Source organism: Atractosteus spatula, chromosome 9 (assembly GCF_055471065.1).
Source record: "Atractosteus spatula isolate fAtrSpa1 chromosome 9, fAtrSpa1.hap1, whole genome shotgun sequence".
Lineage (NCBI taxonomy): Eukaryota > Metazoa > Chordata > Actinopteri > Semionotiformes > Lepisosteidae > Atractosteus > Atractosteus spatula.
In genome coordinates this window covers 2178302-2322480 of record NC_142714.1, presented here as the reverse complement: position 1 = coordinate 2322480, position 144179 = coordinate 2178302, and the positions used below count along the sequence as shown (strand labels likewise).

The following is a 144179-nucleotide window of genomic DNA, read 5'->3' as shown; positions in this document are numbered from 1 at the left end:
CAGAGAAAGTCTTTTTCTTGCGATGAAAGTCTTAAAGGTTACTGTAATCTATAATCACAGATTAGCTCTCAAGTCTACTAGAGAAAAGTGTCTCCTTCTCTCAGCCTGAAATATGTTTCCTCTGAAACTCCTCTAAGAAATCCCAGAAGGCACTGACAAAGTGAACTCAGTGGACTTCTTCTGGATCAACAGTCAGAATGGAGATGACAACACAAATGGAATTTAAAAGGAAATGCTTCTAACACTGAAGACTGAAAACTGTTCTTTACACAAAGGGTTGGGGGAGTCTGGAACACATTTCAACCAGCTTCTCTGGGATCATTCCTAAAAGCAGCTAGATATGATCCCAGGGGCCACACGCTATTAGCAGCCAAATAACTAGGTAAGCTGAACAGCATCCCATTGTTTAAAACCTCATGTTCGTACGTTCAAATCAGATAGCATTTCTGGGAAATGGAGTGAGTTCTTCTATAAATAATTTATAACCATTCTGTAAACCCTCGTCAGTTGATTTCACATATGGAAACATATTTTTGAAAACACAATAGACATTGTTTTATAGAAAAGGGTTTTTAATGTTTGGAAGAAAGGCTGGAAGGTTTAATGGTTCACCAGAGACATTTAAGATCTTATATATTTTAATCATTGAGAATACTTCCAGGCAATGCAGACACTGTTACTCAGTTATTTTAGCATTTTAAGGGAAACGTTTTACATTGTTGTCTGATTAAAATTCTTTCCTTCAGCCATCTTTACTGTGACTTTGAAATTTCACTTCCAGATGCGAACAATATTGTGAAGCAGAGCTTGCTATGTTTTAGCCTGAGAACACAAGTGAAATAAACTCACTTTATTAGAGATCCAACGCCTGATAAAGAGGAGGAAATCTTATTGTTTGCACGAAAAAGTCACCACCTTTCTACACAAACTGTTAGCTAAGCAGTTCTTCAAATACATTCAAATGTATTATAAAAGGATGCACAGCACTGTTGACCTCTATTGTAAGATGGTACAATTGGTTTATTTAGTTCAGAACACCTGACACTGTGTTCTGTCAGCTTTTTCCATTTCCAGGTGTCATTGGAAAAAAGACCCCCTAGGGTCATAATAAATCTCTTAGCAAGCAGAGAATTATACACAATACATTCAAGGAGATTTTAAAAAACCGACTATAGACTATAAACTATTATTCTTAAGAATAATGGCATGCTATAAATGTAACAGTTTTGTTTAAAGGAACTTCTATCATCTATAAAAACAATGAATCATTAGACGTGTCTCCTAAGTGACATTACAGACAACAAAATTTGTGATGTCCTTCCCAAAGTAAACACAAGACCTTCTCAGTAATGCAATTTAGACAGATTAACTGTCTTAAACATTTAAAGCGGACTGCAGATTGAATTTCAGACAGTCCACCTAGTTACGAACAAGGCTGACAATGTCTGCAGGTAAGCAGCAGTAACCTCATTATTATAATTAGATCTTTCCCATAACAGAGCTGCTTCTTTGGCATCAGGCAGTAAGCTGAAGGCACTGGCATGTCTAAAACTGATAGAACTAAACTGCCCTCCCTTGACAAACTGATGAGAAAATGCTAACACACTGTTCAGAAGAGCAGCCCTTTGTTTGATGCAATAATTAGAATCTGCTGATTTAATGTCATATTTACGAGCGGATGTTAATGTCATATTTACGAACGGCCGATCCTTAGTTATAAGGATTGTGAAGGAAGCTTTTTAGTAGTTTTTTTTTAATTTTACACTATGCTAAATTTTGTTTTCCTGTAGTTTTCCAATTTGCTCTAATTTTATTTCAAGAAAAAAAAACTGTTGGTTATTTATTCACAGTTTCGGCAATCCAGCAATTCAATATGAGAAAGCACTGTCGTGTTGTGTAATTGTTATTTTCCGATTCAAACAATTTGCTGCTAAACTTAGCACCTTCCAAAGTGTGGAAAATATCACATAAGAATATTTAAATGTTTGCTCCTGAAAATAACATTCTAGTTTTCTGAAACTATAGACAAAAACAACATTTGAACAGCCCTTTGAAGTTAAATTTTTACACTGCTTACCCTTAATTAAAATAAACAGCTAATAACTAACTGCTTCCCATCAGTTAACTACTAACTACCAAACAGGTCAGATGGGCTGAATGCCTCCTCTCGTTTGTAGCCCTTCTTGCATTCTTCAGAATTGAAGATGGTGGCTTGGGTGGTTTTAAGATGGTGCTGATGCCCCTCTCGTTTAGGCCCCCCAGAGTACTAGCTAAGAGGGGGCTCTTGAGATGTCACCTGCTGCTTCAGGGACGACAGGGGATCCCATGTAGCCAAGAATCACAAGACAAGAATGAAACTGGAATGAAGAATGAAGCAGGAAAACACAGCTGAAGATCAAATGGTCACGATACGCCCAAAGGAAAGACAACAGAATGTAGGCTAAAAGGCAGCTGCACTACGTTGTGCGTATATATATATATATTCTCAAGAAAACCATTTAATTCTTCACCATGTTTTTTTAATTTTTCAATAGGAATAAGCCAAAGATCATTCTTTTATAGTTTTCAATTGCAGAGCATACAAGGTCAGACATAAACCTTTGAGTATGGGTAGCAAAGATTGTTCATGAGGTCTGAAGACTCTTCTAGGGAATTTGCAGGTCTATATTGAAAAAAAGCATATGCATTGTGGCATGTGATGTCCTGTTTTCACAACCTTTGCATTTTAAAAAGAGGCTTGGAACAGAGTATTTTAGATTGTTCACAGCTTCTGACATTTTTTTTCATAGTCTTTAAAGGTCTGTATTTTAATTTTAAGAGACAGCTACATTCTCCACAGAAAGAGGTGATTAAAAATGTGAAGGTGGGATAGAAGAAGGGCTTTATTAGGCAGATATTGATCATTACATCTGCACCACACTATACAGGGAGTGATACGCCTGCATGCTTAAATCCAGGTGAAACTCAAACCTTGTCTGCTAAGTACTGCCACCTGGCCCCAGAACACTGGGACAGGATTTCTAAGGAAGCTCAAATCAGAGAGGTATTCAAGTCAACTGTGAGGGGTGAAATCTGCAGACAGAAAGAAGCACTTCTGATCTGATGAGTTTCCTAATAAGCGGTGCTTTGAGGAAAGGAGCTGAATGTTCTCTCAGCCCTGTATAAGTTAAAATGACAGCAGCTGTTAGGGTCTCTTTGCAAGATATACAATACAAGCAGCATAATCAGAAAGGCTAGAAAGGCTATGAAAAGGCTTGCTGGTGCACACTAACAAAATGCAGGATCATACCAAAGCACAAATGCGTTACCATTAGGATTTTTTCATGATCTCCTCCATCTATTGAACTCTTTATTCACATTCCTTTCTAATCAAGAATTCTGCTAATTGTTGATGCTAAAAGACTGTCTTCCTCACCAGCTTTTTTCTCCTATACACCATTCTAAACACGGAAAAAAACCTAACGAGTCCAAACCAGTCGAACAAGTTCTGTTTTCTTCTCCCACTCCAAAAATGCCTTCTATTTAATATTTTAATAGAAATAGTAACATCAGTAACACCCATCAAAGCCTGTAACTTTTAACAATTATTTGATCAAGACCTCATGCAACCCTGTTATTTACAATAATACTGCTACGCTGCTATAAGAAGAATTTGGAAGTCTAGAAGTTTCCATACATTTGTATTTAGGCACTAAAAGCAGCTTTGCAGAGCCATAAACCTAGCTGCCATTTCATGGCAACAACACACAAACAACACACTAAGGATATACTGCCAGAATCTGCGAAACTTTGGACTCTTAATCAAGAAGCTTTTAATGTCACTTTGGTTATTATTAGAGGTTTCTGACTCTATGCTGCATAGTTTAAAAAGAATACATATTACCATGTCTCTTTGTGTTAAAATAACCTCATCTTACATTGTATTTTCCTCAGGAAGCAGATAAGGATATAGTCCTAAGGCCTGACTTGCAATGCTTATTTTCGATTTCCTTCTGTCCTTCTTGGTTGTCTGTGGCTTGCGCGATGCACACAGCACTAAGAATCACCCGAAGCCTGGAGATAAAACAGGCAACAAATTATTTTAACAATCCTTCTTTAGATCCTCTGGGCAATGTGCTTTTCACTGCTGTTTTAAAGAGGACAGCTGGAATGAAGATCAGTTTTCAAACAATTTTATTTTAGCAGAGATTGCACAAAGAAAAAATAATTGCTAAGCTTATCATTGACATTACAGAGTGAAAAGGAGTGCTGAAAGGGGAACTAAAGAATATACAGATCAATCCAATTCTTTAAAGATACACTGAACACCATTGCAATGATGGTGACGATCTCAGAAATCCTGACAGGATGACGGAATTTTATTTGAACTCTACTAGGTGAAAATGGGTGTGGACAACAGGAACCAGGAACCACACTGATTTTAGGTTTTCATCTTGTCCCCTGAGCTTCCTCCCAGTGATCAAAGGCCCTCCTAGCACAGACGCCTGGCTACCACACAGTTCAGAGGTCAGGGGGTGCACTGACAGGTTCTGTGTCTCTGACCAGGAGGGGGCACTAGAACCGGGGGCAAATACACAGGGTATCATTATACCTGGCCGTCTGCATACAGCCAGTTGATCAATGGGCCCTGAGCAGTTACCTCTGCTCCCCCACACAACCACAAGAACGGAGTCGGGGTCTGGCTAGATCAGTCAGGGAGAGATTCCTCACAGAGACAGAGGTAGCTGCACTGGACCCCGGTAAGGCATCACTCCGGCATCACCTCCCCCCCCCCTGCCCGACGCTGGACTTGGAGAAATCATCGCAGGGCGGCAGCACGAGGCACCACATTGCTCAGGGTGGCCAGGGCTAAGGGCAAGCATGAGAACCACCGAAGCACCGTGGAGCTTCCTCACTCACTGAACAGAGCTGCTTTGGGAAAATAACGCTGCTGGACGCTTCCGTTGGGACATTGGTAAACGGGGTCTGTGGGATTCTTGGAAGTCTGTGAGCGAGTGCCCCCGGTGGAAAAGTTGTCTTATGTGCTCTGTGTGATGGGAAGACTGAAATACTGGAATAAAATGGGATATTATGCAGGATGACTGTCTGGTCAGTCGGTGCACTGGAGGCTCTGGGAGGTCAAAATAGCCTGTCGCCAGGAAAAGAGTCCTAGCACCCTTAAAGTTGCTAGGTAGCGTAGCTGACTACAAAGCAAAAGCAGCGAGAATGCCATAGAGAAAAGATACAACAAATCAGATAAAAAGCAGTGTGGTAGGAGGTTTCCAATTATGAAGTCTACTATTTCCAAACACCAGGATAATTTGACTCAAACTGGGGGATTAGTGCTGGATAAACCTATACAAAACAAATCTATATGTACAATGTTACTCAGACATTGAATATACTATATAAACTAGGCATGGCGATGACAAATAACTGTGTGGATGATGCAGCATTGCCTTAAGAGCTAGAAAAAGGATGCGTAGTCAGTTTTGAGATGGCCTATTCAATACCGAAAGCTTCTATTAAGCACTATTTCCAGATTTTGGGTCTGCTGGGTCATGAACATTATTGCATTCCCTGCTTTAATGGAAAAAGGCTTGCAAAGCGTACCACTTAGTGCCTTGCATATTTCAGTCCTTTACATTTTAATCCTAGTTACATTGAAATAATTTGTGAAAAACCCTTGTTTATCTACTGAAAGCATTTTAATTAGCCAGCTAGTCAGCTTTTAATGAGCACACGCAGGGTTATAAAACAATTAGTTATTGATTATGAGATGAATCATTTGTTCCAATGCAAGCTTTATTAATTACAGTGGAAAATGCATAATGAAATGTTTTCTTTTAGCTGTGTCAGGCATAGTTTATATTAAGATTGTTAGGGACGAGAGTAGGCAATGGTAAAAGTGACAGAAAAATTAAGATTTATATCAGTGCTTAAATTACTGTTGTCAGCATTCCTCAGCTCTTCCAGGGAATACAAATCTGAAATGCTCCAATTTTCCAGATATTTTCCCAGCTTTGTCTTAAACAGCAGTAAGAGAAGAATTGTATTCAGGTCACCAGGTGCAGTGGTTTAAAAGAAAATAAGGGTGACAATGCCTGAAGTACTTTATTCCTTATGAAGATATAGTAAGAAACACTCGTATTTCAGAAATGTCCACTATACTTTTTAGCATTCAACTGATTTGCATTACAAAGCTTTAGAAATGTTCTATTCCTACAAATACCACCGTGAAAGGTGTTGCCACCTTGTGTTCACAAGCAAAATTACATGGTACACGGTGAAGCAAACCAGCTCTTCCATGTTTCCCAGTCCTGGAGTATTATTGTGACTTCTGGTTTTAGTTCCAGTTGAGCTGCTTTTAACTTAGGTTACTGAAGCCTTCATTAAACCAGCTGTTTGCTTTTGATTCTGTTTTTCTGCAATCAGGTTTTTCAGGTATTTCAGAAAAACTGTTTTATCTGTGTTGTCTCCAAGAAAAGTAGCTAATGGATTTCTGTTTCACACAACTTTAAACAATAAACCTAAGTTACTCAAATTCTGAATCCCACCTTCTGGCGCAGTGATAATTCTAATTTTTAACCTTTTTATTGTTCAAGGGTTGAATCTGATTTTCAAAAGAAAATAGTTCAATTATGAGTTTCAATAAGCTTTATTAACCTAGAATCCAGCTGTAAGAAAAGCTCAAAGTCACAGAAATAAACAAAAAATTCTAAACAGCTAGCATTTTATACTAACAGATATTCTTTCTTTTTGCCTTTTTTCTGTTTATTTCATCTCTATACTGTAAATCTAAATAATTTATCAAATGAAGGTAAGACCAAACATTGTGAGGTTAACGAAATGCAAAATTCATCTTCCTAAATTCAAAATTTCCTAAGATCTATACAAAACTAGAATTATGACTAGGGAATCACAGTAAATACCAACAAAATGCATCTTATTTCTCATCATGAAATTCCTTGCTTGTGTTGCTTGTGCTGTAATGACATCTTCTTACCTGGCTGAAGGTGTTATCTCCTCAATACCAGAGCAGGGCTTTGTCACGGCACAAGTGCCTCGTTACGACTCAAGTGACACTTTCTGCTGTTTCTCAGACATTTATACTACACGATGAATCCAGTAATATGGAAAAAATCCTTCCAGATACATCGAAGGCTTTAGCAAAAAATACCCCCTAGAGAAGGTACTGCAAAGATGTTAGAAAGACAAACCCATGCAACCTACTGTACTCATTCATCTAATGCTCCTCAATAACAGCGAACAAAATAGATACTAGAATTGAGCCCTCACCTGGATGATGCCCAGAAGCCATTGTGGACAGCAGATCAGGTATTGAGAAATCACCTTACTCCTGAATTAAGGGAGAACTTTTGGGGAGGCCAGATTGATAAAGCCCAGAGTGGTATTGTGCCAGGACACTGAGGATGAAACACCTACTCTTATAAACTGTGTAACGGGATCTTTAATGACAAAGAAATCAGAACTTTGATTTAACATCCCATCTAAAAACAAAATCTCCACTAAAGAAAAATATCCCCTGCCCTGCACTGAATTAAAAATTTGGGCTAACATGGAAGAGCACCACCCACTGCACACACACTGCAACTGCAGCAACGATTCTGTCGATGGTTGACTTGGGCATGATGCGTTACCAGAACCTGAATGCTCCAGCTCAAAATGACAAAGTTTCTGATTTTATATACAGGTGGAAGCACTTCCTGATGATCAGCTAATCATGTGCATTTGTTTATCAGCAGCTGATTCTAATTATGTTCTTCGCTGATGTGGAAGCAGTAAGGTACACTTACTTTTTTAACATAAGGCTACTGAATGTTGGCTGATTGTTTTGTTTAATAAATAACGACAAAGTCAAATTGGGTGTTATCTATCATATGAGGTTAGATTTATCTGTTTATTTATTGGTGAGGACTGGGTGAAGGTTAGATACTGTATGTCTTAATATGTAAAAACCATAGAATTATAAGGGAGTGCACATTCTTTTTCACATCACTTTATGTATATATCACTATTGGTAAATGGATCAAACATCAGTGTGGATATTTTTCATTCCAATACTGCTCTTAATTTGTGGGTAAATGCATTACTTCATTTAACATTCCAATTTTTTAAAAATAAAACTACAGTAATACAGGAACATGTAAAGGTTCATTCCGTGCTGAAAGGTTAAACAAGAAACAGTATTTTGCTATGAAGGCTCCTTTGTAGACAACGCATGCTGACGCAGCTCCTTACTCGAAACTCTAAAATAAAAAAAACACCTTATACATTGAATCATTCCAACTTGGTAAATCAAAATAATAGCATTACACCAACAAAAAAAAAACAGAGCAGGTGTGAAACTAACTCAAGGGAAATCTAAAATATGGCAGCTTTTAATCTCAGGACAAGCTTGTGTGAAAATGGCCATTAACCGCAGACTTGTTTTTAAAGGCAGCTGATAAAACACTAACATTTACACCTGTTGTGGCTGCCTGCTCATTGCAAACCCATATCCTACTTATTGGTGCTTATTGGTGTTTTTTTTAAACCCAGCATTTAATATTTATTCAAAATTGAAATATTGCCACAAAATAAAAAAACAACCATGCAAAACCACTTGTTGCATCTAATTAACGCCCATATAACATTTGACTCTATCAAATTTAGGTGCTTCACCTTCCAGCTGAAAGGAGCTGCTGATTAATGTCTGAAGATATTCCCGATATGCTGCCTGGGGGCTCAAACAGGCTCAAGGCAGACTGAGCCCTACAGCCCACCCACTCCCAGAGTCCGGGATGGGACTGGGACGTACCGAAGAGGATGAATGCCGGGCCTGTGGTCCTGGACTTCCCTGGCAACACCAGCCCCCAGGTCTCGTGGTGTGACGCTGACCTTGCACTGGGTTGCCAGAGAGCTACAACGCTTCCCCAGACAGCACAAACCCTGCAGAGGGCTCTGTGGGAGAGTGGCGAATGGTGACCGCGCATTTCGGAAGAAAGCATCCGAGAAATCCTGTACCCCTATCCCCCACCATCGTGCCAGTGCAAGAGCAGTATCCAGGAAGCCGAACCGACTCGTCTTTGGTACTTCATAAACTGGAGTTATAAAAAGGAAACATAAGTGGTCCAATTAAACCAGGGGAAAAAAGCAACCAGGGAAATAGCCTGATGTCAAACACAAAGAAGATCAGAGCAGTCACAGTTTTGAATGATATGGGATGTCAAAGGTCAGTGTGTGATTCCATCTTGAATGAGTCATTTTTAGGTATTTCTTAAGAAAAGCTCCAGGCCACACAGAAAAAAAAACAGCTCATCCAGGTAAAAAAAAAAACACAGCTGACTGCCAGGAACACAAAGAGATATTTTTAATCATGTTTTAAGAGTCCTTCCAAGACACACCGGCAGAGTGAACTCAGTGGCAGTGGCCTGCTGCTCCTTTAAGACGACCGTGCTGCTGAACACACTCTGGAACAGCCTGCCTTCTCTGGAGACCATTCCCATTAGGAAACCCCTGAAGTTCACAAATGGAAATCACACAAAAGTGATTCTTTACTTTAATCTGCATACAGCAGAAGCCTAGGACCCATAGAAATCAAACCTTAATTGCGCTTGTTGTCCAAAGAGATCGAAGAGCTAACATTTAGCATTCAATAAAGAAGGGACAGGAGGGGCTGCTTCATCATATATTGTAAATACAAACATCTGTAATCGAGACGCTGTCAGCTGAATATTAGAGCACACGTCTACGTGGAGAATGAGGCAGCTTTATGATTTACTGTGCTATAAAGAGGCAGACATCCACTGGTAACTGTCGGTGTTATGTGGACACTTAAAGCTAGCTGGTTCTTTTAGAAATCTAACTATATAATCTACTAACTTAGTTTTCTTTACTCTAAATGCATTACACATGGTTTGTTCTGTATATTCCTTTATGAAAGTCTTTAAGCAAGGGTTATGTCCATGTTCTTCTAACATGGGGAAATCCTTTTTAATCAGACAGCACCAACACTTAGCAAAGCATACAGAACATCTGGGCAAATAAAATCACTAAATAGCGATTGAGACTGAAGTGCAAAGTACACCATCCCCTCAACATTATTTAGATGTAGTTCTGTCACATTTAGCAAATACAAAAATAAAAAAGCCTTACAGATGTGTCATCGCCAAAGTGCCTGGAGCGCTTCCTAAACTGTCAGACAACAGGAGTCCACAAAACTGACATTTCTCTCTGCTCAAGTGCCAGTTGATTATTTTAGTACATATTGTCATTTAATTATCATAAAATACCTACTTATTACTTTCAAAGGCAGAGCCCAAAGTATGTGAAATGGCATTATCTGCAGGAAGACATTATGTCTTTGGAGCACACAGAAACCCTTTCTTTAACCTTAATTTATTTCTTTAATCGAGATTGTTCTAGTCAGCAGGCCCCTTTGATCTGATATGTATAATTCATTATGACTAAGTAAGATACATTTAATTTAGAAATCAGCTGTTCATTTTTTCTGTAATGATATGCAAATAGCTTTAAGGAACGTGAATTCCCTTAGCTGGAATCTTCCGAGTATGAAAGTATTTATGATTGCATAATCATGGGCTGATAAAGACATTTGCATTAGATTTTTTGCTTTATCTATGACATTATTTATTTTGCAACAATCAAAATTTTCAGCAGGAGGTATTTTTTAATTAGTGTTAACTGTAAAGTAACTTTTTCAAGTTATTTTAATTTGTAAACTATCCAGTAATTGGTGTCAATACTTTATATTAATGCCAAAGTATATTGTTATATGAATGCAAAGGCCTACACATGCTGACGCAGCTCCCAACCTGAACTACTTGTTATATGAATGTGTTGTTCCTTGTTAATAAAACCAACTCACTGCAATAATTATATCAACTGTATTTAAGACACTGCAATTCAATTTTTCGCCACTAGACAGTTTATTAAACTGCCCAGAGTCTGAAGGATTGATCACTGTGGGGATAACGCAAAATCTGACTGTGATCTTCACTTATTTATTAAGAACAAATTGCTCACTTTATAACTTTTGAAAATGTAGTACAAACTGTGCTGGAGGATTCTAACCATTGGTACTGGGACCTTTGACATTGCAATGTCTGACAAACTTGCCCAGATATGAGCAGGGACATCTCTCCACAGTCTTGGAGCAACAGAATAGACAGTTTAGTCTCCCAAGATCTCACTGTGTTTGGAGCTGTGTTGTAATGAAAGCCAGAGTCCAAAGAGTACAAAAAAACATGTAGGTGTGCAGGAGTTAATGTTTCACTGGTGTGGTTAGAAGACAACACACCTTCAAGCCCTTAAAACTGAGCATAGTCTCAGAATAAAACTCAAACAAGTTCTGAATTTTATACTGAAATCTACAGGGAGCTAAAATGTCAAAGATACAGATTTTGTAGATTTCGTATTGTGTATTTTACCTTTAGTTAAGAGTAAAAAGTAAGAGAATATTTAAAAGTATCTGAATATAATGCAAGTTGTAAAGTATCTTTTTGAGTATGCCAATAAGCACTACTATACAGGAGGAAGCCTGGAAAAGACAAAAGCATGCATTAGCTTCCCTGTATCGGAGTGGGAGAGAAGTGAATGTGTATGAGCAATTTTACAAATCTGAACAAAGACACATTTACCCAATGCAAATGTGCTTTAGCAATTTTAGTAGATGGACTCATTCCAACTCAATCAACAGTCAAACTAAAGTTGAAAAAAATAGCATAACTTTAGTAAGAGTTTAAAAGCAAAAAAATGTTTTAATATCATCTAAGAGCTGTGATAATGTGATTAATGTCACATTTCATGCATATTTCAATTCGTCAAGAGCATAAGAATGGACAATATTTAATACCATGCCTACAAACAATCTGACTCAATGGTGAAATACAGACACTAAAATGAAGGGCTCCAAAACCAGGGCCATGCGGGACACCAGATGTGACCAGCTCTGTAGAGGAACAATGCTCAACTTGCACAAATTGTTTTCTATCTTCAATAAGATTTAAAGCACAACTAACAAGCAGACCACAGATTATAAATTACAGTACAGTATGTGATCTTTATCAACACCAGGCATATTCACAAGTAGAGTAAAGCCACAACAATTTAGGAGAGTACAGAAGTCTGTCAGGAAAGAACAGTACTGAGAGTCAACATGGACACTAAAATCTCCTAAAATTAATATTCTTGGAAAATCAGGAACTGTAATTACAAAGGATCAGAAAACATTGATGAAAAACCGAATCCTGCTTTGGAGGACTACTGTACGTACAAGAAGCATGGTTACAGGAACTTGCTTTGGTGCAATTCATTCAAATTATTTAAATATACAGTAGGTGCAAACAGTGGTCTCTGAGCCGTGTTAATGTGATGCACAGCTACCTGTCCAGCTCTGCTATCCAACACTCTGGATTCCTGCAAACAAAAGTATCCTGGAAGAGGAACCTGGTTTAGTACAAAGCTGTCATTGAGATGATACACCTGAATAATCTAGAACTTTCTCAGTGATAAAAAGTAATTTAAATAGCAAGGCCTTATTGGTCAAGGAGAGCTTTTTTAAATAACTGTACTTTAGATGCTTTTTCCAGAGATAGAATTAATGTACAATTCCACCTCAAAAAGACTGTACAAACAGCTTCAATCAATTCCAGGGCATCGTGGTCAATTAGAATGTTGACTTGTCCAACAGAAACTGATGCTGCATTGAACTACACATTATAAAAATCTATGACCAACCCCCCCGTGCAGATATATGGGACAGTGCAAGGAGACAGATGCCTACGCTCCATACAACAGTATTTTCTTCCAAAGAAATAACTGTTTTACATTGAGAATGAAACAGCTGAGACAGTGGGCAACTCAGAGACACTGCAAAGTCAGCAAAATATGAATATAAATTTCTGATGCTAAGAATTCCATGGTTAGCAGCCAGACACAACTTAAATAACTTCATTCCGACATCCAGACAGTACAGCCTACAGGCGACCCAACATAAACACCAGCAGGTACGAGAGTGCAGGTCAGATCCAGTCTTGATGGGGCAATTGCACCAGAGTAAAGGGCAGGGATAGAGATGCTGAACTCACCTTGGGGCGGATCTGGAAATTTTGACACTTTAAATGGCAGCTGTAAGATTTAATACACAGACAAAAAAGGCCAAGGTGATTTTCCACTTCTTTAAGCTTGAAAAGAACAGAGATAACACTTTAACAATTTTCATTTGCAACTCAAGGAGCGGCAAGTAACTGAAATAGCACTGAAATCCCCAAGACTTTATTGAGAACAAACAGAGTGGCAGGAGTTGTGGAGGTTGTGAAGAGGGCAGGTTGTGATAAATTCAGAAAGTAGGGAACGAAATCTGATTTGAAACGTGTGGTTCTATTTTCACACCACAAGAGAAGATATTTTCTTCTGGGAAGTATTTCTCTGTAGTAATTCATTTTTTTGTTCACTTTCACAGTTAGCTTCAGGCAGAGTGGGCAGATGGTCTCAGTGGTAGATCCATAGCTACAAGCAGTACAGTATACTGCTACTGTAAGTGGCAGGAGCAGGTTAATGAATTCAAGCTACAAATAAAACAAGTAATGTGTTGGCTTTTTATGTTGTGCATTCTGTTCTTCCAAGTCAATCAGTGGTATTTAAACTGAAATATGTGGATCTGCAGAAGAGAAATAACAGCACTGAATAACCCTTAAGAACTCTGAAAACCCTAATTAAATACAGCTAGTCTAAATTAGAGAAGAGACTGCTATGCAGATCATAGCATTTACAATCCTATTTCTTGCTTTCTATTTAAGATGTATGCACACATCATGAAAATTCCCTTTTGCATGTCACAAGAGAAGATGAAAGTTAGACCAGGCAAATGTCTTCCTATTATTTGAACCCGAACATCTGTCCCATGAGATCTGACTTCAATACCGCAGATTGGTGCTTCTTCAGAATAAGAGAATATCATCAGTGTAACCCATTTATCTACTTACATGTCTGCACATGTGGTATTGATTAATATGCCTGAAAGAAATATGTTTAGGTTGCTCAGGGGTCTTTTCCTCTTTTAGAAAACCTGGTCTCTACTGAAACACATACTGTAGCATGTTCCTATATAATTGGATACTTCCCTTGGGGTGCAGAAGGGAGAGGGTTAGTGACTTGCCACTTTTCTGTGCAAACAGGCTGCAGCTGATTGATATTCATCATCGATTTTCACTTATGAGCGTTTAAAATTGAGCACTGCCCCTGGAATGCAAAGCTATTTGTTTAATTTCATTTTGACATCACTGTTGTCGCTGGCTAACTACTGTACACAGGGGGGCTCAGGTTTATTACCTCAGCTGCAATTTATTTGCTGCAAAGGAAGGAAAAATGACACAGGAAAAAAAAAACAGCCCTTTCGAAGGTTCTGAATTCTCAACCAACTGGGTTCATTTTTCTGTCAAACTCTGCCGTAGGTCAAAAAGCTCCGAAAGCCAGTCAAAAGCTATTACTCTGCAGTGCCGAGAACAAAATAAATGAAAAATAATTCCCAAAAAAGGTCCACAATCTTATTAACCAACCTGATGGATTGATTCTCATCAGTTGCTACTGTAAGTTGAAAATCCTTACATAACACACTTCCATTAGCGTGAAGCACAAAGAGCTTTTGGGTGGTTGTTACACGACGTACTTCTTCAAAATCAGAAAGCTGACTGCCATCTCGCCCCCAAAGCTGTAACTGAGTGTCCAGGACAATATGGGTTTAAAGTGCCCGTTTGATTCAATAGAAAGTGCATCATTTAAGGAAATGTTTGTTTTATGCATTAAAACAATAAACGATACCCTTTTCCAATCTCTCAGCATGAAAGCCTTAACCAAAAACAGCAACCAAAGAAGAAAAAACTAGTAGACTAGATTAAAGGCTCAATAAAAAGCAGTGCCGATCAGAATCTTCTGTAGTGGTGTAATACAAGTGTTCTATCAAGCTGGAAGAAAGCTCTGTACTCAAGGCCTTGCGTGTGTGTCGAAGCCTGTGTGTGTCCTTGTTTACTTAGGAATTCCCAAATACTTTTCTCTTTATACATGCACGCCTCCATCAGCTTAGAATCACTAACTGTTCATCTACATGACGTCCCAAGTGCATTATGAAGAGGTCAGGACCCAAGTGAGTGTCCATCTGAAATGTGCATCCTTAGAACCACCCACACTTAATGCACCATGAGAATTCTTTTCAGTTTTGAAACCAAATGAAGGTTTTGTGCAAAAGTTCATTTCTTGGCATGTTTCTGCAGAAGTTTAACAACTTCTGCTGATGCTGGTGTGTACAATGGTTGTCACTCTTTTAATGTCTTTGTGTGACTTTCCCTCTGTGGCACATGTATCACACAGAGTCTGAGCACAGCGCCTTCCCTGCACAAACTCTAATGTGCACAATGATGGCAAATTAATCAGCATCAAAAAGCCAGCAAAGGCAACCACAGAGGTCAAGGCCAAAGAAGGACAAGCAGAGAAACAGTATTCACACCCCTCCATTATACAAGGCTCAATTTCCTCCATAACCCTCAATTTAGTCCATTGTACAGACAAATTCTGTACCCACTCATTACAAACAAGTCAAAATTACAAGGCTAGCGCTACTGAAAAAGAGGTTACAGTTTTCCGTGACGAAGGTTCCTTGCCTTCCTTTGGTATAAATTACTTAAAATGTGGAAAAATGTTGCCATCTGTTACCTAAAGATGATAAATCGCCCTTTCTGAAATTCCTAATTTCAAATGGGATAATGTAATGGCGAGGAGCCAAAGGAAAGGACATTTTCTAATGGGGTCTTAAATAAACTAATCCTGGGCACCTGTTAGATCTGAAAGTGATGGCACATACCCACACAGCACATTACCAAATGCACTGTTAAAACAGTTGCTGTAAAGCTCTAGGACTTTGGAAGGGGAAACAGTGAAACACTGCATCAATTTAGATATGAAGCAATTAGCCTGTACTGAAATATAAAGTGTTTTGGTTCAATTAAGAAAATGAATAAATGGTGTTTGCATATATTCCATTTTCATCAGACAGAAACCCTGTTGATTTATCAGAATATTTCTGCTCCTCCATGCATGTAATTATCCACTGTCCAGTCATTGCTTTCCTCGTTTCGACTTGAGATTCCAGAAAGGGTTTTTCATTTGGTAATTTGAATCTACAGGAAAAAACAGTCATACTAAAAAGAACACAACAAGGTATAGCAGTGGGCACAATAGTGATTGATCTCATAGATATTTATAAATATCTCAAAACGTTGCAATGTAATCAAGCAGATGGGATTTCAAGAGATCAACAGTGCAGGTGCATTAACTCCTTTATTTGCAGACCCCTTGCTGAATATAAATCATTAATTTCTTGGCATTTATATATTTTCCAACACCTTCTGAAATATGCCTTGAATTTCTTTATTGCAATGCATTCGTGCATTTCTGAAGAGCTGAGTTTTCAGACTGCGCTTTGTGATCAAGGTCTACCAGTGGAATGAATCGGCAGTGCAGGACAAGTCCAATCTAAACGAGTTGGTTGAAAAGAAGTCAATGGGATTAAATCACAGAAAAGGGGAGAGATTAAAACATGATTTCAACCTTGTGCAGCAGAAACAAAAGGTTGGCTGCTGTTCTTCAGATGTTCCTGCACAGTATTTCCTTTCCTTCCTGGTGGAGGAATTTTTCACTGAGCTCAGATGCACCTTATTGGTGTTAACAGAGGTATGAGGGCAGATACTATACTATGTTGTACAATCCTGACAACTTGAGGAAACAGCTAGATCAGCTGAAACTTTCATAGGAACCTGTATCATGACATGTTACTGATTTATTGTACCTAAACCACCTTGAAGTTAAGTTCAGGGGTAGTTACAGAAGTCATAAAAATACACATCAGATGAAAAAATAGAGATAAAGTGCCTGTTTACCGATAATGCTCTTGAGGAAGAGGAAGAAAAATATTCATAAAAGAGAAAGATCAAACATTCAACAAAAGAGCAAACTTCGGTCTCACCCAGCAATTCTCCTTCTAGCAGTTTCCAAAAGCAGGCCAGCAACAACCCAGGTGGTGTGACAACACACGGACACAGCTACACCACAAAGGCCAAGACAACACCTGACTGACGGCCCTGAGCTCCGCCCCCGCCTCCTCCTGATGGACAGGTGAGGCTCCATTTCCAAGAGAGCGGTCAGACAGACAGATGAGGACAGACAGGTAGGACAAAACACAAACAGCCAACGCACACAGCAACAATACCTATTGACAATAATATCAATACAGCAAAAATACATAGATATATTAACCTTTGTTCCAGGATGACAAAGATAACTGGTGAGTAAATGAAAAAGAGTTTATCAAGGACCTCAACAGAGGTCATGCGAAGAGGGCGTAAAACAGCCCATCGTCACATTTATCAACAGCAAAAACAACCAATAATACTAATAACTCGGACCATCAATCAATTGCACCATTTAAATTATCCTACAGAAAAAAACACACCATTGAGCTCCATCTCCTATCCTCCAAATCCCTGAAACATTAATCATGCTGAGAAATGGTAACTGTTTTACAATCAAGCTCATGCATCACCAGGGCTCTCAGACTTCGGAAAGGCAAGGAACAAAGGCAGCAGAGCACCATGTCTCTGATTTAGTCATAAAGACAGGGCAGCCTGCTCTTTCTGCAGGATGAAAGAGGACTGGGAACAGCCCTGAAAGACCTGGACAGTATCAGACACGGAGAGAATCAGGAATCATGAGCTGAGCCATGCAGTCTTGTTAGTGTTCATGTAGAGGGTATTTAGCAGCGGCTGCCCATGCCCTCCTGTGAGGTCTCCTCAATAACACTGGTGCTCACCGCGCAAACGCTGATGTGTGCTGCTGGAGACCTTACTGCAGCTCATCCTCACTGCATCGGAAATTCACCTGTCACTGCGTCTCCCAGATCTCCTCTCTATTAACACTGTTCTCACCAACACTATTAGCAGTGCCCCACACCAGGGCTCCTCTATTACGAGAACACCACTAATGAAGATGTACAACTCTTCTTTCCATAGCCTGAATGACTGTTTTAATTAAGGCCATTATTGACAGTAAGCACTCATTACACACTGCGCTGGTTTGTAGATTTTATTTTAACTTGTTTGTGTACTAATGGCTACATCAGTGTTTTTGTTATGGAAGCTCTCTCGCATCAGAACTGAACAGGATTACAAAGGCTGCAACGGTCCTAAATGTTCACTATATTTTAAATCACAGGCCAACTTCCTTTAAAGTTAGTTTTTTCAGGTTTAGGTTAGTCTATACTTAAAATTAAACTAAAATCTTCACCCCATTGAGATTTTCAATTTAAATTTGGTGAAACAAGTAGGTTTAAAAAAAAATATTCTGTATTATCTTACTCTTAACAAAACTGTTACTACAGCCACTACTACTAATAACAATAATTAACCACATCAAAGGTCTAGAGTGGATAATTCCGTGTGTACCAGAGAGTTACAAAGCAAACAGATTGTCAATTAACAAAATGATCATACGGGTCAATCAATGAGTTTGGCTAGTCAGTGCTGAACTCTTTGTCTGCCTTTCAGTTTGATTAAATGTAAGGTATAAAGCACAAACACTATCACTTCCAGCTGTGCCACTTACCTTCAACACTGCCTTAAATTAAATAAAAGCGCAGAAGGACTATGATCCTTGAATACTAATGGGGCCATTCAGAAACTTAACTACAGGGAAACTACAGGCTCTGAAAACATTAATTCATTTACTTGTTGCTGTCTGAATGTATTCATTTAAAACCACAAAGACTCTCAGTATATTGCTTAAATTGTTAAAGAAATAACGAGATGAAGCAGCAATATCTGCATCATGCTATTAAAAACCACCGACAACTGGTTTGTACCTGTGAGCTATTAACTCAGACAAACCAGTGACCGGGGGCAGCAGTATGGCAATAGTGTTCAGGATTTGGACCTTGAGGGTTCCAATATTAGGTCTGCTTTTGTATCCCTGGGAAAAACTACCCATACTCCATCAGCAAGGTGCACTTCCTCTGGCTTCTTTCAAGAAATGACTGGCCAAAATCCTCGGATCAGTTAATTACAAGCACCCATACTAGACATTCTGACAGAGAGCCTGATAATACTAATAATAATTGCTTACACTTATACAGCGCTTTTCTGAACACTCCACTCAAAGCGCTTTAGAGGTAATGGGGACTCCCCTCCACCACCACCAGTGTGCAGCCCCACCTGGATGATGCGACAGCAGCAATATTGCACCAGAACGCTCCCCACACACCAGCTCTCAGTGGGGAGGAGAGCAGAGTGATGAAGCCAATTCATAGATTATTAGGGAGGTCATGATTGGCCATGAAGGGCCAATGGGAAATTTGGCCAGGATGCCGGGGTAACACCCCTACTCTTTTCAAGAAACACACAGAGTCAGGACCTCGGTTTTACATCTCATCCGAAGGACGGCGCCTTTTTACAGTACAGTGTCCCCGTCACTATACTGGGGCATTAGGACCCACACAGACTGCAGGGTGAGCGCCCCCTGCTGACCCCACTAACACCTCTTCCAGCAGCAGCCTTAGCTTTCCCAAGAGGTCTCCTACTGTACATCCAGGTACTGACCAGGCTCACACTGCTGAGCTTCAGTGGGTTATCAGTTGTGAGCTGCAGGGTGATATGGCTGCTGACATGATAAGACTTTCTCAATGTAGTGTTGTCTTTTGTGTGAGACTTTGATAGGTTTTTATTTTTTTATAAAAACAGAATTCAGGATATTTCTGTTCCAGTCAGAGATAAATGCCTTCCCATTGAATCTTGCAACATGAACCCCGACGCTCTTTCTAGGTCACCCTTCACTGGCCAGGCTTTGCAGGTTTGCAGGAAACCCAGGAATAAAGTGTGGCGGTGCCAACAGCTCCAAAGTGCTTCTTCGCTAAGAGATTTGCTTTGGGATTTCTGCACTAGATGCTAATGTACTCCACCACAGAGAAAATAAAACTATAACAGTTGAGGAAGACTTCCATTTAGAGGTACAGTACCTTAATTTAAAGCACAGGGTGTTTATCGACTTCTACAGAACTGCAGGAATATGCATGTACACTCTGGCGAATTCAATAACTCACTACCAATCTTAATTATCACTTGTTAGCATGAGGGTTTCATAATCCTTAAGGAGGTTTCATGGACAAAAAAGTATCATTCAAACAAAAGCATTTATCAAACTTAATTCATCAGTGCTTCTGATGCAGGCTGCCAGTGCTTATTGTATATCTCCTGTGAAAATATTCTTTTTACTTCAAAATGTAGCAGTACCTCTCTATAAAAAACTGGACTGAACTCAATTCTCTGCCCAGGAAGAAGCTGTCCAATTTGTTTTTTTCTTCCCACAAGCTGAGAACTTTGACTGCCTCCAAGCTGTAAACTGTGTTGATGAGAAATTTATCATTTAGACAAGGAAGCAGCAGGTCAGATTAGGAAGAGAGCACCAGAACAAGGGGAAAGGAAAACTTTCCAGTTCTCTCTTTTTATCTTAGGTTTCAAGCCTCTTGAGATTTCATACAGAATGAAACCTGTCATCCTTCACCAAACCCAAGTGTTTTTCTTCGTAGCAACTATCCCCAATCTCTTCTCATTAGAACAATGTGTCAAGGGTGTGCTCTTCTGACCTCGCTCTTCATCAGGCTTTGCCAACAAGAAGGGGGAGAACTATGACAAGAAAGTTTTACAAAAAATATAATTCTGCACAGGTAAAAGATGGAAATAACCTCTGCAACTGTAATGAATGAAATAAATATTTACAGTAAAGAACGTATTTGCAGCATAGAAGTGCAGTACATACTTCATGAATAACAGAAGGAATATTTTCGAAGGAAAAGGCATTGACGGTATGGAGCAAATTTCTGATACAAAGGGACTAGAGAATCTTCTAGCTTTTATTATTTAACTTGGTATGCAAATGACTTAACTGAACTAATTATATTCTAATGCAGACAAGTTCACAATTTCCCAGTTCCCAATTGGGAAGTCTCCAGGAGAGTGGCGCCGCTGGGCTCTGGATGCGTCAGTATACACTGCCTCTTGTTCATGGTTTCAAGGTGCAGCGATGTGACTAATATCAGAATTGCAGTGCTTCGTTACCAGGGAGTGGGGACTCGCTGGTCTAGCAGCAACACCTGCTGGTAACCAGAGGACTCATTCTGCACCAGCCAGCTGCTCCTGCATCCCTGTGCGCCAGCAGTGCCCACCCACAGGGGTGGCACCCCTGAAACCCCCAGAGCAAGTGTGACACACCCTGAGGGTTCAGGATTGAACGCTGTGCTTTCTTTCACTTCTGCAGCTCACTGGGAGTGTGGTTTACAGGTGAAATCATGATGGTATCACCCATGTTCCAAACTGGGATGGCTCCTTTTCTATCTGTAAGTGGGACTGTTAGAAACAAGCAAGGTCAGGCGTCAATGCCGGTCTCCAGAACGGAGGCTTCGCAGCTCAGTTAATATAAAATAAAACTTCCCTAGAAATAACATTGCATCAGGAAAACCTTACAACTGTGCAGGTATGCAAGCTGCTTTCTCCCTGGAGACGACTACAGGCAGCGCCGGCCTCAGCTCTCTCAGTGCTCAAGAGTGAGTGGCCCAGGCCCGGGCTCTGTTTCACACTGCCCTCCTAGGTCTGCGTGATGAAGTGCCGCTTTTACATCCTGAAGCAAAAAACCACAGAGGCCATTTCCAACCTTGTTACCTTCAACTGATATCCCTCAGAAACACTCGTAGGTACAGTCAGTAAGACTGAAGAGACAGAAGACCTAGTTACAATTTCTCACAGTACAAAAAAGAGAATTCTTAAGTTTATTTATACTGGTAATACTTTTTACACAACTAAAACATTTTTAAAGCCCAATACAGAGAGACATATAATATAGGTTATAATCTCATCCACTTTAAGACAAAGTGTTTTTTTTCCACCTCTTGTTCTGCATGAACTCCTGGACCTGCATACCATAGCAGCACCACTGAGGCTCAGCGAACAGGATTTTGCCCCTTCACCCCTCTGCTGTGACTATTTCAGATTAGAGCACAGGATTCTTCACCAGGGAATATTAGGAGCATATTTCAGCGACTTGGAGTCAAGTCAAGTGGAACTTGAAATGTCTGAAGCTTAATCTGCTGTGGAAATGTTTTGTGTGGTCCTATGTGACTCATGTAGCTAACCGAGACTGTAAGGAATTAAGCCAGGCCCTACTTGTTATATGAACTAGTGATTGAATAGGCAGGACATCTAAGTGCTGTCATTTCTTATAAAGCCATCACTAGTGCTATCTTGACAGCAGCAGCTGCTGCCAAGCCATCCCAAATAAAAAACAACATATACGTACAGTTAAGGAGCATAAAAATTCAAAGCATGACTTAAAAAAGAACAAGTGCAGTGGCCTTCAGACTGAACTTCTGTTACACAGCCTCTTAAGATGTTTCAAAGAGGCAAGGAAAATAAGGTTAATTATTTGTGAATGAGGTTAATCATATTTGGAAGGTCTAAACCGATTCGATTTTAAAAATCCTTTATGCTGCATCTTCCCTAATTGCAGCAAAATCCACAGAGTACAAAAGGTATACAATATTGGACTGTTGCAGGATATATCCCAAGCAACCCTTAGAAATTTACTAATATGCAAAGCAAAGAAGAAAGATAGCTGTTTTCCATTCTTTCTGCACCTGCTATTCAAGCTGTATCTCAAGAGTCTCCAGATAATATTAAGGATTTTGTTTTGCAATCAAGCTTTCAGTTCAGTCTGATTTTTGCAGTGACTGGTAAGTACTTATACAGGAAACGACACAAATGAATTACCAGTGCCCCCATCACACACATCACTGCATGAGCTTTATTCTTTGATTAATTGGTCCACTCTGCTTATGAGACAAATGCATCACTGGTTTAAATTAATATACAGATCTTTATTAGAGAAACTAGCTTCCTATCTTATTAATTGAAGTTTCTATGCCATCCTGCAATTAAAGATGTAGTGCTTTTAGCAAGCTGAACTTGCCAGGAACAGCTACCTGTTTGGATCTCGTCTTTTCCATGTGCCACTGCCAAACACTGCACCAGTCGGCACAGTGAGCTGAAACTGTCCACCTTCGTATCTCAGGGTGCTTTCAGTTGTGTGATTTAATCTTTTCTGCCTGACACTTGCAATTGTTAACTCTGCCACCTCATGCTATGTCCTGTCCTGTTATTTCCTTTTTATTGATTGTCCTGCTCTCTCTTTCTGCTTTGTCTTCCATACAACATTGGTGGCGACCTCTTGGCAGGGACACCACTGTAAATGAGAATTTGTTCTCAAGTGACCCATATGGTTAAATAGTGGATTATTATGATGTTATTTGTCGTACTGTCTAATGGAGTCTAGAGGGAGCAGTTCCTGACTGATGCAAACTGCTGCAAGGCTTAGCTGGTACCGAGCCTCTGTGCATTCAAAAAGCTTGAGCATAGAATTGCATCACCTCATTCTTCTGAACCTGAGCACGTAAGTGCTACAATACGACAAAAGGAAATCTGTCATAAAAGCAAAGGGGCCTGCAGAACAATACAGAACTGACTCATGCAGAAAATAAGGTTTCCATGCCCACTACACTCCTCCAATACCCATGCTGCTCTTTACGAGAACACGAGAAAGGATACAGAAGAGTGGAGGCCTTGCAGTACATCTCCATCACTTAGCTGCTTGTGTCTTATTGACCCAAAGGTCTCATCCAGCTTTCCGTGAAAGGTTCGAGGGCCCTCTTTCAAGACTACAGCTGGGCAGCCTGTTCCAGACACAGCCATTGCTTGGATAAACTGTAAACAAGAATTTCTCACAATGTTTAATTTGGTGATTGTTCCTTCATTATTTAGTTAGGCTGCTTATCTAAAGGATAGGGTTCTGGCTCACTGATGGGCAGTCTTCCAACGATTTGTGGCCACTTCCATCAGTGTTCCATGTTTCCCATAATGAAAGAATGCTAATTCCATGAGAATAATGCCTGGTGCTTTCCATGTTATGGTGCAACAAATTAATTACATTCAGCCAGGGCTTCCAATATAGGCCAGTGAGACCCCACCACAAATACAAGATCAATGCATGTGACAGCTGCCATATGGCCTTTCTGCAGACTGACAATCTCTTTCAATGGATCTCTCATTCTAGCAAATCAGCTTTACCTACAAGGAGATGCAGTTGTTTTGTTTTTGCTGTTTTACAAATGCTTCATTTACAGAATGAAAAGCCCCTTCTGCCAAATGTCATACAAAGAAGATCAGCATTCTAACATTATTCGTTGTATTGAATTTTTATTTCTTTTCCTGTTTCTTTTTTCCCCGGTCATACTGACATGATGGATCTGGCATATCCTTTTATCCTTTGTCACATTAATAACTGCATTTCCCACAGGAATATGACAATCTGCCGTATCTAAAATAAAATACACTTAAATGAGGGGTTACTCAGGGTCAGGGTTTTTTTTAGCGCCTAAGTAACTCTTATGATCAGTTGAGATTTTCCAATTTAAGAAGAAGAGTGTAAAAAGATTAATTAATATTAGGCAACACTTAGGATACTGTGATTTGAACTCCAGAGAAGGGGATTTTGAAACACATGAGCATGTTAAGACCTTGAACTGGAGACAGTCAGATGCAGAGGGCCAAGATATTTGGCTCAATCTTCTGCTCACTGCTCGAGAGCTGCCTGGCTTTGCCTCATCTCCACGGCTCGGAGTAACAGCTGAGCGTGAAACAGAAGAACCTCTCCTGCTCAGGCAGATTGTGCAAATGCTTGGAGCTCCACGCAAAACTGTACGTGCTTAAATAAAAGATTTTTATTTTTAATTTGAACCAAAAAACAGAAGATTTCAAAACTGAAGAATGTTGCATTCCAACGGCTCTATGATAGAAGCTTTAAGGTATTAAAGCAGAATGATCTTATTCAAATCACTTTCTTTGCTCAGAATTTTATACACAACTGACACAAGAAGCACAGTGCACTTTTTGCCTTTTTGACTGCTAGACCACATTCATAGTTAGTTTTCTTATTACCGCCTACTGTGTATTCCCAAACAGAAAACACATCCCCGCGCGACTCAAAGAGCACGTCCAAGGTGAGCTGCTCAAGCACCGAAGTGAGAAAGAGAACGCGGAGCGCTGTGCTCCTGTGCGCCATCGCGGGCGGTGACCTATCCCCCCGAGCCGAGCCGGCGGAGGATGGATGGCAAAGACCTCAGCCAAGCGGCAGGGTGGAAGTGATGTGTTTTGCCACGTCCTGTGTGCTGAAGAAAACACATTACATCCAGGAGAGTCTGGGTACACGCTGGCAGGTGTGTGTTAAACACCTGGCGGCTCGTTCCTCTCACGGCATTAAATAACACAGCAAGCTGACGAGCAGTTAGCAGCCGATGTTTCTGCCACATGTGTCTCAGCACCATAATCAAGCTGACGAGCCGACTTTCTCGGCCACGTGAATGGTTTAAACAGAACAGCTTGCTCTGTTTAACTATCGGGAGCCAAAGCAGCAGTCAGGGGGCTGCCCTTTTAGAAGACAGGCTGTCTACCTCCAATCCACAGGCCAGATCACCATCGCGGCTTTGATTTATGAAACAGCAGTGCTTGTTGTTCTACTTTTTTGATTAGCCTGGCCCACTACGAAAACACCTCTGAGGCATGGCATTCCAAAATCTGATTCACACTACCCTCTCGTGATGTCCTGGCTCTGGATGCTGGTCTTCTCTGCATGGAGGGACTGCAGTGACCGCAAGGCAGCCACTAGAGGCCGCAATGCAGACAGTCTCCAGGAGGAAACTGAGCTCCCTGGTGTATACAGAACACTGGGTGACAGAGGGGGAACTGGAGTGAAAGGCTTCTGTTCAAGCTTCCACATTCCACTCAAACACATTAGTGTCTCTCAGGGCTCTGCATTGCTCCATCTACCAGGAGAGCTCCTTCTACAAACATACTGCACAAACCCAGCAGCCAGCACCAGTCACCACATTCTTCATGGGCTAACCTGCCACACCTGACACTTCAAACTGCGCATGAACATGTGCACTGTAATTGAGGAAATGCAGGGATTTTACCAGTGTACAGTAGAAGGAGTCTGTACCATATTTGCACTATTTAGAAAAGAGTAACTTTGTAAGCACTAAGCAGGGATACAGGGTGTCTGTCTCTCGATATATGTATACAGTATATCCATAAATATATAAACACATCTTTATCTATTTCATCATATATTTCAAGTGAATTATTTACAGCACTCCATGTATATGAAGTTGTTGTTTTTTATTTCTGAGACAATTATTTTCTACATAAATTATTTACAAGTACTGTACATACTGAAATGGAAAACAGATACAGAATGTCAAGAAATTAACAAATACACCAGCATGTCAAGAAATTGAAAAACAAATGCTTTACTGAAAATGCTTGATTTTAACCTATGTCAAACAGTTTTCTTTCTTTATGGCAGGCTGCTAGACTTGTAGGACAACTATTCCGTTTTCTCTAAGCTGCGTGGCAGAAGGACATCTCACCTGCAGCTCTCCAGAGTCCTGTTTACAAGGGAGACTGGCCATTGTCTTGTGTGTCCTGATAAACTGCTGAGCTGTGGTTTTCACAAGGCTGGAACAGCAATCCTGCAACAGTGAGCACTGCATTTTTTTTCAACACATCATAGAACAGCAGGCCAGATCAATACACCATCAGAAGCCATCAGGCAGAGGTTAAAGGGGGCAAAAAGGCCCAACTGACAGCAACCAGCTGGGAAGTAATAGATTTTCAGCCTTGAAGCTGCATGGGAAACCGATTCCGTAAGATCATGGTATCTGTCATTGGCTTCATTCATAAATTAAAAACAGACACCACACAGTGAAGACAACATGCAGTGCACCTCCACAGAAAAGCCATCATTCTAAGATTAAACTGCATTCTAATTAAGACTAAGAATTCTGTAAAAGATAGCACTATCAACCTTGTCTTGTCTTAAACTGCCAGATCCTTCCTGTCAAATACACTGCAGGTATACTCGAGTCAAATTCATTACCAGGTATTTTTTTCTTTAAAAATATCAGAAAGGAAAGAAATAGCACAGCACAATAATCTCTCTTGCTTGTCTTAGGGTTATGCTTAACTACTGAAACTAAACAAGCACGCTGGTAGTGTACTTTCAGAAATGTTTTCAGCATGTGGCTTTCAAAAAACAGCTATATAATGCCACACTGTAACTGCAAAAGAAGCACTAAAAATAATTTAGAATGAATTATTATTATTATTATTATTATTATTATTATTATAATAGTTCAGGTGGGTAGCTGCGTCAGCATGTGTAGGCTGCAAAGGAACAAGGTTTATTCCATGCTGAAAAGAGAAGAAAGAAAACCATTTCGGCACCACAGCCCAAAGAAGGCGCCACAGCAGAAACGTTGTTTTCTTTCTTCTCTTTTCAGCATGGAATAAACCTATTACTTGTTCCTTATTATTATTATTATTATTATTATTATTGGGCATACATGCTTTGATTTGACTATTCATGTTTACCAATGCCAAAAGGGTGACAGCATGGTTAGAGAGGGCAAGTGTGTGGCAGAACTCCATGAAACTTAGAAATAGGAAATACACCTGGAATACACCACAATGCCTTTGTTAGTAAGAAATGTGTACATTGTGCTGTAATTTAAGCTCTTTTAAATAAAGCTTTCACCTGGTAGCTGATGACTGGAGTAAAAGCTGGTACCTGATGACTGGAGCTATTCAGAATGGTTCCTATTCTGTGGGGAACAGACACACGTCAGTGACGTTGTTCAGCTCTTCCATAGTGGCAGTTTTCAGAAGACATTCACTTCTTGCTTAATACTAAACTGATAGGAGCGGAGAACAGGACACTACATCCTTGTGAGTGGTCTTTCTGTTCATCTCCCCTAAATAGCTTCTGATACAGGAAACTATTCATTCAGAAAGAGGTGAATGTGAAATCGTTCAGAGACAAGCAGTGGCTGGCATAGAGACTATCAAGTGTCTTTCTTGGGGGAAGCAGTTTCAGGCCAGAATGGCCGATACACAGTGATCACAGGGAGGGAGCAATAATTTTCTTCCAAGATGCACATATGGAGGTTTACAGGTTGTCATAGAATGTCACCATCACACATTAAGAACTTTGAGGAGCGTAAGGAAAATCCACCTAAATTTAAAAAAAAATGATCACATAAAAATGTTCTGCAGCCAAGTGGTTCAGTCTTTAAAAGCCATTATGAAGTCACACTTCTGAACTGAATTTCGTTGCTTCTTTCTTTTCTCTCACAATCTCTCAAGGATTTTGTTTCATTAACAGTTCTGTATTTTCTCACACATGATTCCAGATACTCCTTTTTCTAGGTAAATACTGCTAATACTACACAAAGTCTGTTTTTCAAAAATAAAAACAAAGTTTCACAAGTAGTCCACTCTGTGGAGGTCAACGCATCAAAACTACATGAAGAGACTGGACACAGTGGTCACACCCGGCAGCAATCGAAGCTCTCAGCTCTCGAAGGACAGGAGTCAGACTTGACATCATAGGACGAGCAGAGGGTGCAAAGGTGATCAACGTGAAAAAGTGTATTAAAGTGATAAACATGATTTTGATCTTCAGCCATTGTGGATTTCTGAGAGCTAGTAGGTATCCTTTTGAAATTATTACATCACTCTCTTAATTATGTAAATAAAAATCGTAAAAATGCAAGTATCAGAGAGAAAAACTCTTTTCTGCATTTATGTTGACTTGTTTAAAGCTTCCTAAGGATTTTTAAAAAATAGGAGAAAACTGGCTCTGCAATGCAGAAATACAGAAAAATAACCCTGTGGCAGCACTGGCTGGGCCTGTGATTATAGACTCTACCCTGAGATACATAAGATCTCCCAGCTGGCTCAAGCAGGAGAGCTGCTCACTCTCGGTGCAGGGTGAGCTCCTTGACCCAGACTCACGGACTCGAGTCGGGGTCACGTCTCTAGCCAACTGTGACCCCAGGCAGAGGGGTGAGGGAAGGGCTGGGAGTGGTCATTCGGGGGTTTCTTTGGTCCGAGTGAAACCCCCAACTCCTGAGCCTACTCAGCCTGGAGTTGATACCAGTGAGGGACAGGAGATCCAGTCAGTGAATCAGTGCAGACTTTGTGATTCCTAATGAGGAACAGGAGAGGGTCGGAGGAGTCTGTCTGCACTTAAGGGGTCGCTGCTTTGAGCTGAGACAGGGCACATGTCACTATTTTAAACTGACTGCATACATAACAGAAAATAACTTGCTATTCTATTTCTTTGTAAAAAACAATGTTACCAAGTGGCGGCCATGCTACACGGGTTTCATCCTTCCGTTAGAATCGAGGTGTTTTTCTGTGTGCATGCATATCAGTAAAGGTGTTTCTCTCCAAGGCTATGCCATTTTTACAGAAGGAAGCAAAGCCCTTTAAGGTTAAATACCAGTTTCCTTCTGAAATGTAAAGGTCAGACTATCCCTGAAGGCATGAGCAAACAGTTCTGAACAACCGGGACAAATGCGCCTGACTGGGAGAGCAAAGGAAACAAATTTTTAAATAGGTCAAGCAGTCAAAATGGCAACAGGAAATGTTTACAGTGCCATATTTGTCTTCTCAGCCTCACAGCTTTGGCTGTTATTACAGAGCTTAAACATTTAATTTGGCCACCAGGTACTGTGCTCTATCCCTTTAAAAGCAGCTTAGGTGGTACCAAATGTAACTAGTTTGAAATGTGACTTAATGTCATGTAGGAAAAGGGGTTTGTCAAACTTCAACTTGCTTGAAACACAATACTGTAATCGTGGTTGATCTGACGTATTGAGTTTTTCTTTGAAATATCACTGTTTACCAGAGCACAAGCTTGCCATAAATCTTCAATGATATAGCATGAAATACAGTCACTCCACAATAATGACAGTCCTTTCCATATCTCTGAAGACATCTTGGAAACAGAAACAACAAAAGATTGCAGATAGGAATAGATTTCAGGGATTAGTCAAAGAGGGGAAGGGAAAAGCACAAGCTACAAATTCACAGACAGGTCTGTTCTGAAGTCCCTGATTAAATTCATTTCTTTTATTGGAGGAATGCATTCACCGTTGCTGTCTAAACAGACTTCTTAGCTGGGCCTTTCTGCTTATTCGTTTCATACATACATGCATTTATTTTTTCCAGTTTTCACACTGTGTGTGCTGCCTAGAGAATCACACACACACTCCAGGACCAAACTTTGAGTTCTGCACTGCAGTAAAACCTCTGAGTATCTGAGAGGCGAGCGATGGAGAAGGTAATTGAACCATGCCTAAGGCTTCTTCAGACAGTCAGCTGGTACTATATCTCAAATGGCAGTGCGTTTGAGAATTAACCCACCATCATCCGAAACAGGATTTATTTCAAAAGCACAGCTGCATTTAAAAGGACAGACACCTTGCATCTTACATAAGCTGTTTTACAGGCCCACCTTCTCTCCCCTCTTATTCCAGCAGTGCACTCAGACTGCAGAACACTCTTTGCAACTCAATCAGGAAACGTGAGTGCCTGTTTCCAGGTCTCATTTTAAAACCGCCTTTTTTTGATGCATGATGTATATTCAGGTGTTTTTTTTTTCCCGATTCTTTCAAGATTTTTATTTTTTCCCCTGAACTGTTATTGGGCAGTGGTTTAGATACTTGCCGCAAGAATGAATAAGTATTAAACACATTTAGGAGGATTTCACTGCATCATACAACAGGTCATGAGATGAAGCAAAAGTAGACTCATAGCTGCAGGATTCATAGTGTCATATATCAGAAGGCATGCCGATCCCTTGAGGACATTACTTAACTCAGATCGCTTCAGTAACATTACCAGCCAGGGTATATAATGGATGTAAATGTGTAAATACACAGCAAGTCGATTTGAATAAAAATAGAAGCTCAAGAAAATAAATATAACAATACCAATAAAAATCATTCCACTTATTCTCACTAAAAAATGAAAACACACATAAAAATGCTGTTGTACCTGCAATATTTCATTTGTGATGTTGAAGTATTGTGATGGGCCATTTTTATTACAGTACATCGTGGGTCTCCTTTAAAAATTCCAGCATTTTGTAAAAATTGATTTCCCGTTTTCTTTTCTCTTATGGGTTTGATATGCCAGGCCAAACACATGATTCACACAGACCCTGAATTAAGTCAGAGAGGATATTGGATTTATCCATTCTAAACCAGGCAAGTGCCTAAATGCTCTGTAAAGGCATTTTTTGAGACTAAGAACAAGTTAGAATCTCTTCCCTGTAGAACAGTTACTAGTCTACGTGAGCCTCAGTTAAGATAGAACAATTTAGCTGCAAGTCTTTATATATCACACGTGTGAGTCTTCAAATCACAAACCTTGAACTTTTTTTGCTTCATATCGAAATCTTCACAGTTTCTAATGCAGGCCTTTCAAACTATCACATGAATTAGACGGTCAGTGCTGCATATGTTGTTGAGTTATTTAAATATATTGATTGCATAAAAATAATACATAAAGTATGAGTAGTTAAAAACATACTACAGACTGTACACGTTTAAAGTACAGTTTAGCAGTACAGTACAGATTACTTCAGCTTGTTTAATGCAAAGCACATTTAGTACAGTACTTGTTTAATGAGAAATAACATACTGTTTGTTAATACTGTATTATATTTTTTTAATAAAAATACATCAGTAAATACTAGAAACCTAATCCTGAACTTATTTTACGAAAAAGGAAATAAAACCCCGACCATCCAGCGGAAGGAGTAATGTAGCCGCCTGCGATCCTGCGCGGAGTCTCGCCCACACGGTGCCCCACCGCCTGACTGACGTTTACTGCGGTTTTCCAGAGGACGCCAAATTACACACTGTTCTTATTAAACGTTAGAAGACAGGTCGGTGGCCTTATGAACGAAGACCTACTATACAAATAAACCAAACTGACGTTGCTCTCCCACTACTACAGTTCCCTTAAGCCGCCTAAAGTGGGCTGACGTCTCAGACTTAGTCACTCTCGTCACAGGTGAGAAAAATACCAGCGTGTGCATGAAACCGCAATCCCCAATCACAACAAAACTCCAAAAATAAAAATCTCAAATTTTAAATTAATAAGATATGGGTGTGCTTTTTAAATAACTGTTCCCATAAAAAAAACACCTCTTAAAAATCTAGCGCACCTGCAGCAAGCTTCAAGTTCTTCCAATCAAACAAGAAATTAAGAGTAAAATGCTTAAATAACGTTAGAAGCTGTTTAGTTCTGTACTCCGATCTGGGATTTTGAGCCTAAAAGAGAGAATTAAAATGAGTTTTTTTAATAGCACGACTATGATTCTAAGAAGGCAAGTGGGCCAAGTAACTGCAACATGTACAAGCAGAGCACCCCGGTGCTAGTGTCCACTGCGAGATCTCCACCCTCCGCCTAAGAAGGATCTGAAATCAGAAATGTCAAATCGGTTCTCTAAAAAAATTCTACCCTAAAGCAAAGGTATCTTTGAATTTTATGAACAAAATGTCATTAAAATGAACAAAATGCATATCACACAGTAAGAGCTCTTGTGAAATCTTACTTACCTCTGACTTGGCAGCGCTGTATTCCTCGGTCCCATATTCAAATCTTCGGAGAGATGTGAGGTAGTCGTAACTGATAACTGCGGTCTACAATGGAAAGGTACAGGTATATTAACCTAACAGTGCTTCTGTAGGGTACTGGATAAATACTTTCTTCAATGAACAGCAGGTTAAAGAGGCAGCACATGCGAAATTAATGTCAGGTCATCCTTTTGGTTATCTTTATGTAAAAAAAAACAATAACCAAATTCTTAATATGGGAATACCTTCAGACTATACTACACTCCTAACGCACTGTATAGTAAATCCCACACTACTGTCTCTTCTAGCATACTAGCCTCCATGACGACTGTCCCTGCAAGAAAAAGCAGATTGGAAACTGTCCTACGCTGACTGCACATGAAAATGTAGAAGAAAGCTAGAAAGGTTGAACCTAACTAGAGTCTGCGTTTCTCTCTGAGTACCTTCGAATGTGTTTGGTGTGGAAAGTGTGCTATTCATGCCAGTGTCATTTCTCCCAACATGGACAAAGAAGAACTGGCTCCTCTCCTGCCTTTGCTAGGCACCAGTCAGCCCCATCAGCAATCTGGAGAATGGCAGGCATTGTGGCTCACTCTTACTGACTCGGGATCACTTGCAGTTTGTCTGATAACAGAGCCTCCAACAGCCACCACTGCCGTATTCCATGCATTTCTAGTGGCTCTGTCACAGACTGAAGGCTTTATAACAGCTGTGCAGTGGACTCCAATATCTGTGATCATGTTTTCTGCTACCCAGAGGTGTCCAATCTTGACGGTGTGCTTCCAAGTCCACTGCCAGAGTGTCTGGCGATGACTAATTGTTGGGTGGGAGTGTCAGGATGGGCTGTACGTCCTTTGACAACCTGAGCCCAGCTGCCTCTATCAGCTGCTCTGTGCTGACTGTGGGGTCTGCCTTTTCCTCCATCTCCTGCCCGTCGAGTCCCAGACGCTTTATTTCTTCAAGGAGGAACAGAACAGTGGGAGCTCTCTATGACTGTGCACAAGCCACTAAAGTAATCACAGGCTTATGGGCCATTTTTAATGTACATATCCACTCCTGGACAACTGGCACATGTCTGAGCTGTGTTATTTCTTAAGCAAGCCACCTGTGTTCAATGTAGAAACCCTCTCATAGCACAGCTACTACTATAAATTGTATTTAATCCAGCACACATGAGCTAAATTAAATAATAACAGCTCACACAGGCTGGGTGTCTTCCTCTACAAAGGTAAGCATTCAGTACTACCCTACCAACAGTTTCTCAAAGAGTTTTGGTGATAAAAAAAAAACAGTGGAGTTGCTTTGCCAAATTTTTCTCATAAAGTAGCAAAGGGCAGCACATCTGTTATCTCACAGCTGGGTGTTATTTGGTCCAGACTTGCAAGGTACGGCACTTATGCTGGGAATGACAGATCCTGTGTGAATAAACACACACCACTCTATATTACTGAAGTTCAGATGGGCCAATAGCATAGATGCTGGGCCATAGATGGGCCATAGTAATTTAGCCTCCTCTTATTCATATTTGTTTCTTATGTATTAAGAACGCACCAAAGGTTACAAACACGAGGAAGAGGAAGCCGTCTGGCCCACCTTGCTATTTTCGGTGCAATAGATGAAAGGCGACAGGAACCTACCGTGACCGCAGCTCTTCCGAATCGGATGAAGCTGATGTCATTGAGATCCACAGGCCTGTGATACCAGCAGAGCCCTGAAGAGGCCAACAGTGCCGTGGCCAGCGAGGAGACCTTCAGCAGCCGTCCAGCCATGAGGGCACTGCAACATGGAGAGGAGGAAGCACACGCTTTGCTCTACCACAGCACTGACCTCGCCAGCTGTGGAGCTCCAGTACAAACGAGGCTGCGATGATAAACATACACATTTCTAACCCAATGAGCTGCTTCATGTACAGGCAGTTACTTCACCCTGAACAATCTTACTCCCAGCAGCTGTTACTGTCAAGACCCATTGTATTAAAAGTAGTATTACTCCACAGGTTTAAAACACATTTAAGCAGGAAACAGTGACTTGATGATGATGCATGGATGAGGGTGTTGCAATGAGTAAGGTAACAGGACAGGTGGGAGTGTGTCGGTACTGAGGGCTGTAACACCTTGGTCTGCTTTGTCACGAGCCTGCAGGGCCAATCCTCACAAGCCACTAAAGATGGGTGGCCTTTACATCTGAAAAAAATGCTCTGCAGCCCTGGATCATTCTTCATTTATCATACTGTACTGAAACAGGCTTGGCTGCATCCAGCTCAGGCCTGCAATCAGCCCGCATAGCCTCGTGCAATATTTCAGTGATATACCACCACCCTCCCTGTCTCTGCAGACAGCCTCTGACACGCAGCTGCAAGGACTGTGTGCTGCTCTAAGTAGTTCTGCTTTGCCTTTGTTCCAGTTCATTTTCTCTTTTTTTCTATGATCTTCCACTCTTTATCAGCATATTCAATAATATTAAGATTAAATCAAAACATTATAATGAATCAAAGAAATTTGACTATAGCTTTCGTGGTGTTTTTTCATCTTATGCATGTTTCTTATTTGTTAAAGGGTTCATGTCCTATCAAAGGTGCACTGAGTCTTTTACCTGCCTGCAGAGCATACTTCCCGTGTAGGATGATGAAGGAAGGAAGTAGAGGGCACTGCTCTCACACCCTTGAGCAGTAGGAGGGAGAATTAGCAAAGATTGTGTCTCTGCTTCAGGGTGTTGTACTGTTGTATGGGAAAAGCACCCGTCGCTGCCCATGCATGAGCAAGCAGTAACATTTATGCCATTATAACACAAATTCTGAACACTGACATTGGAAATACTCTTACTGACCAACATATTACACAACAGAAAAAAATAAAAATGAAAAATTTCAAAAAGCGCAGAATGTTTGAATATTTGAAGCCAACAGTATGGTAGACTTTATTAGCAGAAACAACAGCTTGACTGGGATGCGACGTATTCCTTAAATCCCTGCACACCTTCCCACACCCCCTTCAACAGGCTGGATGCAGCGGTGTTGCAATGAATATATAAGCCTGTATATAATGAAAACCCAAAGCAAAACAGCTACATTTTTGCAATGTAGGTTACAATATTCTCGGAGTTTCAGAGAAAGGGAGCTTGCCTTGAGTTTAACGTTACGAATCAGAAAGGCATTTCAGAGGACCTCCTGCAGGTAATACTATTCAGCAGTGAGCGCAGCACTTTAATAAGTCTGTAAACAAATAATACTGACCATCAGCATATTTAATTATGGTAAATGGTCTTCGTACATCACGAATCGTTTTCCCATTGTTGTCATTTGTGTGTTGCTTTCAGTACTGATTGCAACAGTCACACTGTGTGAACGGCAGCTCATGTCGCCAGAAGACACACGACATCAAACATGAACTAAACGTTCAGAAACAACCTGTAACATTACAGCAGCAACAAGGCTTTTCATTAAGGATGTTTTAGAAAGGTATCGGAGTTGTACTGCATTTCATGAGCAGTGCAGTGCCATGCCATTGACATTATGTAAGTTGAAGGTTTTGCAACACTAACGATATCTACAAATACAAAAGACGCTACAAAATAAATGCACAAAAAAGCATATCATTTTGTCTTGTTATGAAATACGCATAAAGTGCACACATACAACACTTGCTTACGTTTGTGCAAGTAAATTCCCATTCACTTACCGGTCCTGCCGACCTCTCAACTCACGACCTCAATTATTTTCGACCTGCTCTGCGCAAGGCACCCTGGACAATGTAGTTGATGATCGGAGCAGTCTCGTTTTATTTTTTTATTCAAAAGAGTACTCTGAATCGATATTCGCCAACGGGACTGATTTATTTTTAGTAATGTTAAATCTGACAGGCATTCCACGCCTATTTGCAAGCGCGTTTTGTCCGCTACTGAATCACAAGGTTGTGTACTTAGTGGAAACTGTACAACTGCCGGAGGTTAAGCCTGCGACGTGACGCAAGGAAGAGCGTGGTGACGTCAGACGCCACATTCCGGGGAAACAAGATGTCGCTGGCGAGGTGAGCTGTGTACGACAGAGCTTGTTTTGGGACTAAACAGCGATTATTCTGTGTACGACAGTATCTAGCGATCGAGAATACTACCACATTTGTTTGCAATTCCTTTCTGGCAATATGCGAAAGCAATAAAGTGATTTATGCCTCCGATTTATCCTCATGTCTGTGGAGGCTCGGGTCCCTCTGCGCAGTTCTGGGCCCGTCCTGCGGGCCTTATTTATCTCCTGGCCTCCGGGATAGAGAGGTTTATTCAATACCTTTCCGAATGTAATTCTCAGTGTATGTGATTATATGTAAGAATCCCTAACATTGCCTGACTCCACAGCGTTTAGCTGTTTGAACTGCCGGCTCTCGCTGTCCGGCTGCGCCTCGGTCTCTTGAGCCGGATCGGTTTACAGCTGTATGGTGTGAGTTTGAAGTGAGGGGTCAGCAGTGTTCTGTGCCGAGGAGAGATGAGATCACTTTATTGGCCATATACAATTTCTTGCATTAGAAATTTTTCTTTTCGCGTATCCCAGCTTGCTCTCCATTAGACACAGACAGGGAGAGAAGCTGGGGGTCAGAGCGCTGGGTCAGCCATTGTACAGCGCCCCTGGAGCAGCTGGGGTGAAGGGCCTTGCTCAGGGGCCCAACGGAGTAGGATTCCTCTGCCGGCCGCGGGATTCAAACCAGCAACCTGCCAGCCACAGGCGCAGATCCTGAGCCACAGAGCCACCGGACCGCACACTTGTTGTGAAGTGGTCGTCTATAATAAAAAAAAAGTCTCACAATGGGATGCTTTATCCTGTGTCCTGTAGTGTGTGACCACGGTTACTCTCAGTTCATCTTTAAAACACCTCAAGCCCCTGTTTGTTTGTTTTTTTTTGCTTGGTGCACTGGTTGTTGTTGGGAGCGCTGATCGGGGAATGCGTTTTGGGTTGCAGCTTTTTACCGGCCCCGACACAGCTGACCCAGGACCAGCTGGAGGCGGAGGATGGGCACCACTCTCAGAGGCCCCCGTCCACCGCGCTGGTGTCCTCCCGCAGAGAGCCGCCGCCGTACGGCTACCGGAAAGGCTGGATCCCCAGGACGCTGGAGGTAATTCTGCTACAGCTACTCGGGCTGCCTGCCTTGCTTAAATGTCTGCATCTGCTTAACCTCTGTGATTCATGAGCTTGCCGTTCAGCCAGTCCAGTAGGTATGAGCTAGTTGGTCCGAGTGTCTCCCTGCCAGGGTATGGACATCAACATATAGTGAGTGGCTTGTTTCACACTCCCACCACTCATTGAGTAAAGACATGCTTCTCCTTCTCAGTTTTAAATGCACTCCCCTGCCGTTACTGCTTGTGTCCCGTGGTAAACGTTTCATTGTGGCTTCCGAAGAAGTCCACAGAGCTTGTCTAACAATTTTGAGTACTAGGGCTGAGCGTGCTTGCTGTTTTCTTTTTTTTAAGGCTAAAAGTACAATACTGAAACCGGGCATTGAATACAATTAAAACTCGCATTTGTTTCCAAACTATTTCTTCTGTTTTTTCCCTCCGAATTGATGGAAAACCCTTTAAGTATGACATGATGTCCTTGAGACCTTCCCTACAATACTGAACATAATTCCTTATACTTATCCATTGCTTTCAACCTGGAAACGGAGACAGCTCATTCACCTATGAAGAGCCGCCCCACTGCACAGCACAGCACATCAGCAAGTGGCGTGCTGAGAGATGGCTTATCTGAGACAGGGTTAACACCACTAATCTTTCTAAAAGTGCTGTGAGATTTTTAATAACCAAATTGTCAGGACCTAGATTTAACATCTTATCCACTGTGTGGATCAAAAGGTGAGTATTGATTTCCAAACTTTCCAAGCTGACCTCATCAGTAGCTTCAGGGGACTAACAGACCCACTAATACACATACTGTTTTTGAACTCATTCCCAGGATTTTGGAGATGGCGGTGCTTTCCCTGAGATCCATGTGGCCCAGTACCCACTGGAAATGGGCAGGAAGAAGAAGACCTCAAATGCTCTGGCGCTGCAGGTGGATGCGGAGGGAAAGGTCAAATATGATGCCATTGCAAGGCAAGGGCAGGGCAAGGATAAGGTATGGTACCGTGTTTTCAAAGGTCGCAGCATCACAAACATCCTGGCTGTACAGGGAAATAAACTCGCCAGTGTCGGTTAACTTTGGTTTTCAAAGTCCCAAAGGAACTTTTAAGCAAGAAAAACAATTGGAAATTTAGTCGTTATACCCTAAATGTATTCTTTATAAATGTTATACCCTAAATCTTTATAATGTAGAGTGATGCAACTACTCATCTGCTTGCCAGAGATGCCTTGTTTACATTGGTAGATAAACGCAAATGATGTTTTAAGCATGTTCTTCTTAAATGTGCAGCATTGGCAATTAGAATGTTCTTGTTTTTAATTGCTTTTAGGTGATATACAGCAAGTTCACAGATCTGCTTCCTAAGGAAGTTATGAATGATGATGACCCAGACCTCCAGAGGCCTGATGAAGAAGCGGTTAGAGAGGTGTGTATTTTGTCCAGATTAAGCTGCGCTGTGAAAAAGAAGCACTTTGATTGCTGACTCCTAATTCTTCCCTGCTTGCTTTTGTTTCATGATTAGTGATAAATGAACATGTTCTCAATAAAGACAGCTTTTATTCCGTGGACCTGAGGCTTTGGACTTTGATATGAATATTACCACTTATTAGTTCATCCACATTTTACCTTGGAGCCCATTTTGAAATAGTGTCTTCAAACTGAAGGGAAAACAATTGTTTTGATGCAGCTGACGGAGAAGACCAGGTCTGCCTTGGACAAGCAGGTATCGCAGAAGATCGCGGCAGCCATGCCTGTGCGGGCAGCTGATAAGCAAGCCCCTGCACAGTACATCAGGTAAGAGGAGTCACTGGTACTCCCTGGTCTCTGTTACATAATTGATCCCTTAATTGACCCAATATCAATTTGAAATCAAACTCAGCTCAGCTGGAACAAAACCAGCGTGTTTATGGCTTTCTGGGACCAGGCCTGGGAACCCCTCCTGTAAGCTACTTTTAAGTCTGTATGAAGAACAAGGGCTTTGCAGATTTGTGCTGCCTTTAAAGATGCTGATTAATGAAAGTCTTTCAAAAACTTTACATGTTTAGGGAAACAAACTTTCCTTTCTTTTATTAAGCACTTTAATTTAACACATTAAGACATTTCGGTGGAACCTTAGATCTTCATCACGCGCTTAATTGTTAACCAGTAGTCGGTTGATCAATACATTCTGCTTTTTAGGTACACTCCATCTCAGCAAGGAGTTGCATTCAATTCTGGAGCCAAGCAGCGTGTCATCCGCATGGTGGAAATGCAGAAGGACCCCATGGAGCCACCACGCTTCAAGTATGTGTTCCTGAATCTGGCCGTTTCACTGTTGAACGTTTCTCTTTGCACGCAGTGATACTGTTGCAGGAAGGTCATTGCCTGGCAAATGCCTCAGACATGGTAAAAATTTTACGACGCTCACATCCCTTTATGGCTATGTTAATATCCTAGGATTAACAAGAAGATTCCACGCGGACCTCCATCCCCACCTGCTCCCGTCATGCATTCTCCCAGCAGAAAGGTACATTAACTTTTACCATTTCACCATGGACATTAGATTATAATGGGTAACCGAAATAAAAATAAAAAATGGTGACCTTGAGCAGACAACGTTTAACTTTACTCTTTACTGTTTTTAATTAATCTGTGAACATTTGATCTTCAGAAGGAGTGAAACTTTTTACGGTGCACAGGTTCTTTGTTTAAAGAAATGGAAAGCATATGATTTGGGGGAATTTCTAGGTTCACAATCTTAAACTCACTCTAACGCTAACTTGAGGAAATGTGCTATGTGTTGATTTAAACCATTTTTTGTGCCTCTTGCAGATGACTGTAAAGGAGCAACAGGAGTGGAAGATCCCACCATGCATTTCAAACTGGAAAAACGCAAAGGTTCATTTTCAGTACTGTTGCCATTCATCATTAGAAAAGAATAAGAACATTAGAACATGCCTATTGCATGTTTTAGAACCAGTGGATGTAGTTAACAGCTTTTCAATTATTTTGTTTTTACTTTGTTTCAGGGTTACACGATCCCTCTAGACAAGCGTCTGGCTGCCGATGGCCGGGGTCTGCAGACAGTGCACATCAATGAGAATTTCGCCAAGCTTGCCGAGGCCCTCTACATCGCAGACAGAAAGGTAAATAAGAGTGAATTACGGTCTGGGCAGTATTAAATGTTTATGCATTTATTTTATCTTCAGTGGTCGCCCTGCAGTGCACTGGCGTATCATCCAGAGTAAATTTCTGCCATGCACCACACTCCTTCAGGATGGGCTCTAGCTTGCTGTGACTGTTATTAGTTGTGATCAGCTAGTTTGGTCACAGGTGCATGGGTAGTACGAAAGGGGATCGGTAAACCTGTTTCTATTGGCTTTTTTCTTTCCATTAGGCTCGTGAAGCAGTGGAGATGCGTGCGCAGGTGGAAAGGAAGATGGCTCAAAAGGAGAAAGAGAAAAAAGAGGAGAAGCTCAGAGAACTTGCTCAAATGGCAAGAGAACGAAGAGCAGGCATCAAAGGCCATGGAGACAAAGGTGCAGGAATGGGTTCCATAAAACCATGATGCTGAGTTACTGAACTCTCCATAGAAGAGTAGGCAGTGGCTTCTGCAGATACCATATAATGTCCTGCCTAAGATGTATAAATGTTTTTCGCTGCAGCAGATGTATTTGCTTAGGGTTGTCTGTCTGACGCCACCTGCATCTGCTGGAGTTGGGGGAAAACCATTGTAGTGGCCCTTCAGTTGCATGGAGATTTGGAGAATGTTAGACATTGCCTGCTGCAAAGCCCACGAACCCCATGAACAGAGCTGTCCTGCACTGAACTTAACGTTTGCAGGCTGCTGAGGTTGTGAACGATGGAAATTAAAAAAAAAAAATAAGGGCCGTTTCTTAGATTCAGGAACTTGCCAGTCCTCAGTCCGCCTGAAACGTTTCAGTTCTCCCAACTCATTTGTTCTGAACCGATGTCACTTCACCCCCCCCAGGAGCAGAGGACGGAGAGGTTCGAGAACGTGATGAAATCCGTCACGACAGGAGGAAAGAGAGACAGCATGAGCGGCTGATCTCCAGAGCAGCTCCCGACAAGAGGTGACCCAGCTCCAGTCAAGATGACTGATTCCTTCAATAGACCATCACTGCTCTAGTCTTGGCAAATGTTTAGTTTCTAACAGCATGAATTAATATGATCTTTTGTTGTACTGTTTCTTAGATGTTATGGTATGATCCTGCTGTGACTTCAGTTTTTACTGCGACAGTGTTTATCTAGTACTGTTTAATATCGAATGTGTCACAAGTAGCATGAACATGTAATCCTTTTAGAAAAACTTAAGGCATTACTTTTTTTGTTTAGATCGAAGCTGCAGAGAGACCAGGACAGGGATATCAGTGAAATTATAGCCCTAAATCTGCCTAATCCTCGTCCATCCAGCGAGGCACAGTATGACCAGCGTCTTTTCAACCAAAACAAGGTAGAATTTATTCCCTTTGTGGTTTGATGGGAGAATTACGACCTAGCATTATATTTTAAAAAGGGATAAATTAGTTTATTAATCGTTAGTAAATCAGTATTGCAATTGTCATGTTTAAAAATTGTACAGAAATGTATTGCTGTTGAAGGATGGGCACCAGTTTTGAAAGGCTGTAAAATCACATAGAAAAGCAGTTTGTATTTTGCATCTTTCAGGTATTCAATATTTTACAGCACTACCATGTTCCTTCTTGATTACAGGGTATGGACAGTGGATTTAGTGGTGGTGATGATGAGGGGTACAATGTGTACGATCAGCCCTTTAGAAATGGTAGCACCATGGCTCAAACTATTTACAGGCCCAGTAAGAATACTGAAAAAGACAGCATTAATTTGGACACACTGATCGAAAGTAACAGGTAAGTTCAGAATTATCTTGAATTTCTGGGGGTGTTTAAGTGTGCACTTGATTCTCATAAAGGCTTATGTTGCTTAAATTAAGTGAATCTTACATTGTTCTTCAGTACAGATACTGAAGAACTATCTTTAACATTTATTACTAGACAAATAAACAATTTAAAGTTTAAGCTTTAATTTTTTCCCTTTAATGAAGATTTATGAAATCTGTAAACTCCACTGAGTGATTTTCTTTCCTTCCCGATTTTAGGTTTGTCCCAGAGAAGGAATTCCCTGCGAGCGAGCACGGGCCTCGCAGGGATGGCCCGGTTCAGTTCGAAGAGGATCCGTTCGGTCTGGATAAGTTCTTGGAAGAAGCCAAGCAGCACGGTGGCTCCAAACGCCCTTCAGCTAGCGGACGTTCAAAGGATTATGACCATGAGAAAAAACGGAGAAAGGAATGATTCCGTTTTACTCGGTCTAGTAGCGTAGTTTTTGTTGTTGCTGTAGTTGTAATAAAGCAAAGGCTTCTTTCAGAAGAAATGCCAGCTGTTGACATTTTAAGTGGTTTCTCATGTTTTGTACTTTTTAATGGCAAGATTTGGCACTGTCCATATGGAAGTCCAAAAAAAGTGTTTAATTGGCAAGAGCTTCCATCCAGTTAGCTTTATGTTCATGTATTAATAACAAATCAGAAAGGGACCAGTAACGAATTGCCACATTTTGGAAAAAATGTTGGATTAGTCTTCTCAAGTGTAGAATGCCTGTAAGCCTCTGTATATCAGGTAAAATTATTTCTTTCTCTATCACAAACTGTACAGTTACACATGGAATAATTTTTTTCACTTGTGGGGAAACAATGCCAATAATGTAAACTTTATTAAAATTATACATTAGTAACATGGTGTACATACACAATTTTTTCAGCTTGAGTCACCAGCATCTCTGTTTATCCTCCGTCCCACAAATACTCTTTTGTTCTTTTGCACCTGGAGCTGAAAAGAAACCGGTTTTAATTATTTAGTGGGCACAGTTTGAAAAATACAATTTGGTAACAGCTCTGTTTGAAGGAAAAATGCAAAAGCTGTCATGGTGATGAAAAACTTAAGAAAATTAATCTCTACAATTTCTTTAAATGCTTATATAAACCTATTCAAAACCATAAACGTGCAACATATAACAATCTGCAAAATATTCCTTCACTTTTGCATATCAAATACCTTTGATCCTTCTATAATATGTGGGTCCTTCTGTAGTGCATTTTGAAGACCTTCTTCAGTTGTGTACCCAATCCAGCAGAAGCCCCTATGAAAGCCAGTCTCTTTATCCTGTAAAGCAAAAAGTAGAAAAGTGCTCCAATGTGGATAATGCTCATTTGTAAATTGATAACCAAATTATAAGTAGGCCTATCCCAGAAACAGAATGCAAGGTGAGACTACAGAGCGGGACAATTTATTGACTAAGTTGTTTTCTCGGGGTATTCTTGGAGAACAGTCGAGCTCCACACATCCCTCCCATTCTTGAGTAGCAGGCGGGCCCAGAGACAGTGGTGCTATCGGTCACTGCAACACATTACTCAATTTAAAACCCAACGTGACCATCACTTGTAGTCACACTATAAATGTAGTACTTTTACAAACCAAAGATGTATTGAATATTAAAACAAATTCAGAATAAAATATGGAAGACTTACAAAAGGTAAAAGACATTTCTTGACTTGTCCAAACTGTCCAAAATACTCCTTCAGCTCCTCTGCAACAGAAAAATAATTCAGCATCATACAGGTGTTGCCAGCAAAATTAGTACCAATAACTCAAAGAAGAGTGATGTATTGAAAGGGAAGGTAACGATACTGGCACATAGAATGGTATTTTAGGTATAAAAGAAGATAATGAGCCAGAACCTGTATCACCCTGCAACCCACAACTGGCAGCCCACTGAAGCTCAGCGGGTGTGAGCCTTGTCAGTACTTGGATGGAAGACTCCTGGGAAAACTAAGGTTGCAGCTGGAAGAGGTGTGGGTATCAATGCCCAGCATAGCGATGGGGACACTATACTGTAAAAATGGATGAGACCATAAAACCAAGGTCCTGGCTCTATGTGGTCGTTAAAATCCCAGGGAGTTTCTCAAAAAGAGTAGGGGTGTTACCCTGGTGTCCTGGCCGAATTTCTCATTGGCCTTTACCAATCATGGCCTCCTAATTCTCCCCATGAACAGGCTTCATCACTCAGCTCTCCTCCCCACTTCGAGCTGGTGTGTGGGGAGCGTATTAGTGGATTATACAGGTGGGGCTACACAGTGGTGGTGGTGGTGGAGGGGATCCCCATGACCTGTAAAGAGCTTGACTGGAGTGTCCAGAAGAGCGCTATATAACTGTAACGATTTATTATTGGCATTCCTCAATAAAACTCCTCCATAGAAACTCGTTCTAGGTTCAATTTGAACATTTTCATTATCTTCATTCTCGTATGCCTTCATTGTAATGTGTTGGTGAGACTGCGTTGTGTGTACGAACTGGCACAGACGAGTCCAATGACATTACGGAAAGTCGCTGGATAATATAGTTGTACTACACCGTACATCCGCCCGCAATGTCACTGCAGAGTGCTTTGGTTTTAAGTATTAATAAAACATAAAACGTGAACCACAAAAACACCAGTTTTGCATTGCAGGATGTGTATTTGTAAAGGAGCAGGGCTAATACTCACTGCTTGCCGTGGTCCATGGTATTTTAGAGACAAACACTTCGAAAGCCTTCTTCGTGGGAGCCGCCATCTTTCCAGCCTGCCGATTAGTTACCTTTGACCTCGTCCTTCCTGACGTAATATATTTATTCCTTACAATTACTGATAAAATGTTGCAATAAATGAAAATATTATTATAAACAATATATTTTAATTTAAAAATATTTTATTAAAAATTGTCGTTGGTGGAGAATGTGAAAATCTGAAGAAAGCGGAGTTGAAGGGTCAAACGAGAATGATCAAGATGGCGGCCTCCATTGTGGAGCACGGTGAAGATGCGTTTAGAAAGCTCTTTAAGTTTTATAAGAGAAGAAGTCCTCCCCCCGATTTCATCGATGTCATAGATTTTACAAAGGGTGTAACAAATGGAAAAGTAAGTTCTTCCGAATTAATCAATAAAAAATGTGTATTATTTGCGTTTTGAGATTTTTGAAAGGTAACTAAAGTTCTGTTCGAATAAAATAAGTATCACCCTTCTGTTATGTTAGTCTTTATTGAGAGTTCAGAGTCGTTCTGATTGGTAATATAGGAGGGAGACATTTTGTAGTGCGAAATTGTCTAATAGCAAAGCAGTTGTTGTACTTCTTAATATAGTGTTCTCGGACGATAAAGCTGAAGCTGCCTTGTTTTTATTTGAGTGCTGTAGGACCATTCTTACGTTAGCTAGTAGTGATAATCGTTAGAAACTATCTCGGAGACCAAGTTTCATACGCGAAGCTGATAAGGTATGGGAAATGCCTAATAATATCTAACTAGCTGTGGTGAAACTTGTTACCAAAGTTGACTTTTCTGCATCATTGTGGGTTCACACACGAAACAGCATTTTGTATCGGGGAAAATCAATATAATAGAAACAATTTCGAAGATCTCAGAACTAAATTTACATATTCGAAGTCTGTTAATTAGGCATTCTGTCTGCACCATGCAAAGGCAAACAACTGGAAATGTAATCAGTCAAAACAGCCAAACACTGAGGACAAGGCTTCAAACTTTGCCATAGAAAGTGGCTGTTCTGCAGACAGTGGCGTTTCACTAAATGAGTGGGGTGGCACTATTATGAAGTTGGCTTGAGATGGGGATCGAGAGAGAAATTCAAACATGGAGGGGGAGCCCTGATGCACAAGGAGCAGAGCAATGAGAACCCTTGGGAAGAAGTCAAAGGGCCAGGTGTGTCTTCATACTTCAATTGTTTAAAAACTCACTGAAAAATAGTAATAATCATCTAAGTTTTTTATATTGGGCTTTGAAAGAAGCGTGTCGCTTGTAGCGGTGACACATTCACAAAAGTATCAGGAAAATTACCATCTTTTGGTAACAGGTGACATTTTATTGAACACCAATGACAGTTCATTATCATGATTTCCTGTTGTCATCACCAGTGGTCTAAGCTGAACGTCACCCGGATAATTACATCTGGCCCCTGTTGGAAGTAGTGCAAGCCATACATCTGCAATACATGCTCTACACAAAGTGCTCTCTGGTGGGATTCTGTTCCATGGCATATAGTCAGGGCTACTATGAACCTGTTCACTGGTTTCTGTGCCCTACATGCCACACATTGTTCCAGATCATCCTGCAAATGTCCAACAAGGCTCAAAAAGAGTAGGCCATCCACAGCATAGCTGCTACACTTTCATCTTCCAAGAAGGGTGGTTAAGCAAGCGTTGCGGGGCAGTGAGTTGTCATGTGTGGATCCGCCTGCAGGGAGTGAGGTCCCAGGACTTCATGAGTGTAGTGCCTTGCACTGAGGCCCACAGTTACTATAAGTGTAGTTCTGTCGTGACTAGACACTCCTACACACACTATCACATTTGGACCCCCTCCTTTGACAGAAGTGTTGTACATAACAGTTACTGTGTCACACTCCCTGACATCCATCAGAGTGGTTTACACAACGCTCTGATTCATTTCTAAAGAGCACTTGGCTCCACTGCTGGCAGGTTTAGCACATGTGGCTCCAACATTCAGATAAGTGAAGCTCATTGATTGCTTTCTGTATTTTTCTATCTTGATTTTCATCGCACCTGATATTCAACAGATTAAATCACTGCATCAGATGCACCCAATCTGGTTTCTCCTAAATTAAATTTAAATAAAAAAAAGAGATGTTATTAGACGTATGACTCTTCCAGCTGTCACTTTGGGTGGGAGCTCATTGGACAATTGCTAACATTGTATAGTTGGAGTGTAGAATGAGCCCTCATTTAGGACATGGGGCTCCTGAGTGGTCCAGCCAGCACAGGCCCTGGCCTGAGCACAGACCAGGCCCTGTCGTTCACGCACTGCGGGGCAGAGCCTGAGTCAGAGGCCACTGGTGGCGGCACACCGCTGGGCACCCTGAGCACCGCCTGGGGTAGAGTAGATGTCAAAGGATTTTGCTTATACCTCATTCTCCTCGTGTGAGATTAACCATTTGGAGAGAAAGCATTCTGTTGGAGAGAATCTCCAGTCATCACCATTTCCCTCTTCTTGTGCTCTTGGTGTCACTGGTGTGGTTGAAGGTGATCAGAGGGGTGACTGGACTCCAGGAGCTTGGTTCAGGTCTTGGTTGTCTGTGTTCTGGTTCTGCAGTGGAGTCAACGTATTTGGCGATGTGTTGGTAGGTGGGGTTGTTAGTGTTTCATTTCCTTTGGCCACCTGGTTCCAGCTGCTCTCAGTCAGTTTCTCTGTGTTATGAAGGATGTGTGCCACCTGAGAGGCAGGGATTTACCATTTCCGCCATCTTGTGATTCTCCATCTCCAGTGTTTCCCTTAAGGCCTGTTTAATGGGCCCTGGTAATCAGGTTTTCTTAATTCACAATAAAAAATACAAACAATTACATATTACTTTGACGATTTTAATTAGAAATTAGAAAACATATGCTACTAGTGTGCAATATGTAATGTATTTATTATATGTACAGAGAGGTATTTATACTACATATATATTATATATGTTCTGCAATATATGTACTGAGATGCATGTATTGAGATGTAGTTTACTCAGTCTGATGGAATGGTACCAAACAGCAGAGACATGAAAAGTAGTGGTGTTTGAAGACAACTCAGATGAATGGCTGTGTAACAGTTTTTTCCTCTTGACAGCCAAGTAGATTGTATAATACTTCTAATATCATTAAGGATGGACACTACAGTGCTAATTTTTCCTTTTCTGCCACAAGATATGAAAAGTGAAATAAGCCGTACAAAGCCATGAGACTGATCGCCTCGCGTTACACGAAGGCTCAGCGAGGACTGCAGAAAGGAAATGAGCCTCTGTAGGGGCATGTTGTGTTTAGAGGGGAATCTGAAGGAGATGCACGCCAGAGCTCAGAGAGATGGATGCTGCCTAGGGATTCTGGCAGCTACTGTTTGCGTGGGTGAAAATAAAGACATTTCTGAATGGAGTAGTTCAGGTCCCTAGCATTCACCATTCCTAACTGCAGAGACAGGGTGAAGTACAGGTCTAGTGTGAACTGATTAGGAATAAAGATGACTAACACATGTGGCTTGCTTGCACTGGAAAACAAGCCAACGCAGAACTTGCAAATCCTTCTGTACCACGAGGTGAGTGTTCACTGACAAGAAGACTGCTGGAGATAGCAACGCTGTCTAGCCATAGAGAGCGTTCCTCTGTCCTGCTGTCTTCACAGTGTGAATTGTTACTGCTCTCTCAATCCAAACTGGATCTTTAATGCATCATTACTGTGCTCCCAGAGCTAATTAAGGCTCAGGGGTTCATTTGATAATGGGTTTAAATGGTTTGGTTGACATTTTGTCAGGACCATTCTACTTTCTCTGTTACTTCCCACAAGGCTACAACTTAGAGCCAAGGCCGGGATGTGGCTGAGACATCCCCAGTAACTTTATTGACACAGACTGAAGAAATACTGGCCACGTCTTTTTGGACTGGCCCTACACACCTTGGATCAGAATGAGACGAACACTCACTTGTTTTGCTGAAGTTACCTCAAGTTTTACAGAGCTGGCTGCCCAATCGTATAATGTGGGAGGTTTTGGATTAATTACTGCTCAGAATTAGTCATTTGAAAATATTTTCGCTGAACCGTTGTTCTTTAAATACTGAATTATGAAAGTAATTTTCTTTAATCAAGTTTTCAGTGTTTGAAAAATTGCAGTCACGGATGAATAAAACAGAATTGTATGTGGCTATCAAACAGGAAATTATGAAACATGGAGGCTCTGCTCCAAAGAGACGCTTCATCATGGGGTTGCAATTTAAAGATGAGTTTTTATTACTTTTGCATTAATGTAGATGTGTAAAATTTGAATTCTAAATTCTAAATTATATGCATCAATAGTGATTTCATTTATGATTAAATACATTTCATGGAGTAATTAGCCTCCTTAAATGTTTGGATAAAATATACATTAATGCCAGCAACCTTCAAAATAAATTTAATAAATCTTAGTTTAAATATGTGTAGTCTAAAGACGGCAATTGTCTTGTTCTTGGTTGAAAAGTGGGCTTGGCTGACCAATGATTCAGTATGTTTCATTTGACCATTTTCTTGTTATTTCACTCTAGTCCGTGAAGTAAAACAAATGGTCTCTTTGAATGTCAATAGCTTACATTACCAGGGCTGATTCACACTGACTTATGTTCTCTTTCCCTGGGCTATTTATGACTCAATTGTTTCTAAGCAACATGAATTCTAAGTTATATTAAAAATATAGAGCACAGGTCTGATATATACAGGCTAAAGCTTTAATTCTAAACACTTAATGCATAAAGAAAAACATCAATAAAAATGTTTTTGGAGGTTTTCAGACCAGAATGAGACAAGTGCAATTGTTTTTTTTTAAGAGCAGTTCACACAGGTGATGCCAAACCTCCTGTTTATCTGTGTAGGTGTATTTACCATTTTTAGCCCCAGATTATTCTGTTGTATCATCTATTACAAAGGAATGTGGGCATTTATACAGAGGCCCTGTTAGAGTTTTAAGAAGTGACCCCACTCACTGGTCTGTACCAGGGGCTGCTGCTCGAACAGTCTCTCTCTCCGCAGGTGCTCAGGACTGAGCTCAGTGCTACATCGGTGAGTGACACAGCTGCTCGGCGTGCTGGACTGCACCCTGTCCACCACTGGAAGGCCTTTGGCCTGGAGGGGCATCCAGGTATTTTTCTGTCTGAAGTCAGAAGATGTGTATGACAATTTTATAAGCACTCCTGGCACGTATATGCAGTATAGCACTTTTTATCCCAAAGAGACTCACATACAGTAAAGGAGGTGGCCCACTTCAAGTGCAGCCCCAACAGGGTATTAAAGGGGAACTATAAGGAGGCCAGATTGTTCAGTTCCAGCCAGGACATCAGTGGTAACTCCCCTCTCTTACAAACAGTCAAGCGGGACCTTCGATGGCTGCTTGAAAGTTGGTTTAATGTCTCATCTAAAATTTGGCACAGACTACAAGACACTGTCTCTGTTCCCTTGTTTCTCCTCAACCTCAGAGGTCTCCCAGACAAGCTCTTACCAGCCCCCGCCCTCCTTCCTTCTTGGAGATCAGGCGCGATGGTGGTAGTTTCTCTGTCAAGATCAGAGTTTTTGCTCATTGCAGTGTGTTAAAATGAATCTCCTTTTCCCCCCAGAAGCTATTGTTTTGTAGCTCATGAAATGTACATAATGGGGAAAAGTAATTTGTAACTTAAGAAGTATCTATGACTTTAATACCTTATGAGCTAAGATACAGATTAAAAGAAGAATGATATTTGAGATGAAGTACAGCTCAAGAGGTAGAAGCAATTTTGATCAGTACTTTAGAAGCACATTTACCACTGCGGAGGTAAATGCTCTATTCAGCGAAGACAAGTAGGACATATTTCCATGTGTTACAGGTTTGTTTTGAAGCCACACAGAATGTCTCCATTGCTTGACTGTCTTTAGACTTGTATGAAGAAGACTGTGAGATGAGGTTATGCAGGTTTTCAGAATCATGCCAAGGGCAGTGCTTCACCAACAACACAAGGACACAGGATCAGAAGTGCAAATTAAGGGAAAATGTGTTTAGGACTGTAAAAGGAAGGAATGTGTTTGCACACAGAGTCAGAGGTGCCAGGAACTAACAGCAGTCTGTTGAAGAAGTGGCTGGAGAAGATTTTGTGATCGATTAGCTACTGCAACTCAAATAAACAAGATGGACTGAACAGCCTCCTGTCATTTGTGCTCCTTCTGTTCTTAGGTCATGTGGTGACAGAAAAAAACATTGTTCCAGCTCTGTAAGCACAGAGCAGCTGTACAATAACTTATGCAGTACAGAAGGTCATGTTTACAAAATATGGACTGATAATACTGGGCGATTTTCTCAAAAAAGCGTGCCAGTATAGAATGCAACTGAGCAACTGCTGGCTACATGGTAGATAAATAAAATATCCATTGCATTTTCATTTAAAAAATAATTGCTTTCAAAGGTGCTCCACAAAATCAACTATAAAATAAATGCATTTTTCCCTCCTTGCTGAAAGGTTTTGGATTCCTTACGTGACGTCTGTATTTTATACAATACATTTACCCATTTGGCAGATGTTATTACCTGAAAAGAATTACAATTGCATCCAGTCAAAATACTAAAGGTGCATATTACATTATCTTAAGACAAAAATAAAACCACAGCAAAACAGTCAGTGCAGTATGAAGTGCAAGGTTGTAGCACAGTGCTAAAGCCTTTCAGTGTAACTTGATAGAAAGAGCAATGTGTGTGCACCAGCTGTGTAAATAACTCTGCAGTAAACAAATGATTACATAGCATTTCTTGATAAAAGGAGAAAACCTGACATTTAGTGTAAGCAGAAGCACATGGTTGAAAAAACTGTATGAGCAACACCTGGTGTTAATTAATGAATTTGAAATAAATGCAGAATTAACGATAGCTAAAATGTTTTAAAAATAAGCAGGTTGCTTAAGATACTGTGAACATGGCTGCAAATATTGTCTTTAAACAGGGTTTATTTTCATCACCAATCCCTTCCTGCCTGGCTCCCAGCAGCACTGGGTCAAGCAGTGCCTGAAAGTGTACCCCCAGAAACCCAACATCTGCAACTTGGACATGCACATGCCCCCGTCCGAAACTCAGGACCTCTGGGAACAGAGCAAAGACCAGCTGAGGTGAGCTCTCGCTGCGTACCGTACACCTGCGTCGCAAAACTGACATCTTCCTTTGCACAGCATGGGGGTCGTGTGAATATTACAGATGAGCATTGCTGAGGTTGCTCATTTTCAGTTTTCTGTGTGTCTGTATGCACAGATGTTTTCTGTTCTTGTGTTCCCAGTCACTAACTGGAAATGAGTAAAAATGACAGCTGTGGTCTGAGGAAGCCGTGTGGAGGCCGGTGAAGAGGGAAGGAGCTTGTGATGCCACCCTCTACTCTGAATTTGCAGCAATGCATGTCCGTACCTATGCAGCCCATTGCTGGCACAGAGCAAATCCTGGGATATGGATCTATATTCCCAGGACAGTCTTTAATTTAATTCTTAACATAGAGGAGTATTAGAGTGCAGGCAATCCCCTGCCACTTGAGTCTTAATCATGTTTATTGTATCATTTTTTAATATGTGGTGAGTCATTTATTTTCTGCATTTTCGTTTATGTATTAAACATCAAAGTCAGCTTGAATTGGCCTACTAAAAATGCATTAGAATGATTCCCTGGAATCATATTTTTTTTCTCCACGGTCTTTTTAGATTTTGTACTGTCCTTCCCTCATCTGATAAACCAAGAGGTGTCTTTGAAATCCAGAGTCTAAAGTAAAATGGCAGATCTGTGTGTGATTGATAAGCGACCTCATGCTGTTTGCCAGCGCTGTTTGGAGACTTGTGTAAAGTTTTTCTTTTAAATAGTACTTGTTTGGAGGGGGAAAAAAAGGAAAACTTGACAAAAAAAGAAACTTGGAAGAAATGGTATATGCCATGTGTACTTTAAATGAAGAAAACCTTTGGAGTAATCTTTACTTTAAAGTTGCAGACTATTTTGTTTTGCGCCTGGCGATCACTGCTTTTCCTCATGACCTTTAGCACGGCGGTGCAGATCTTGACCTGACTAATCCCTGTGCGAATGTTCACTTTCAGCTTTTACAGCTTCTGGAAACCACCTGCTGCCCGCGGAGATTATGGCAGTGTAGCTGATTGCTCATAAGCGGCTGCTCGCAGTGGGAATTTCGAAAGGTCAACGATGTCGAGTGCTCTGTCCTTTTTTATCTCTTTCATGAACTGAAAAGCTTCTCCCTCCCCCGCAGGCGGAAGAGAGCCGGGAAGAGAGAGCCGAAGAGCCTTCTGGAGAAACTCCGCTGGGTGACCCTCGGCTATCACTATAACTGGGACACCAAGGTGACTGCTAGCCTGTTTGGTCCACATGTGCAACAAGGAGCCACAGGTTAAAAAATACAGCTAATATTTGTCACTATAGCACAGTTTTAAACACGAGACATGTTGTGTTTTTGTATTCCACACCAATGAACACCCATGTTTTCTGAGTGAGCTACCCCTCAGAATATCTGACATCCCACGAAGGTTTAAAGGGCCTCTTCTGGATTTTTGATACAGGTGAAACAATTCAAATTCCAGCTTAATTCTTGGTTGTTCCTGGAATTCTTTCATGAAAGCCCTCCCCTGGACAGCCTGCCCAAGAGTGTTCATGCCTCTTATGAAGGCAGTGTCTTCTGATTCCAGTTGCTCTCTTGTCTGTCTTTGTGCCAAGCATTCTTCGGTAGCAGTTCCTGTGGGTAATAATATCTTCATATGGATTTTGAACAGATTAAATGTCATCGCAAGGCTTTGGGAGTCAGAGTCCTGTTAGTTATTTGAATGTAAGAGTTTCCACAGTGTGTCCCTCCTTATTTATTTGACCTCCTGGAAAAAGTGAAGCCCTAGATTTTTTCATTGACTTTCAGATTTTGATAGTGATTCAAAAACTGCTTCTCCATTTCAGATATATTGACAGGGATTTTCAGTGTTTGGTTGGTGGTGTTGTTTTTTGGTGTTATTACATTAATTCAGTTGGATTTATTCTGTTTATTCAGTTTCATTTATGTACCCGGTTTTGGTTTTATTCTTCTGAAGGGAGTGCATTGCCTTTAGGATTCTTTTATTTTGGCTACAGGACAGTTCTTTCTTTATTGTATAGGAATGAAACCTGTCTAGTTTATATGCTAATTGCAGTAACACTATTTAGTCTTATTCCATATTAAATCAGGAATTGCACACCGAATTCATTAGCTTTGATCTCTATTTGACATTGCAAAATGTCTGACAACAATCTGTGAATTTTAACAGGAATTTGCCCTAATTGATGCAGAAGAGTCTCGGTACAGGCACTATTAAGATCAGATGTATTATGTATTCATTGAACCGTTTGTAAAGGCAGCTTGAATGTTTATTTACTGATTACATAATTCTGCCTGAATGCTAATACTGGAGGAAAACAGAGGGAGGTACAAAATGCACCGATAAACCTCAGAAAAGGTGGCAGGAATCTATTTGTCCTCCTTTTTGTATCCCTGCTCATGAAATTTAAATGATTAGTGTCACTGTAGACAAATGGATTTCCTTCATCACATGGCCAAGCCATTTGTTAGGTTTCTCCAGTGACCACGAGCTGACCTTGTACTGAGTGGTGGTCGTCATTTGTGTCTGTCTGAGGCACCGCCCTCCACTCGACAGGTGGTTTCTTCTTTTCTACCAGCGCAGAAACGCTCTGGCAACGTCTGCCAGTCCCAGCAGCTTGACTGCATGCCGTCCCTGAAACAAAAGTTTAATAATATTAAAGTGCGGCAGATACAGACAAAATGAAAGCATTTTGAGTCGTGATGAGATCTAGGCAGCTGTAGCTCTTTGAAGGTTACGTGCACTTTGAGGCATGAAAAACACAAAAGATAGGTACAGCACCCTCTAGCTTTGTTGTATTTTTAGTGTATCTTGGTACCAATATGTTTTTACTTTTGCTGCTGAAGAGAGTTTTAGGGTTCCAGTTAAGCCTGAAGGACCTTAAGCCCCTGACAGTTTCTGGTGGATCTAGAAAGACAGCCTCCTGACATTCAGGATGGTGTCAAACAGCATCACCAGGCTGGCAGATGACTGAGACTGGAAATCTGCTCTGCCTGTTACCACAGTGTCCTTATAAACTTTTTGAAGAGAAAAGAACAGGGAAAGAATTATAGAGTGTTCCGGCGCCTTCTCGCCCTCTCGCCCTCTCCTGCGGGACGCTGTGCTTCTTTGCTTGCGTGAGCTTCACACCTTGAGGGATGGTTTTGTTGTTTCAGACGTACTCCCCGGCCCACCACACCCCCTTCCCCTCGGACCTGCACACGCTGGCCGCACGAGTGGCCGCAGCCTGTGGCTTTCCCAGCTTCAGCTCGGAGGCGGGGATCCTGAACTACTATCACCTCGATTCATCTCTGGGGATACACGTCGACGAGTCTGAGCTCGACCACTCGCAGCCACTCCTGTCCTTCAGGTGAGCTCGTGTGGCAGGGCTGTTTGAGAAAACCCCAGGCATTTCTTCTGGGCAAACACAAAAGATAACTAAATTCAGTGCCCAGCCTTCTTTTATATAACATGGTTGTATTGTTATCACACAGATAGCACTCCTACTTGGTAACTAGTTGCAATTGCATGTGGACACCGCACAGTTATATGTGGAAATTGCTATCTAAGAAGAAATCCCATTACCATATTATGACATGGTAATTGCGCCTGTTAATTTAACTGGGAGTCCCGGACTGAAGCAGTAAGTGGAACAACACATAAGACATACGCTTAATTTAACCCTCAGCAGTTAATGGAAATCATTAAAATTTTCCGACTGTATCACACTTGTTCAAAGTTGGGCCAAAGTAAAGATTATTTTCCTATCAAAGACGTTTGCTCAGAATAAGCGCCATCGCACAGGAGCAGTTTCTGCCGCTTTATCCAAGAGATGGGCGCTGCAATGACATGACCTCACAGTCGGGTGTTTGACATCTGTACGTCCTGGATGTAACCGTCTTCCCCACTCAGTGTTCCCGTTTCCACTTTGTTCCTCATAGTTTCGGCCAGTCGGCCGTCTTCCTTCTTGGCGGGATGAGGCGCGAGGACCCCGCCACCGCCATGTTCATGCACAGCGGCGACATCATGGTGATGTCGGGGCCCAGCAGGCTGCGGTACCACGCCGTGCCACGCATCGTCTCCGCCAGTCCCGCCGAAGACCCCCTGCCCCCGTGTCTCCTCCCGCGACTGCAGCCGGACCTGCCGGAAGCCTCCGCCGTCGGCCCGGTCTCTCGGGAGGACTGGGAAGTGTGCGCGGGGTACATCCGGAGCTCGCGAGTCAACGTGACGGTGAGGCAGGTCCTGGAGGCTGGGGCGGTCTTTCCTGGGGACCGCGGCGGCGGCGGCGCTGTGACGTCTGGGGGAGACTCGGAGAGAGAAAGAGACTTGAAAAGGAGAAAGAGTCACTATGGGGATTTTTAACAGACGCTCAGGCGGTTCTGTCCAGAGATGTTCTTCTCCTGCGAGAAGATGGACTGCGCTCAAAAACTGCACTGCGTCCCTTAGTCCTCTTACACTACTGTTATACAGAGGATCTTTACAGTGCAATTCAATTGTAAGGAAATCGTACATCTAAGAAAAGGGTATTTAATGTGTGTAGATTAAATTAATTTCGCTGTGCTACTGTGCACCTGAGCTGCATTTGGACAGGAAGGAGGTACTGAATGTGAATTGATGCATATTCTGTGTTCCCAGTGACAGTGTAAAGATACATGAAGCGATCGCAGTAAGGGGATTTCAGTGGGTGTAGTCGAATGTACTGTAAAATATCAGGTTCAGGCTGAGGATTAGCCCAGACACTCGGATCTGTCCAACTAAACAAACAGGCTAAGTTCATTCACCACTTGTGTCGATCATTTTAAGTTCCTACCGCCACCATTGTGCTGAGAAGACGAAGCAGCTTCAATTTGCATAATGATCAAATGGCTGTTAAGCTAATTTCCTCCCGATGCTGTGAGTGGTTTTTATTCTGTTGCGCAGGGTGAATTGGGTGTCCCCTGGGGTTTATCCATCTCAGAGAACGATCCCCCCACCTCCTCCCTGCACTGCATTTACTCTGAATTAAAGATCATATCTGATTTCTTTTTGTTGCAATGTCATTATGTATTTAAAATAATCTCATTCCTGACTGAGGACTCACTGTGTTTTGTAGTCCCTGACTTTTTCATTTAAATAAAAAAGCAAAGGAATTTAAGGAGGCATAAATCTCCTAAGTTGTTTAGAAGCAGTAGACTTATTTAAATATTCTTCCCTATCCATGCTAGAGGCAGAATAAGGCTGGGATGTTTCGGTCTGTCCTCATTTGTAATGTTCACAGTGTGGTCCTATGACATATCACTAGGTTGTTGTTTGTGTTTATTGTGAGCCTCAGATTCATTTTTTCCCCCCAAATATTCAAATTGGTGCTTAAATTTCCTTTTTTTCTTTAACCACATAACTGAAATGCTTGTCTGTCAAGCCAGGCTATTAACAGAAAAATAATCAGAACTTTTATAGCACTAGAATTTGTTTAACACATGGGTCATGACTTTCATTTTTCTGATATAAGGCTGGAGCACAATTTGCTCTGTCAGCTGCGTACCTGCTGTATAACTTACATCTGAAAGGGACTTTAGCATTGGCCTTACAAAATGACACCTGCTGACCTTTTAGAACATTTTCCCCCTTGACACATGCATGAACGTGTAATATCATTTCCCATTTCTCAGGTAAAATTTGTAGCCTCTTTTTGCATTACTATTATTATGTAATGCGTAAATGATCTAGAAGGAACCCTAGTGCTTCATATGTAAGTGCTTAATTAAGTAGAAAATGATGTTCTTGACAGCAGAAGGTCATGCAGGAAATGGCATCACTGGAATGAGGAGCAAAAACAAATCAGTACTGTGTCTCTTGTGATTGCATTTCCTGGTAAACCACATCGGTCTGAAATTCATCTGAAGGTGAAAGTGAATGTAAGTAAAGTAGTTAGAATAGATACATTTCAATTACTGCAAAGCTGAACTTGCAACTGTATAGTTGAAGCCACTCTATTGGTGGTTTAGGACTTTGTGTTTGATCAGTGGAGTGTTGCATATTATATATATATTTCAAAGCCTGCACTTCTTGTTTTACTCCTGCATTTAGCTGTTTTGATTGTTAAACCCTCTATGACTGCCCTCTAGTGGACACATTGGAGTTCACTGTTGTGTGAACGTGGCAGAATCACAATTTCCTTTCCGTCCGATTTATTGTTTTATCTCCTCGAACTTACAGCAAAAGTTTTGCTTTGCCTGTCTCTTTCTCTCTCTCCTTTCTTTGCTAAAAACAGGCCAGTTTGTACCAAGTATTGTTGCTTTGAGGAAAGTATCAGTGAAACGGGACAGATGACGAGTCTGTGAGGACACCTCGCGAGAGTCTGGTAGTGGTGCTGGTGTAGGTGCAGGCTGCTCCCCATTTTCACTAGACTTTCACTGTCATCCCTGCCGGGTTAAAGGAAGACCACATCTTGCAGAGTGGGGCTGTGTTCCATGTGTCTGTCTGGGCTCAGCTGGAGAATCCACCAGTGCGATCACTTTGGTCTTTGGTAACCCCACTCACATCAGCTTCATTGACAGACTGATAGGCAGGAGAATCAGTACAACCGTTTAAGGATGACTTGACAAATAGGCACACTGTTGGCCACAGTGACTGTGTGTGTAATGCTGCTGCATTAAAGAGAGATGCAGGATCATTGGAGAGGGACAGCGTGTGTGATTACCCACGTTCTCCATATTTCCCATCATGCTTCTTGGGCAAACCGGAGGGAGACTAATTTGTATATTTGAGCTCCACATCACAATGAAGATGAACAGATGACACCTTGAAAAAATGTCTCATCTCTTGGCAGTTTAAAAATAGGAGCTGTCAGAATAAAATAAGGCTATAATTTTATTTTTGTTTACTGCCTGTACCAGTTAATTACCCCTGGGAATCATTTTCAAATGGACAATATTGATTTAATAGTGAATACACTTTTAAAGTCCAATTCTAATTTGACTGTATGCCTTGGGGAAGCCTTAATAATTCCAAAAAGGTGCATTAAAAAAACAAAAAATTGCATCAAATATGAAGAAAAAAAATAACCTATTAACAACCTATTGTAACAAACCAGATCAGTTCTGATACAACTGGATAAAGCTGGTTTATGTCACACTGGTATAATGGTGTTGCCTAACTCTCATTTCATGAATCATTTCTCCTCAGAACAAAAAAAAGATACATTTACTAGGATTTCTGTACTTTTTCAAATGGCGAATTTGCTCTTTCTCTGCTTTTCTATGTCGCTGTAACATTATGCCTGTCTGAAACAGCAGTTGTGTAACACTGCAGATGAATGATCAGTTCTGATTAAAAAGGCAGAATTCTGAGCTTTTAACAAACATATCACACCACGATTCAGTGTTGTGCTTCAGGTGTTAAGTAATACTGCCATGTGCTGTTATTTCCTCTTCTGACTTTAACTAGAACTGACCTTTTCTTAAAGGCCAAGGATATTGTGTAAAATGTTTATAATCTGATCAGCCAATGTCAGACATTTCAAACTCACAATTGCATCACTGTTGACAGCACGTGCAGGAAACAGCCTGACACAGGCGTCAGAAAGGCTGTTCCTTGGGGAATGCCGCACTGTTTTTTTTAATCACCAGCGAAGCCTTTGGTAGCTTGAGGGAGTAAATGGGAAAGGAGTGAGACCCCTTGAAATCCCTGGAGTATGAATAAAACAAGACTTTGAAGATGAACCTTGTTGGCTGTGGTTGCTTCCTTCACCATGTGCACTTGATAACTGGTAATACTTGTTTTATCAAAAGACCTGGACAGTATTTGACTGGATTTTAAGATGTGGATATTATTTTGGGGATTTTAACTCATGAACCCATGAGCCCGCTCTGAATAACGTTGGAATAAATAAATATACAATCCACATCCCAGCAGTGTTACCGATCTGTGTGGATGATTGAGCGTTCTGATCACCTCTCAGTCCCACCCAGATGAGCGTATTGAAGGGGTGTTGCAGGCAGCAAATACGAACCCAAGCTCTTCTTTGAGTGGCAGGTCACCAGGCACCAGTCTTATTGAAATGGTGGCCAAAAATAGTAATGAAATTGCAAACTAAGAAGGGAATTCTCAGAAAATAACTCAGGACATCAGCTGTTTTGCCATAATATTACTCTCTCCCTGCTTCTGATGTTGAAGAAATGTCTGTGTTGTGTGTGTTCACGGGTACTCAGCCTTATTGGAAATAAAAATTGGTGCATCTTACAAAATGCTGTTTTTTATATTTTACACAGATTATATACACCACCTACCTGGCACACACTTGGAACTTCAGGAAGTTCATCTTTTCTAATCCGGATGTCAGAATTTTTTAAAACTATTATACAAGACACTATTTTTCACAAGAGATATAAGACTACATTACTAAATTACTAAATTTAATCAGATTTACACTGTAAGGTAACCTTGTATACGGTTTAACCTGCTGCTCGGTCCTTCATCTCCAGCTCCCTGTTGAGGTTATTTTTTTGTCAAAAGAAATGTATGACTATTGTATTGAAGCTAGTAGTTTTTCTGATTTTAGACTTTAGGTAATGCACAGCCCACCAGTGAGACAGTATTGCTCTTTATCACATTTCTCACATGATGTAACGACTGCACTTGTGGCGATACGGTACCCCCCTCTCCACAGCAAGGCCGCTTCCACAGTTTGGGTCTTTAATTCTGTGGATTTGGAATTTTGCAGTGTGATCTATCGGAAGTACAGTCGAGCCAGAAGCCTAACAGAAAACGACCTGTCCGCACAGGAGGAGAAAAGCTATTACTGCCATTGCAAGTGGAGGGTCTGGATTTCAGCAGAGCAAATTGTATGGGAGGGCCTCGTGAGTGGAAAAGCTTGACAATGAGAATGAAACACATTCACAAGTGCTTTTCAATTTATCGCTGATGGGCTTTTGTCAGTTTCTCAGCTGGATGTTTGACTGTAAAAACCCCTTTACTTTTTATAAGGATTTTTATGTTGCTTGCTTTTACAGTGTATTTGTATCATTTTTTTTTCAGAGTGGCTGCCTTTGGTATGAAATTGAATAAAGGAAGGGTTTTAGCAATACGCGTGTTATTTTACATGTTTCTGTTTCAAATATGCAACGATAGAATCCCAGTCATCTTAATAAAGACATACAGATGTGTGGATTTCATATCTGCATTCACCCTTCCGTTGATTAGAAAACAAAATGTTTTCCAGGTACTGCCGAGTGGCTAATAATAATAATTGCTTACACTTATATAGCGCTTTTCTGGACACTCCACTCAAAGTGCTTTACAGGTAATGGGGACTCCCCTCCACCACCAATATGCAGCCCCACCTGTATGAGGCGACGGCAGTCATAGTGCGCCAGAACGCTCACCACACAGCTATCAGTGGGGAGGAGAGCAGAGTAATGAAGCCAATTCATAGAGGGGGGTTATTAGGAGGCCATGATTGGTAAAGGCCAATGGGAAGTTTGGCCAGGATGCCATTGTAACACCCCTACTCTTTTCGAGAAATGCCCTGGAATTTTTAATGACCACAGGGAGTCAGGACCTCGGTTTTACATTTCATCCGAAGGACGGCGCCTGTTTATAGTATAGTGTCCCCGTCACTATACGGGGGCATTAGGACCCACATGGACCGCAGGGTGAGCGCCCCCTGCTGGCCCCACTAACACCTCTTCCAGGCAACCTTAGTTTTTCCCAGGAGGTCTCCCATCCAGGTACTGACCAGGCTCACACCTGCTGAGCTTCAGTGGGCTGCCAGTTGGGAGTTGCAGAACGATATGGCTGCTGGCTAAGCTAAGAAAGGCTCTCACTGAATCACAGACTGATATCTACAGCACATGTACAGCAGTTCAGGCCAGACTTCCAGAAATCGGAGGCCTGATGTTCAATAAGACCATGATGGCTGAGGTTTGGTGTCTCTGATTTGCCCTGCGCCAGTGCTGCCAGCGAGAGCTGCACCCCCAGGCGCCAGGCTGGCAGCAGGAATGAGGAGATTTTGGAGGGCAGAGTGCACACTCTTCATTCCTGCTGTGCGGCTAAGGGAGTTTCTAAAAAATGGGTTTCTGAAATTTTTTTAAACTAATATACATATATAGTATATTACGATAAGATTTTCTACCAGTTCAAAAGTAAAATATACGCTCATTATAAAAAATAATTGTATGTCCTAAAACTGCCACTCTGTTTTTCAAGAATGTGTCCAGAAATAAGTTGTTTTAAACCATATTAACAAAGAATTAGCCTCGTGCCATATATTAAACGAACTGATGTAGTGCAAAGATTTGCGCAGCCCTAAGTAATCCTTTCACAAATCACAAGCCTTTCCCCCTGAAGTACAGCAGTGGCAATCTCATAAATCAGTGAAGTGTTTTCTGCTGTGTTTAAATCAGGAGAAAATAAAAACATGCCAGCCATCAGCTGGTAAAAAAATCCATCGAGATAAAGACGAGTACAACCAGGGTATGGCCTGACATTTCATACTAGTGATAAAAAAATGCATTCCTGTTGGCTCTACATTATAAATTAAAACCAAAATGCAGTCTGGCAGAAAGTCTAGAAACTAATAAAAATTTAAGGAGGATATTTATATATGATGTTTAAAATCAGTCTAAATATACAGTATATGTAAATATCAACAAAGGTAGTCCAGACATTTTAATGATTATTTTCCAAGTATGTGGCACATAAATATGAAACTATCAAATTTGGTTTGGTGTATCAGTGCTTTTCGAGTATACAGCAGTTCAGGATGTAAAATAATGTTAAATACATAATTTTTTCAGTATTCAATTTGTAAATGCAGTAATAGAAAAATCTTCAAAGGAAAAGCTGCCTACAATCGTAAGTAATAAACATGCCTAAATTAATACCCTTTTGTGTAGCTGTTAAACCAATAGTGAATAAATCTGTTTTATTGTAAACTAACTGCACATTACTTACAAATAAGCTTCTGAACAATTGAAGAAACTAATTAATGGATACAAAGAGCTATTTGTGTAATTTCAAGACACAGCCTGTGTGTTGAAGGAGGGATAAAGCCACCAAATTCATTTCAAGCAGATGAAAATCATCTCTTGAAGCCAAGGAGGTCCCTGAACACCGAGGTAAAGTTCAGGCTACTGTATCTCTGATGCCAGAAGCACCATGAAGATTTAAGCCTGTGCCTTCATTACCTTTTGAGATACATACATTAAAAAGTCAGCTGAAATTGTGTTTAGTGATATAAATGAACTTTGGAAAGTGTTTTAAAAACGAGACTTGGTTTCTGCCCGTCGTTTAATCTCTTCAGCCCCGGTGGGCTTGATGAGCTGTGTTCTCCTTTCCGTTCTCATGTTCTTGTTCTGAGAGGTGACTGTTTTATTTCAGCTGTGGTAGCTCCCCCAATGTCATGGAGCAGCGATCCTCTCTGTGCTCAATCAATAGCCAGGTCCTTCTTATCCTCTCCTGGAAAGCAGCCATATTGATTTTTTTTTAAAAAGAACATATTAGTCATTTGTTAGGTTTTTTAAAACAGTGATCATATAATCAATGCTCTTCATTAAAGATGACAAATGCTCTTAAATATTCTGCGGGTCCAGGTTTATGACCTCAAGGAGGTCACATACAGTACATGCTCTCTCCTCTGAAAGAAACAAGCTTTGTCCTAAATTATAAAATACAACAACACTGAGTCTTCATCACCAAAACCCTGACGCCCGTCAAAGATTCACAGTTGTAGTTTTAGTCTTAACCGTCTGGGAGAGTGGGGGGTGGGTGGTACATTTTTAAGGTGAGGGTCTGCAAGATACTGCAAGATGATTCGAAGCTTGCTTGGGTCTTTTAAACCCTCTGTTGTACAGATGAGAGGATTTTGAACAAAGGCTTTGATATGAAAACGGGAGAGAGGAACAGGGTAGGAGCAGCGAGGTTCACCCTTGTTCTTTCTGATATTTTCTCCTATGAAGATAAACTGTGCTCCTAGACGATATCGCCTGTCGTTCACTGATCTGTAGAGTTCTGACTTTCTGTTTTTCCTTTCTAAGCAGCAAAGGTAAACCTGTTGGTACAAGACGCCTTGTTCGCAGGTCAAAGGCTGCAATCTAATGTGTGAGAGAAATAAGCCATTAGAAACAAGTCACTTCAGATCCACCCCAGAGCTCCAGAGACTCCCTGTGTCTGCAGCCAGGTCCAATCAAGCCACATTAATGAGCCCAGCTGACACGGTATTGTAAGGCCTCTGTGTAGAGGAGTGCATCTCTTTGTTTCTCCTCATGCTGCCACTCAGCAGCTACACAGGCTCCCCTGCTAGTGTCCAGCGAAGGAAGACAACAGGCCCTGTTCCTCTGTTGGCATTTCCTGCCCTAGTGGCGATCACCCTGCTCTGCTGTTCTGGAGCAACGCTCCCGTCTGATCAAGCTCAACATGGCAGCCTGTCCCACCAGCTAGCAGGAAGGACGAAGCAGGGGAGCATCAGCAGTGGATACCGTCTCAGTCATGGATGATATCACACCCCACGATGCTGCCTGAGATCTATCAGGAAGAACAGCCCTGCATCAGCAGAACTGCAGGGCCTTTTGCTTTTCATTCCACCTGACCTTTCAGAGACTAGACTGAGCCAACTGCTGTCTTAATTAGTCAAGATGATCCTGAAAATGTGATGTTTATCTACTGAATGGCAAAGCCCTACACATTGCATGACACGCAGGACCCTTTTTGTTTCTCTACCAGTGTGAATTTTGATTAATGTTTTATCCCAAGTTTAGCATTTGTAATTCAAATCTATGTTTTCCTATAGATGATGCAAAGATGATGATTCAGTGAGGCAGCAGAGTTGTAAAAATATATAAACTGCGCTCGCATCAGTTGAAACCGAGCCTCACATAAACTCTCCATTTCAAGCTTCATCTCTGTAGGCAGACTTTGAGAAATCTATTGTAGACAAATTTGCCTCCTCTGATGTGAGCTTGTCTACAGAAGGGCTCTCGTTTCCAGCCTCTGTCACAGCTGTTTCCTGGGACTGGTGTCTGTGCATTGGCCTGTCTTTCCATTCTCACAGGAGTCAATGTTGAAAGTTGTTTAAAATGTTTATCAGAAAATTAATAAAATCAGGAAATAAGCCAAATATTTGCAAAATGTGTTTTGTTTCAGTGAATCGTGCCCATTCCACGTTTAACAAATACTGTTGTCTCATTACTGGGCTTGTTTTATTATAGAAGCGTATTGTAATATTTTTGATTATGTGGTCTTCTGGAATATTTGTTTTCATGGCAATGGAAGCAAATAATATTACTTATCATGCTTTGTGATTGTTTATTTCAACATGAGAAAATTTTAATTTTGATGTTTGGTTTATTTTGCACTTCAGCGCTGAAGAAAGATCGCTTCACGCAAAATCGACTGGCTCTGTGACACGCTCCTGAAAATGGATATTTAAATGTTTTTTTTTTAAATCAAAGCTGTAAAGGAAAGCTGCTTGTAATTATTTTTAACAGTTTATAATAAGCCAATGAGCCCTGTGGTGTTCCACCCATCACTACACAGCAATGTAGTATTTTTAAACTGTGAAATGCAGGTGCGTTTTTATCACCAAGCAATGAATAATGCATGAATCTAAAAATATATGCACTGAGGATCTTTTAGGAGGTTGAAAGGAAACAGTATCTTTTTCTTCAGGAGGAAGGTAATTGCAAAGCTTTGATGGCATAGAGGCATAGATATTCACCGGGATCTCTGCATCACATCCCCACAGGGTGCATAAATCACTGAGTGGCAATGTAATTGGTGAGGATGGCTTATAGACAACACTGGGCTATGAAGCTCACTGGTGTGACTCCGTGAGGGGCATGGAGAGACGAGGCAGTGTCCCCATGGTGTGCATCAGCCAATAATGAAGATAAAAGTTTCTATTTATTGAAAATGATGTTGCAATATAATGGAGAGTTCTTGTGAAGACATCGATGAAGACAGACTGAACAAGGACAAAGGCGAAGGGAAGTGCTCCTGGCTACTTAGCTTCAAAAGACTGTCAGCTGGAAGGAAAGGGGCCGCTAATTGCAACACCCTGTACAGGCTGTACATGCGTGTGTGATTCAGCGCCTGTGCTGTCAGGAGGTGTTGGCCAATCTGTATTACACCATGGATTTGGATCCAATTGCATTCAAATTGTTCATACAATATAGTTGAAAGTTTTAGCAAAAAACAAATTGCAAATATACCTTTAGTATGTGAAATATTGAAATATTTCCTTTCTGGATATTGCAAAAACAAATGTTCTGTCTAAAATAATTGCATAGCTTTTCAAATAAACAATGTTCAAAATTATTCACACCCCTGCCATCAGTATTTAATTGATCCTCCTTTGGTTTTGATAATGTATATCATCAAAATGAATATGTGCATCTGGCACTCTATTATCTTAAAAATCTTTAAAAAGGGGCAGAGAGGTGGCTCTTTGGCTCAGGATCTGCGACTGTGGCTGGAAGGTTGCTGGTTCAAATCCCGCGGCCGGCAGAGGAATCCTACTCCATTGGGCCCCAAGCAAGGCCCTTAACCCCAACTGCTCCAGGGGTGCTGTATAAATGCCTGACCCTGCGCTCTGACCCCCAGCTTCTCTCCCTGTGTGTGTGTCTCATGGAGAGCAAGCTGGGGTACGCGAAAAGACAAATTCCTAATGCAAGAGATTGGATATGGCCAATAAAGTGATCTTATCTAATTAATAAGGCAATTCTCAGGAGGAGGTTTAAATTACATCATAATGCATCACTAGTTGCAACATCAGTAACATTGCATCAAGGGTATGAATAGATTTGGAACCAACTGAAAATCCCTTAATGAAGATGATTAATCCTGTTGGAAAATCACACATTACCACCAAGGGACATGCGTTCTCCCTTTGTAATTTTTTAGTTTCGTTTTCTGAAAGTGATAGATTGGCACAGACCCTTTTTTCAGTCCAAATCGAGCTGAATCAAGCAGAGGGAGTCATATGGTACAAGACTTTTCGTTTTCTCCAAAATATGATTTGCAGAATTTGCGGTGCAATGACTGAGGTCACCAGCCCGAGCACAGGATGCAGTCAGCTGCTGTTTTTTTATTGACATTTTCTGGTTGAGAATCGGCAAACTCTCATTGAAACAACATTGAACACTGAAACAACAAAAATGGCCAGCAATAAGGGTACTGCCTGCTAAAAATGCTGCAACCAGTGCTGAAATCAGCTATAAAAATGAATGGTGTTGACTTTGCTCACAAGATTGAATTCATCAACAAAGACAACCTGTAAAGTCTGGACACACACTCAGAAAAAAAGCTTTATTCGGGTAATAAAATTATTGCTGCTTTTTTTAGGCATAAAGCCCACCAGTACCTCCAGATTCTTTTTCATTGCTTCAGTTCTTATGTAAGTAAACTGATTCTTACTATGCTGTTCAGAGGACAGCTGGGAAAACGGCACTTAATTTAAACCAGTTTTCTTAAGGTGCCTTTTCAATTGCTGCTTGTCCATAAACCTTTTCTGTTGTGGGAGAAAAGACGTTTAGCTGGTCGAGATGACAGGCAGACAGCACTCTCTTAAAATGGGGAAACTGCAACAGTGAAGAGGCCATGAATGTCACTGAAAATGACAGCCTGGCCTCCTCTTCATCTGCAATGAAGTCTTGCACAAATGCAAATTGACTTGACTTAGATAGTCTGCGCTGTTGCCAAGAATAATTATGCCAAGTACAAAAGAGAGGGACAATCAGCAGTATAATATCCACTTAGTAAAAGCTGAAGTTCTTGAGTTCAGTATTTCTAAACAGCACCTTCTCTTCAAGCATGCGATATTCTTCCAAAAATAGTAACCAGCCACTGGCTTGCAGTGACACTCATCAAGCACCATCCCTCCCCCAAACACAAACAGCCCCAACCTATGCCTCACTCTCCACCTCCCACCCCCTTCTCAGCAGAACATTTCAAAAGCAAGGAAGGGGTTCTGCACTTGCAGATAAAATTATAGGCTGTCAGGGTGATATATGTAGTCATATAATTTTTATTGCATGTATTTTATCTACTCTTTCTAGCTGCTCAGGCTTTGCCTTTCTCTCTTCTGTTAATGAACACAGGGAAGCAGCTTTGTTCTGTACCATCCACAATCACAGGATAGTCACAAATCAGAAGCACACAGCCGGAATCAAGCCTCCAGTACATTTATGTGTGAAATTGTTGTTGTTATTGTTGTTGTTAACAATAACACAATTCAGTTCTGCAAAATGTGAGTCATCAAGACTGTGTGGAGAGATTAAAGCATTTCCTCTGTAGTGAAGCAGACTGCTTTTACTCCAGTGTTTATCTTGAAGGACAATGTCTCTTTTTATTATACTACTGAAGTATCCTGTTACACTTTTATGATAGTACCTCCTTTAGGAGTGACCTATTTTCACCCTTGGTTTGGTGATGTTATTTCTCTATTGGTATATTATGTGTGTCTTATTATGCTCTGGAGGACCTACAAAATCAAGCAACAGGTTGTACAGTTAAGCATCTGTACAATTGTTATGCGATATTGATTACATTTCTCACTACTCTTTGCTCATAATTTTTATTTCTCTTTTTATTGAAATAGAAAAGCATATAATGCCCAAAGCTCAAAATGGCTTTATACTGTATTGTCTTTGTGATGCTGACATACACACAATTCTTCAAAGACTAACTTCTTAAACTTCTTTTAACCATGAGAAGAGAAATGTCTGTAATATACCCATTGTTACCCTGATGCTCATGTTGGAGAGCACAGAAGAACAGACTCTAACTCCTCTGGGGTATAGAGCAGTGTGATGTACACTCATCCCAGCCTCCCTCGGCCCCACACTGCTGTGTAAGACAATCCTCAAGAAAACTACAGGGCCACAGGTCTCCTCCACCCTGCAGCACCAGGTATAAAACAGCCGCGCTTTCTATTAGGTGTCATAACACTCCTCCTGAGACTGCAGCCAAATTTTTAAATCAATGGAAACAAACGCAAATAAAACTCCTCTTCAACTCCTCTTCATATAATATCCTTTAAGCAAAGGTCATTTTTTGTAGCTATTGTGAGTTCAGTAATCCAGTCATGTACAATTACCATTCTAATACTACACTTATGTGGCATAAGTAGTCTCTATGAGTAGTAGGACTTCCTTTACTTTTCTTTATGATTGCTTCAGTAAATTACTTCAGCACCGCAGCTTCCAGTACCAGCCCCTGTCTTCCGTCTTCTTCCCTTCCTGCACTTTGCCAGGAGGAAGCTGATCATCACCCAGGTGGGTTCTGCTGCACCTCACTACTGGATGAGGTGGGTCTCATGTAAAGGACTTTTATTATTACCACTATTAATGATAATCGTTATGATAATGCCGACAGTCATATCACCCTGCAGCTCTCAACTGGATACCCACTGAAGCTCAGCAGGGTTGAGTCTGGTCAGTACCTGGATGGGAGACCTCGTGGGAAGCTATGGTTGCTGCTGGAAGTGGTGTTAGTGGGACTAGTGGGGGATGCCCACCCTGTGGTCTGTGTGGGTCCTAATGCCCTGGTCTAGTGGCAGAGACACTATACTGTAGTGGGCGCCATCTTTCGGGTGAGACGTTTATCCGAGGCCCTGGCTCTCAGTGGTCATTAAAGATCCCCGGGCATTTCTTGATAAGAGTAGGGAGCTATCCCGATGTCCGGGCCAAATTTCCTCCTCGGCCTTTACCGTGGCCTCCAAACTGTCCCCATGTGTGATTGTCTTGCACTTGCCCTGCGATGGACTGGCGCCCCGTCCAGGGTGAACCCTGCCTTGCGCTCGTTGCTTGCCGGGTAGGCTCCGGCGTCCCATCACACCGTACGGTATAAAGCGGTTTGGCGAATGACATGACATTATAATAATACCAATTTTACCTCCTGCTTGCAGCTCTTTCTGTTTCAGGTTCTTCAGTGCATCTGTCCCAGTACAGCTTGTAAAAGCGTTGCAGTGCAGATTTATTTGTGCTGTTGTTTCTTTACTATTATTTGTGTTGTATTTGTAAATCATTTTGTAGGGGAACACACAAGTATAAAGGGGCTGTGGAGATCTGCCACTGTTTAACAAGGAAATCAAGGACTTGTGTGCTCAGAGCGTTTCTTCCCCATGTGTCCCAGTTGTATAATGTCGACTGTGTCCCCCAAGACAGAAATTATTTTAGATCAATCCAGCAATGCTCTTATGCCATGTGTGCCAACTGTGTGAATTAGCATATGAAAAACTATGTTGTATCGAGTGTGAGAGAAATACTCAGGAGGTTTTCACTCAGTATTCTTTCAGTGTTTTCACAAAAGCTGTTAAACTGATGAGCAACTAATTGTGGATTTTTTGGGGGGTAATCCATACTTCCAAAAAGGCACGATGTATTACTGAGACAGGAAGAAAAATTGCATGCACCGGCTTTGTGGATTTCACTTTCAGGGCTCTCATTTTTAGAGATAATGAGAGAAAATTAGCTTTGCAAATTGGAACAAAATTGCATTTGCTGTGTCATTTTTATAATCACTGCCATTACCAATAATTGCTGCAGTCAAATTAAAATGCGGAATTCTGGAATGGTTGAGGAAAATCGGTGCCTATTCCCTTAGTGGAAAGCTCCCTCTAGTGTTCTGACAAAGAGCTCCTTTGATCTCTTTGGTCCTGTTATTCCCAGTTCTCCATGTTTGAGATATTCCTAAACTGTTATTCCTGTCTTAGTATTATGCAAACTGCTGCTGACAACGTACGCAACGTACGCAAAAACTAAAGGTGCTAAACACATTATATCTGCCACCATGATTGCTAGTGAGACTTATTCCAGGGTGTTTAAACAAAACTTAAGTAGCCCTGATCTGGAAGAAATCAATGTGCCATCTATTTGCTATAATGGCACTGATTTTCAATGACCATGAAAAAAAAAGAACACTGACCAGTTTCTGCTGTATACCAGCTACTAATGAGACTGGACTGTGCAAATACTCATCAGTGTTACCAATTGAAAATTGGTCATTTCAAAATAACTATATATATGGGATATATTTTTGTTAGGGGTGGAAGGGTGTGTCTTGTGTAATCTAGGAAGTAGGCTCTCTTGTGGAGAACTGTTTGGTTTTCTGGAAGCAGTCCTCTTCATCATTATAGAGTTTTATGTCTACAGTTTAGGAATATTTCAAACTTTTGTGCCAAGGTTAGGATCTAGTGAAAGAAGTCAGAAGGCAGTGTTTGGACTCTGAGAACTTATCTCCTGTTAGAAATAATTGTAGCTTTCATGTGTCTGTGTTTTGTAGTTGTATGAGTGTCTAATAAATATTTGTTTCCTAAGATAGTGCTTACAAAATTATTTCCTGTTAATGTGGTCTCTCTAGGTATTCTGCTGCAATGCTATATGGATTATCTATATTCAAACTAGAGTCTAGATCTGACTTTTAATCTGTAGTTTTATCTTTTATTTTCCGTTGGTCTACTACTACAGGTTGAAACGTTTCATTTTGCTTTACTTGGCTTCTTGTTTATGCCTTATAATCTTATAAGAGGTCGTGATGAATGCTGAAATTTCAGTATTTGAAGTAATACAGGAACCATCCCCAATCTTTCACACTTTCATACTGCTAAAGAATGATGTTTTTCAAACAGAGAGTGTTCAAGATCCAGATCAATGGAGGCACGAGGCTCTGAAACCTTTATGGCTTGGCATAAAAGGAGTGTAATCTGAATATTAAAGCACAAACATATATATCTCAACACTTTAAAGAGGTACGTCCAATGCCTGTCTCTGACTCCAGAATCCACGACTGCACCCCTTAGAAATAAAAAATAAAAGGAGGAGAATAACAGCCAGAGAAAGTGAGCCGGAGTATTGATTTCCTGTAGCCCTGTTTAAATACACAAAAGAGCTTTCCTTGTGCTCCCAATGCTGCTGTCCCAAAGAACAAAAGATGCAGGTATTTGCATCAGCGCCTTCCATTGTGCGGCCTGCCTCAGCCTGCACGTAGATAATCTGGAGCCTTCCTCAGCTCCAATGAAAACCAATTGTCTCCACATTCTTCCTTTGAATTTCTTTTTCTTTTGTTTCGCCTCTCCCTCTCTCCCCCCCCGTGTTTCTCTGCACTCATTGTTATTAAGGTCAGGTCTCCTCAGCCAAATACGCTTTCTGGCGGCTCAGCTATAATTTTCTCTCGGCAGACCTCTATAGAATAGAGATTTATATGGGCCCAGAGAATAGTATATTATACACAAAGTACCTTTCAAGTGACTAAAGTCTGACTGAACCAGCTGCACTCAGCGAGTCCGTCTGTGACAGGAGGTCAGTTTCCTGGGATGGGTTTCGAAAAGGGTTTCGAATAACTATTGGATACTTATGGTGAGAGCTCATAGACCAGAAAATGAAAAGCCCAAAGCTTTCTTGATAGCGTTTAAGTTTCACGGAATACATCTGCTCCCTGGGTTATGGATACAGTAATTACCCCTTGGTGTTATATCTTCATTTCTGGGGTTAGTAATCCTGGAGGGAGTAAGAGTGGGTCTTTCAGTGGGGTTTCTGGATCATCTGCAAGCATGGGCTGAAATTCTGAACACGGAATTCGCCGTTTCTAAGTGGTCACTGCTGCGGAGGGGAAGACAAATGGAAAAATGAAAATATTTTTGTTTCCTACAGAATGTTATTTCATTCTTTATCCGTTGACTAAATGGAGTTTACAATGAAAGCTGGTGAGAGATGTCTCGGCTGACCGTGATTCGCAATCACTCCTGTAGTTATTTCCTCACTCAAAACACAAAAAACTGTACATGATCCCCTTATCTGTACCTTTGTGCTGGAAGAGGTTTCTGCTGGAAGAGGTGTCAGTGGAGCCAGCAGGGGGCGCTCACGCTGTGGTCTGTGTGGCTCCTAATGCCCCAGTATAAGAGTGCTATATACGTGTAAGCAATTATTATTATTATCTCCCTCTCGTACATATCCTTCATCCCTCCTTCAGTCCATCTCCCCCTCTGCAGCTGCCCCTGGGTCACCCCTCACTCTGCAGGGGGGTCCCAGCCTCCTCGTCCTCTGGCCAGGAGGTCAGCCCTCAGCTAAGGGTTCAGCCACATTTTACTGTGACTAAAGCACTCCATAAACCTTTCAGTGTGTTTAATAACCAGGTATTGTTATTCCAAGTAAATAGTGCATTATTATAATTCAGACAATAATACCATGACCAGGTTATCTATAAGGAGAATTTCCAATAATAGGCACACATAATGCATCCATACTATGGGCATTCTTACACATTTATAGTCTAGCTTTTCATTTTATATTTTCTTTTTGGCCTTTGTAAAAACAGACAACAGGAAGATAAAATAACTGATCATAACAAACTTGCGTTCTCCTTGCTTTGCAGTCTTTTCAGATTGATATTGACTGCTTTATGCTAATGTAGTCACCTACTGCCACAGGTCCTTTTACTTACTCTCATAATCCACAATGATTGGATATTGACTGCTGCTGGTAATTCTATAAAGCTCAGAATCGTCTGCAACATTTCCCACATGATAACATTTCTTATCAAACTACTAGAATTGTTCTGGCAAACTTTCAAGAAAGTTAAGATAAAGTCACTAACTCCCTGTTATAAATCCTGGATCACTCACTTTGAAAAGTATTGGATTAGATGAGACAATAGTTTGTTAAACTCAATATTTCTTATTTTGTTTCTGAGAAAGTTAAGGAGTTTTTTTTAAGTTTAGATGAGAGAGCAATCTGTCTTCCAAAAACAGTGTGCTTTGTCCATCTCCTACGAGTCACTTCAAAACTCCATATATTACTCTGACTACTGAAATAATGCAGAACATCATTTTGTTTTTTTTAATAAGTAAAAAATTAAGAAGCAGATGTGTAAACCCATGCAACAATCTTACATAGAAATCCATATTCTATATTAGTACGGTATTAGTCAGGGGCTTGCATTATTATCAATAATAATAATAATAATAATAATAATAATCTTTCTAAAGCCAGGGACACTGTACATGAAAATGAAAAAATACGATACACCAGATAAAATCAGATATAGGCCCTAGTAAAACGATGAGTTTTATACTCTTACAAGTTTAGACTTAAAAAGAGTCAAAGAGTCAGAGGAAGATCATAACAAAGGAGCAGAGACAGGAAAGTCTGAGATCTGGTCCTGGGTACAGTCAGCAGAGGACCGGCCTCAACTGACCGGAGCCAACGGAAAGGAGTGTAAACACAGAGGAGTTCAGAGATGTATGATGGAGCCAGATTTGTTTTAACCCATAGTTTTTTTCCCAGACGGATCAGTTTCAGCTAAGAGCTTCTTGGGAAAAAGCTGGCACCTGGAGAGGAACCGAGTTCCGTCTGCTTGTTCATCTGTTCTTCCATCACAGCTTGCTCCACAGAAACAGACTCCACTTTCTCCCGTTTCTCAGCTTCTCCTTGACCTCTGTGATGGTGTGCAGTCAGGAGAAAACCTGTTATCCCCAGCCGAAAGAAGCTCTGTTTTTCCTTCCCAAGTGAGAACTTCAACCATGTTGTCAAGGTGCAGTCTGAGCAATCTGTGACAAACTGAAACCTTGCAGCAGGTCGTCTGTTAATAATTCGAGAAGCTTTTTCCACATATTCACGTTCACAAACACAGGAGATGGATCAGTAAGGCTGCGTTTTCGCTGCCGATAATGCATCCCACTGATATTCTACAACATGTAAGTTTGTAGTTCATACAAATGGAACAACTAATACATTTAAAGGATATGAGCCACACATGGATAATGAAATTAGCTTTAGATTTCGTGCCTGGGGTCCATCCAGAGCTTGTAGATGTCAGGATGATAACAGTTTAAAAGAAACACAAGAACGGCGAACAAAGCAATTTTAAGGTCACTGTGGAGAATCTGACCTGAAATATTATACTTGTGTGATGCTCTTTCACATATATAGTACTGCTGTTCTCCTTGAACTAGAGCAATTCAGGAAGCCAGATAAAAGCTGCTGTCATTAAAGACACCAAATTTCATTAATAAATTCCACAGGATACGATTAAATTGTTTGTAGGATTGCTCTTAAGAAAATCAATTTTTTGAACTTATAGTCCTGCTTACCACTAAGTTAAAGGGGAATACTGTTTCCTTCTTGACATCATCTTCAGACTCTGGGACATAGATTGTTTATTTCAGTCGTTTTTTTTGCAATAAGGCAAACTGGGTTGACTAAGGAATTTTTAATAATTCAAAACACAGGCACGGTTAATCAATTTTCTTTACTCAATTAAAAAAAAACTTAATACATATGTATTGATTATTTTGTATTGACTCGACAGTCATTTGGCACAGTGTTTCAGCATTTCAGTAGTTTTGGATACAGATTAGGTTCTGAAATTGTTTATAAAAGATCTACATGGGTGCAAGCATTAATGAATTAACTGAAGACATACTGACTGCTTGCTTGTTTATTAGATGTCTTGACAATTGTCTGAGGCTTCAGTTTGCTGATTTAGTGATAGTGTGACTAAGGCAAGAGTGTTGCAGAATAATCCACTTTTACTGAACCATAAAACATCCACACATCTGAGAGACGTAGTTCAGGCGTTTGAAGAGTGATGGAATTAAACTTTTCAACTATCATAAGATTGTGTCGCAGAACTGTGCAGAGGTGTGTTGTTAATAGTGAAATACACGAGGCACAATGAAATCACGGCCTGTTTTTCTTGCTAAATTGCTTGGGACCACAGCGAAGGCCTGCATAACACCATTCTATTGCAATAAAAAATAGTAACAACAAAATGAGTTATGACACTCTGGGTACTTTTACATTTGCACTGTAAATCATCTGAACACATTTTCCTTTGGCTGGAGGTAGGAGACTAGAGTTCAGCTTCATAGGTGCAGAAGTATCAAGAAGGGATAATTGAGTTGGCCATTTCTGTTTGAATCTTTGTGACTAAAGCATCGCTAAAACTATAATTTGATTAATTGGAGTGCATTAAACAACATGATACATTAAGCCTACTTCTGACTATATTTTTGGAATGAAATATTTATCGGTCATCGTCAATGAAACACGCTTGTTTAAACAATTTCATTTGGAGATCACAGAAAAAACATATTTTCCGTAGCAAGCCATTTTAAAACTGTATCCAACAGGTATGTTAGCCTCTTTCAAGAACCATAAACATTTTCTGAGTTAGGCCTGACCATGGTTCTGCTTTAGACTCATGAAATGGAGTAAAATGGTTTGGAACCTCTACGTCACTCACAGGCAAAACAGCGTTTACAACTCCACAGCACCTTAGCAATTAATTAGTGCTGCAATATTATGTACATTTGTTCGATATATGGGCTTCATTTAGGAGCTGATTTTACTTACAGTAACTCTTTAGAAGAGACTTTCAATACAGAAAAACACACACAAACTCAAAGAACAGAAGACACCAGATTTTTTAGTGTGTAATGTTGAAAGCTGAAGAATGTTATTTTGCACATCTGTATTGTATTAGTGTGGTGTAAGTAACAGTTATTATATAGCGTGTTCTATAGCATCCTATATTATAGGATTTTACATAGCATCTTTCACATCTGCAGAAAAAAACTGCCACTCCTGCAGTCCCATTTACAGTGATTTTACTGCAGGTTTGATGCTCTTTATAATCTGTATTCAATTGCATTTACACAACATGCAAAGAAGGATGAAGTAAAGAATTTGGTATAAATATAAGCACTGAATTACTGCAAACAAAGAAGATTTTGGTTAAACAGTGACTTGCTAGTTTATAGCTGCATAACAATGAATGACGGAATTCTTTCAGATATCATCTAGTGGGCTTTTGTAGTAAATAAGTAAATTAACGCAGTTTTTGACTGAAATGATAATTCTTCAAATTTAGGGAAATGTACTGCCCATGTGGATTTTCTTCCCACAGCCCAAAGACATGCTGCCTGGACTAATTGGCACCTTTAAATATTCCTGTGTGTGGGTGCCCTGCAATGGAGTGGCATCCCGCATCCTGCTTTGCACATACTGACTGCTTGATTGGGCTCTGAGACACCACGACCCTGTGCTGGACTATAAGCAGGTGGATGTTTGCGTTTGTCTGCAGATTTCTGTCAATATGATTGATACTGTTACATATGAAAACCAAGTGTACCTTGCTAAGGGGGCAACCCATTTGAATGGCTGTGATAATAAACTGTATTAAGTACGCACTGCAATGCCATGAGAATCTTTGAAGACGATGGGTTATAGAAGAGACTGAATGCACTGACAGACGTCACCACAGTCTAATTGAAGTTCCTTGAGCTGAAGACTGTAAGTACCGAAATGTGGGGTACATACTATGTTGTGGTTTCTGGGCATAATTAAGATGCATTCATGGACTTCAAGAAGATGGTCTATTTTGTTATGTTATTCTGTTTTATAGAGAGTTGACTTACTAGGTTCTGTACTTCCTTACCTACAGATCATGGAACCGTTAGACACTTGTCAATTTCTAATTTGTAAAAGCAAGTGTGCACAATTTTGGGAGCTTAACTACTAGAAATAGCTACATGCAAAGTTAAAAAATAATAAAAAAGAGAAATTTCTGCTTTGCATTTTATTTGTTCACTTTACAGACTTCCACATGGGCCATTCCTTCCTAATATACCTTTAGAATTTTTTTTAATATCTAATTTATAGATTAGAAATTCCAACTACATATGCACCTTGTACATGCTATTTAATTTGTTGAGCTAAGAATATGGGTGCTAATGTTTCACCCACTCTTGTAAGATTATTTATAGACCATTCTAGGATGAATTGTGAAATTAAAACCACACAGATGTTCTGAACCTTTCCTACCAGATGCATACAGTTAATATTTACTGTAATGCACAGAGATGGAGAGATATTTATTTTGCACTTCCGAGACATAATATGATGATTATGGGGTTACAATTCAAGATAAATGTCTTTAAAAGAATTCAATTACCAGGCTACATGTTTATCGCTGCTCTGAAAATTGTTGCTAAAGTTTAACAAAACAGATGATGGGACACAAATGCATTCTTATTAATTCTTAATTCAATACACATGAATTAATCAAGGGTAATTACTGTTAGAAATAATTAATTACAGTCTACTTACGAGAAATAAGGAACTTTCCTGTGCAGTAAAACTATTAAAACCAGTCAATGCTTACTGTGTCATGTGATTTGAAAGCAACATAGGAATTTTAGCATCTTTTATTTGCTCTTTTAAGCCGAGTCTAAAAGCAGCCACTGAGCTCTGAATGGTAAACAGCATTAACAGGCTGAGGCAGTGGTAGTGTCTGAATGTTACATTTTTATATACAGTACCGGCATGTTGTCAGTAGTTCAGGAAGTCATTTTAAGACGAAGTGGTTAAAAAAGGGCTTAGCAACACCCCCATGGGACAGACTGAGGCCGTAATTCAGCTGTTCTGTCCAGCAGCTGGTAACCCAGCCTCACTGCTGCACAGAACTACTGTCAAGGCTGCCCGAACGGAGAATATGTACAGGAGCAATAAACCCAGCATGGAGAATGAAAAGGAAGCAGAAAAGGAATTGTGAAACATTAAGCATACTAGAAATAGCTACAAGATCAAGACCTGGAAGAAAGGGAAAGAACTTGACTGAGTGGTGGCTACTGTGCTGGATTCTACTACCTGCAAGTCAGGTGACCAGACATAAGCCTGTCTGACTTTTTTCAGTTACATCAAGTCGGTTTTTAAAGCCTGCCTGTGCTTACTTATTTACAAACGCCTGATGGAATGTTGGTTTTGACTTGTTTTCTGTCAGAACTGAGAACTGACAAATTCATTAATATACAGAAATCTGTTAGATCTGTTGCTTTCTAAAGGTGTCAGTCCTCGCATTGTGTCTCCACAGAAATGTCTTAAATAAAAAAAGGAGTAGAAGGAGACTCCACAGCTGGAACATATTTTTTCTTTTGTACATTTCCACGTGAAATCAAACATGTTCTTTGACATACATATGTAAAGTTAGTTTTAGCAAGCTATAGAAAAGCTTTTGCTGTACAAAAGCCAAAAACTGAGGAAAATAAGTGTATGTACAGATTAGGGAGCGAAAGCAGCTGTTGTTATGGTGATAATTTGTAAGAGAGGCTGTTGGTTCCTGGGGAGTTGATTGCGGCCTATTATGTTATTTGCTTTGACATTATTATTTTAATCTGTCCACTTCTGTTACCATGGAATCTGTGGTAAAAGATGCTTTTCGGGTCCTAGCTGAGTTGTTACAGGCATTTGTTCACGTGGCATCCATTCCCTTTAGTACAGCCACTCATTAAGCCTGAGAATGAGTCCGAGTTAAGGTCTGCATTACTTAATCTGGACTATAGCTGATGATGTTAAATTTAATCTGCGTTTACTTCTAACGTTAACCTTAAACATTTTGAAGAAAATCCGAATGAGAATTATTACCTAAGTTATAACAATAAGATACAAACCTGCTTAGATGAAATTAAGAATGTTTAGTAAAGAACACAGTTAACGGAACAGCAGATCCAGAACAAAGACTCAATCGTATTGAAACAAGCTGTACTAATTCAAAAGGACTTTGATACATTAGTCATGTTTTTCTGTTTAAGGAGCTCTTCAGTCTGATTCCCCGAATTGTTGCATTCATTTACCCTAAATAAACAGATTTCTGAATGCATAGCTGATATCACCAACATTCATCAATAATGCCTTTAGGTGGGGGGTCAATATCGAACTTCCATTTCACAAAGGTGAGGGGTCCTAATCAAATGACAAATTAATGGCTTTCATTCTGCGTCACTAGATCACCTGTTTCCAAACCAGGAAAGTGTGCCTGGGATGCTTCTCAAGACAGTGGTAGTTATTGGAGTGAAACTGTAGCAGTCTCCGAAGTGAACACCGTGGGTGTCCATGTAACGTAATCTCCTTGTGTGCATGGCTACAGGAGAGCTCTGGCACGTATCCGCACTGCTCACAGCTGTTTGGCAGTATGTAATTTTTCTGTTTCAATCATACGTGCTCCCATAGCAACTCTACCTGCCATGTCTCAGGCGCACATTGTGAAATTTTTCTAGGGCCTTCTATAATTGCCTCTAGGTTACAGAAAAAAATGAAAAGCATCTGTTGTATCAAACCTTCTGGACATAGATTCATTTCTACTGTATTCTACTGAAGAACCTCTCTTTGGTTTGACATCTAACATATACTGTACAGTATCTGATAAATCCAGGGCTGGTTCTGTATGGTCTAATTCAATCCCGTACAATTAGGACTTCTATTTAACAATTTCCTAAAACCTAATCTTAAATGTTGTGGCTGCTGTGCCTGATTATATGTTCCTAATGAAGGGAAATGTGTCTTCACAGCTCCAGCAGCACTGAAGCAGACTCTGGGCAGTAAATCGCTGCCACAGGAAGTGGCAAATCCCCAAAGTGTGAACAGAATTGAAAATGGAGCTTGTTTCTGGCATAGCGGGATTTTTTTTTTTAAAATGTAAGACGCATTACGGTTCATTTACCCAGTTCAGCAGAGCTGATACCTGTGCATCTCGGATCTGTTCAGGCCTGCCAAGCAGAAATCACCACATGTGTGACTGTATGTGAATGACTTCCACACCTCGACCTGTTATCACTGTTGTGGAGTATAACACAGGCTGTCTGCTGTCTGCTATGAGCCTTCTAATTGCACACACCACCCCCTCCCCGAACTAACCTCACACAATTTGACTAAAAATAACACATTTCCAGTGTCGCAGGATTGTACTGTATTAACATGAAAGGGCACTTCTTTGTGCAACAATGTCCTTGACTGTTTAAAATCCTGTAGGAAAGGGACAATATCCTAATGCATCTGTAACAGTGTTTAACGACATGTATGAATCACAACCAGAAAAAGTCCCCAAAAATCACTACTGTCGATTACTCTCATCTTATACAATACTGAAATGTACTTATTTTTATTATTTTCACATTTCTGCTTGGCAGGAATAGTTTGATATGTCTAATGTTTCACACTATCAAAAATAAAGCTAATTTGTCACCAAATATTATATACTTTATGTAATGACATATACATGAAATCTACTTAACAACATTTGTTTTCAAAGCCAGAGGTTTCTTCAGGTTCTGTCATTTTTCCGGTCCAATAGCACCACCTGTAGGATCCATCCATTTTCTAACCACGTCCTCCAGCTCAGGCCATGGGGCAGCAGGAGCCTATCCTGGCAAGCTACACGAGAAACACAAAGGGATTCTGTTGAGGTTACTGTGCAATTATTCACTCTGCGGGCGATGAGTCCTTTCAGCTCACTGAAACTGTGTTCTCTGTGACATTGCTGACATCCGTCTCTTCCCATACATCTGTGAGGTGCTGTGTGTATGTTCACGTGTGATATTGGCAATTGTGATCTTCATTTAAAAACCCAGAATGAGATCAAAATGGTTTTGATAAAGCTGTAATCAAACAGCAATATGGTAGCATTCATTCTCCCTTTTCCCTTCGTTGTAATTAATCCAAAACTGCTTTGCATTTGTTTGCATGTGATGGTGATCATTATTATTACTTTGCCTTAAATTACAGTCTACCTCATCCGTTTGTTACTCTTGTGGTTCATTGCTTTATCTCCCAAAGTCACACTTGAGCGGAGGAACAGGAGAAATTCCACACTTTTAAACAAACAGGAAAATGAAGGACCTGCCAAGAAACCTGGAAATGATGTAAAGAGTAAGTGTAGCATTCTTGTGCTTTAAAGCTCCGACTATTGTTTTCATCCAGCATGCATTCCAGTGACTTGTTACATCACAGCAAAATGCTCCTCTAGGGAGGCCTATAGGAATCGTCAGGAGTGCTGCGTTCCTCCAGGGAGACCTACAGGAATCGTCAGGAGTGCTGTGCTCCTCCGGGGAGACCTACAGGAATTGCAGGAGTGCTGTGCTCCTCCAGGGAGACCTACAGGAATTGCAGGAGTGCTGTGCTCCTCTAGGGAGACCACCTATGGGGGATGGATTCCAATATATGTGGTCAACATGGTCATTCATTTGGAATTCAGGAGGATGCATAAATTAGGAACTTCAGCAATTCAATTTAAATGATTTACTTGTGTAAGCTGACTATATTGTACACCGAAGAGAAGTCAGATTTTTTGGGCTCTGCAGATAAAAAAACACAAAACAATATTCAAAAATAAACATATATAAAAGAGAGGTAATAGTCATTAGTGAGAGGTCACATAAAAGTGTTACTCTAATTTTATTAAACATTGAAAAATGTAAGTGGAATGTTAGGCTATGTGGAGATATGAGTAGAATAAGAAGTTGCCCACAACAAAAGTAAAAGTAGTAATTATAATAAGAAAAAGCTGAAGAGTTCAGTTTTTCACAGGGGAATATATAGCATATACAAGACAGAACACGACATGTTGTTCCAATCACCTGTTTAATCATGATTCAGGGTGCAGTTTGTCCTGTTTTGTGGGTGTGTGCTATTTCCTCAGGTGCCAAGGGAGTGGCTGATTCCTAACCCAATCCATTCCCTCAGATCGCACGTCTTTGACACACCTGTGGTACCAGTATTTCACAGAACAATACGGTGACAGTTAAACCTGACCTCAAGTGAAAAAAAGTACATATGAACATTTGAGTACATCACTGTATTGCAAAATGAGTCGGAGATGTCTGTGCTGAGTCACAAATACTGACATGGCTTAATACAACAGTTTAGTATCACTAAAGCCAGACGATTACAAATCATATTTTTATAATACCAGAATATCATAAAAGGTAGGGCAAGATACCAAATGAGCTATAAAAAAAGAAAGATTGCAGCTAAACTGATAATCGGGTACCTGCAGAGGATAAGCAAGCTTGCTTCTGGGAACTGTTCATTTGTCTGCAAAAAATGCATGAATTCTTTCAATTAATTTAATGTTTTGCTCTGCGTGCAGCCTAATGCCGAATGGTGCATCTTGAAAATAACCAGCTCCTCAAACAAATGGAGCCCTGTGCCAAGACAGACATGAATGCAGGAAGAAGCAGCTTTAGTTCCCTTTCCTATGCCTGCTCCTCCTGACCTGCTTTATTCCCATCAGCTCCGCGCTCTTATCACTGCCTGCCAGATGTGAGTCTGGCAAGGAGCTCAGTAATTAGGTACTGAGATCTCAAACTCTGATCACTTTTGTGCCTTATCTGGGGTGACACCAATCTCCTTGAGTGACATTCTGCCCAAACAATTATATAAGCTAGCCACATTCTCAGCGGAAAGTCAATGCAGTCCAAAAAAAAGAAAAAAAGATTCAGAATGGATGAATGCCGAGGGCAACCTTTCTTTCTGTCTTGTTTTTATGCAATTAAAAAGATGATAGTTGCTTAACGACAGCGATAAAAGAAAAGGTTTTATTTGATTTTTATTCCCACCAAATCCTCTGAAATGCTACTGAAATCAAAGTCAACTAAGAGCAGATTGGAGCGATAGCCTTTGGACCAAGGAACACGAGAGACCTGCAGAGAGTCAGGGGGCTTTCTGTCTGCCCTTTGTCCGTTGCATTGGCGTTTGCTCAGATGGAATACACACCTTCACCAAAAGCTGCTCTGGTTCTTACATCTTACAAAGCCAAGTCAACACATGATTTGAATATTTAAAAAACAGACAAAATTTGGAATTAAGGAAGAATAATTTACTTCTGTTACCGACACAATTTCATTTTGAAATTCTCCTCCATTCTATTACATTATTTTTTTATATGTGCTGTATATCCTTTTATTGTTCCTTTATAAACTGGGTTAAATTACCTCACGGTTGTGGAGTTTCAAGGGAAAGAGTGCAAACAGCATGCCGATCTCGAGAAGCAGAAAGACAACCACACGTTGACGTCCTGACACCCCAAGAACAAACTCTATGGGAAAGAGCTTATAAAGCAGCCTCTCTAAGAGAAAGTGGAAAAACATGTGAGGCTTCCACAGGAACTGTCAGGCATTGTCTTAGTGTTGTAGGATACAATGTCAGTGAAGAGGGGGATTAACCAAACTCTGCCCACGCAATTTCACTCTTCTCACTAAAGCATCCCCACCCTCTTGTGTTTTGGAATGCTGTCAGCTTTCCTGAAGCACGTGGTTTGTAACGGTCACTGTCAGTTCATGGGTGCAGTACTGCCTTGCGCAAGCAGCTTTGCTGATCCATCACCTACGCAAAAGACAATGCAGTAGCCTGGTTTCATGATTTGGGGTGCATTTTGGATGCAGTAGTAAGTGCTTTCTCTGAAAGAACCTCAGCATCTGCCCACAATTCTTTTATGGATGTTTTCTGTAGTGAATTTACCATACTAGATACTTTAGACCTTTACTGTTGTTTCCTATACTTTTAACATGCATTCACTATAACATGCATACGCTAAGGAAAACGCAAAAATGGATCCAAACCCAGCCTATTGTGCTTTATTTATGCTTTATCAAATGCTAGAGAAGGGACACAGGAAATCTGTCTGACAGCAATAACACTACCTTCACGTAGGAGTTACTGTATTTGAGGCACCAGCTTAGGACCATGGACCAAAGCATGAACTGAATCACGCACACTGACTGGTCAGACTGACATCTCCGAAGCTTGCAAAGCTGTGCTCTCAGGCCGAGAAAAGCTGTTTGGGCTGGTGCGTGTAATGCACACTGTGTGATGTGCTGAACGTTCAGCAACACCCTGTGGCTACCGATGACTATTTCCAAGTGGACACATCTGAAGCAGGGAAGCCAGAAGAAACACTCACGGGCTCCCTGCAAAGCTCTGAACATCAGAGGCTCACAATTTCAGGGAAACAGCTCCAAAAATGCTCCTGGAAAATGCATTTCTTCACCCAGGGCTTTTTAAAATGTCACTGTGGATTGTTTTTACAGCAAAATCCCTATTTTAACATTTTCAGGAATACATATTTTTTCTGTTAGATTAGTATTCTTACCAAATTTGGTCTTGTGCACAAAAAAAAATGTGTGTGGTCTACAGTACAGCGAGCCAGCTGTTCACTCTAAGGCACTTTGATTAGGCAGTTTTGTTCTAGGTGACAATATAAACTGACAGATTTTACCACTTAATTCTCACATTTCTAATAAGGTTTTCAGGAAAGCTCCAGTTGTAAGCTCCAGAGCAGTATGCACTCGGGTGTGAATTATTAAGTACAGCAACTAGCACTCATTATTTTTTGCTATGGCTAACAGGTCATTTCTAGCGGGATGTTTACATACAGATGCCAGCATCCCAGAAGGCACCCCCATATGAAATTGCTCATGCGCCCGACTGGAGGCTCAATGTCATGTCTTGAGCAAGATACACTTCCATTCAAACGCATAAAGGAACGATGGTGTTACCTATAGATGGATTTAAAAAAAATATATATTTGTTTTTCTAAATTTCTTTTGGTTTTCTCTTTCAACTCAGGCCAGTTTCAGTTGAACAGCGGATAGTGATAGTGTGAAATTCTCCCACCTGCTTTCTGATTAATGCATTGCAGAACCCCCCCCGAAGCCCTCCTTGTAAAGCCAATTATCTTCACTGGGGTAACTGCTGTAGGAGACACACTGGAAATGTGCCAGGCTCCACAATATTTTGAAATCTCCCAACACTCCCTGTAGTTTGTCAGGTGAAAAATCAAGAAAAAAATAGTGTGAGAGCTTCTCAAAGCCTTTCAAATATATTAGTGTCTTGAAAACAGCCTCAGACAACTTGCTAATCCAGTTCTGGCAAAATATTTAGCTAGACTCTTTTCAGTGAACCTCTTAATATTTTCCTTGCCATCGAGTAGTAAAAACATTTAGAAAAAAATACAGACGATAGTTTGAACACAGTCACAAGCTTATCTTAGCTCCACAGGAAAATAAGGTTTTAGAGGGCCAGGCATCCCATCTGCCAGCTGACATTAACATTGACTGTACTCAGCAAACGGAAGGGATGAATTTGAACTGAATGTGCATTGTGTGCACACATTTGTATTTCATTCTCATCGTATTGTATATCATGTGAGCGAAACTGAAAAGGTAAGAACATGGAGTAAACCCTTTGTGTACTCTGGAACCGTGTGAAAGTCAGCACAGCAGCTCCATGGCACTGGCTCCTGAAGATAAACGGTGTTAGAGGGACACCATCTGGCAAACTGCATGCACTTCCACAGAGGTGTTTTAGGACTTTCATGCAGCAGAAAAACTAAGAAACAGCAATTAAGGATATTTACATGATGGGTCCTGGTTTTTTTTGCCTATCTGCCAAACGGTGATAAAATATCACTTAATATTTGATCCTCTCTTCAAGCACTGACACTTGGTGGAATATCTTACTGTATATGTTAGTCCTCTTTTGTTAATCTTAAAAGGTAAACATCGGGTATTGTATTTGATACAATGCTGTATAAGCAGTTTTAGTCATGACAGAAGAAAACTGTTTAAGACCTAAATCCTTCAAATCATAGATATGAAATCAATTCACTTTGATACTCGCGCATTCCTATCTCCTGTTTTGTGAAATGCAATTTTATTTCTTCATTACTTTTTAAATACTTGTCAATAGTAGAGATTTATATTAGTTAGATCAACTTGCACACAGAATATGTTGCTCTACAGTGACATTTGTTAGAGGTTATTCAAAACTGCTTTACATTTATGCAAAATTCACTACGTTGTAAACTTCAGATTGGTTAGGTTAGAGCAGAGTCCACAGAGCTGCTGGATAATGGTTTTACAACAGCTTATGAAAAGCAGCCTTGAAACATCTATCCATTTTCTAACTGCTTTATTCAATTCAGGGTCAGGGGGTGAGCAAAGGGCATAAGGCAGAGTACAACCTGGACAGGATGCCAGTCCATTGCAGGGCAGATACACACACACTTACACCAGGGCCAATTTCCCCAGAAACCAAGTAACCTACCAGCACATCTTTGGAGTGTAGGAAGAAACCTTAACCTTTCTTAAAAATCAAAATCAGAGTGTAGGAAGAAACCAGAGCACATGGTTTCTTACAAACTCCACACAGACGGCACCCCAGGTCCAGACCTGAGCCCAGGGGCTCAGAGCTGCAAGGCAGCAGTGCTTACTGCCATGCCACTCAGCCTCGACACAGGTACAATTAATTCTAAATTCTAAAACATGATTCAAATTGTTTTTATTGAATTGTAGAAAAAAAAAGTTGCCATGAGCTGAGTGATATTCTACATTGTGGCTCCTTCTGCACATACAGTATGAAAGCTTAATTCTACTTATACACTACAGGATGAGATATATATCAGTGTCTTGCACTTCAGATCATGTGTGCATCTAAGAAAATGAACCGGCATTGTAAAAGTGATTTTGCTGCGGTGTGGAAAATCAGACAAGGCTTTTCAAAAGTGACTTCTGCATCATGCTTATTTTTGTCCTAAATAATATACAGTTATCTATTATCTAAGTAGTTCATCTACAGCAGGACTGGGTCAAAACATAAATCAAATTACATGGAAACATTTTAAAGTAAAACGGTGACATAATTCCTGTTGCTGTTAACCCTCATACAATGAAAGAAGAGAAGCGTAATTCAATGATTGAATACAGATTTTTCCTAGCCTAGACACTTGCGATTAAGAAATAAAGGCACAGAATAATGAATTCATCTTTGCTCTTTTCAGTAATACATTCGTAACAACAGTATTTTGTTAAACTTTTTTCAGTATTTGATAGCCATTTTGTAGGTTTCTTATGAAAAACTTTAATAAACATATCTTAATGTTATTATGCAACTATCCATATACAGAACATATCATTAAGTTCAATATTGTCTGTGACTTCTTTATTCCCAGTTGCTGCTGAGGCTCCACAGGACACCTGCTCAGTTCAGGACCAGCTCAGTTCTGTCAGTTTGGATCTGTTGAGGTGAAGTTACTGATGTTACTGTTGCTGGGTAAAAATGCTAACCAAGAGTGTTTGGTAACACAGCTGTTCCTTAAGGTATTCATCATTAACTTACTGATTTTCACCCCCAGATTTATTGCTTTCTGTAGGTAGGGGGACTTCTCTTGCGATGCCCCAGAGCTCTGGGATCTGGTCCGCAGGGATAACAGAGAGTCACCCACCCTGAGGGCATTTAAATCTAGACTCGAAACCTCTCTGTTCAGAAAGGCCTTCTACTCATTTAGTGTCTGTGTCTGCTCCATTTTCTATCTTCTGCTGCTCTTCTAAGTGCTTGCCTCTCGTATTTGTGCTCATTCTGTAATTTGCTATACTTATAACTGTTTTTTACAGACTGTAAAACACTTTGAGATGCTACTTTTAAAGGTGCTGTATAAAATTATTATTAATATTATTTTTAGTTGTGCCCTGTGCTTCCAGAAAGTACATGTTTGCCACAACCCTTTCCAGGAATTAGTGGTTTGCTGATAACAGGCGGGTGGATGGGTTGACAGGTTTTATTTTAGATATCACCATAAAAACATATTGAAAACACATATTTCTCTCTACAGCAAAATGTATTTAACATTAAAACAGAAATTAAACTACAGACTCAACTCTGATTATCACAGCAGTCTCATCTTATTCAAACAGCTGAAGTCAGCAAAAGCAGTCATTTTCAATTTGGAAAAAGAAATGTTATTTCCGTTCTTCTATGTTAATATGTGTTCAAATTAAATTACCTAGAAATGCACTTTTGATTTACATTGCAATCCTCTTACGTTTTTTATAAAGGCTTATTAAATGCCACTGTAAGACATTGTAGTGTGCAGACTCCACATCTACACAATACCTTTATGCATATGGACCGAAAGGATTATGCAGAGATTAGGTTGCCTGAATAACTTCACACAAAGTGACTGCACCAAAGTAACACTGTGTTCAAGGAAGCAGCCTTACATGAAGGGACACATGGTGGACACACATCAAAACAAACCTATTAGCCTCTGCACTGGACACTCCAGCTATGCACAGTAAGGTGGCATTAACTATAGAAGTGGCTTCTTACTGAATGGGGAACAATTCTTTTTTATTTATAAAATATTCTATATAGCATGATAAAAATGTTTTGAAAAGAACATTGAATAAAATTAGCATTTTATGTTAATTGTTTTTACTTTGTTTTGCAGATGTGCTTATCCAAGGTGACATATAATACATAAAGTAAAAATACAATGAATAATTCAAATACAGGAGAGAAAATGAACACTGTGGAGAACAGAGAGGCAGAACAGGGGAGTACAATACCTGTGTGGGGAAAAGCGAGGCAGCAAGGAATCTTTGATTAGAGTTAAGAAGGAACATCACTATGCAGAGTACAGTATCAGCTGGTGGAAAAGTACTCATGTCCTGATTCAGGACCATTTTTAAATCTACATAAAATTCTAACAGGAACACTGTCAAGTCATTCTACAATTTTTTTTAAAAAAGGTAGGATTTAAACCAGTTACACTGCATTACATACACAACTTGCGCTCTTACTGTTCAACCCTAGCGGTAGTGAAAGAAAAAGCATCCCGAGTTCTGGAATATGGGCTCAGGCAGTTTTGAGGTTGCTGGGTTTGAGTCGCTGGGTTTGCCCCTTGAACAGCCTGGTTCAGACTCGAGTGTCCGGATAGCTGCTGACAAGTCCAAAGTCTGGATGGAGGATTTCTCAAAGCAAGATGTATTGTTTCATCCAATTTCAACACAAAACACGTTAGGTCTGAGGAATACTGGGTAATCAGATCTCCAGCTTGACTATATACACCCGAACCTTAAAATGCCTTCAGTGTGGTCAAGGTCCATGTGCTGACATCCCATAGATCTACAGTATACAGCTTTCTGCACTGATAACGCGGCGCTTATAGAATTGACACTTTACATGCTTAGCGTTCACGCTGGCAGTGTCAGTAGAAAGACAGGGCCATCTTGGAAGCACTTCAGTGTCCATCATGGGCTCAGGTTTTACACTACCTCCTTATGTTCTGCTTATTTATCCTTTATGTTTGCTTATTTAACCAGATGATTCAAGTCTAAGCAAGTATTAGCTGTTCAGTACGGAGCCCGGGAGGGGCCATCGGTTGGAAAAAAAAGTTACATCGAGGGAACGGTTTACAATTCGTGCGCACGACATAACTGAACTGTTCCCTTGTTTTCTTTAATTCGTGCGCACGAAATAACGTTTTCCACCTGTCCCTCGCAAGGACAGGTGTGGCACTAGCAGTGAAAGAGAGGTGCAGTCCTAACTAGTAGTTCAAGAGTACAGTAGCTATAATGCCCTAATAACTCATCCCCAAACCAAAATAAAACTGAATCAGTTCATCTTTATCCATTAAACTAATCTACAGCAGTGTCAGACGGTTAGGCTTTATTGTACCGATATAAAAGACGCGGTAACGTGTTAAGTAATGTTTGATAGCGTTATCGTGAGGAGCCGGGGATAATGCTGGCGTTTTAGAAACTTTCTATGTGCGTGCGACTACCGTGACACAAAGAAAACGGAGGAAAGAGTTAGACAACATTATTTCGTGCGCACGAATTAAAGAAAACGAGGGAACGACTTAGTTATTTCGTGCGCACGAATTGTAAATCGTTCCCTCGCTATAACTTTTTTTTTCCTACCAATGGCCCATCCCGGGCTCCGTAGTGCAGTAATACTAGTCTTCGGTATTACAGAGCACACCTGTTGCGGTGATCCAGGCACAGGACAAAGAGCTGTTCTTGACTTAACCTTCTCTCTAGTCTGTGAGCATTTTATTTGCAGCGTAAGAGCGCATAATGACCCCTTGATAAACAATTGTAGTATTTCATTACCCGAAAAAATCTTGCCCTCCTATTTAGCAATAAAAAGACGCTCAAATACCGTTCAACCCTACAACGAGCCATCCGATTAAAGCAGCCGAGAATAAAGACAGCAGTGCAACAGCCTGTGAGCGGATATTTACCTACAGGCGGAACACGTGAGCCAGATCCTTCCTCCCGAACATCACGTTTGCCGGCCCTACGCCCACAGCGGGGTTATTACAGGTCAATTCCAATGACGTCACAAGGGACCGCTCCCTGGTTCAGCCCGCACCACGTTCGGCCCCGCCCCACGCCCTGGTCCCGGAGCGCTCATTGGCCGCTTGCAGTTGCTAGGGGCGTTTATTTCCGGTTTGGCGAGGGCCGGGGCTCTCGGGTTGCGAATAGTAGCGGGTTTCCCCCCCTTGCGCGCGGCTCCCTGTCACAGCGCTCGTCTGCCGCGGCTCCGCGTCGCTCTCCCGTCCGTCACACGCTCCGCTGTCCGCGCCCAGAAGGATGACCGAAGGCTCGGTGAACAAGCCGGCGAACGGGGAAGGCTGTCACCGCCCGGCCAACGGGGTTAAGAAGGGGGGGAACGGCTGCGTCCGGGGCCACTACCTCTACCAGCAGGCGCCGCCGCCCAAGCACGGCTACTCCGAGGACAAGGTGAGGCCCTGCCGGCTGGCGGAGGAGGGCACGGCCCGCACCTGCCGCCGCCGCCCCGGTGTCTCCGAGCGCGTCCGGGCCGGCACCCCGGATAGGAAACTCGGGTGGCCTGTGCCGGGGGCAGCCCGGTGCCAGCCGCGCCCGCCTCGCCTCGCCCCGGCCGAGCGTGCGGCTGTCCGGGGGGGGGGTGCCGCACGTTTCCCGGCCGGATCGGGCTCGGGTTCGGGCTGGTCCGGCGCGGACGTGTGGGACGGAGCCGTGTGAAGCGCCCCTGCGGCCGGCTGGCAGGCGAGGGCAGTGGCTGTAGCGCTCAGCCCGGGAGAGAAGGGCGTGCTGCGCTCTGCCTCTGGATGACGGGACTGTTTATATTACTCGCTCGCCTGGGACGGACTGACACCGTCTCCACACGTCTCAAGGAAATCCTCTCTTGTGTTCCCGAAGCTGACACCGGAAACTCGGCTAGGCTGTTTTCTTGGTTTGTTGTGGGTTTTTTTTGCTCTCCGTATGAGCATTTAACGCAGCATTGTTTACTTGGGATAACTATTTTGTTAACTTTTCCAAAGTCAAGTTTGGTGTTAAAAAAAAAACAAACAAACAACTTGGGTCAACTTGTGTTAAAGTTTATCCAGCCGGAGAGGAAGAGACTGGCTTCATGGCAGAAAGGAATCCCGAGTTATTGCTGGTTCTTAAACTGTTTATCTTTAAAATCCAAAAAGGGGGTGTAAAATGTATTGATACCTAGTTAAGTGGTGCAGTATTGGTGCTGAACAGTTAAGCCCAAGGGATCAATTCTCTGTAGTTCTGACCACTTAGAAAAGTTTACATTTTTGCCTCTTTTCCCTTGACTGAGACACTGTTAGGTTTGTTCCATTAAATGCTGTTGATCATAATCGGCCTACAGCGGTGATGTCTGAGGGTACAGTGTCCTGTTCGAAGTTTTTGGAAAGTGTAGCTTGAAGAGTCCTTTGCTGTGGTCTTTTTTTTTTTTTAGGGAAGAGTAGACTTGCTTCTGCTTATTCTACAGAAACTTGAAAATGTAAGTGACTGCAGTCCAAGTGGCAGTGAGTGCAGTCTGGCTGGGAGGAGTGCGCTGTGTTTTGCCTGGGGACTGGCAGTCCGGGAATCGGGATGCCTGAGGACTCCTCACGGGCCGGGCCTGCCAACAGCTGGCCTGCGCTGGGAGCTCTTCTGCTGCGGCTGCCCCAGCCCTGCATTCCTCACATCTGTTGAGCATCAGCTGGGAAAAAATTACAGGGAAAGAAACTGAACAGATGCAGGATGAACACACCCTTCAGGATCTCTTCCCCACCCCCCCGCTGTTGGCACTGTACTTTTCGTGACCAACTGCAAAGCTGTGTGTCTTACATCGCCCAGCTCTGCCCCGGCGCTACTCGGGTGGCGATGGAGGCCCGCTCCTGTGATATTCTGACTCTACAGTGAAAGAAGCTTTGCAGATTTCCTTCCGTTAGCTGGCCATGCCGCAGAAGTAAAACCTCCAGTTACATTTTTTTTTCTGTGGGGGAAACATGTCAAAAAGTCTAGGAGATTAAAAAAAAAGAAGAATTTACATTGTTTAATAAAATGCCATTTAAGGCAGACTTCTGCCAGAAGCTAAGATACTCGAGCCACTATGTATACATGCCTTTCATTAGACTTGCAGTAATTGAAATAGAATCAGCAGTTCCTACTGGAGATTTCCTAGAAATGACTGTTCATACCAATGCCATTGCAGCTAGCCACTGAGGTATTTCTTACTGAGGCATGACTAGTCACATGTACTTGTTTAAGCAGCTGTTCTTTAATATGTTGTTTAACTAGAAAAGTAGGACATCGAACTACAGGATTTTCTCTACTGAAAATCTACATCTTATACCTAACACTGTTGTACGGTGTCTTATGGTTTATGTTTGTAATACAGGTTTTCATCAGTCATTATAAAACTGCAGTGTTCTTTGTATCTGAAAAAAAAGAGGAGGGGCATGTCTGTTCTTCCCATAGCTAAGATTAAAAATTATTTTGCTGCTGACTTCTGGTGCTGTCAGTACTAAAAACATGTTTTTTAATATGTTGACCCAAAGCTGTATTATGGGAGCTTTATTGCACAAAGCAATTGGTTATGCATGTTGTATTGAAGGATTTTGGATACTTGAAGGCCTTAACCCTGAAAAGCAAGTTTACTCACTTGGAATTCCTGCCGTAGAAACTGTTAAAGTAATAAGTACTTGGGGTGGAGCGGTGGCTCTGTGGCTAAGGATCTGCGACTGTGGCTGGAAGGCTGCAGGCTCAAATCCCGCGGCCAGCAGAGGAATCCTACTCCGTTGGGCCCCCGAGCAAGGCCTTTAACCCCAGCTGCTCCAGGGGAGCTGTATAAATCTCTGACCCCCGGCTTCTCTCCCTGTCTGTGTGTCTTATGGAGAGCAGGCTGGGGTATGTGAAAAGACAAATTCCTAATGCAAGAAATTGTATATGGCCAATAAAGTGATCTTATCTTAAGTACCACTGTTAGGTCTAGAATAAATAAGTGTTGATTTCCCCCCACCAACAGTTTCTTTAGGCTGGCTTGAAGGTGAATACACGCTGTCCTGTTTGGGGTTTGTAATTTGCCACTCTGGTAGATCCAGTTTTTGATTTAATCCAGAACTAAGCATACAGGACAAATGTGTGTCTGACTGCTTTGTTTATGCTTACAGTGTGAGGTTTAAATCCGTCACATTTTCAAAGGTTAACCTTAATGTCTCTTGGCGTGACCCATTCCCCTCCTGTACTTTTCAAGCGTTCTCAAGCTGTGTTTTAGTCTCCTTCTCCAAGCCTCACTGGTTTGTGTGGCAAAGTGGAGAGAACAATACGAGCTCTGTGCGTTGTGTACACAGTCTATTGAATGAAAAAGGCCCTCAGGGCAGGCTTTTACCTGATATAGCAAACAAAGAACCAGCTAACCTTCATATTCATAACACATTTAAATAAGTGTTTCCCCTCTTTTCCTTCATTTGAAAAGTATATCTGAGGTGCTCCATGTTTGACAGAATTAACTTTTCTTGTTTTGGATCTTGAGCGATAATCCTGTTCTCTGAAAATGACTTTAATATGTAATTTAATCAAACGTGTCATATCTCAAGATCTCATTTTCTGTGTGGAAGTTGTCCAATTAGGAAACAAACACTATTCATTTTGTGCATGTGTGGTTTACCACTGATGCGTATTTTATATTACGGAAATTTCAACACTTACCCACAAATGAAAAGGCAGTTTGCAAACCGAGTCATTTAAAATCAGTCAAGGCTTTGGCACAGTAACGATAGTTGATTAAATTGTTACTTTTGTATGAAATAATCACAATTTGAATTTGAAATTAGCTAATGACACCATCTTACAACGTCCCCAGAAATAACTTTTTTTTTTCTAAAGTGGTTTTGTTCATTTTTCCAAATTTGATCTTTCTGAATTTCAGGTTCATCACGTTGCGTGCAATGGGGGGCTGTACAAGAGGCCGTTCAGTGAATCGTTCGAAGAAACTCCGATGCTGGTTGCTGTTCTCACCTACATGGGTTATGGCATTCTCACGCTCTTCGGGTATCTGCGGGACTTTATGAGGGAATGGAAGATTGAGAAATGCCATATCGCCAGAGAAAGGGAGGAGCAAAAGGTAATTCATTTCTTGCCTTTACCAAGCGGCTGTTGCGGTTTAAACTAGCGAAAAGAACTCGCTCGAGCTCGCAGGTGGAGCTCTGTGAGCTCGGGTTCGAGCTAGCGTAGGGTGGGGTTCGTCGGCCGGGCCTCTCTCTGCTCTGGGCGACACAGTGACCCCTGCTGGAGCTCGCAGGCGTGCGGGCTTGCAGGGAGGTACTGGAGCGTCCCTCAAGCACAGGGAGCAGGTAGCTGAATGTGTTAAGACAAATTGCTCAGGGGTGGGGTTGGTGGAGTCTGCTTACATGTCCTCATTCTGTGCAGTCCGAGGGTTCAGAACTGTTCAAACACACGATTGTCTGGGTATGATAATCAGGAGGGTATATTAATAATTGGTGATACTAAATTTAAAAAACATCAAGGTAGATGAGATTACATTAGGAAAAATTGCAAGAGAATAGCACAGTTGCTTAGGATATTTAGAAGCATGTTTACCAAAAAAAGCTGCGGCTCAATATAATTCAACATTCTGGAAATTTCAGAATTTTAATCATTTTCCATATGAGGAGCATTTATCCAACTTTTTGTTTTGCAAGATTATGGGTAAGATCAAAAGGGATGTTGGAATGGAAGGAAACTTTAAAGAACAAGACGTTCTCCTGTTGGTTAAACAGACTGGTCTGTGTTTAAAGTTGGAATGATCTATTTACAGTACGTACTAATGTACCACACCTCTTCAGTATGAGATGTTGAATATTACTCCCATTGCTGTTAAGTTTCCGTAAATAAAGAAATGCTGTTTTTTCTATAGTGTTTTTTTTAAGAATGACAGTCATGTTATTTATAGTGTGTTGTCTATGGGTTTTTTTTTCTTTAGGACTTTGTTCCACTTTATCAGGACTTTGAAAACTTCTACACAAGAAACTTATACATGAGGATTCGTGACAGCTGGAACAGACCCATATGCAGTGTTCCTGGGGCAAAGTTTGACCTTGTGGAGAGGGTGTCCCATGACTACAATTGGACATTTAAGTGAGTGATCTGTTTTTTTTTTTCTATAAATGTAGAGGACATGTCCATGGACTTAGAGGAACCTCCTTCACGTTTGTTTAGATTTTGGGAAAATACAGGCCAGAATACTATTATTTTTAGTTCTGAAGAAATGTGGCGCAACTTACATTCGTTAATGGTATTTTTTTTAACATTTTGCAGGTACACAGGAAAAGTTGTCAAAGATGTAATTAACATGGGGTCTTACAATTATTTGGGATTTGCTGAAAATACTGGAATCTGCGCTGATGCCGCTGCAGAAATCTCTAAGAAATATGGAGCTGGAGTGGCCAGCACCAGGCAGGAGATGGGTGAGTCACCTGCAGGCAGGCGCGGGCCACCAGGAAGAACAGCCCCAGCAGGGGGCGTGGCAGAGCGACTGTGAGCTGGATCTGTCTGGTGCTTGGAGGGCGTCTTGTCATGAGGTGTTAAGTTCGGTTCATTTTTGGTGTTCTTGCGCGCACAAACCTGAGCTATCTGGAAAATCCTCCCTCTGTGCCCAGATGTTTAAAAAAAATGCACAGCTGGCATTTTTGGTTGGGTGTAACGGCAAACACGAACGGTAAAAACGGCACTTGTGTTTTTTTTCCCTCAGGTAATCTGGACAGTCACGAAAAGCTGGAGAAATTAGTGGCGAGGTTTCTGGGGGTCGAAGCTGCCATGGCCTTTGGCATGGGATTTGCAACAAACTCAATGAACATTCCTGCTCTTGCTGGAAAGGTTTGGCGCCGCCTTGCTTGTAGACTTTGTAGGTGGTGTTTTTCTCGGGTTCTTTGTAGCTAAATTTCTTGTGGCTCTTTAAAGGGGGATGTCATGTTTGTCAAAAATGTTTTTCACGCCCACTTTACGTGCTGCACCTTTCAACACTCTGGCGAAAAGATTTAAATGATTCCTAAATAAAGGAACAGTTTGGCTTACTAGCATCTCAATACTTTTTTGTGCATAAAAGCAATTTTATTTTTAAGTAGTTGTAATGGAGTGAATGGTCTTGAGTAGTGGCTGGTTGAGGGGTAGCTCTTATTTCGGAACGGTCTGCAGCGCTGTCATTCGCTGATGCCTTCGTAGTCTTTATTACACAACTTCCTGTTTTGAAGCCGATGAATCCTTTGTAGTTAATTCTGTGTTTCCTCTCTGCAAAATGTGCCTGTGAAAGAGATCTCTCTAAGCTTGTCTTGGCAAAGGCACGGTTTGTTTTTGTGTCGTTTGGATTGTGGGGAAGGAAGACCGTTTCGCCTGAAAGTTTCCTGTGCTTATTTTTCTTCTGTTACTCATTACGTAATGTAATGAGGTTTCCTTTAAACGAGTCAAAATATGTTTAGTCCTGCCCTAATTTGTTCTGAAGGCATTTTTATAGTTTTGATCGTGTAAATCTTTCTACATATAGTTTATGCCTAGACACTCTGGAATCTCTGCTCTGAAGTGGCAGTCTTTATCCTGTGCTGGTCTGTGCACTTGTTTCTGCTCTGGGCTGCGGTTTCCCAACGGGATGCATGTACCTTCAATCTCCCCAGTTCAAAACATACACACAGCAGCTCAGTCGGTCAGGTACTGGCTCTTCTAAATTGGGGATCAGGTAAAGAACACAATCAATAAAGTAGGGTGCATAAATAAGCTCCAAAGCAACGCACATCTTCCATAGAGGAAATGGTGTGACATCTTCCAAACACTTTTAAGTCACCTCTTTATGTTAACAATGCACTTGCAGTAACTCTGTTTCCTTCTGTTAGGGTTGCCTGATTCTGAGTGATGAGCTGAACCATGCGTCGCTGGTTCTGGGAGCCAGATTATCGGGTTCCACTATCCGAGTGTTCAAACATAACAGTGAGTGGCATTCTGCTTTGACTTGAACACTTTATCGTTTGTTTAGGTCTTAAATCAAGTTATACCAGTAATATAGACTAAATTAGTGGGTTTAATCCAAAATGGAATTGAGTGAAATGAACACCAATGTTAGTCTTGGTTGTACGGTAAAGGTTTGTGATAATATTACAGTGCAGTTTTGGACAACACAAGAACTTCACTACAGCTTCTTTAAAAACGTACCAGAAAGAGAATAATGCCACTGCATTGTCTTAATTTTTTTTTTAAAGATATGCAAAGTTTGGAGAAACTTCTGAGGGATGCCATTGTTCATGGACAGCCCCGGACTCACAGACCGTGGAAGAAGATTCTAATTTTGGTTGAAGGAATTTACAGGTATTTTGTTCTGAAACCTTCCACCACCAAGTTGGCAGTTCTGTGCTTTAGGTTTCCATCTGGCACCTGAACAGTAGTTAAGTATGTTTCCTGAAATGCAACATTGCCACAGTACCTGGTAAAAAAGGCAGTTCTTGAGTAAAGGAATAATTCATGATCTGCTATCAAAGGCAGTTGGGCAGAAAGAGTGTTGATCCGAACTGATGTAAGATTTTTTTTCAAAAACGCAAGTTTGTACTGTGCTGTTTAGTGTCTCCTGCATTTTGTTTTGGGTGAGAAGTTCCTGTAACTCTAACCTGGTGAGATGACGTGGACTGGATGTATTTTCCAGCATGGAAGGCTCCATTGTGCGCTTGCCAGAGGTGATTGCTCTGAAGAAGAAGTACAAGGCCTACCTGTATCTTGACGAGGCCCACAGTATTGGAGCACTGGGACCTTCGGGAAGAGGCGTGGTGGAATATTTTGGATTGGACCCTACAGATGTTGACATCATGATGGGAACTTTCACAAAGAGTTTTGGGGCAGCGGGAGGATACATTGGTGGAAGAAAGGTAAATAATTCCCCTTATGGTTTGCAAACCCGTGTCTGTGAAAGCTGCCTTGAGCGGGAGGCTGTGTTGTCTGTCTGCGGGAAATACTGTCAGAAATGTTTGCTCTTATAACAACCCTGTTTATTAATTGATTTTGCAAGTAACCACTGCTTTAGTTAAAGATGAGCTGTAATAAGCTACAGCCTCACTTTCTTGCTGGCACAGGCGTGTCCTTTTGCCAGAGCCGAGTTTGAAATCTAGACCCTCACTGAAGAAGCATGAAGGTTGCTGGAATGCCAATGTTGTGTGTTGGTTTCTCCTCAGGAGCTCATAGACTATCTCCGCACGCATTCTCACAGCGCGGTGTACGCCACGTCGATGTCTCCGCCCGTGGTGGAGCAGATCATCACTTCCATGAAGTGCATAATGGGAGAAGATGGAACTACGATCGGTAGGTTTGGAAACACACTTTACGTAGGGGCGGGTTAGTCTCCAGAATCATTTTAACAAACACAGTAACTTGTAAATTTGAAGCTTGCTGACAGCAGCATTTGGGCCTAGTCTGCACTGAGAAAGGAGATCTCCAGGGAAGACCATGTAGCTGCTGTAGGCAGAGATGGGAAAAGCATGAGCTCCAGGGGTACCTCTGGACCTGAATGATCAAACCAGTGCTCTGGTGAGGTGATGGGGAGTGCTGTGCTGTAGGAGTTGCTGTTCTTTGCAAGGGAAATTAAACTTGAGGCAATTCACAAGTTCTGTGAAAGAGAAGGTGTGTTTAAGTGGCCTAGCTAACTTCACGCTGGACTCATACAATGTTGCCTCCCTAAAGTTACTCTTCTATCAAAGCCTGAAGCAGTTTCCTCACCATCTCCTCTGCTATGTAGTGGGGCTGCTGGTACTTCGTCTGCCCCATGTCACCCAGGTGGGCGCTGTGTTTCTGTTGTGGAAGAAGTGTGTCCTCTTCTATGCGTAAAGTGTTTTGTAACATCCCCGAGATGAAAAGCTCTATAGAGATGCTATGAACCCATCTTTAAATGTGTGAAAAATAATTACGTTTTCTGTTGTATGTTTAGTCTGTACTGAAAAAAAAAAATTGCATTCAACATTCATAAGTGGAGAAAGCACATTTGTCATCAGCCCACCTTATAAGGAATGTGACAGCAGAGAAAGGTCGTTCTGGCCATCGAGCTCATGTGGCTGCCGATAGAAGTCCCAAGGCAGTCTTTTAACGTATAATGCTAGTCGGCCACAAGAGGGCACCGAAGACTCAGGAATGTTTAATGTCCTCTTTAAGAAATGAGGATTCCAGTTAAGCAATACTGTTACTGACACGAAGGTTGTGACGTTTTTAAGTGCTTTGTGAAGACTTTTTGCAAGAGGTTTTTTTTTAGATTGACTGTCGTTTTAAAGACTATGTTTGTGGCCTTATCTGTGTAGTACTCTCTCATAAATTTACTGTCCATAAATATACACCTGTCTGTCAAGTATTTTCCTTTTCACCTTTGTAAGTTCACATGCCGTAGTTAAATGGGTGATTTTATTTGTAAAGGGCATTGTACAAACCAATTCATTTTAGAAATGGTGGGGGGAATATAATCATAATGACTGCAGTTGAAGTTAAATTCAACATCATAGTATTACACAACCCATGTTCCATATTTTGAACAGTTCGTAAAGTACCTCGTAAGTATCAGTTTTCCTAAAGTGGAGATCTTTTTCTGATACCGAAAGTCAGAAGCGTCATTCTTTCCTTACAGAAATACAGGCTATATAAACAAAAAAACTCATTGTTCTCCTTCATAAACTGATCCTAATCAGGCAGCCATCATCATTTTAAGATGTTGATAAGCTGTTTTTAATGCCGTTTTTTTGTCCTGGCATGAATCTGAAATAATGCATTCTTGCATCAAGAAGTCGAGTTGTAAATTCCCGCTGTTCTTTTAACTGTTGTTGGATACAAGTGAAGAACCATGTCTTCATAACAAAAGCAGATTCGAACCCTACACCCAAATAAGAATTTGTAGTCCCCAAGCATGCTCCATATTCTGTAATGGAAGGGCTGCTCCTACAGAAAAATCACAATTTTATTAAATGTTAAAAAAAAGTAATTAGTGGTACAGCAGTGTAGAGCTGGGTGAAATATTTAGCAGAAAGTTTAAATCTCTACAATGTGTTCTCAACTACCAGAAACACAAATATAATCTTTTCTTCGTTGAGACTCCTTTAATGTCTTGCTGCTCTAGCAATCACTGTTGGCAAGACCACGAGAACACAATCGCCCCAATCTACCCATCTCGGGTTAAACACACGAGATGCGGCTCCACAGAACTGAGACTATAACTGCCCTGACCCACTCATTTCTGTAATAAAGGAAGTTGTCCCTACTGAACTCTACTGAAACAGGAATTACGAGGCTCATTTTCTGTAACAAATCTTTTCCTGTTTATTGCAGACTCTTTCAGGAATATGAAACAAGCTGTGCTTGTTACCAAATGGCAGTGTTAGCACCACTTCACTTCTTCCATACCGAGTATGACATGAATACCATGTAGTTTCTGCGTACTAACCTTTCTACATTCACTATGCATTGGTTTTTGGAATGAGACTTTGCCGGCACTTAACTTTTCAAACACAGTGGCATTTTTTTTTGTTATTGACACTAGTGTATTAGTTTAAAAGCCAGCTATTGTGGGTAACATTGACTGCCTGTTTAAAAACCTAACAGGATTAACTGTATGCTGAAGTGAACAACATTTGCATTTTGTAAGTGTGAATGTATTTTCTTTTTTTATTGTTGTGAACAAAAGTGTGGTGTGTTTTGCTTAATGACAAGCCAGTTAAATTTTAAATTAAGACTGAGTTGCTAGGAAAGCTGTCACCTGATGAAAGATACTACAGCACTTCAGCAGTACTAGGTCTCGGACTAAATAGTGGGACACTGTGGAAAACAAGTAGAATTCAATTTGTGAAAAGTGGATTTCCTGATTTTCTGGGGGCCCTGGCACCTCTTCAGGTGTCTGTGGTAACGCCAAGAGCATTTAAAGGTTGTAAATATGATCTCTTTTCATTTAATGTTGTAAATTAATGTAAGTATTCTGGTCTTTCAGAATATTTTTCCATTCATGAGATGTTTTTTCTACTTAAACGTCCATTGAAAATTATGCAGTTGGGTTTTGTGTGCCTGAAGGGGTGTTGTATAATGCTTTATGAAAATAAATAGTGTAAATCACAGAATACAGCTGCAGAAGCTACATACCACTTTTTCCAACCAAAATGGTATTTAGTAGTGGAAGGAGACTGTTTAGTCCCTCTTACTGGTTTGGTTGTAGGTGTTTAATGCCTGATGTGCATTCAGAGATTTCTTGATTTGGAGAAGGCATGGTAATTAGCTAAGACAATGCCAAATTGTTTTTTTTCAGGCTTTCATCCAAGGGTTTTCTGTGCTAGGCTTTACAATATCACATCAAATAGTTCTCGTTGTCTTGGGGGGGGGGGGTGGTTTTGATTTTAACCATTCTAACATGCGAGACATTATCCTGAAATAGAATGAGTGTGGGGCATTTGTCATGCACAGCAAGGAGAAAACACCTCAAGGACCAGACAGTTGTGTATTGCAGGAAATGAACCTGAGGTGTGTGTGGGTGGTATGAGCAAATGTGGAGAAACCGCTTTGGAACCAGGAAGAAAATAATTTGAATTGGTTTGTTTAAATAACAGTTCATTCATCTTCCAAATCAAGCCATTTAAGGTTCTGAGCATATAGTGAACAGTCAAATGTATGTGGTGCAGCCATGTTGTATCCTCTCGCAGTAAATATTTTAAATACTCCATGGATCTCTTGTTCTGACTTGAACTGCTGTCAAACAGGATCTCTGTAGCATCATCAGCTTTGTAAGCATGTATATTATTACTGACAACAGATGCGGGGGAATATGGTTTAAGTCAGATGGACATACTCAGAAAAATTTAAGTTAGTTCTAGGATTAAAAATGGTAAACCATAAAACCTTAATCCTGGCAGTGTTTCAAACCAGAGCAGCCAGCAGCAAGACACGGATATCAGAAGAATATTTCTTCTACTGTTGATGTTATTTCCTAAAGTACAAAACTAAAAATGGTTGGTGTTTATTTGGGTATGGGCAACCACAGATGATTAACGCAGGTTTTCCTTTAAATGTTATAAAAATGTCTAACATTCTTTAGACCATAAAGGTGTGAAGGAAGCTTAAGTCATTTGGTTAAGTGTACTTGCTCATGTCCTTCATCACAGCATTGAATTAGATTTCACCTTGTGTACTCAACACAGATTTTACAAATAGTACCCATTCGTCTTTGTCTTCAATGTTGACATTCTCAGGGTTTCTAGTGTTACTACATGCGTTTTAGGTGTTAAAGTGTTTTTGTACTTCAGTTTCCCCTTGGTTTCGTTAACCTCTAGCATAAGGGCATTCTTCTTAAATGTGAGATCTGAGTGGCTGCCGGACCTGCTGCACCAGAGTGATCTACTGCCTGCCTACGCTATCCTAACAGCTGGAGTTCTGCTAAACACATCTGTCTGTGGTATTTTCACTATGATTCTGGCAGTGGTAATACACTTAGTCTGAATAAAACAAAACTATCTATACTTTGGTGGAAGTTAATGAAATACAGTATGCTTTTTAATAGGAAAGAATTTGAAAAATGAAGGATTTCTTAATTTTATTTTTGCTCTTCTAAGTTTTAAAAGTGTATACCACAGTTGTCATATTTACGTTTTGCTATTCTGCATATTAGAATCTATTGAAAAAGATGTCTCTTTTGGATCCTTTCCTAACTACTATGAGCTAACAATCTAAGACCTGGTTTAGCAGCTTTCTTTTGAAGCTTTATGTATTCTGAGAAAATACAAATGTTTTCTTCTGTGATAGTGATGGGCAGAAGTTTAAAGTGTAATAAACAAAACATAATGAAACACAAGTACTATTTTTTTTGTTGATGGCCATGCCATTAAAAAAAACACGGCTGCAGAAAACTAGCCTCAAGTTCTTCCAATGTATTGCATTTGTTTTGTTGTTGTTAGTAAAGAAACATGTACATTCCGCTTTTCAGAAATGCGTCGGAAACATGCAAGGGGGGAAAATATCTAAAAAACGAAGAGTAGTTAGACGATTAATTTCAGCAGCATGACTGCCACTTGATTTCCTGTGCAGGGCACAAGAAGTTGTACAGACAGGCTGATACCATGTGTAAGCATTCCTACCCCCTCCTCAGAAGCTGAAAAATAGGCACGGGCGTTTGTAATTATCTCTCGCTAGATGAAAAGGAAGTCAGGAGAAACTCATTTGAAAGGGATATGGCCTCTACATCTGGAAACTCTTTAAGCCCTTTTCACTTTACATCTCAAGTTTGTGTCTGGAATGAGTTAAGAATGTGTATTGTGAAACTAGTTGTTGAAAGTGCACCCCAGAAAGATTTACTTTGGAGAGTACCCTTTCCCAAGAAGAACATGCATGTTGACTGAGGAGTCTGAAGTTCGAGTACAATTTTCTTTAAAATTTTATTGCTTTCATATGCATGTTATTATTTAATACATTTGTTCGTCTAGCAGTTTATGAAGCTGATCAGCACTTGGATTGAAAAGCTATTCGGTAATGGCTCTCAAAAGATTTGAATTTTGCACATCAATAAATCTTTTGTATTACTTATCAGAGAGGAACTCGGGTCTTCATATTCAAACATATTGATACGTAGTTAAGTATCACACCACCTTTTTCTTGTCTTGCCTCTGTTGAATTAAAGCTTTAAGATTTTTTTACTTCATTATCTTTAATCCATGAATGGCTTTTTGTAGCAGATGATTTATATTCCTCCTTTATTTGAGTGCTTTAGATCATTCATGTCAGACAAGAATTATATGAAGTATATGAAAAGTGAAGCCATCATAAAACAATGATGGATGCATTTATATTAAGTTATTTTACAAATCTAGAGCGAGGTAAGACTGGGGGTTGTTACTGGCCAGACCCAGTTTCACTAGCTCACCGGGGGCTGCTCAGAAGTGAAATGAGGCGTTTAGGATTACAGAGAGAGCTGGTATCATTTTCAGCCACCGAAGGGATGACCTGGGCACGACTTTTGGAATAGTGTCTGTCAGTAGCTAGTTTTCATGAGGATCGTGAAAAGATTAAGATTTCACAGCCAGTTGCTTTTCTTAAAACGGATCAGATAACTGATACTTCAACTCATCAGCGATTGCATTTCGGTTTCATTTCATGCAATAGAGGAACATTTGCTTTCTTTTACTCTCGTTTCAGTAGCTGTAAGAACACGGTATAATTGGCTACCCAATTTTTTTTATACCTCGGTGCTCAGAATGATTTAATGCCTACATGCAGGTATCGGTCCCATTCAGTGCCAGATGGGCTGAATGGCCTCCTCTTGTTTGTAACGTTTTATATCCTGATTGCTGATTGCTATGACTGAAAAACTACTTTATTATTACGAAGTCTGAAATCCCTTTTCTATAGCATTCGGCCAAAATAGCAGTGAAAAAAATGTTCAAATGTCTGAAATACAAAAGGATGTACATTTTCAAGGAAAAGCTCATTTCTTTGCGCATGCAGGGGATGATTGATGAAGGAACGTCTTTACATTTACATCAACATCACACCGTTACACGGGTACAGGGATTCTGAAATGTAGTTTTAAAGAAGAGAAAACTACGACTGAAATATTGACAGAACAAGAATAGTTGTTTTTATTTTTAAGTGTTTTCTAATTTTATTCTATAAAAGACAGACATGATTATTTTGGTGCATCCAAAACGGATGGAGTTGAGTATGTTTGATATTATTTTTATTGTGTTCCTGTAGCGTCTTGTACTGTAACTGCACACAACTCTAGCAAAAGGGAATCTTGAAACTGGAATCATGTAAGCTTGAAAAGAATTCCAAGTACAATGCTATTGCATGTTTGAAATGGTTGCAGTAAATGCTGAACTTGTCAGGTAAGTGTACAAACTGTAGGATTTTCTGGTTTTAAAAACCGATCGGCAGTCAGACGTGACTCCCATCGTCAACATATTGTAGCTATTTTGAAACTTAAAGCTGGCCTGAACTTGGTTAAGCAGTTACACTTGCCAGACCATAATGTGAGGATTTGTGCCAGTGGTTGTTAGTGTTTCTGAAATGGGATACAAAATGAGTGCTGCTCAGATCACTATTGGTATCTTTTCATCAGCTAACTTGGTCTTAGTTGCATTTAATTGCTTGAGCATGTGAAGGTCTTGTGAAAGACCAGTTGATGACGGCTGTATTCCGAAGTCGGGGAAAAACAGTAGCAGTACAGGGGTCCTGTGTTTTGAGGCTCAGTTCAAAGCTATGTGAAGACCACTGGTGACCTCTTTGTAATGTGGGTAGAATGATAGATGAGTAGCCTGAGTAATGAGAGCAATAAGACAAGTATGGCCATATGCCAAAAGGGGATTAATCTAAAAGAAATTAAATAAAGTTGAAGTAGAGACAAATGTATTTAGAAAAAAAATTCTGAAATTTGACTAAATGAAGGCTTCAACATTGTTGATCATTCTTCAACTGAAGAATGTCAGGTGTAAAAAGCGACATTGCAGGAATAATGAAATGTTTCATGATCTGAATGCACATATGAAAAAGGTTTATGGTATAAAAATTCCTACATGTAGGTTTCTATAAATCATTCTTCATCTTGGGATGTACATGTTCTATTGCTGATTTTCTGGCCAGTATCACTCTCAATACCAGTGCATCTGACTGATCAAGGAACCTTACTTTGGTCCTATATGTTCTCTTGGTAGCTTATGTCTTTCGTCTGTTATCTGTTATTTACTCTTTCTGGAACTGAGATTTGTCTCACTTCTACTGTGAATTAGTCACTAACAGTGATTGTCCTTGGTCAGGTGAACATTGTGTTACGCTCATGTACGTGATAACATCAATCGCCATGATGAGTTGGAAAGGCAGGTGCTGTGTATTATTGTTGCTTAAACTATTTAAAATATTTTACAATTAGGTCCCTTAATCCAATATTGAAAGAGTTTATTAACAGCTGTAGGTGAGAAGCTGTGAATGAGATAAAACTCCACAGAGCAGAGCTTAATTGGTGAGAAGCCAGTGAGTGGCATGCATGCCATTGTACTGCATATTGACATTTGGACATTAGGAGGTAGCTCAGAGTAAGCAGAGGGGAAGATGTATCCTTATCAGATATGTTTTTCACCACAGTTCTCGTACCAAAAATGGGACCGAGTTGTGACTTTCGGCACAAATGAGCACCTAGAAAACTTGCATGGTCTTTGAAAGAAATGGGGACTTCATTGGTATTTAGGAAGTAGGAACAAGTACGCCAATCTGTTGTTGTTTTTCAGGCTTAGAACGTGTTCGGCAGCTTGCAGAAAACACTAGATACTTTCGGAGAAAACTAAAGGAGATGGGATTCATTATATATGGAAATGATGACTCGCCCGTAGTGCCCATGATGCTCTATATGCCTGCAAAAATTGGGTAAGTTGGAAATTCTTCAAACCCCTGAGTTCACATTGTTGCAGTAATTGACATCTAGCTCTAATTTATTCGCTTTTAATTTTAGCGCATTCGGAAGAGAAATGCTGAAGCGAAACATTGGAGTGGTTGTCGTTGGCTTTCCAGCCACACCAATCATTGAATCCAGGGCCAGATTTTGCGTATCTGCTGCTCACACCAAAGAAATGCTCGATACAGTAAGTTTTCATATTGTCTTTTTAAAGACTTTTGTTACTCAAAACCCTTTTTTTCTTCTGCTTTCATTAAGTGATGTTCTTCAAAGTGTAGGTTGAATCCATTTGCCTTGTCTGTCCCTTCATGATCTTCAGCAAAGTCATCACTATGTATATTTAGCACTTAATACTTCCCTGTTCTGAAGTGGACGTTAATGTCCATAAGTGGAGAACTGTGCCGTTTGTCTTCATAACGGATATTGGCATTTGTACCTGAAATACCGTGAGTTATCCACAAGCCACATTCAGTTATTTAAATGCTGGTTTCTACTACAGTATATATCCTCTTAAGTTTGGCCTACAAGCACTGTTTCTTGTACAGTTTTAAAACATATCATGTTCTGTGAGCTATAAATCACACTGGATAAAGATACTCCCATGCATTTTTGTCACGTTTACCGTTTTTACTTTCAGACAAAACGGTTAAGGTGTGAAGGTTTTAATTGCTGCAGGATTAGTTTCAAGTTCAATGCATTTATATTTTGTGATGTGAATTTGTTGGTTTTCCTTCTCCATTGAGCATTAGATTTCAGGCTTGTCTTGACAACTTTATTGCTCTTTGACTGGAGGCTGGGGCTCCCCTTCTATTAAGATCATAGTAAACAATTTCTCATATTAATCCAAAAATTAAAGTTTACTGAACTGCATTATTTAGTCTGGTGGCATAGATGTCTTTGGAAAGAAACGCAGGAATCGGGAAGTGTCACCTTTTCTGAGTAGAGCTGTTTCTCTGTTGCATTAAGACGGGATTCTTTTAGTCCTTTTCATTGTGATGATTCACATTATTTAGAAAGAGCCTTCTGTTTTAATAGATGAGTAAAATTATTCTTACTTAATGCTTCATTATGAGCACTTTCTTCTGGGTGAAAGAGCAGCAAGTGAGGTTTTGTGCATCACTGACTTTTATCTAGTGTTTATGCCATACTGAATGACTTTGCTGAAAGATGAAAAGTTGAAAGACTGTCAACACAGCTGATGGATGAGAAAATTTATTTGGATTTTTGCAGTTGGGTTGTGTAGTTCATGGGACAAAGTCTACTAATTGTACCAGTGTAGAATTTAAAAGGTTTATTAAACGCAGCAATGTAACACAGAATATCGGTGTTAAACCTCTGAATGCGAGTTGTATTGGAAGATTGTCAATGAATTTTTAGCTTGCACAATGGGTTTGCTTCTTTCAAGCCAGGAGTTGGAGAGTTCTGTGTAACTGAGACTTCCATGTTTGACCCTGTTGGCACAAGATCAAAGAATATGTAACCTGCCTCCCTATGGACTAGAGATTTAGTTGTGCTGAAAAGTATATTACACTTTTCATAAAGACCTGCACAAGAATAAAATTGCTTTTGTTGTGCAACCCGTCATTTGAACCTTTTTTTTTAAATAACTTATTTCAAATACAAGTTCATGAAACGGTTAACATTTTATTTATGTCCAAAAGTCCAAATTGCTTCCACATGGGTTTCAGTAATGCAGTGTAAAAAGGTATCCTCTGCTGCTCAGATACAATAGTTTCTCTTGGCTGTAGTTTTCCTTCACACTGCATGAAATTCATTTGTTCCATGGCTTCTTTAAAAACCATCAGTCATGTAAAACCTTAATTAAAAGATCTTTAACTGCAACGAGCAAAAACGAAGTAAAATATATTGGATCTGTATTTAGAGGAATGTTGGCAAAGATTAATTTCCCTTTTCAGTTACACGATTATAAAAGTTTATAAAAGAAAAGGCTTTTGCTTGTTTTGATATGCTGTGCAGAAGTGTTCCAACATTCTGTAATTTGGTTTGTATTGAATCAGTTAAGGAATGCATTGCTGTGGTGTTTGTTTTCTGATTAGCTTTGGTTTAATGTGGCATGGTATGCTATAGTCCAAAACGTCCCATGTTCTGTATGTTCATCTGGCTAATTATTAACCATAGTTACTGCTATTAGAATTTGCATTAAAGGTGCTGCAGCGTACAAGTGCTTCCTCAGTTACCAGATTTGTCTTCCTCATCATGGTGGTCTTAGCAGTGTCGTCCAAAAGTCTTAGCCCACCTTTATTATTTGTTAATTAATGAAAAATACTATTCATTATTTCTTTGCAAAGCCTAGTGTGTACTTCTTGCAATATAATTCATCCTACCCAGAAATACTTGTGTAGTATGCTTTGTGTGAAGCTAGTTTCACATGAGGGATTGTTGTTTGATACAGTTGGATAGGAATAAAAAAGATTTTGCTGTATATTACATAAAGAGGAGATTAAGTGGAGCTCAGGAATTATACTGCCATTCCCCTAAAGTCCTCCCATGGTCTGTTGGACCCTTAAAAAGAAGGTCTTGGCTTATTAACTATTCTTCTTGGGTGAGGATCTTGCATCTTTTCTCAGCACTGGTCTGGTTTTCATCTGATTATTCAGGGTAACGCTCAGCAAGACATACAATTTCCTTCCTCTCTTGATCTGGTCCTGTATTCTTGTTCTGTGCCTGTTTGCTCAATGCTTACCACCCTTTCAGCATTTCCTTAGCATATGTGTAGCATCTGTGATGTTAATTATGCCAAATCAAATGGGTAAAACTTTGGCAAACTTTAATGATGTGCATAATGACTTGGATTAGACTCATCTCCCTTTTATTTACATTCTCATTTGAAGCAACCTTTCTTCTTTAAGTCAGCTATACACTGTAATATATTGTATGAATTGTGTTCTCATCAATTTGTTGTAACAACTACACCCAAATTGCAATATGTTTGCTTTCAGGCTTTAAATGTGATCAGCGAAGTAGGAGATCTACTGCAACTGAAGTATTCCCGGCACAGACCAGTCCCTTTATTGGATCGACCCTTTGATGAGACCACATATGAAGAAAACGAAGACTGATTGTTTTCCATGTTAACCAAATGTGCACTGCAAGTCTGAGGCATTCAGTGAAAAGTCACAGAACCACTTAGTATACACTTTTTAAAATTATTTTAATACATTGAGCTAATGATGGCAGAGCAGTGTAAAAATTGAAAAAGGTTTTATCTTTTTCATTTCAAGTGTAATTTTGTTCTTAACTTATTATGGCATTTGTGTTTGAAATCTTTTTTTTTTAAGGCTCTGCAAACACCAAGATTGGTCAGTCTTTCTTCAGCTTGTGCGTCTATATGTTCCAAATCTGTTAAGCTTATCGCCTGCAGTTTTCTGTGCAATATAAACATTTTCGAACCTCTTTGATGGATAAATTTTTTAAAAAAGCTGTTTTTGTAAATGTTTATTGGAAATGTTTGCTGTAGACCAGGGCTGTCCAGTTTTGGCCTTGGACCGTTTGTTACCCACATCTTTTTTCTGCCATGAAATTCAGATGTATATAAAACTTTTTCACAATCAGTGCAATTTTTTCATCAACTGAAATGTTGTTACCTCTGTATTTAAAGTTCATGCTGTGTTTAAACATCTTCCATAAATTGAAATTCTAAGGTGTGGATAATTTTGGTAGAAATAGTATCCAATTTGACCAAAAAAACAACTATTTTTTCCCAGGAGCAGTTAAAAAAGCAACATTTGATGCCATCAAGATGTAAGTCCATTGCGAAACTTGCACATACAGTAAATCTACGTCCAAAAACTAGGAAGAAAAAAAACTTTAAAAATGATTTAATTAAAAAGGATATCTTTTGTAAATTCCAGAAAGATGAGCATTTAATCAGATGTATATTCCAGAAGAAAAAAATTAAACCTAATCTTGCTGTTAAGTTCTGAAGTTTACTTTGATTCAAGAAGTGGCGTTTCATCTTCTTGCTTCTGTCTTTATATTGCCATTTTGTTAATGCAGTACTTGCACTCCTAGAACCTCTAACCTTTTGCATTTTTTTTGGCATTAAGAATGTTGCATAATTCCTCTTCCAAACCTGTAAAAACAAATGTAAAAGGTTGTCTGAAACACGCACATTCCTGTGCATGTGTTTTGCTTTGGTAAGAAAATATGCATCTTTTATGTACAGATTCATTTATTTATTGTTTTGTTTTTATTTCCAACAATTTAAATATTTCACACTGATGGCAGCTCCAGAAATCTTTAATGGCATGCCTGTTTACAGACTGCATGCACTCTAGTGCAAGTACTACTGACAGGTGTTTTTTCATTTGTTTCTGTAAAAATGCATGGATGACGTAGTCACTGAAGCTGCTATTTTGCTGTAAAAGGTGCTGAATAACACAGACTATACTCCACTGTTTGTGGTTTGTCTTAAAAACAGGAGTCATTCCATATTTAGCTTTTTAATTTCCAGTTCTAACTATGAATTAGCATTTGGCCCCTTTTCTTCACCGTGGTACAAACGTTTGTCAATGTGTCAAACATCTGTTTGCCCATGGTTTTCTTCTCGTCTGTTTCTTATTTTTACTTCCTGAAAGTGAAATGTCAAGCTAGAAATCAAATGATTCTTATTAAAAAAAAACTCACGGGTAACTCTGACCATCAAAGCAAAACAAATTGAAAGTGCAAAAGCTTGAAATAGTTATTGCATTAATAATGTAAGGATATACCCAACTTAAATAAAGAAAACTATGAAAAGTAAAGCTGTTGAATGGTCTTAATTTAACAATGTAAATCCCTTCTAAGCAAATTAATGGAAAGCATCCCACTGCTTCTTCATACTTTTGCCATTTTGACTGTGCCATAACATGTTAAATGGAGGAATGGAAGTGTCATATCAGAGCTTTTATTTTTCCAGTGTGGACACAAGTGCATATGATGGTTATGATGAATGATACTACATGATGACAGAAGTAGTAATAATGTTAATGACTAGTTTGGAACATGAAAGCTGCCAGAGAACCTGCAGTGGCTTTAAGACCTTGTGTTCATTCTGGCAGACATTGAACTGCTTGTTACACTGTGTATTAAAAAGGATACTTTTTTTTCCTTCATATGGATAAATCCCTTTCATGGTGAAAGGTTTCACTTGGCATACAGTATCTAGTTTAAGAACATTTTTTTTATACTTATTTTACTCGCATTAGCAGAGATATTGTTGTGGATAAATGCTGTGTTGGAAGTCATAGGTTTGATTAAAATGCTATGAAGGATTTAGGAAACATGTTAAATGTGCATTCCAATCCATGTGTGTTTGGACTTACTACTGTTTAAAGAGAAGATCGTATGTTGTATGATTGTAATGTTATTCATCTTGTACGAGTGTGTTGCTGCCATGAAATAATACTGTGTTTCCAGGTTGTCCTTTTTAATGTTATGAACGCATAAATACCAGTGCAAAAGGCATGCATGCCTTAATCTTTGGGGGGGGGGGGGGGGATGTAACTTTGTACTTAATTAACAATTGAGTAGTTTTTTGCTTCAGATTTGGTATTGACTAAAAAATTGATTTAGTCAAAAACAGCATTTTTAAATGCAACCACTATATACAGCGTACAGATTTTGAAAGTATTGCTTTGTAAACATAGGTCCTATGAGTTTGGGGTGTTGGCTAGACCGATTTCTTAAATGTCTAGTCGCAATTTTAAACTAGGTGTGCTGTATAATCTAATGTGCTCTACTGAGGACTACGTTCTCTTTGTGCTGCTTTAAAGACTGAACATACAAGCCTGCACACATTCAGGTGGCACTGTTGGCGGCAGTTCAGCGCTTCCTCTTTGCCATGATGTAAATGTGTTAAATGCTATAAATAGGCTGAATTTCCCAAAACATTTTTGTGGAGACATGTCACCTTTTTAATTTTGAATAAATGTAATAAAAAAAATCTATCGATGCATGTTAATAAATTAATGCTTTCATTTTCTAAAAAAAAAAAGTTGTAACATTTTCTAGTCATCTAAACTCTGCCTGCGAGTATGGAGCGCCTTCGCCGGCATTAACACTGGCCAGCGTGTGTGGGAACAGCTGACGAATTTGAGGATTAGTTCAAGGAAGCTGAGCCAATTCATGATTTGGAAGGTTTACTGCATTTTCTTCTTGGGTCCCCATTTTGCATCAGAGATCGTTCTTCTTTGGACAAAAACTTCTTAAAATCTTCTTTAGACTCCATCTTGTATCTCAGTAGACATTAAAGCTTCTACACTAGACGGTTATGGTCTATCGTATCTATATTTTAATACAGATATGTGTATATGTACGTTTATGTGTGTATTTTTCCGTATCGCTAACGTCAGCCCATGTGTTGTGGGTGGCTGTATGGTCGAGCAGTTGTTGATGAGTGCTTCTGATCTAGAGTTCTCTATAAATCCCCAAGAAGTGAGTCTGAAATGGCAATGTGTCCCTTTGACATGAAATAATTTACGTATTTTAAATCTGATCTGAAATTATTAAGGGGGTATTTCTATTGAACGTTTGCGGGCCCCGTCACCTCACGCTTCTAAGAAATCATAGCCCACGCTTGAACAAAATAAACTGCGGGGACGCTTTTAAGATAATGCAGTCCATCCTTCTCCTCTGCCTTTGTTCTCCAGCCGGGCCGTATCAATTTGTCCTCATTTTCAATCGGCCCTTGCGAGTAATTCATTCATTCTCTTTCATTGTGTCCGTTTGATCTTGGGACCCTCCTCCTAACGTCACAGTAACTCGATGGAGATGAGCTGCGGTGCAGCGGGGCTCAATCTCAACCTGAGCACAGAAAAGTGGGAGAGTCTCTTCCCGGGAAAGGAGCGAGAGGGCTTCATTAATCCTAAAGGCACCATCGTTTTCCATTAAAATCCGAAGAAAACGTGTTTAGTTTTGGATACTGAACAATCAAGACCACAGCTTAAGAGTTGCGTTTTAACGCGGGTGCCTTAGAGCTCCACTCCAGATGTCACCGCGCTGGGTGTAAAACAACCCGTGAAGTTTCCGAAATTTACCATTCTGTGCAGAAACCTGCCCAGACGCGGACTGGAGAGGCGAAGTGCAGACAAGACCGTCTTCTGTCAAATGGAAAGCCAAAAAATCAGACCAGCGAGGTAACGAAGGGGTGCAAAGATTTTTTTTTTAATTTCATCGATACACACTTGGAGAGAGACGCACGCAGCTCTCGCATCAACGGGTTACCACATGGACAGGCATCAGAGACGGACGAATAAGCAAAAACGTTTTAAATACCAGCGCAAAAGTTTGAAGGAACATCAGAGAAGCAAAGACTGAGAAGCTCGCCGTGCAACAACACTGATCCCGCAGATACACCCCAGAACGAACTTCTAGGGGGACTGTGAAATCAGTGAATTGCATTATATTGTTGCCTATCAATTAAAAGCTTTGCTTTTTCAGATAATTTAAAAAAAATAAAAGCTTAGCTTTCTTTCTGGGGGTACAAGAATACATTACGCTCCCCTGAAGAACAGCCTGGCACCGCAGAGGAAAGGGGTGAGAAAACGAGAGTCCTTCGGAAGTGTCCAAAGGCTGGGAAAGAGATCAGAGCTTTCTCGGGAGGACACGAGTGCCGCGGCCGGGGATCAGGTCGTGGGGTATCTGCGGATCAGCCTGCGAGCCTCGGTGCGGCTGTGTGTTCGCGCAACCCGCAGAGACATGCACGGCCTCCGGAGGCACGTTAGTCTGCTGCTGTGGGTCGCCCTCCTCGCACTCTCCCTGGCGCTGGTCAAGGGGTTCCCCGCAAGGAAACACAAAAACAGCACCCCGAAGGTCAGGGGCACCATTTTCTTGGAGGTAAGCCAACCTTAATAACTCTTTTTGTTCAAGGTTTTTCCAGCTGGAATGCGATATTTGTTTTGTTTTCCATTTTCAGCACTTTTACACTGTAAACTTCAATTTATCGGTGTTTGTTTTCGTTGGCCGCGGTCTGTAGTATTAATTGTATTTCTGTTAACACGCTCTGCACCGCAAGGCAGTTAAGAGCATATTACAGTTTTAAGGACGGATACAACGCATCATGTTACTTACATTTCTATTAATTTTAAGTGTTTAATTGTTAAATGCTGACGTTCTCATTAGTGCTTTTTGTGTGTAGAATTAAGAAGTACACATTACTGGACTTTTTATCATAAGCACGTGTTTGTTGTTTCATGGAATACAGCCTGGTAAGAATTTTGTAAACAGTATTCCAGTTTTCCAAAATTTAAAGCGAACTACTTCAGAGTACATTTTTTATGAAAATGAGACTTATAACTTATCGATTACCAAAAAAGTGCCGCCAATACGAATAACTTTTTTTACAAGCTACACACTTGAGCACACAAAGTTGCATCATTGTTTTTTAAAGAGGAAGTTATTTAATACAGATGCGAACTAAAGGTTTAAAACCTTGCACGTTGACTTTCACATTCGGGACTTGTTCTTCAGAAACAAAAGAGTGCGTAGTGTGTTCATTAAAACACAAAAAGTTGATTACAGGAAAGAGTAACTAAGGCATTGCACAAGGAACAATATTCTGAGAGCGAAGCTTTGAGAAGCTGCCAAGATTAATGAGCTTTCTGTCACAATGAAAGCCCACATTGCAGTATTTCTTTACTAGCGAATTGTAAACACTTAAGTGTAAAAACAAACAATAGACTATAGAAATCATAAAACTGAAAAAATGCAATTAACTTTTGTCGGCAGTTTCTAGCAAACGTGCGCCGTTGTGCAAGGGCACGTGAACCGCTTTAATGCTGCTTGTCATTTCAAGGTTAGTTCGTTCCTTTTACTGCTTAGAAACGTTATTAATTCTGTCTAAATTCAGTGACTGAAATAAAGGGTATCTTCTGAAAACCTCTCAAAAAGGGCAAGGGGGTGTTCTTGTTGTTTTTTTCTGTCCTGCCGATTCTACCTGTAATAAAATTTCTACAGTCCTCTTAACTTTAGGAGTGTAGTGAAATAAAGTGAACGAGTACTTCTTAAAATTCAAAGGCATTTCTGTCTTTGGAAATGGCTCTTTACTTTTTGTGCGCCAGTACTTGCTCATATTTTATGAGCTCAAAATTGAAATAGAAAGAATTAGAAACAAATGGGTATTATTGGAAGGGGGAACGAAAGCATGAAGCCAGTATGCTTGAAGGTTTGTAGAGAAACAATGGTTTTAATGGGTGTTTCATGAACTAAAAAATGTCGTAAAACCGTCATACTAAACAGTTGTAGTAAGCGGAGGGCTAGCAAGAGAACCTTTAAAAATCCATGTGTGTCTTTAGTATCATTCCTTTTTAGCAATCTCCAAAGCCAATCGTTGATAAACTGGTCAAACATGTGTTCCTAATCCCCCAGTTCAACCAGTAAAGTCAGAGGAATGGGGCTTAATGGCTCTCACTCGGTTTGGATTTGAATGCTTTTGCGTTGTTCTGGTTATGCTATATCGGTGTCTGGTAGATTCCCTTCACTAACTCCTTCCACTGAGCTGTTGGCTCTCTGGGTCTCAGGGTTCTGCAGTTCCTGAAACACGTCTGAGTGACAGACCTCATGGAACCCCTAACGCTGAGTGTAACTCCTTATTTTGGCTGATGCACGTTGTGGAGGACCTGCTGTGCCAACATGTGTCCCACCTGTCTTGCCAAGTGCTCTGGCTCTCGGGATTCCAGTCCCGGGCTGCTCAGCGGCTGACAGCCAGGGCACTTGCCAACATTAGCTGGAGGTGAGAAGGCCAGGAGCTCAAGGCCCGGGCCACACGGACATCAGGTGAACTGGGAGCCAAGTCAGGTTGTGTGCAGTCAAGGTGAGCTGAGGGTTTATGTGAATACTGCTTGCCTGAGCAGAAAGAATTTCAATCAGACGGCCTTCTTTTTATTTTTAAACTTTAATTTTTAGATACCATTAACAATGAATGATAACTTTGCTTTTAGGCTATAGGGGATTAACGGTAGCTCATCTTTGTTAAAACCGAGCCAAACCGAGCTAAAACTGTGCCTATTGATGCCTATTGATGTATTGCTTCATATAAGTAGTCTTTCTTGTTTTTCCTTCACCTATATTAATTATTTCCCTTGGGGATGTTATTTTTGCACTAGCTTAATTTTATTGACAATTAATAAATCTTTTTAACTTGAAACGATCTTAGATAGGTGTCAGCTAATAGAATAAAAAATAAGGAGACTCACTCAAAGACTACAGCTGAGTATAGAGAGATTATCTGGGTAAAATTCACACATGAGCAGTATGATTTATATATCATAATTATTGCAGAAATACCTTTAAAAACTCTTAAGATTTATTAGTGTGTTGTCTTTACTGTTTATTTCTTTAACACATAATTTTAGTGTTCTTCAGCAGTTGCAAGCAGCTGACAGTCTGCATAAACAGACCTGCAGAAGAGCTTTTTACAGATAATTTTTGACTGAAATAAAATCTATACATTAATCATCCTTTGTGTAAGTCAGAAAGAGAGAGGCTGGTCTTCAGGATGCTTTTAGTAGTAGTGTGCAGAGCTAAATACCTAATTAAAAGCAGTGGTATTGTGGTGCTGTGGTTGAAGAGCTTTGATCTAATAATGAGTTTAAACAGCACTGGGTTTTAAAGAGATCTTCAACAAAGTCCAGGTTCGTTTGAAGTATAAGAAGCCCCATCTATCAATAAATTAAGAATGAGGAAAGTGAATTATTGTACTTTAAGCACTGAGTCATTTGTTTACTGTCAAGAGTGAACAGAGGAGTCAGCACACTTAGCGCTCTGTATTGTTATTGTGAGTAGCAGATGGTTTTAAAGTAATACCATGGCTTTTGCTAACAATTTAATGCCTTGTGTTTTGAAATCATTCCTGTTTGGTTGCATTTCTTATACCGGAGGATTCTAAAGAGTCTTCCATATAGAAGGGAAATCACTCCATTCACACCCATCGGGGTGACACACAGCAGCCTTTCTGCATCAGCAGCCCCACTGTACAGCAGACCAGGGGGAGGAGTGAGAATCTGTTTCTCCAGCTGAATTAAGGGGGGCACTGTAGGGAGGCCCGTGGAATTCGGCTCACAGTGGAATTTAGCCAGGCCAGCAGGGCGGTGGGATCAGGACCTTAGCTTAACATCCCAGTGCAAGGACAGTAGCTCTACAGCAGAGTGTCTCTAGTCACCATGCTGGGCCACTGGTGCAGACATTCCAGCCCCGAGCAGAGAACAGTACCTGCTTGCCCACTAACACCACTGCAGCATGGGCTTGGTTCTGCCACGTCCCAGTGCCCGCCAGGCCCGCCTTGCTGAGCTGAGATCTGCGCAGGTCGGGTGTTCGTGTTGGAGAAGGAGGTGATACTGCTGTAATGTAGTGCAGCACTTGGCATCATTTAGAAGCTCCTTGCTCTGACATGTTGATATACATACTCGCTTGCCAAGTATGTTAAATGACTGTGTTATAGAGTCTTAATAAAGTGTAGGTTAATAAGGTATAGGATTTTTTTAACCATTTGAAACTAACTGTAAAGCTATTGGATCTCACATTAGTCTAAATGTTGTGCAGTGAGATCAGTACTCATGCTCTTAACGTGCATAGCTTACTGCAGCTAGTGTGACTAACCATTCTTTTTCTAAGAGTTGATTTTTGTATAAAGCCAACAAGAAGGGTTTTTGTTGAGGGTTTAATAAAGCTGCAGCAGCACACATGAAGAAGAGGGAGCTGCTCAGGGACAACAGTCTGGGGAAACAGTGGGATTCTTGTGTAGGACTAACAATGTGCATTATTCCTAAACTCCAGTGTCTGAGGTAGAACGGGTCCAGTCTAGTGAATCAGGTGGCTCTGTGAACTTGGGATGTTTGGTAAAGTTCTCAGATCCTGGTTTACATTTTTTTTCAAGAATTCAAAGTCTTAAGTTGCTTTGGTGGTTTAAATTTCTGGTCTCTAGGTCTATTTATCTGCTAGGTAGCTGCGCTGTGGAAAGGCCTCAGATGTGCTGCACTGTAACAGAATCTAAGCTGAAATACACTATTATCCATATGTTAAAGCTGCATGGTCCAAACGTCAAGATTAGACTGTTCGTAGGTGGCTTGAGACCTCTGGAATATTCTGGTTGCAGTGAAGAAACACCAGCTTCTATTTCTCCAGCAACACGTGGACGAGGAGGGAATGTGCAGCTCGTACTCAAACACCCACACACGTCTCATGCAGGTTCTTCCTGTAGTTTGCAGAGAAATAGAAATGCAGAAAACCCCACATTTGTTTGCATAGTTAAAAGTGCATGTCCCACACATTCTGTTTTAAACTTAGATTTTAGGCTTTGACTAGAGTTTGTTGAAATAATACCTTTAAAATGTCGTGGTAAATAAATGCATTTATTTAATCAGCTACAGGATGTCAGAGTGAATTTCCTCCAGGGAGGTGAATAAAGAGGCCATACAGCTAAAAGCTCTCTGACACTGTGAGCTCTATTTCCATTTGAGCAAAGCCAGGCATGACTAGTGGAAGCAATATAGATCGACGTTCTTTTCTTGTGTTTTACTTCACATGGGTTTACGTGTTTAACTGTATAACGGCACTGTGAGAAATAAAGTGTTCTGACAGTGCTATAAATATACAGGCAGCATGGAAAATAGCTTTGATTTTGTAAATGAACAGTCAAATCTGTATGTTCGGTTCAGTTGAAGGAAGGAATGAAGGACCATGCAGTTCTCCACTGTAATCTGTCCCAGTTGTTTTCTGCCCTGTGACCCTTGGTAATATGTTATGATGCCATCAAATAAATCTGTCTCTGTAGTTTGTGTTGTAGAACATAGACTGTTGTGACTGCTTGATTTGACAGATTTCTGCAGTGAGGGCCCTTCAGAAAAGTTACCCACTAACAATTTAAAAACATTGAGATCAGTGGAATGTGATAACTTTAGTATATTTGTAATTAGTCATCCAGCTTGATGAGACAATTTGCTATGGTTTATAAATGCACTAAAGGTAAAATACTATTCTGCAGTACCACTAAGTAAATGTGTTTTGGCATTTAATGTAGAGACCTGTTTCGAGGCTGTATAGGTACCATTCATTCGAATAATTAGAGCCATGGTCTGTGGGAAAGACTTTGAGGACCCCTGGAAGTTTGACATGAGGTGCAATGATCAAGATTTGTGAGTCACAAACTGTACAGGACTCTCATTCAGTTTTATTAGCCGGTTATTTCTGTTCATATTGCCTATAAAGCTGAATAAGACTCCTGTTTCAATGGGCCACCCATATAGTGTGTTCCTCACGCCATAAACTTCCAGCAGTAGAAAGGGCATCATGAACAATGAGCAGAGCAGGCTGTAGGCTGGAATGAGGCCGTTGTCATGCTCCCCACATCTACAGGACCTTCGTGTGCACTCACCTGTGGTTTGTGTGGGTCCTAATTCTCCAGTATAGTGACGGAGACACTATATTGTAAAAAAGTTGTTGCCCTTCAGATGAGACATAAAACCAAGGTCCAGACTCTCGATAGTCATTAAAAATCCCAGGGTGTTTCTTTAAAAGTGTAGGGGTGTTACTCCAATGTCCTGGCCAAACGTCCCCCTGGCCTTTACCCATTGTGGCCTCCTAATGAAGACACACTTTGGCTGCCGTTGCATCATACAGGTGGGGGCTCCACACTGGTGGTGGTGGATGGAGTCTCAATTACTGGTAAAGTGCTTTTAATACATTGTCCGGAAAAGTGCTATATAAATGTAAGGAATTATTATAATAAATATAAATTGCATTTTCATCAATAGCTGTGATTGTCTTGTTGGTTAAAAGGTTTTTCTTTTCTATGCATACACCAGAGACCATGGTCGGTCTCCTCAGTTGCCTGTTAATTGGTAACTCGGACCCACATCAGTCCTCTTCCTCTGCTTGTGCTTCTGTTTCTGATCCAGTATTCTGATCGTTCCCTGTTCAGCGCTGGTTTGTTTCCACACCTACAAAGGGTACTCAAAGTAGCAAACGCTGTTTGGAGAGCTAGACATTCAGGATAATCCGGAGCCTCACATCAAGTTTACTTTGTTGTTGCAAAAATTGTCAATAAGCCTTTTGTTATTATTTCTCATATCAAGTATTGCGGTGTAGAACCCTCTCATGTTAAGGTTAATAATACAGTTTTCTATGGTGCCATTTACTACATACTGTAGTTCACGTTTTTAAGAGTCTTCTGCAGCTACATAAATCTCACACTAGTGAGCCTTTAGAGGGCATCAGATGTGTATGAGCCTGGCACGGCTTGTGGTGCCCGTGATTAATACCTTAGCTCTTTGATCAGCAAAGTCTTCTGTCACAAGGATGTTGATTTGGGCCGAGTTATTCTAATCGGCAGATCAGAAGAATTCAGCTTGTCTGATGAATACAGCTTGCCTTTGCGAGCTTGTCCCATCATTGATAGTGGGATTGATAGGCTGGATATTGAAGGTAAGGCTTTTCACTGCTGTGTCAGAGCAGGAAACCTGCTTGGCTCCGGTTCCACCTGGCTTTCAATCATCCGTCCACACACACTGTGGCTGATTTATACCTCGAAGACACCTTTGATGTGGAGTTGTGCCGCATTTGGGTCAGTTTTGTGGCTATGTCTTGCCTTGCTTTGAAGTGCTTCACTAATCAGGATTAAAGTGACTCTTAAAGAAATCATCTGGTCCTAATTGCAGGTAACGCAGCATCAGTTGCAAGTTCTGCACTCCCCCAGACAACATGAGAAGGGCTGAGGGCACACAGCTGGGCTTGTTGAGTGGCTTTAATGAGCATTTAAAAAGGTGAACTCCAAGTGAGCACAGGCCAAGCAGTGGGCATGCAAGGCAGAGATTACTGGCACCTCATGCATGTTTAGACAAGAAGTGTAATTTAAGACCTGTTGACATTTGTGTGTGCAGGACTCCAGTGATTTCCCAGTGTTGCATTCCTTTGTTTTTGTGTAGTTTTTTTGTGTACAAGATAACCAGGTCTCTCTCAAGATGTGTTGGTTGAGTCCACCTAGCCTGCCAAACTGCACACCAGGTATTGATTCAATATTTTATTCTACAGCAGAGTAGCTCAGGAAAGTGCATTGAATTAAAAGAGGATATTTTGAATGTGGAGTGGTGGGTTCAGGAACAAAGTTTTTTTCTCCAGACTTTGGGTCTCCAGATTAAAGTAAACCAGATGAAGATTAAGTACAGATACACATCCTGCAGTATGTAATAATTTACCTGCATGTGGCATCTCAGGCAAGCATCCAAAAATTTACAAACCCCTTCCTATCAGTTTAGCAGGGTATTATGCTAACATTAACCATCTGGATTTAGATTTTAGCTTGCCAGCTGATTTTTAATAGCGTAGTGAATCTGCATTGAGTGTTATGAGACCGCGATTTTTTAACGTTTTATCTGTCCAGGTTCCACGATGTTTAAACACCACCACATTGCAGACGTCTTGCTGACCTCGAGCCAGTACTAAAATGTTGTCATATGTTGGATATTTCACTGCAGATGGGTTGGTTTAGCTGAAATCTAAGCTCTAAGAAACCACAGCTGCTTCACGCACAGAGTTCACAGCAGAGTTGAAGAGCCCGTATGGCACAACAGGTTCACGCTGATGCTAACCATTCCCAAGAGCCCAGCGCCTCTATTCTGATCTCATTAAAGCAGGAAAATCTGGCACACACTACTTCAGTTAGGAGAAAGGACTTACTTATTGTAGAAGAAAAGGCAATCCGCATCTTCTCCTCTCTTCCTATCCTGTGCTTTGTGGGACTGGTGACTGCAGAACTTTGAAGTCATCCTTGCTGGTCTCACCCGCCCTGTCTCACCCACTTTGTAGGAAAGTGACAAATTTGCTGAAACCATCGTTGGTTTCAAACTCTACCAAGCAATAAAGGATCTATTGCCAGTCAGACAAACAATTGCAGGGGTTGTTGTGCAATAGTTTGAGGGTTCTCCGTCGTAACGGTTTTAATTTTCTGTTGCATTTTCTTTCTAACTGGAAATTGAGAAGTCGAGTATTTGAAATCGTAAAAAAATAATTCTTAGCCAGCATTTCACTATCCCACGGGTAAGTACTTGAAAATGAAGTTCCAGTAATGAGCAGGACAGTGACGTGAGTGGCTTTCCTGTGCATTATCCTCCCTCTCCGGTTTGTGCAGTGGTGGGCAGTCTATTGTTATTCCAAGTGTCAAGCCTGCTGGGATGATGGACTTACTAACTCTCGTTCTACAAGATTGATGAGCTTCAACCCTTTCACGAAATCTAGTAAACCCGCATGTGTGCACAGTTCCAGTCCTGGCACTGGAGACGGCACAGCTGGACTTGTACTAAACACAGTTAATATGTATAGACACTAGAAGATGTGTTTATCCTTCTAATTAAAGCCACTTGTTTCCAGGAAGGTTCTTCAGTTTGCACCTCGTTAATCGAAGTACGAATAACTATTAGGTGTGGCACAGGTGAATCAACATAACTCTTAAATCAGTGCCATAATACCTTCTTTTTTAAAATAAAGAATCATTATATATTTGTATTGTACGCACCTGTGAGTGCTTCACGTCTGTGTTCACAGCTGGTCATGGCTCGCTCGAACCTGGGACCATAGGGCTCCCTCTGCGCACAGGCAATGGCCTGTAATGGCCAAGACATGCAGGGGGACCCCTCACCTTCATATCTGACTCAATCTCTGCTTGCACGTGGTTTCACCTCGTAGGCACAGGAAGTGTTCTGTGTGTCACGTGGCTGTGGAGTAATGTGCTTGCTGTGTCTGTTTGCTCAGCGGGCAGAGTCCGTGCCCAGGGCTGGCCAGCAGGGGGCCGAGAACACGCAGCATCCGAACCAGGTGAAGAGCCTCCTGTCCTCCTCGCGACGCCACAAGCGCAGGTGGTCCCAGCGCCGGCTCGCGCCCGATGCCGAGGAGACCAACCCCTTCATCCTGGATCTGCGGAACTTCCCGGATCTGGCCAATGCTGACCTCAACTCCCAGAACCCCAATATCCAGGTGAGAGCAGGAAGGCAGAGGAAGATCCCGCTGTCGGGGCGTCGCTGGGGCCGGTAGTGACCGGGCCAGCCAGAGATGTGGACCTGCGCTGCCTGGTTTTGTTAAAGGATTATTTCTGTTGCTCTGTCATGAGTAATACTGAAAAGGCTCATTTTAAAAACCCAGTAAGTGTCTGTATCTGAAGGCAATTTTCAGAATGACAGCACCTGCTACTAGGAGGAGGGTAATATTTAAAGCTCACATTTATTAGTGGCTGATTCATGTGCAATTGCATTGTTTGACTTTATATAATGTAACCATGCAGTCCTGGTGTTTTGCAGGCCTACTATCTCAGAGCTTAATTACTAATCTATTAGCTCAAGAATAAGCTTATCCTCAGGCAAATTTAGAAAGCGTTGGTGTACAAACTGGGCTCCTGGGGAACAGTTACATAGTTTGCAAAGACTAAATTTCAAAATCATTATTTCTTACAGGGTTTTAAAAATAGTAATTTATTTGAGCAACAAATTCTTTCAGCCTCACATAATACAAATAAATTACTAATGGCACAATTGAGAGGTTTTGTAACTGTAGTCTGGTGATTAAAATAATAGCAGATAATAACAGGAAGCATGGGTTGTCTTAAACAGTGCCAGAAGAACAGCAGGAGATAACTAGTCTGTGATCTGAACTGAGAGCTCTCCTAAATACTTCATTTAAAACTCCGATTAACAGAAGAAAGAGAAAAGAGCTCTTTTACATTTTTGAAAATGATCGTTATTTATATTCCAAGTTAGAGTAGCTAATGCTTTAATGTGGAAAGTCTCTTTAGGTAGTTTTTACATTTCATTTAATGGGATCAAGAAATGAAATGTGACGGTTGGTTTATGCTTTATATCAGTTAATTATGGTCCTTCTGTCTAATGGAATTACTCTTGTTGAAATGAAAGTTACTAGGCTTCTCTCTCTCTGTAATCAAGATTTATACAGTCCCAGCTTGCATTTCCCTGTGCTGTTATAGAAAGCCAGGCCATGATATTGCAGGATTTCTTGCATTTTTGTCACTTTGTCTGAAGCCCAATGCTGTTGTTAATTGTAAGGAGAGACACTCAAGTCACCTTTGACTTTAATTTTTTTTATTTTGTGTTCTGAGTTTTGTTTGTGTTTAGCATGATTTTTGGGAATATTCATAGACATGCAAAGAGCTATTTTATTACTCATTGTTTTTATTAGGTACTAATGCATTATTTTAAAGTTCTCTGAAATGTTAATTTGAAAGTTTGCTGATATTAAAAGAAAATAAATGTACAAGGTGACTTTTGTAGTCTGTTTTTACACTGCTGTTTTTACAGCAGGTAGCAAATGCTGTTAAATTTAAAAGAAAGACAATCACAGCATGGGTACTCAGTAAATATTTCTTAAAACATTGATGAGCACATTTTCAAGATGTATGGATTGAGCTGGGGGACTCATTAAATCACAAGACAACTGTACACAAAAAACCCTCTGTGATTTATTGACAATAATGGAAGCAGATGCATTAAGGAGCTGTTTATGATGAGTCACCACATTTTAATGGGGTGTAGTTAAGTGTAATAAGTTCACATTTATAGCCTTGACAAATTGAAGGAACTAAATGTGTCACGCTTGATGAAATCTGCACTGAAGCAGGGAGTTTACAATTCTTCATCCAAAACAGGCTATATTTGGTTATTTAATTATCCCCAATGAATATAGCTTTCCAAGATGTTATTGCCTAAACAGGACATTTCTGTTTTTTTCTGAGTTTTCAGCACTGGTTAATAAGGACATGAAGGTTCTGATCAGACGCCCTTCGGCCCCTCCAGACAGTTTGGTTTCTAGTAGCTGATAGATCTAAGGCTGTGGATGTATGTAACAGGCAATCCAGCCCAGGGCATCAGCTTTGACAGACTGGCTGTTATATACATCCACAGACCTCTGTGTAAGGATGTGCCTGCCTTAATCAGTTGTATACACACTTACCCTTACATGTGTCCCCTGTGTGCCCTGGATTGTTACCAGAGCAGATCATATGTTCAGTGCTTCTCAAATGATCTATGATCAAGCTCTAGTGTGATATATAAAAAATTTTGTCAGGTGGGTAGCTGGGTCAGCGTGCATAGGCTGCAATGGAACAAGGAATAGGTTTATTCCATGCTGAAAAAGAAAACAACGTTTCGGCAGTGGAGCCTTCTTCAGGTTTGAAAAGTATGGTTGCATAACTGTTTTTAATGTTTTTTCTTTTTTGTAAACCTTTATAGCAGCCATTAGATTATATTGATGTAAAGAAAATAAACATTTAACTTTCTGTTGTATAAACAAAAGGAGTTGCTAGCTATCACTTGTCCCGGTTAGTCTGCAAAGAGCTAGTCTGGTCATACAGAGCTTCAGCATATTGTTACAAGGAGATAATACAGAATAGAGGACCTCAGCACAATCTGTCATCTTTCCACTGTTTGGGGTTGCTTCTTGAATTTTGCAGATTGCAATAGCATGCTAGACTGGCACCAAGCTCTGGTGGATATTGATATTAAGACATTGGACTTCCCACTTGTTTTTGTATTTCGGTGTGAATAAGACCTGTTGCTGATCAGACCAGTTGACTAGGTTCTGAAGTGGACACAGCATGGTTATCTTGTCCTGCCTAGCCAATAATGATTGAATACAAATCTCTTTTCGTGTGTTTGCTCTGAAGGTGAATAATACAGCGGCTCTTGGGTAGTGCAGTCCCAGATAGACCAGTCATGGCCCGGATGTTGCATTAAGTCCCCACTGTCCTTGACTCAAACGGCCTGCCTTGGTTTCAGGTCACCATCGAGGTCGTGGATGACCCTCAGACCGAGATCGAGATGGACCTGCTCGAGGAGAGCCGGAACGACTGGCCGCTGTCTTCGGTGGACTGGCTGGGGGATAAGAAGCTGTTCTGGCCCCTATTCTGGGAGTACCCCGACTCCCAGGAGGCCAGCCTGGAGGACACGCGGGAGGATCACACCCTGGAGTACGACAGCGAGGAGTCCGCCCTGAGCGGCGTCGGGGGAGACTGGGACAGCTCGTGGCACAAGGGCTGGGACTCCAAGGACGCTTACGGTGAGTCGAGCGGGACGCGTTTCTCTGGAAGTCAAGCGCTAGACCACCGCACGAGCGATGAGGGGCGGCGAGTTGGGAAAATAAGAAATAATTTAAAAGGTGTTCAGAGTGACATAGATTTTCATGTTTTTGAGGTTACAAAATCGACTTTTTGACATTTGCCAGCAGAGATGCCACAGCTCACACAGAGAACAGGCTGGTACAGACGGCAAGAGGCCGGCAGCTTCTTTTCTGTAGCAGAATCTGTGGCCTGAAAGCTCACGGAGGCCTGTTAGATAAAAGTTGTTAGACCTTCTGAATGGTCTCATGGATTTAATTCTGAATTTCTATCAGATGTTAAAATGGGAAAGATGGGTTATTTTTAACCAGACAAATTTACGTACTAGGTTATCTTCCTCTGAAGACCCTTGTAGATATTGCAAGTGGAGCCCTACCAGTTTTTTAACTCTGAGAGAAAAATCTGTAATATGTTATGATTCAGAACTGTTCTATCAAAACGTTCCTGATCCTTTTATAGTGCTTAAACACTAACCGATGCCTTCTTAAAAAATGCTTTTAGTGTTTTATTGGATTCACTAAAATATAAAGCACAGTGTCATGGTTGTCTAAAAATATGAGGCAGCAACTGTCAGATTTTAACACCTGCTTGGTTTTAGTTGATTGATTGTTCTGTAGCCTCACACGACAGCATGTGCTCTCAGCAGGTTCCAGAGGCTCTTAGCTCTTCATATATTTACTGACACTGGCTGCTTACAATTATCTTTCTAAAAAGAACAGTCAATAAAATCTCAATTTCACATCTCATACATAGTACTCATACAACACATCTCATACAACACAATATGATTTTTTTTGTCTTTCATTTCTAGTAAAATCATTTGTGTTTTGACCTCCTCAGCATTTTAAGGATTTGGAATGAAAAGTCCAGTCAGACCAGCAGTTCCTACCATATCATTTCAGTTTTCCTACCAGACCTTTGACAGAGGAGAAAGAAAAAACCTGAATTAGTGACCGTTTTTTACAGATGCTTGCCAAAAGAGCTCTGCTAAATTGTTAACATCCAATTGAGACAACTGAGCATTGTTTTCTCAATGGAATATTTAAGTAATTTTTGCATGCCTGTTGCACACTGGTCATTCTCTCTCCACAGAGCCCGGCATTCTTCAAGCCTTTGGAAATTTAAAAGAGATGCCTCCACTGAGAGCACAGGGGGAGAACTAAAAGAGAGAGAGGGAGTGCGGCTTCTCCGCCCGCGAGCGCTCGACCATCAGGACATTGTTTGTGTCCTCTTTGAAGTTGACACTGGTTCTTGGTTCCAAAGGCTTTTGAAGATCCGCTGGGCAGCTTGCTAATAGCAGCGTGAGCCTAGCCCACTGGATAAACAACTAATATTTGCGTTCAATTAGACAGCAGATTAGGAGGACAGGGTGACATGGGCTGACAGGGAAAGGCTGGGCTATTCTTCTCGTCCCACGACTCAGACTCTGGCTGCTCTTCGCACTGCATTTCGGAAGCTTTTAAGCCAGTTCAAAAATTCAGGGGCTGTTCGGGCTGCACATAAAATTACTTTGCCTTTTTTTTTCTTTCGATGGGAAAGATGCGGCGTGCCTTCTGCTAAGCAGATTTGTTAAACCGCATTCTAAATTAAAGAGGGATTCTAAACTGGAACATCCAGTCGGCACAGTTCTGAAGTTTTTCACTTCACTAAACATGGGAACTCCTTTGGAGTTTAAGTAAAATTAGAAATGAATTCTTCTGGTAATTATGCATCATTGATTTGATTCTTCTACGCATTACTTTGTCAGAACACAAGGGGAGAGGTTTTTGTATCATATACCGTTTTTTTTTATTTTGTATTTTAGAATTTTGCCCATGCAGTGTGCAAACAGAACTGACCATGTTTGACTTCTGTTGTTTTGGGTACTTTGCATGTTTTTTTTTTATTCCTTCCTTGCCCTTAATTCTTAAACCTGTCATACATGGCTTGAGTGCTTCACTATTATGTCAGTGTGTCAAACGTTTCTGTTCAAATACTCGCTACGTTCTGAGAGAATACATTTTGTTATTTAAATCATTTGTAGGTGTAGTTGAAATGTAGTTGATTCTGTCATGTTGGTTTGTTTAGCATTATATTGGCACAAAAATCACTCTTGCTCTGTTTTCTTGTCCCTGTAATTTAAGTTTCCTGTGCTGCACAGGCTCCACTATAAGACTCCATAGTCTACTCTAAACACTCCACCTTGCACGGCTTTGTCAGTCATTACTGTTTTCATGAAAAACACTGTTCTCTTGGTGGCTTGGGCTTTCATCTCCACTAGTTTGTTCTTTTTTTTATTTTTGTACCCTGGAGCCACAAGAAAGAAGTAGCTTATATACTGTGAATTGTGAGGACTGTACACAGGAATTCGCTGTCTATGCTCTGAAGAAAAGTGCACCTATGACAGTGTCTTTTAAGCAGCCAGCTTTTAACAGTTTCAGACACACCTCAGTTTCAGCTTTTCCTGTAATTAAAACTATTCTGAAAGTCTATTCCTGGGTGACCCGCAAAGTGATCTGGCAGCAGAACAAAGGGGAACTTTTTTTTTACTAAAACGACATGCAGTACTGTGCTAATCCAGTAATTTTATAGCTCACTTAGTCTGTAATCAAGGTCATCGTGTTTTCATTATTTACACAAGATTTTTGAAAATTTGGCTATTAAAAACCATTGCATCTCTAATCTTTATGCTCTGGCAAACCATGATAGAGCTGGAAGGCTGCATTATTTCACTGGAGTGGAAAACTCCACATGCTTTGGAGATGAAGGGTGCTGCAGTCTGAGGATTTTTTACACAAGTATGAAAGCAATGCCTGTATGTGAGGCAGACATTTCAGACATTATTATTTTTTGGCAGCTGTCCCACTTTGAAATTAACATATTTTCCACAACAGAGTGTTGTTCTCATTGCAGAATTATAATATTACAAAATCATATACACAGACACATAAGTGATTCCAATTGCAGCCCACTTATTACATTTTATTCAATTAAATAAGACTACTGTTGGAATTTATTGCAGCTTGAATGGACTTGGTAGGTCTTTCTTAAATAACTTAAGTATCTTTGAACTCGCAGCAGTTACGGATGTGGTGTATTTAGGTTTTCAGAAGCCTCTTGGTAGGGTTACACATAAATTGTTTTTTTTTAAAGCCACAAGCATCCAAGGAAGTTGGACTGCATTTCCTTAGACATTGTATTTGGACTGAGAACTGGGTAATAAGATAATTAGTGATGAATGCTTAAATTGGGGAGATGTAATTTCTGGAGTGCCACAGGAGTCTGTGTTAGGACTGCATTCTCACAGTGCTTGCAAATGAATTCACCTCCTTGCAGTGGTGTTCAGTTTTGTTGAATTACAAATGCTGCGTGCAATTATTTAGGTATGCTGTGACACCCATTCGTTTTACTTACATTTCCAGAGACTGTTAATTTTAAGTACGGATGATGCCTTCAGGTTCTTCAAGATCCAGCAGCCTTCTGTCTTGGAGACCCAGGACTTTGCTGATCAGATTAATGTTGTGCCAGTACACAAAGGTCACTCTCTGGAATCGTTAAAAAAATGTAACCTAATAATATCCTTGATAATATCATTGCCACTGGCTCAGGAACTGAGTTTCTGTTCTTTATTCACAAAATTGGGGTCAGTTGCAGGACAAAATCTAAAAAAAATAGTTTTTCTTTCTATGTATTTTTCATAAATGTGATTCTAGCCACCCAGTGTTGTGAGCCACCTGACTCTGCAGCTGTGCTTATAATAACCTGTGAGAAGCACAAGCAGAGACCTAATTTTCCTGTGCTCCAACTCAGATAATGTGATCCCCTAAAAGTCATGGCTGAGAGAATGTATTGTTCATTAGAAATTAAAGCTATTAGGTGCCGAAATAGATGCAAATCACAGGATGTGTTAGTATTGGCTGCTGGCCTTTGCTGAAACCAGCAGAATTAAACATTGATATATTTATTGCACAACAATGGAGCCTGAGAGTGAGTAAGATTAAATTTTACAGCTGAGTATGCAGTATTAATTGTGTCAAGCATCATTAAGTATTCAGTGGAAACAAAGTTGAGAAGAGCATTTAATAGACCTGAAGCTTTTTAAACACTTTGTACTAGAGAATTTGATGTAGACTCAAGTGCAGCAGTTGAAATATTAAATTATACCCCAAAGGAAAAAAATCTTGATTCCATATTAATTTAAATATTGAACAATATTTATACAGTGCCCATTTTTTGTTGCATTTCTACTAATTCTTGAAGTTTTTTTAGGCTTTGTTTTGAAAGGGTTGTTTAAAATGCATTAATGGACGTTACAGACTGATTTGAGCAGTAATGCTGCTTGAACGCTTGGCCACCCTCTTGCTATGCCAGGAATCCATCGATTTCCTCTGGAGGTGAATGTAAAAGCCTTCTCTGCTGCTTGTTGTGCTCAGAGTATGAGGAGGAGGAGTGGAGCGCCTGGTCCTCCTGCAGTGTGACCTGCGGCTCTGGGAACCAGACGAGAACGCGGTCCTGCGGTTACGCCTGCACAGCCACCGAGTCCCGGACCTGCGACCTGGAGCGATGTCCAGGTAGTGTCACCGTGCTCTGCTCTGCTCAAGTACCATGACCTTCAGGATCCTTTCGCCAGCGTCCCGGGGCTGAAGAGTCTAGGGATGCTCTGGGTCAACTTGCAGCAGCACATGGGACAAGTCTTTGCAACAGGCGTGTCACTTACTGTCTGACTGACGCAAGAGCTCTAGGAAGGCAATCGCTCAATCAGGCCGAGTGGAAAAGCTTTAGTCTGGCACAAGCAGCCTCGCTCCGGCAGGTAGCTGCCATCACGTGACAGGTTTGGGATTGTGCAATTGGCAAGTTGAAGTTTCGGATTTAATGGCGGCCTTAAATGCTTTAAGCAGCTTTGTACAACAAAACATGAGGAAAGTCCAAAACCATTCGCTATGCAAGGTTTTCACACAGGAGCTGTTACAGTTCTGAGTTCCGTTTGTGTCTTTTAGTCCTCCTTAGCAGGGATTTCCACCCACTGTTTTAACACTGATCCCTTTCAGCCTGTTGTGGAGTTTCAGCGCTGCTGTAACTGTTCATGGCCTCTGAGAGCCCATAGGCCCCCCACTTTCAGCAGGGTAGTGTGGCTCTCATCTGGGTGACCTACAGCCAGCTCTGTCTCAGTCATTTCAACCTTGAGAACATCTCTGCCACCTAGTGCAGTTTATACCCTTCAGCAGGCAGAGCAATATTCATTTGTAATTGCCATTTTAATATTTTTCATATTAACAAATTCCGTGAAACTGTTTTTTTAGCACACTCTGCGAGGTGAAGTGAGTAAATGCGTTTCAGTTCATGCCTTTCTCTCTCTCTCCCCCGATGGTCCTCAAGACGATGTGAATGCAGTGACCGATCTCATGCCCTACGGGACTGAGAATAGCACGGAGCTCTTCGATGCAGGTCAGTGGGTGTTGTCAGGGAGCCCCCCGGACCCAGTGTGGGTCATGACTGGCGACCATCTGGTTTCCCTTTGCATCTCATTCCGCTCTGCCGTCTCACCTGGAGACTCGGCTTTAGAGGGAATCGTTGTCTGAAAATGTGAAACAGCTCAAGAATTTCACAAAATATCAACTGTCCTTGTCTTTAATAAAAATAATGTTCAGAGAGCAGAGGTGTGCCGATCGGAAACGACACTTAGCACATTAATGTCTCGACGTGGGAGTGCAGAGATATGGAAAACCATAATGTTTATGATGTAAGAATATATTGACCAGATTTGAGCTTCTTAGGTCATTAGAGTTTTTTAATCATCTTGGATTGCCTGTTCTGTTTTGAAAGGGGCCTGTGGGGCCGCATGGAGCTCTCCAGCACGGACAGTCCACACCTGCGTGCTGTGAGGGGTAGCTCCACTGAGAATGGCATGCAGGCTGCGAAACAGGCTGTTCTTCCAGAACATATTTGATTTTTTTTTTTATTGCTCCCCTCTTTCCAGCTGTTACTTAAGTGAGAGATGAAAGTGATCTAGCTGTTTCACTTCATAATAATATTGAAAAATGCAGTACAAAAATATAGCCAGCTAAAGTGTGAGGATTTTTTTTTCCGTTGACTATGGAGTGCAAATATTTATGAAGAGAAATCTGCAGGAAGGTTGTGCAGGCTGCCAGGGTTACCTTATACGCCTGGAGCTGGAGGGCTTTTAATCCATACTGCATAACACTGCAAGCGAGCTCATAGCCAGAAGGCCAGATTTCACCCTGAATGAGGTCCTGTGTCATTTCATACATAAGCCTGTGGCATTTGTGTTGATGAAGGCCATGTAAGTCAGAGGCTACTTTAGTGTTTGTCTGCACTTTGATTGCTGGCCAGTGTTTACATGATGGATGACAATGAAAATATGAAGAACATTTTAACACCATAAAAATCATGTAATCTGTTGGTTGCCAAAAAGACTAACAAAAGTCAAAAACAGGCATTTATATGCTAGTTGGACCTGTTTCATGTGAGGAATAATTAGATAAATTTGCCACCCATCAGTCCCCTCCCCCCTCAGAAGACCACTACCACTGAAGTCCATGATGTTTCATGTTGTAAAAGTGTCCCAAAGGCAAATTCAGTAATAATTCTCAGTTTTTCTGTCCATAACACATGGCTTATATGAAAACGCCTGAGAGGTTTGAAGCAACAGGAGGCCTTTAGGCCTGTTTTAGTAACGAAATGACCCCAGGATCTCATTTTTGAGAGAAGCCAGGGAATCGGCTTCAGCCACACGCCAGGGGCTTCTCACTTGTGTTCTGCTGTCGGCTGTGGGGTGGGGTGCTGGGTTGCCATCCTCTGCCCCTCTTGTTGCCAGAGGGGGAAACCCTGCCCTCTGAGGCACTTGAACAGGGAGGGAGTCTCGCACTGGACAGCTTTGCAAACGATGGCGCTGGGTTAGCGGAGCTGAAGGAGGTTTTGAGTGAATATGGCGTGCAATCCATTAAGATGATCAACTTTTATTAAACCTTGATTCCTGCAGATGTCGACAGCTGCGAGAAATGGCTGAACTGTAAAAGCGACTTCTTGCAGAAGTACCTCCACCAGGTGCTGACCGAACTGCCCAGCTGCCCTTGCACCTACCCGTCTGAAGTCGTCTACAGTGCGGTCAATATCTTCGACGAGAAGCTGAAGAAGACGTACCGCTGGCGCGACGCCAGCGGGCCCAAGGAGCGCCTGGACATTTACAAGCCCACAGCGAAGTTCTGCGTGCGCTCCATGCTGTCCTTCGACAGCACCACTTTGGCAGCGCAGCACTGCTGCTACAACGACCACATGAAGCTCATAACCCGAGGGAAAGGGGCTGGAGCGCCCGACCTCATCAGCACCGAGTTCTCGCCCGAGCTGCACTACAAAGTGGACGTGCTCCCTTGGATCCTGTGTAAGGGGGACTGGAGCAAGTTCCACGCCGTCCGCCCGCCCAACAACGGGCTGCGGTGTGCCGAGAACCCGCCAGAGGACGTGTACGTGAACGAGCTGGGGGAGGCGAGAGAATACTGAATCGACCCCAGCAAAAGAAACCCGCTTGCAAATTTTCTACCATAATGTTGCACATCTAAAAAGAAACAGCTCTCTAAATGTTGCCAAGTCCACAGCATCCAGCATGGAATCGGCTCGCTTTTCTTTCTGTGGAATGCTCTTCCATCTGTGTGTGTGCGTACGCATCTTGTGGGTGGGATCGTGTTTGTTCACAGAGCCATTGCTGTCAAAACAGATACTTTTTATTAATTTGCAAATCCCACCCCTCCCCCTGCTTTCATGTTACTGGAGTATGTTGGACGATTGACTTTGGACTTGAAAGGATTTTCTATTTCTGATGTGGCAGGCTAGTAAATTATCACAGGAAAGGTAATAGCAGGAGTGGGTTTCCAACAATTGATGATTGTTTGGAAAAAGAATGAACACCATTGCTGTCAGATCATGGTGGGTAAGACATCAGAAAGTGCTTAGAAAGCGGACCGAGCTGAAGGAGAAGCCTTTCTTCACCAGTTTCTTTCACAGGATACGGTGTGCTGCTACAAAGTATGAACGGGGAACTCGCCTTGTCAGTGAAGAAAGGACACAGGTTGTCAGTTGATATCTCTGGGAACACGGGCATTCAGTATTTATTTGATCCACATGGAAACATTTCAAACACTAAAGTTTCGTGAAAGGAATTCCAGTCAAGCTGCTAAGATTTCGGTGAATTCAAACAGAATCTCCCCAGATGTAAAGCTGCTGTTGGCTCATCTCCAGTCTCTGCAGGAACAATCCCGATAGATCACAGGCGGACAGTCTCTCAAAGGTTTTGGTTTTTTTTTGTTCAGTTATTACAAGGAAAATGAAGCCTTTAAAAATATATATCAACCTGTTATTAAATTACATCTTAAAACTTTTCATCTCTTGTAGCAAAAGTGGTATTAAGATAGAAAAGAATTTTCAAAATAGATGTGGGGAAGAACGGTACACATGGGTATGAAATGAGCAGATGTTTTCTTTTTATAAAGGGATTGTGAAATTAGGAACGTGCATGATTCTCTGTAAACATACAATGAGTGGGTTTTAAAATGTGTCAGATGATGCGGTTTATTTAATAGATATAAAAAACACAGTTAATTGTATTGAAGCATTTGAGACACCGTCGCTATTTAAGTGTCAGCTGTCAGTCTTTGGATATGATTAGATGAAGTTGGTTCAAAACTCGAATCTTCAGAATTCTGGCAGCTTTAGCAGTGGGGTCCCCTGAAGAGTCATGTCACCAGTATTTAACTGTCTAGGTGCCCCTGCCATAGTTACACAAAGCTGTGCTCTAGCAGGATGGATTTATATTATCAGGAGAAGAACCAGATTCCATTGGAGTACTGTGGTTTTTCTTCAGTGTTGGCATGCAGTACAGTCCTAGGAAAATCCATCCCTGTTTTTATTTGTTAAATGTTTCGCTTTCTTCCATGAGGTGATGCTTTGTAAAGTAATAGGGGGCTTCATAGTGCTTCTCAGACATCATTTCGATTCTCTGGATTGCCTTCAAAGGACTGTGCTATGCAGAATGTTGTTTTAAATCCTCAATCCTGCCATTCAGCCTGGGTTGTGGTACAGAGAGGTCCTGGTATAGAGCGAAGGTGAACTTATTTTTAAAGCCTTGTGTTGACAGAATCCTGTCTTATCCAGGAAGAACTTTTTTCAGCTCTAGTTTTGTTCCACTATTTCACACTTATGTGGATTCTGACATTTGGACATCTTGTACACATCTGTTTAAAAAAACATCAAGACAGGTCTTCTGTGGTGCTACTTTGGTTAGCCATAGTGCACTTTGGTATTTTGACTACAGTTTTATGCAGACGTTTGGGCACCCCTGGCCAAATTACATGTTTTGATGATTTTCTAAGTGAAAAGAAGTTAATACTACTATATTTAAAGTAAATTTAAAAGTTCTAATCCTGTGCAGACATTCTTGCAACATACATTGACACTCTCCTCTGTCATTGAACAGAACAGCTTTAAAGAAGTCTGTTCCAGAACATAGCTTTAAACACAGACCAGGTGCTGAAAAAATTGAGTCGTTGAAGTATGTGAACCTTCATCTTTCCGTTTGTTTTCATGAGGAAATATTTCACTAGTCTTCTTAGCGTGGATGTAACTTGACTTATACAATTTAATCAGTGTGACAATAGTTTGTGGGGTATCTTTATCTTTAAGGATGTAACAACTGTGTGGAGTTGATAGGAAATACCTGTGGCAATTATAGAAGGGTATAATGCAAAGGATCCTGCATCTGGTGTTTTTGTTACAGATTTTTAGCCAATGCATAGTCTGATGGGTTTTTAAACATGTGAGCAATACAGATGACAGGCGCCTTTTAATTCCCATGCACCCTATATTGACATACTATCTTCTCTTACAAATTACTTTTCAGATTAAACAGGAATAGTGCTGACACCACAGAACATTTTATCTTCTCTTGTACATCTCAAAACTGCTGTCAGCATGTTGCATTATGTGGCCCCTGAGTACTCTTTAGCTAGCGCTAAGGGATCGTTCTGACTGGAACAGCATATTGATGATCTGAAAAAGACGGACTTCTAACTTCTAACTGGATTCACTGATGTTTGCTTTGGATTGGGTTCCCTGCAGAACAATTGTTTCAAAACCATTTCCCTCTGTTTCTCATCACCAGAGAGTGGCTGAGCATTCTCTCTTATAAGGTCAACATACGTTTCTGATCCACAAAACCAGGAACGGGACAGAGCGAAACCTTCAGGGACTTTGGCGATTTCACACAACTCTTTTCTTCAGGGTTTAGGGGTGTAGATCCACACCTGAACCCCTTGGAAATTTAAATTTAAAAAATATTGTGTGAAAAAGATGTTCCATTTGCCATCTCCAGAAACGTTAATCTACTACAATATCATTTAAAGTAACAAAACTGCAGGTCTTTATGTGAGTCAGCCAGGTGTTGCCCTAGTTACCCAAGAGCACAGAGAGCTTCTGGAAAACTAGGATTCCTGTTAAAGCCTTTGAGACACGACGAAGGTGTGGGTAATGTGTAAACAAAGCCGTCTTCATTCTTCTGGGCAGTTGTTGAATCACGACAGTAGCTTGTAGTGGGTCTTCAAGCTTTAAAATGAATTGGAATTTCTTGTTTATGGGACCTCTGCATTGCTTACATGGGACAAGGATAGGTTTCCAATGGGTGTGGATTCTGAATACAGAATTCAGAAAAATATTGAAAGTTTAAGCTAAAAATGTCTTATTGGGAATAAAAAATGTCAGATAACAGTTAATCATATTGTGATTATATTTTTCAGGAAAGGCACTTTATTTAAAGTATATATATATATAAATTTTAAAATGTACCAGCATTTTGTAATTTGTGTTTGTGTTACTATTGTAAAGGGATAACTCACAAAAATGCTGCATTTTATGTTTAAAATATTTTGTATGTTATGTAAGTATTGTTAGCATGGTGTATTTTGCTTTTTTAAGATTGGTATTAGATATATTTCTGTACAGTATTTATTGTTAATGATTGCTTGAGCTTTAGAAGAGATATTCGGATTATTCTATGACACTGAAGATGCACTACAATTGAAAGTGAATAATACATCTCTAAAGGGATCTCTGCTATGGAAAAAGGGAATCCATTTGCATATACCACATCATGTCAATAAAATGTTTTATTACATATAACTTTTAATTGTAGTTTTTTTTCTTTTTTGCAAATTAAAATTGTGTTGTGACAACAGTAATAAAGATGTCTGCCACACTTGTTTGCCTGCTGTCGCTGTTCTTCATGGGGAATGGCGTGGGTCCAGTCCTGCAGTCCGTTAAAACCAGCCAGTTTGTCCAACCTGATGGCCATCCTGATTTGGCCCCCATCTTGACCCGATATGCCCTTTGAAAGACACCAGTCTTTCCTCTTCCAGGTTTTGGACCATGTTGTGTTCGCACGAAAGGAGTAAGGACATGACAGGCCTTCCACCAAAACGGACAAGAGCCCGGCACCACCTGCAGCAAAGCAGATCTGCCTCAGGTGCCCAGTGAGCCATGGGGGCCACTGTTCAACTCAAAGGTTCCCAGCACTGCTCTCAGTTTCACGATTGCACCCGATTCTGTAATTTAGTACTAGGTGATTACAATGAACTACTTGGCTGCTTGTCAGCTTGTCTGCTCCGAAACATTGGAGGTTGCATTTCAGGAGTAACAATTACATTTACTTAGACAATCTTTACGCTCGTTGCTGGAATCGGGAGATCTAAAGGCGTAACCAAACATTATTGAATCTGAATTTGCCAGAGCTTCTTGCAAGGTTTCTGATTGTTTCCCACTCATACCTTTTAGGTTTGGGGAACATGTCAAAATCCAATGCCCAGAGAGGCTCAGATATAGATCGTGGAAATGCTCATTTGACACCCCAGGTAGGGTTAGGGTTAGCATTCACACACTACTTAGAGAAATTTTATGCTCAGCCCCAGATTTTGGGGCCCAAGACAGCTTTAGGATTAGTGATTTTTTGCTCCAACCTGAAACATTTTTTTCAGATGCTTTTGGCTGCCTGAGTGGCGCAGCACCACCCGGTAATTGTATCCCAAACCTGAGTCTGTCAGATCAAAAGTTGTAACCAGACATTGAATCTAATGAATTTGCAAGAGCTTTTATCAATTATTTTGATTGTTTCACACTCATAGTTTTTGGTTTGGGGGACATGTCAATATCCGATGACTGGAGGGCTTCAGATATAGATTGCGGAACTGTACTATTTAAACCCTGGCTAGGGTTAGGGTAGTATTCCACCTCTATTTAGAGTAATTTTACACTTGGTGCTGGGTTTTGGGGCCCAAATCGCCTTCAGAATGAGTCATCGTTTGCTCGTATTTTCACCTATATTTTTCTGATACTTTTGGCTGCTTGTATTGTATATTGCACAGTCCAGTAATTTAATCGCAAAATTGCCAGAGATGAAAAGTTTTGAGAGACCCCTATTGTAATAGTTAAATGCTCTTCATTGTGTCCTTTAAGTAGCAGCTAGAAGTATAACTGCAGTCAGCATCTAAAGATTTTTGAAACCCTATCCCTATTCTGGCTTAAAATGGATGCTTGTGTAAATACCATTTTAGCAGCATTTTTCACCTGAAAAGTTGCCTAAAGAAGATACAACTGTCATCAATGAATTTGATTGTTTAAGGCTCATATTTCTCAGTCTGGGGAACATTTTGAAATTAGATGAGCGAAGGGCCTTGTAGACAGATTACGGAAGTGCTCCGTTGAAACTCTGGCTAGGGTGAGGGTTAGCACTCTACCTCTACTTAGAGAAATTTTACGCTTGGTTCTTGGTTTTCGGGGCCCAAATCAGTTTCAGAATGAGTCACGATTTGCTCCTATCTTCACTTTTATTTTTCTGAATCATTTGGCAGCTCGAATTGTATATTGCACCGTTCAGTCATTGTATCCCAAAACTGAGTCAGATGAAAAGTTTATAGAAACCCTGTTCTAATAGGTTAACACTAAATTTTGTTATTTAAAATGCAACCAGAAGTATAACTGCAGTCAGCATTTAATAGTTTTAATACTTTTTACCCTTGCACTACACTGGCCTTCTGCTTGGCTGGTGTGAAACCCAGCAGTGGGCCTCCAAGGCAGTTGAAACCCTCCCATTTCAACTGTCTACATGGATTAATAACTGGAGACTCCTGGTCACAAACTACTAATGCTTCAGGTCGGAACCAGTGGTGTCTGGGTTGTTAGCCCATGGACTCAGCCTCTGTATTCCAAGTCAGCAGCTTTATTGGTTGAGATATGGAGCAAGACTGTAATTGATCCTTTTAATGGAAATATTTCTCAGCCTACAAGTTTCTCTCAGTGTTTCTTAGTGTTTTTAAGAAGACAGATAAAACTTTTTAGAATATCACAATTAAATATTGCCACTACAACTCCCAAAAATGATACATCTAAGATTTTTGATAATTGAATTTAGTCAGAGCTCTGTCCTTATCCTCTAGAGCAGCATTGCATAAAATAAAAATTCATATTGACAGGAACGTAAAATAAAATGATTGATTAAAACCAGACTTCTGTCAGGATGACAGAATTTATTTGAGTGCACATCAGCCAAGACTTTGAATTGGTTTTCCGTTCTCTGTATCTTAACCAGTACTGTTCGGGATATTCATTTGATCTTTGAGTGTAGTAATCCTGTGCACATGTGGTAACGTCACTATTTTAGTTAGAATGTAGGTTTGGCATCTGACTTTAAGACAAAAGATTTTTAAGATCAACTGGTTGTGCCTCTTAATTACAGTTTATTACGTAAGCTAGCAAAACAGTTTTACAGAATGACCTGTACTTTGTGTACTCTAGTGGAGCCTTTATTGTGTGATGCAATTTTAAAACAGTTCAATATAAAGTGTATGGAGGAGTAAAAGATTGTAAAAGCCTCTGAGAATGTTAACAACCTTTACAAACTGCTGTGACAGATATGTATGAACCTTTTCTTTTTTAAAAACTTTATTCACAGGGTTAAATATTTGTTCACAGGAAATGTTAGAGTAAAAGTAATCACCACTAATATGAATCATTGATGAGCTCAGAAGTCCTTTGGAGTCTATCATAAAATAGCTGTAAGACTATGTCACAGACATCTGGCCAGTAACAAACTAATTGCCTACACATTGAACACTTCTAGAATACCATGGCCAGGATACAGGCTACACGTCTTCCAAATCAGGTGTTGATCTTGTAGTGCCAAAGAAACACTCTGAAAAAAAGTTTAAAAGGCCACTTTAGAATAATGTACATTTCTTTGGCAATCCTGCAGAAAGCCTTACAAATCACAGGAGCAGTCAACACTTCTGATGTTGTTCCTCTGTCTGTATCGGCTGTGCTGTATTTAACTACTGCGCAGAGTTTCTTCTTCTTATAGAACTGCAGCACCCTCTCGTTCACTGCCTGCCAGTTCTGTGTAAAAGTTGGCAGTCATGTTACCCACTTAACAGTACTTGCTCTTGTGTGGTACTTCAGTAATTTTTCATGTACAAGAATATGTCCTGGTTTTCCAGTTCTCTCTGTGGTCCTGTACTATTTTTAATTATTTCAAAGCAAGGCTCACGGTGTTTTTCAAGTGTTGGCTACCTTCAGAATGGTTTACAAGTCTCTTCCTCATAATATTGTTTTTCACCAATTGAATTGGCAGGCTGAGGTTACGCTGGCTGAAAGTTGAAAGAACTTATTTATTGCATGTTCTGTTTTATTGCTCCCAGGATTAACTCAGACCCAGATTCTCAAAGGTGAATGGCAGAGGTCAGACAGAGATAACTACCTGTGTCCATGACTGTTTTTATTGAAAACACTCTACATTTGAAAAGCAGCTGGACTGGGGAAGAATTTTCTTTGTTTTCCAGTAGAATGAATAAAAACAAAGGTGTCTGAAAGTGGGTTATACAACAGCAGTAAAACATTTTTGCTGTGGAAAAAAAGGTTTTAAAAGATGTACTGTAGCAAGAAAATCCGTAGGGTGGTTTATTTGTTATTTATAGAACAAAATTAATCTCATACGTCGGTGATTTTAAGAATTAATATACACAAAGAATTGAGTGATAATTGATAAAACAATTCAATTCATCTAGAGTATACAGCATTTCATATATTTACAACTATCTGATCCCACATGTACTGTACCCTCTTAATTAAAGATAAACTCTTCCTGGTCATGATCATGTTGACTGTTTAACTCTAGGTCGCTGGTATTTCAAATAGGGCACTACTAAAGAAACTAATGACATAACACACTCCAGGTGATCTGTTCTAAACTCACCACAGAGAAATCCATTACTGGTTAACGAACATAGGGCATTATTGTCTAATTGGGCAGATGTTGATCTATATTTAACTAACTAAATTTTCAGATGATACAAAAATGAGTGGTAAATGCAGTAACAAGGGAATTTCAAGACTTGGAGTGGGCAGATAGAAAAATGATCTCTATCACGTGGGTGATCCTGTGCAGCAGGACAGAAGGGTATGGCAGTAAATGTAGATTCTCCTCAAGACAGACATGTTCTCATCAAGACAGTGCAGGGAATGACTAAAAAAGAAAGCAGAATTCTTATAGAACCTAGAAGAAAAGAAAGAATGATTTCTGGTCTCAGGATTAGCTCATATAGAAGTGTAATACAGGTTGATCCAAGTATATAAAACCCCAAGGGGAGCACAGAGTGACTACCTTACAGTAGTGAAACAGTGATGCAGTACTGTATGTGCCCGAGGTGGAAACTGAAAAGGAGCTGATTTAGGACAGAGAGCAGGAAGGGTCTCGAGAACAGGCGTCCCAGCCAGGTGCTTTGGGCCCAGACTTTGGACCTCCAGGAATCAGCTGGGCAAAATTTTAGATTGACTCATTAGCTAAACTACCAGACAAGCAAATGCCCTCCTCTGATCTGCAAACAGTGTGATGTCTTTTGTGTTGGTTTGTGTTGTGTTTTTAGTGAGCAACTATTTTTTACCACACTTAGGACATATTCTTAACTGCTGAAGCATTAAGCTATTGTCCTTATTATTTAATGATAAAGAGTACAGGTCCAGAAAAAAAAATGCCACATTGTTGGAAAAAATGCCTTATATATTATATATATCTTTTATATGCCTTGTATGTATATCTTTATTTAATTAACAATGGAAAGTTTTTTTTTACAGTAATAATAATAATAATAATAATAATAATAATAATAATTGCTTACACTTATATAGCGCTTTTCTGGTCACTCCACTCAGAGCGCTTGTACCTAAAGTACCACAGTACCTAAAACTATTTAATTAGGAAATGTATTGTCTGGCCCTGTGAAAAGAGGAATAAGTGAAAATGAACATGTGATCAGAATCAAAACCCATGTGTCTTCTCGTAGCTACTGTACATTAAAACTGA

At 40.7% G+C, this 144179-nt stretch overlaps 6 protein-coding genes and 1 long non-coding RNA gene across 8 annotated transcripts in view; 4 read left to right on the top strand and 3 right to left on the bottom strand.

Moving 5' to 3' along the window:
- The window catches only part of adck1 (aarF domain containing kinase 1), a 152709-nt gene extending 116352 nt beyond the window's left edge, over positions 1 to 36357 (bottom strand). The window contains exons 1-3 of one of the 2 annotated variants that reach the window (XM_088924578.1): positions 36316 to 36357; positions 34276 to 34414; positions 32621 to 32704 (exon numbers count right to left, since the gene is read on the bottom strand). In XM_088924578.1, coding sequence (XP_088780704.1) covers positions 32621 to 32704; positions 34276 to 34407 — 216 coding nt within the window. In that variant the 5' untranslated portion in view covers positions 34408 to 34414; positions 36316 to 36357. Of the gene's footprint in view, positions 1 to 32620; positions 32705 to 34275 lie in introns of both variants that reach the window. The other variant, XM_088924579.1, reaches the window with a different exon arrangement.
- A 267-nt stretch (positions 36358 to 36624) lies between these two features.
- On the top strand, positions 36625 to 43487 carry snw1 (SNW domain containing 1). Its single transcript, XM_088924576.1, has 14 exons — positions 36625 to 36663; positions 37584 to 37737; positions 38574 to 38735; positions 39070 to 39165; positions 39427 to 39533; positions 39918 to 40022; positions 40176 to 40245; positions 40551 to 40616; positions 40748 to 40864; positions 41116 to 41257; positions 41710 to 41812; positions 42075 to 42192; positions 42453 to 42610; positions 42859 to 43487. The coding sequence occupies exons 1-14, from the start codon at positions 36650 to 36652 to the stop codon at positions 43049 to 43051; spliced, it is 1605 nt and encodes a 534-aa protein (XP_088780702.1). The 5' UTR covers positions 36625 to 36649; the 3' UTR covers positions 43052 to 43487.
- On the bottom strand, positions 43448 to 45395 carry slirp (SRA stem-loop interacting RNA binding protein). Its single transcript, XM_088924577.1, has 4 exons — positions 45297 to 45395; positions 44281 to 44339; positions 43808 to 43915; positions 43448 to 43582 (listed from the first exon to the last, which is right to left on the bottom strand). The coding sequence occupies exons 1-4, from the start codon at positions 45361 to 45363 to the stop codon at positions 43511 to 43513; spliced, it is 306 nt and encodes a 101-aa protein (XP_088780703.1). The 5' UTR covers positions 45364 to 45395; the 3' UTR covers positions 43448 to 43510.
- A 172-nt stretch (positions 45396 to 45567) lies between these two features.
- On the top strand, positions 45568 to 57536 carry alkbh1 (alkB homolog 1, histone H2A dioxygenase). The gene is made up of 6 exons (XM_088925506.1): positions 45568 to 45705; positions 50342 to 50450; positions 52273 to 52435; positions 53563 to 53653; positions 55585 to 55778; positions 56350 to 57536. The coding sequence occupies exons 1-6, from the start codon at positions 45568 to 45570 to the stop codon at positions 56768 to 56770; spliced, it is 1116 nt and encodes a 371-aa protein (XP_088781632.1). The 3' UTR covers positions 56771 to 57536.
- A 28232-nt stretch (positions 57537 to 85768) lies between these two features.
- Positions 85769 to 91299, bottom strand: LOC148827932 (uncharacterized). The gene is made up of 2 exons (XR_016091608.1): positions 91238 to 91299; positions 85769 to 88227 (listed from the first exon to the last, which is right to left on the bottom strand). It is a non-coding gene; the product is annotated as an uncharacterized LOC148827932 (long non-coding RNA).
- A 157-nt stretch (positions 91300 to 91456) lies between these two features.
- LOC148827931 (serine palmitoyltransferase 2-like) lies at positions 91457 to 112445 on the top strand. The gene is made up of 12 exons (XM_088924913.1): positions 91457 to 91739; positions 95188 to 95382; positions 96241 to 96395; positions 96576 to 96724; positions 97009 to 97133; positions 98141 to 98234; positions 98504 to 98609; positions 98941 to 99160; positions 99464 to 99590; positions 107519 to 107654; positions 107740 to 107869; positions 110643 to 112445. The coding sequence occupies exons 1-12, from the start codon at positions 91590 to 91592 to the stop codon at positions 110760 to 110762; spliced, it is 1707 nt and encodes a 568-aa protein (XP_088781039.1). The 5' UTR covers positions 91457 to 91589; the 3' UTR covers positions 110763 to 112445.
- Positions 112446 to 115380: 2935 nt separating this feature from the next.
- On the top strand, positions 115381 to 135303 carry LOC148827930 (isthmin-2-like). Its single transcript, XM_088925564.1, has 6 exons — positions 115381 to 115518; positions 124423 to 124644; positions 127452 to 127731; positions 132202 to 132339; positions 133145 to 133213; positions 134769 to 135303. The coding sequence occupies exons 1-6, from the start codon at positions 115381 to 115383 to the stop codon at positions 135284 to 135286; spliced, it is 1365 nt and encodes a 454-aa protein (XP_088781690.1). The 3' UTR covers positions 135287 to 135303.
- Positions 135304 to 144179: the final 8876 nt, after the last annotated feature.

What these genes read in the sequence shown, in the direction of transcription:
- snw1 (XM_088924576.1), top strand. An exon ending in ATGGAGCCACCACGCTTCAA is followed by an intron (nt 40,023 to 40,175) that starts GTATGTGTTCCT and finishes TTAATATCCTAG; the next exon opens with GATTAACAAGAAGATTCCAC. An exon ending in ACACTGATCGAAAGTAACAG is followed by an intron (nt 42,611 to 42,858) that starts GTAAGTTCAGAA and finishes TCCCGATTTTAG; the next exon opens with GTTTGTCCCAGAGAAGGAAT.
- slirp (XM_088924577.1), bottom strand. Translation starts at nt 45,363, where the DNA reads ATGGCGGCTCCCACGAAGAAGGCTTTCGAAGTGTTTGTCTCTAAAATA. An exon ending in ACCATGGACCACGGCAAGCA is followed by an intron (nt 44,340 to 45,296) that starts GTGAGTATTAGC and finishes TTTCTGTTGCAG; the next exon opens with AGGAGCTGAAGGAGTATTTT. An exon ending in ATATTATAGAAGGATCAAAG is followed by an intron (nt 43,583 to 43,807) that starts GTATTTGATATG and finishes GTTTCTTTTCAG; the next exon opens with CTCCAGGTGCAAAAGAACAA.
- alkbh1 (XM_088925506.1), top strand. Translation starts at nt 45,568, where the DNA reads ATGATCAAGATGGCGGCCTCCATTGTGGAGCACGGTGAAGATGCGTTT. An exon ending in TGGCCTGGAGGGGCATCCAG is followed by an intron (nt 50,451 to 52,272) that starts GTATTTTTCTGT and finishes GTCTTTAAACAG; the next exon opens with GGTTTATTTTCATCACCAAT. An exon ending in CAGCCACTCCTGTCCTTCAG is followed by an intron (nt 55,779 to 56,349) that starts GTGAGCTCGTGT and finishes TGTTCCTCATAG; the next exon opens with TTTCGGCCAGTCGGCCGTCT.
- LOC148827931 (XM_088924913.1), top strand. Translation starts at nt 91,590, where the DNA reads ATGACCGAAGGCTCGGTGAACAAGCCGGCGAACGGGGAAGGCTGTCAC. An exon ending in TTCCTGCTCTTGCTGGAAAG is followed by an intron (nt 97,134 to 98,140) that starts GTTTGGCGCCGC and finishes TCCTTCTGTTAG; the next exon opens with GGTTGCCTGATTCTGAGTGA. An exon ending in TTGGTTGAAGGAATTTACAG is followed by an intron (nt 98,610 to 98,940) that starts GTATTTTGTTCT and finishes TGTATTTTCCAG; the next exon opens with CATGGAAGGCTCCATTGTGC.
- LOC148827930 (XM_088925564.1), top strand. Translation starts at nt 115,381, where the DNA reads ATGCACGGCCTCCGGAGGCACGTTAGTCTGCTGCTGTGGGTCGCCCTC. An exon ending in CCCAGAACCCCAATATCCAG is followed by an intron (nt 124,645 to 127,451) that starts GTGAGAGCAGGA and finishes CCTTGGTTTCAG; the next exon opens with GTCACCATCGAGGTCGTGGA. An exon ending in CACGGAGCTCTTCGATGCAG is followed by an intron (nt 133,214 to 134,768) that starts GTCAGTGGGTGT and finishes TGATTCCTGCAG; the next exon opens with ATGTCGACAGCTGCGAGAAA.